This window comes from Suncus etruscus, chromosome 11, assembly GCF_024139225.1.
Source record: "Suncus etruscus isolate mSunEtr1 chromosome 11, mSunEtr1.pri.cur, whole genome shotgun sequence".
NCBI classification, from domain to species: domain Eukaryota; kingdom Metazoa; phylum Chordata; class Mammalia; order Eulipotyphla; family Soricidae; genus Suncus; species Suncus etruscus.
Genome location: NC_064858.1, coordinates 108,892,332 through 108,996,540, shown reverse-complemented (window position 1 = coordinate 108,996,540; position 104,209 = coordinate 108,892,332). Strand labels below are relative to the sequence as shown.

Below are 104,209 nucleotides of genomic sequence, written 5' to 3'. Positions count from 1 at the left end.
CACTGCCCATGGGACTGAGGAGTGGATGAAAGAAAAGAAAGTTCCGAGGCTCATGCCCAGAAGGAAATAGGGAGCGAGTGGAGCAGCCAGCACAAAGTTGGGGCCTGCACTCATCTCTTTAGGACGAACCTGTCTCCCTCCATGCTTTGGAAAGCACTTGAACTCGTCTCCCCATTTTAGCCAAAGTAAAGCTGGGCTTCAGTGTCAAAGCTGAAGGTTCTAGATTTTGGGGAGGGTCCATTGTAAGACCGAGTGCAACCTTCAAGACTTAGAAGCTTAAGTAAGATCTGGTGGCCAGAGAGACATGGTCCCCAGGGTTCGAACTAAAGAACACACAGGCCTCGGGAGAGCACTGCCCTAGGGCCTTTCCAGATGTGACACAGAAAGCCAGCACTAAGTCTGACTGTGCCCCAGGAGACCAGGAGAAAAGTAGGTGCCTAAAGGCAGGCAGATAGGCAGCTCAAGTTCCCTTCCAGTTCTAGACTCAGTAGCTGCAACCTGAGTGTTTGTGCCTCGAGACTAAGAGGAAGACTAAGAGTTATTATTGACCCAAGGCAGGGAAAAGAGGGCAGAGGGATGCTAAGCTGTGAGGGACTCCGGTGGCATGCAGGGCTGGAAGAGCTTGGGAATGTCGAAAAGAGCGTTGGTGCGAGGACAGAAGCAGGTAGCAGCTGGAGTCCATGAGGGACCTGCTAGTGGGTCCTGCTGGGGAGAAGTGGGCCACCAATGTGCCACAGGAGAGGACAGGGAACCGAGTGCCAGTCCCCTTCCTGTCTTTCTTTCAGCCCAGTGAATGAGCAGGGCGTCTGGGGGAAGGTCCCCGGGATCCAGCTGCAAGAAGCAGGCACAGCGGATGGGTCCAGATGTTGGGTCCCCAGCTGAGCCGCTCTTGGCCAAACTCCCCAAGTCCCGTTGTTGCCCTAGACACTGGGAGGCAGAGCAGGGGGGCGGGGGGGGGGATGTCAGCCCTGCCAGTTGTCCAGATGCTTTGGGGGGGAGGTGCCCAGAAGGTGCAGGCTTGGCAGCAGAGACAAGGGAATGGCGGAGAGGTCCCATCTGAACAGGCAGCTCAAGGGAGGATTCGCGGGTGGGGGACTGGGTGGCCTCCGGCCCCCAGGGAAGGCTCTCCGCAGACACAGTCCCAGGGACTCGGGGAGCCAGAGGTCAAGAGGGGTCGCCCCCTTCGCTGCCTACACCTCATCCTCCAGCGTCCGGCCGAGGGGCACAGATCCTGTCCCTCAGCACTCCGCCTAGGAAGTGGGGCAGCTCGCCTTCCCCGAAAGGCCACCCTTCCCTGGCCTGCTTCTTTCTGCGCAGGTGCCTCTGCACCCCAGGGCTGGACGAGCAGGGATGGGGGGTCCTGCTCCTCCGCCTGCCAGGCCCCAAAGCCTCCGCCTGGCCGAGGGGGTCCGCGGGGGTCCGGGGTGCAGACGCACAGCTCGGGGGGGTCCTGCCCCGCGCCCCGCCCTCGGGTGCCGCCCTCCCGCCCCGCCGCGCTGCCAGGGTCGGGGCGCCGGGCCACCCAGCCTTGCCCGCGGCCTCGGCGCCCACCAGGGCCGGCGGGAGCCCCGGAGGCCGGGGCGCCGGGCGCGGCTCTGGGGCCCGGGACGGACTCACCGGCTCCGCCGGGCCGCGCCGCGCCGCGCGAGCATCCAGGGCCCTGGAGCGGGGCCGGGCGCCGGCTCACATCCTCCGGCCGGCCGGCCGGGCTGGGCTGGGCTGGGCTGGCTGCGCTCGCTGGGGCTCGGGCGGCGGCGAGGAGGAGGAAGGCGGGAGGAGGGCGAGGACGAGGACGAGGAGGAGGAGGAGGACGAGGAGGAGGAGGAGGACGAGGACGAGGACGAGGAGGAGGAGGAGGAGGGCGCGGGGCAGGGAGGAGGGGAGGGGCGGGAGGGGAGGGAGGCCCGAGCCCAGCCGACGACCGACCGGCCGGCTAGGATGACAATGGGAGGAAATGCTTTATCTGAGCCGCGGGCGGCGGGCGGGCCGGGGGAGGGGACGGGGCAGCAGGGAGGGACGGAGGGACGGAGGGACGGAGGGAGGGAGGGAGGAGGAGGCTCGCGCCGGGCACCCCGGCAGTCGGGGGACGGACGCGCGTGGACCTCCGTGGCCTCGTGGCCGGGCCAGGAGCCCCGCACAGGCACTCGGCTCTGCGCCCCCCTGCACGCACACGCACACAGACGAGCACACGGGCACTGGGCGTCGGGCAGGACAGTGAGACGCGCGTGGACCTCAGGAGCCACGAGCACAAGTCCCAGGCAGACACTCGGCTCTGTCCCCATGCACACACACAGACACACACACACACACACACACACACACACACACACACGTCAGACAGGACAGTGGGACGTGCATGGACCTCCCTGCCCAGGGCCTGGGGTCCCAGACAGACACGGCTCTGTCCCCATGCACACACACAGATGGACAGACAGACAAGCACACGGACACACACGTCGGACAATGGGACACGTGTGGACCTCCATGTCCAGGGCCAGGAATCCCAGACACTCGGCTCTGTCCCCATGCACACACAGACACACACACACACACACACACACACACACACACGTCAGACAGGACAGTGGGACGTGCATGGACCTCCCTGCCCAGGGCCTGGGGTCCCAGACAGACACGGCTCTGTCCCCATGCACACACACAGATGGACAGACAGACAAGCACACGGACACACACGTCGGACAATGGGACACGTGTGGACCTCCATGTCCAGGGCCAGGAATCCCAGACACTCGGCTCTGTCCCCATGCACACACAGACACACACACACACACACACACACACACACACACACGTCAGACAGGACAGTGGGACGTGCATGGACCTCCCTGCCCAGGGCCTGGGGTCCCAGACAGACACGGCTCTGTCCCCATGCACACACACAGATGGACAGACAGACAAGCACACGGACACACACGTCGGACAATGGGACACGTGTGGACCTCCATGTCCAGGGCCAGGAATCCCAGACACTCGGCTCTGTCCCCATGCACACACACACACACACAGACACACACACAGACGGACAGACAGACAAGCGCACAGACACGTCAGACAGTGGGACACGCGTGGACCTCAGTAGCCAGGCCCAGAAATCCCAGACATTCGGCTCCGCCCCCATGCACACACACACACAGACAGACATGTAGAGAGACACACGGACACGCACACAGACTTACACACATCAGACAGTGGGACACGCATGGACCTCTGGGGCCAGGAATTCTGGACAGACACTCGGCTCTGGATGGACATTCAGACACTCGTGGATTTCCATGGCCGGGGCCAGGAATCCCAGACACTTGGTTCTGCCCCCCCCCCCCCGTGTGCACACACACACAGACAGACAGACAGACACAAACACAAACATGCACGCAGACACACTGTTGGGCCAGGAATTCCAGACAGACACAGCTCCGGCCCCATGCATGCACACAGACAGACAGACAGACAGACAGATAGACACACAGGCGAGGCAAGTTGGAGGGTCTGATGAGAATCCCCCACCCCCACGGGCCCGGCCTGCCTGCCGAGGGGCGCAGCACCAGGGTCCAGCCTGTTCCTATTAAAAGCAAAAGGCGAAAGGCAAAAGGGGGTGGGGTGGGGTGGGTGCTGCCGACTTGGAAAGTTTTCCTTTCCGAAATCAGTTTCTCAAGGGATTTCCCTCCCTCCCTCCCTCCCTCTGCTCTTCCTCTCCTCGCCCCCACCCCCCCTGCACCCCACCGCCTGCCTCCCCTTCCTCCCGCCCGCCCGAGTCCCCATGAGTCAAAGCTCAGCAATGCGCCCAGTGTCTCCCAGTGCATGACGGCGGGTGGCAGAAATGTTCCAGGCTGGAGTCGGAACGCAGCCGCCCCGGCCTCCTCTGCCTTCTGCGAGGCTCCTGCGCACTCCGCTCGGCCCAGCCCGGCTCGGACCCACAGGCCTCCCTGCCCTGGCTTCGCTTCAGCAGGACCAGGAGGCCAGCCGCCCCGGGGGTCGAGGCCCGCGGCCTTGCCAGGGTGCTTCCCGGCACGGCCCATCGGCCCTGTCGCCCGGCAGGATGCTGGGTCCCGCCCGGGCAGCAGCCCTCGGCAGCGAGGGGGACCCACGCGCCCACACGCGAGGCTGGTCCGAATGTGAGACGGGCGCACCCGCCCTCGACGCCCACCCTGGCCTGGGAACCCCCAGAGGCTCCGGACTGCTGTGTGCCGCAGGAGAAGTGGAGGCCGAGGCAGGGGCAGCCCCCCACCCGGCGGAAAGCAGGCCGGCCTGCCCAGAGGAGGCCTCCCTAGGTAGGGCCTGACCGCGCGGAGGGCCGCTTCGGACCCCGGGCTCCTGGGCCGCCGGCTTCCACTCGGAGTGCGCGCCTAGCAGACAGATCCGCGCCCTCAGACTTGTCCCCTTTCCCCACACACGCCTCTCCTGGCCCAAGTGCTCCTGTCTGTCTCTCTGACTCCTGGCTCCAACGCTTTCTCTGTCTCACCCCCTCTCTCCTCTCTGTCCTTCCCCGCTCGCTCGCTCCCTCCTTCATCAATCCCCCTTTTCAGTTATTTCTGGTTCTCAGTCTCCACAATAGTCCATACTGTCACTGTTTATTTTAGCCACCCTCGGCACTCAGTGACGCAGTCATGCTCTCTCCCTCCCCGGCCTGCGCTGTAAGATTGTGTTCCACTCAAATGAATGGTTGTTGGGGCTCTTCTTCAATCTTTCCAGTTCTGGGGCCAGAGAGATAGTATGGCAATAGGGCATTTGCCTTGCACGCAGCTGATCCAGGACAAACTGTAGTTCGAATCCCAGCATCCCATAGGGTCCCCTGTGCCTGCCAGGAGCGATTTCTGAGCACAAAGCCAGGAGTAACCCCTGAGCGCCACCGGGTGTGACCCAAAACCCCCCAAAAATAATGATAATAAAAGTAAACAAGGGGCCGGAGAGATAGCATGGAGGTCAGGCATTTATTTGCCTTGCATGCAGAAGGAAAATTAAAAAATAAAATAAAAGTAAACAGATCTTTCCAGTTCTTATGGCCTTTACCAGGGGCATCTTTTCCCACTCGCACCATCCCTTTCCACCCAGGAAATGCACACCGGTGTGTGCATGGCCAGAAACACCTCAAATCTATTTTGTGATTGATCTTTTTTGTTTGTTTTGTTTTTTGGGCCACACCCGTTTGATGCTCAGGGGTGACTCCTGGCTAAGCGCTCAGAAATTGCCCCTGGCTTGGGGGCACCATATGGGACAGCGGGGGGATCGACCACGGTCCTTCCATGGCTAGCACTAGCAAGGCAGACACCTTACCTCTAGCGCCACCTCACCAACCCCTGTGATTGATTCTTTTTTTTTTTTTTTTTAAATAATATGAGGTTTATTTTATTAATTAAAATGTGGTCTTTTTTCTTTTTTTTTTTTAATGCATAATTTTTTTTTTATTTAAACACCTTGATTACATACATGATTGTGTTTGGGTTTCAGTCATAAAAGGAACACCACCCATCACCAGTGCAACATTCCCATCACCCAAGTCCCAAATCTCCCTCCTCCCCACCCAACCCCCGCCTGTACCCTAAACAGGCTCTACATTTCCCTCATACATTCTCAATATTAGGACAGTTCAAAATGTAGTTATTTCTCTAACTAAACTCATCACTCTTTGTGGTGAGCTTCCTGAGGTGAGCTGGAACTTCCAGCTCTTTTCTCTTTTGTGTCTGAAAATTATTATTACAAGGGTGTCTTTCATTTTTCTTAAAACCCATAGATGAGTGAGACCATTCTGCGTTTTTCTCTCTCTCTCTCTGACTTATTTCACTCAGCATAATAGATTCCATGTACATCCATGTGATTGATTCTTAAATTAATCTTTGGAAACCTTTTCCTCTGAACAAATAGTTTGCAACCCCCGTGTTCAGCCATGAACCATGATCTCAGAAGCTAGCTAGCATCCTGAGCCCGGGAGATGGCTCCAGGCACTGGCACTTGATGCATGTGAGCATCCTGAGCTCATTCTCTTTTTTTTTTTTTTTTGTTTTGTTTTTGGGCCACACCCGGCCGTGCTCAGGGGTTACTCCTGGCTGTCTGCTCAGAAATAGCTCCTGGCAGGCACGGGGGACCCTATGGGACACCGGGAGTCGAACCAACCACCTTGGGTCCTGGATTGGCTGCTTGCAAGGCAAAAGCCGCTGTGCTATCTCTCCGGGCCCGTGAGCTCATTCTCAAACACAGTAGAGAGTAGTCCGTGAGTACTGTTGGGTGTGGCCCTAAAAACCAAAAACCAACAGGAGGCCAGAGGGGAGCAACAGGAAAGAGGTAGGGCCTTTGTCTTGCAAGGGGTCAACCTGGGGTTCATCCCTGGCATCCAATCTGGGAGAAATTCCCAAGTGAGGAGCCAGGAGTAACCCTGAGAGTATTGTTGGATGCCCCCCCACCTCCCTCCCAAAGAAACCCACAAAATGAAAACAACATAAAGAAGCCTTATTGACTTCTGAAAAGGCTTTCCCTGATTCCCAGCTCCAGAGGGACTCTTCCCTTAAAGGACCCCACCCTAACACATTGTGGTGCATTGTCAGACTTTGTCCGTTGATGTTCATCCACTCGGTTCATTTGCCTCAGTCCTCCTTATTTCCAAAACTGCTCAAGAGTTGGACGTCCCCTGAGCTGAACGACATCCCCTTCGTTGTGAGTATATTTCTTATAAATTCTCGCTAATTGCCTTGCGGAGAATTTAGTGCTCTGGGATATTTGTTGAATCGAGACAGATGTTTTTGGCCTCCAAGGACCATCTTCTAGCCTCACAATCCACTCTTTGTGTCATTGTCTGTGAGTGAGTGAGTGAGTGAGTGAGTGAGTGAGTGTGTGTGTGTGTGTGTGTGTGTGTGTGTGTGTGTGTGTGTTTGTGCTCCTTCTTTAATAGGGGCCTCCATAGAGATGCTGGGTGGCGGGAGGTGAGTGGGATATGCAGAGTCAAGGATAAAATTCGGGGCCTCTGAGCTATCTCGAGGCCTCCAATACACACTCCCCCCTCCTGCCTTCCTAGGTTGACTGTGAGACACATGCTTTTCCATCTCCTGGTGCTCTCGTCAGGCCTACTTTTCAAGATCATCCTGCTTCCAAACCTCACCTCAGTGTCCATAGCTTCTAGAAAGTGTTTCATGTCTTCAGGCTCCCAGCTTCTCTCTGGCTGTCTCCTTGGGCTCCAAAATTTACCCTCTTAATACCTCCAGGACCCCCATAGTTATTTTTTGGGCTGAAGTCAGGCCCTGGTTTTTTCATTTCTACCCTGTGTTTTCATTGGTAAGTTTCATTGGGCCTAACCACTGTGTTTGGAGAGATTGAGTGAAGATAGTAACTCCCAGCCCCTGTGTCAGTCCCCACCAGACCTAGCGTGCACAGACCCCAAACCGTAGAGATCTGCACCTGGGGAGCCGAGCTAGGTCCCTCCTTTCTTTGCCAGCCTTGTGCACGACACTTCATGCAATCACACTGCCATGGCCGAGTCTTAAGTCACATGTGTGACTTCAGCTGGGAGATGTCGGAAAACTCCCAGGAATTCAAAGAGACGTGAGGCAAAAAAGAATGTAGACTAACTTTCTCTCCTCTCTTCTGGTTACCATAGAAAGGCTTTATTTGCTTGTTTGCTTTGTTTGTTTTTAATACTCTTGAGTCCAGGTTTTTGCACCAAGCAGAAGAGACTTTCCCCACAGCACCTGCCTGGGTTTCTCTGGAGTTTTCCAGAGACCCCAGCTGGTGCCAAGATTGAGGACTCGAACCCCTGTTTCTCTTTAGGCTTCTCTGCCTACTTGACCTTACTTTATTTTTTCTTTTGTCTCTTCTTAGTTGGCTGTTTCTTACTGACCCTGTGCTTAGGGTGCTTAGGGAGAGCCCCCTAACAAATACATCAATTCTTAACAAAATCCTTGTAATAGTCCATAAAAGTTAATCAACATGGCCACAGTTACATAATTAGTAAGTGAGGGGCTCTTCATTCATTCAACAAATGTTGCTGGGTTTCTATTTTGTGTCCTGATTCAAAACCTCACCCAGTGAGTCACTTGGTTCAGACCCAAGGGCTCAGAGACCACACTCAGCCTTCTAGGTGAGAAACCTTCCACAAAAGAGCCATTTCTCCATCACCTGCCGTTCCCACACACTTTCTCTGAAGCCATCAGAGATGCCAAGCCCAAGTGAGCCCCGAGGATAGTCGTTGCATTAGTTGGTCCAGTTTCACATTCGGTTCCCTGAACCTGCAGCCAAGGGATAGTCCAGTGGGTAGGGCATTTGCCTTGCTCATGGCTGACCCGGTTTGATCCCTAGCATCCCAAATGGTCCACCTAGATCGTTAGGAGTGCTTCCTGAGTGCAGAGCCAGGAATAACCCCTGAGCATTGCTAGGTATGTCCCCTGCCAAAGAACAAAACAAACAAAAACAGTTCTCTGAACCTGGAATCAAATGCCCATTTAGAGGGATTGATATTTATAAATGATTAGAGTCCAGAGAAAGGGTTCCAGTTGCTTGAGTGGTCGGTCCTAAGTGTTGCATGTGTGAGAGCCTGGGTTCAAACCAGGCATTGCCTCCTAGCATCTACCCCAGCAACTCAGGATGTCACACACACACACACACACACACACACACACACACTCACACATAACACACACACACACACTCACACATAACACACACTACCCCAGCAACTCAGGATGTCTCTCTCTCTCCCCCTCTCTCTCTCTCTCTCTCTCTCTCTCTCTCTCTCTCTCTCTCTCTCTCTCACACACACACACACACACACACACACACACACACACATTCACACATAACTCAACACACACTACTCAAATCAAATGTTTCATGGACCCAGCTATAAGGAGAAAGGAAGGAAGGAAGGAAGGGAGAGAGGGAGAACAGAGTGGAGGAAAGACTCTGATTAGGATTTATCGGGCACCCCTTTGTGTCATGTGCTGTTTTGTTCAAGGCCCTTTCACTTCTAACTAATCATGCCCATTGTTTTAGTGAGCTTCCAACGCCTGCGCAGTTGCTTCTAGCAGGCCCTGACAACAGAGAAGTCACTGCCAGGTCTCCTGCCCTGGCTCCCCGGAGTACTTGAGGCCTTTGCTGATCTGGGCATGCCTTTCTCCATGCCAGCTTTCTTGCCTCACTGGTCTCAGCCATGTCACCTCATGCCACCTTTCCCTGTCGCATAGTGCAGGTCGGATCTTTGGGGCTCTGGGGGACGACTTTGGAGTGCAGACCTCCCACCTCCTGGGGATTCCAGGGCCCGAGAGAAGAGAGGTGAATGGTCCTCCTCAGTCAAAATTGGGTCTAAATCAAGAAGAGGCCGAGACACAGATGAGTCAAGTTGGCTGGAGAGATGGCAATGAGGACAAGGGCAGGTGGAGAGCAAGTGTGCCCCCTCCCCCCAGCCCCTACCTCTTTCTAGTGTCAACAAAGGTGATGCGGTTTCCCCTGCGGTCTGTTGCCCTACACACCTGCATTCAGAGTCTATGTGTCGAGTCTGTGTGCCAACGGGGCTGCAGGGGGGCATGAGGAGAAAGCAGGGGGCCAGAATGGGGAGGGGCAGGAAGCCAAAGACAAGGTCTGCTCAACCCTCGAGAAGGTACGAGGAATGCGAAAAGTGGCAGGCCTAACTGCATGGGAACACAGGGAGGGAGCCAGGAAAATGATATTGTGGAATTCAGGTCCGAGGCTGCAACTACCAGTCAGGGAGCTTGACTTCTAGACATGGTTCTGCTATTCACTTCCTGGGTCACACCTTGCTAAGTCTCAGTTTCCTGCTCTGTAAATAGTCATAGTAATATCTTGGCCACCTACTTGCCATCAGTAGTCTAAGATCATTTGAGCAACATCTGCAAAAATTTGAAGCGCAGTAGATTTTAGAGAATTAGTCACCTGCTACTGAAGAAATAGTTCAGGGGGCCGGAGCCATAGCACAGCCAGTAGAGCATTTGCCTTCCATGCGGCCCACCCAGGTTCCATCCCCGGCATCCTAAATGGTCCCTTGAGCACTGCCAGGAGTAATTCCTCAGTGCAGAGCCAGGAGGTACGTTTGCCGGGTCAGGCCCAAAAGCAAACAAGCAAACAAAAGTGCCACCTGATTACAGTTTATTTTTCTTACCCCTGGGCATACAGCACACTCACATATGCGCACCCATACACCACAGCATACCACATGCAAAATGAAAATAACATTAGGGGCAAAAACAAAATGACAGACTCTGCCCTCACATTGGTCTTAGTGTACTGAGGAAGCAAAACAAACACGTGTAAAAATACTTAAAACACATGTAAAAATACTTAAAAGCAAGTCAACAGCTTGCTATCTGTGTGATCTTCGCCTAGTAGCAACATCTATGAGCTGCAACTTTCTCACTTCCCAAGTGAAGGAGCTAGTGGGGTTTGTATTTGTATTTGTATTTGGGGGGGCGCATCTGATGGTGCTCAGATCGCTCAGATGACTCCCAACTCTGCACTCAGGGATCACTTCCGGTGGAGTTTGGGGACTCTCTGTGGTCCTGGGGATTGAACCCAGGTCAGCTGCATGCAAGACAAAGGTCTGACCCGAAGTAGGGTCTCCTGCCCTTCTTTTTCTGACTCTTAAGCACCCTTTAATTCCAAGGGTAAGTGAGCACAGTGAAAAGGAAAGATGGGAGCAGATCGGGGCCAAAAGGAAGCAAGGAAGCAGGAGAGTGTGGCTGGAACTGGTCTCCGAAGGAGCTCAGAACTGTGAATCAGTGTGCGGGGAGAGGAGAAGGGAACATTCCAGGTAGGGAGAATGGCATGTGCGAGGGCGGGGCGAGGAAGCGGCGGGGTGGCTAAGAGATTAGTGAGACTCAGGAATGAGGCTGTTGAGGACGCAGGGAACCTGGGGAGGAAGTCGGCACGGGAGGGGAGAAGGGGTCAGCTCTGGGGCTGGGGTTGTCCAAGCTGAAAGTGGGGGCGGAACATGAAGACAGGCTCAGTCCAGAAAGGATTGCCAAAGCCCATCTGGTCAACCTCCGCCCAGATGAGAGAAAAGAAAGAGCCTCTTGCCAAGAGACCCCACCCGCCTGGGAAGGCCTCTTCCTCCCTTCCCTTCTTTCCCAGCCCCCCTCCCAACCTGGGGGTTAGTGAGGTCCCTAAAGCCTTGGGGACATTGCCAAAATACCAGTCCCCAAATAATGACAACAGTGATTAAAAAATAAAAATGGGGGCCGAGTGATAGCACAGCGGGTAGGACACTTGCTTGCATGAGGCCGTCCCAGGTTCCATCCCTGGCATCCAATAAGGTCCCCTAAACTCATCAGGAGTGATTCCTGATCGCAGAGCCAGGAGTAGTCCCTCAGCACCACCAGGTGTGGCCCAACCCCCCCTCTACCCCTGCAAATAAGTAAAAACAGTGATGATTATGATCATGACCATGCCCATGATGGTGAAACTTAACCTTCCCATAAAACCCCACAGCACTGGACTCTCTTGTTAGGGCTGTTCCCTTGGCCAGAATCTTTGCTCCTCAGATCTGAAAGTTATTATAAGATTGTCTGGTTAATAGATTCCCCCCACTAAAAAAATAAATCAATAAAACCACCCTAAAGAGTAGTCAAAATTAGATAGAACCTGTGGAAAGCAAATGTATGGGCCCAGCACAGATTCTTTCTCTGGGTGTGGGAGTCAGATGTACCCCATAGTCCGCAGCTCTCCTGGAGATTCCAAACGGGTCAGGTTTGGAACATCCTGATCTTCCCCAAACTAGACCTTTCACAGATGAGAAGACTGAGGACTGTAGGGCAACAACTTGTCAGAGATGAGGTTAGTCGGTCAGGCTGGGCAGGGTAGGCAGTAGGTGAGAGGAGAAGGAGGGTGGTGCAGGCCAATAACCTTCCACAGCCTGCTCTGCCCGGCCCTGTGAGACGCCTGTGCCAGTGGAGATTAGGGTCAGGGAGGCAGGCACTGGGCCGTATTCTAATCACGAGGAACAAAAATGTTGTCTGAGTTGCAAACGATGGATTTCCCTGCTGTTGGCGGATGGTTATTACAAGGCCTGCTCCAGAGAGTCTCTGCTGAGATCAGGGGCCATCCACTGCCAAACACGGGGATTTGGCTTCACTGCGGCACCCAGAGCCCCTCTGTAGTAGTTTATTGGTGGAAAGTCAAGGTCCCCTTTGTTCCAAGTCTTTTCTTGAGTGCTGACGGGTGGAGTCTAGGGACTCCCCTTGGCTCCTGGCGCTCTAGGGACCATCCATGGTCCTGGAGATTGACTAGGAGTTGACTGAGGGTCAGGTAAGCGCTCTGCCTCACGCACTATCTCCTATTACTAATCTCAGTGGCCCCTCTTGGAGGCACTTAACTTTGGCCTCAAAATGTTCAGGAAAGTCTTTGAGGGGTCCTTCCTGGATTATGAAACCCTCACACATCCTCACCTAGAATGTCTCACAGGGTGGGCTTGGACAATGGCCTGGTGTCCAAAAAGTGAAGCCAGGAAAGGAACACCTCCTTGTGGAAAAAGAGGAACAGGGTGAGGCTGGGAGTATGATTTGTTTCTTTCCCCTTTTTTTTGGGGGGGGTGGGTTACACCCAGCAGTGCTCAGAGGTTATTCCTGGCTCTGCGCTCCGAAATCGCCCTTGGCAGGCTCAAGGACCAAATGGGATACCGGGGATCGAACCTAGGTCCGTCCTGGGTCAGCATCATGCAAGGCAAACCCCCTACCACTGCACTATCGCTCCCATCCAGGAGTACGATTTCTCATAAGCATCTTACTCTGTGCCAAGCCCTCAGACACAAGGGCAAAGGAAATGACAAACCTCAGGTCACTGGGGAATCCTTGTGCTCATGAGATCAGGACACAGCGGGCCCAAACAACCTGCTGCTCAGGAGATGATGGGCTCCAAGTCCAAGGTGTTCCCTTTCAGAAGGGCCATGAGGGATGGTCAGTCCTAGAGGGTGAAGCAGTGCTCCTGTGCCTACAGCCCCCCCCCTTTGCCTGGAGCGATGATTCAAGTCTTTCAGCTCCTCACAGGGCTAGCTTAGGAATGAAAGAGCGTTCGAGATTGGAGCCAGAGTCATTGTACAGCAGGGAGGGCACTTGCTTTCTAAGTGGCTGACCCAGGTTTGATCCTCAGCACCCCATATGGCCCCTTGATCCTGCCCGGAGTAATTCTTTTTTTTTTTTTTTTTTTCAAAATAAACAGTAATATTTAATTTTCTGCATAGGATAGGTTCTAGAACATGCAATGTATTCGATATTTATTAAATAAATAAATAATTATTTACAAATATTTTATTTATATCAAATTGAATATAACTAAGTACTTCCTATTTTACAAAACTGAAATCAGTCATTTTGTCACTCAAGATATAGGTCAGTATAACTGCTATCATTAACCAAAAATGCGAGGAGTAATTCTTGGGTGCAGAGCCAAGAGTGATCCATGAACATCGCTGGGTGTGGCCCAACCAGTCCCCTCCCCCCCAACAATAAATAAAATAAAAACCGGGCTGGAGAGATAGCATGGAGGTAAGGCGTTTGCCTTTCATGCAGAAGGTCATTGGTTTGAATCCTGGCATCCCATATGGTCCCCGGAGCCTGCCAGGAGCCATTTCTGAGCATAGAGCCAGGAGGAACCCCTGATCACTGCTGGGTATGACTCAAAAACCAACCAACCAACCGAACAAACAAAAAACCAAACACACTCCTTTCTCCTAGAATAGACCCTGAGGCTGGTTCCAGGCCTCCAGGTTCCACAGAGGGAAACCATTTAAAAATACCGAGGCAGTGTATATGTTGAGAGATAGTACACATGGGAAAGGCCTGTGGCTGATCCAGGCTAGATTCCCTGCACCCCTTGGAGCCACCCAAGTCTGCTAAGAGTAATCACTGAGCGCAGTCAGGAGTAAGCTCTGAGCAAAGCTGGGAGTTCCCTTGCTCCCTCCAAGAAGCCAATAGATCATCAAAAACACCAAGAGAAGTGGGCCAAGGGTGGCTTGGCGTTATGTTTTGCTTAGAAGTCTGAATTTGGGCTGATAGACAGTACAGGCTTGCATGTGGCCAATCCTGGTTTCATCCTTGGCCCCATCTGTGGCCTCCAGAGTTTCACCAGGGGTGCCGTCTGAGCACCACGGGGTGTGATCCAAAAACAAAAATAAAACAGTGGGAGATGGGTACTTGGACAAGCATTTGTTGTTTACTCTCTCTAGATAGTGTAAATGCGGGCACACATATTAGAAGGCTCTGTCCTGTGTCTCTCAGCTTCTGCTCTCTCCCAGATTCAGCCTCCAGAGGAGGCCTGGCCTAGTCTGCCTACAGGACTCTCAGCGAGCCTTGATCCATGTGTGCGGAGTATGGCCCAACCGTGGGAATTGGGAAACTGTGCAACCTTCCCCAACTTCAGAGGACTCAGGTGGAGCCCACCTTGAGGGGGACCGGGGCTAGACTGCCAAGAATGCCCCACACCGACTGTAGCAAGGGCTCCAGTCCTCTCCCAAATCCTGGCACCACACATCTGGAGTGATCTGCACATCTGGCGGGGTCCCTGGGGCAATGGCCACAGCTGTTGACATTTGAGGGAGGAGAACTGGAGCTCCTCCTCCAGGGCCTAGGAGGCCTATAAATAACCAGCATGGGGGGGGGCGTGAGGTTGACCTTGGGGGGGGGGGGCAAGAGCAACGGGCGACTTCCCCACCTCCTTGGCTACAGAGCCAAAGTTTTAGCAAAACAGGAAGAGGCAGCAGCAGCTGCTGGGAAAGTGGGCGTGACCCCTTCCCCCTCTTGCCTGGGGGCCTTCGGATTCCAGCCAGAACCTGGAAGAGGTGGAGTCACTGGGGGATGGAGGGAAGAGACCCAGGCGGGCTGGCCTTAGCTCGCAGGCCCCGCCTGTGGCCCAGCGGAGGCACCCACGAGGGAAGGAGATAGGGTAGGGCGGCCTACCGGGCTGTGCCGGCCACCCGCCCCTGGGTGCTTCTGCTGTTCTCATTGTGGGACCACAGGAGGGAGAGGCTTTAGAAATGGGCCTAGAGTCTGCCTGTGGCCCTGGCAGTGGACCTAGAGGTCCGAGGCCGCTTGGCTTTCTCAAAAGCTTCCAGCTGGCACCGGCGAGGCCCAAGTTCAAAGGCTCTAGACAGAAGGAAGGTTTTCTTTTGGCTTCGGAAAGGGTCCTGCTCTGGAGGGTGGCGAAGTGGCTTAGCAGTAAGGCACTTGAATGTATCCCTGGCACCGTGGTGGTGATGATGATGATGACAGCACTAGTAATAAATAATATTAATTGTAGGGACCGGTGCTATAGTACAGCAGGTAGGGCATTTTCCTTGCACACAGCTGACCCGAGTTCTATCCCCAGCATCCCATAGTGATCCTCAGCATCACTCCTGAGTCTACCAGGAATGATTCCTGAATTGGCTGCATGCAAGGCAAACGCCCCACCACTGTGCTATATCTCCAGCCCTCAGGAGTGATTCCTGAGAGCACTGCCAGGTGTAGCTCCAAAACAAAGCAAAACAAAACAAAAATGATAACAAAATAAAGATACATACCGGAGTGCTAGAACAGCAGGAGGGTGTTTGCCTTAAATGCAGCAGAACCGGAATGGACCCGGGTTCGATCCTCAGCATCCCATATCGTCCTTGAGCCTGCCAGGAGCGATTTCTGAGTGCAAAACCAAACCAGGAGTAACCGCTGAGTGCCTCCAGGTGTTGTGGCCCAGAAACCAAAGATTAAATAAAGTAAAATAGATAACATAATAGTAGAATTACAATTCGAAGAGTGGAGAGTTTCCCTGTTAATTGTGGAGGTGAGCAGGTCAAAGCTCCGGAGCAGACCTGCTATTTTGGCATCTCCAGGGACAAGCTCAGAGGGCCAAGTGATGCCCAAGATCGAAGGAGATATTTACGACATGTTGCTTTGCTTTTCTCCTGCTTGTCTGAGGGTCACTGACCTCTGAGTATCTGTTCTTCCATGGCTGGCTGGCTGGGGACATTGGGCTGAAGCTTAAATTCGCTTCTGCCTTTATTTTTTGTTTATGGGCTTTACCTGGGTATATTTAGGGCTTCCTCTGGCTCTGCACAACGGGAGCTCTTGGTGGTGCCAAGGATGGAAGCTAGGTCAGCTGCATGCTAGGGGAGTGCCTTACTTGCTGTACTGTCTCTCTATTATTATTATTTTCTTTTTGGTTTTTCGGGTCACACCCGTTTGATGCTCAGGGGTTACTCCTGGCTAAGCGCCCAGAAATTGCCCCTGGCTTGGGGGGACCATATGGGGCGCCGGGGGATCGAACCTCGGCCCTTCCTTGGCTAGTGCTTGCAAGGCAGACAGACACCTTACCTCTAGCGCCACCTCGCCGGCCCCTGTACTGTCTCTCTAGCCCCATAGCTTCCCTCTGTCTTTACTAGGCTGTGCAGTTATCTCTGTTCGACCCCTCATTCCCTCTCTGCTTGGAACTTGCTGGGAGGGACAACCTGGTTCAATGGAAACAGTGTGAGGGGACGGAATATGTCTCAATGATAGAACACCTTGCAGGTATGAGGCCGTGGGGTCAACCCCCCACAACAACAACATACAGAGAAAGACAGATTTTCTGAAGACATTTTCTGAAAACACAGAGTAAATGATAGGTAACATTAACGTAACAGCATACTCGCTCTAACACCTATCATTTCAACATACAACATACAACGGAAGCAAAAGGTATTGAGCTATGTTGAATTCTTTTTGTGGTTTTGTTTTTGTTTAGTGGGGAGGCCACACAGAGCAGCGCTCAAGTGTTATTTCCTGACTTTGCCCTTAGGAATCACTTCTGGGGGCTGGAGAGATAGCACAGTGATAGGATGACCTGGGAGGGACCTGGTTGATTCCTGGCATCCCATGTGGTCCCCCAGCCTGTCAGGGGCGATTTCTGAGTGCAGAGCCAGGAGTGGCCCCTGAACACCGCTGGGTGTTGCCCAAAATCAAATAATCAATTAGTAAATAAATAAATGAATACAGTTAAAAAAAATCATTTCTTGCAGGCTCAGGGGACCATATAGGATCTGGAGATAGAACCTGGGTAGGCCACATGCAAGGCAAACGCCCTCCCTGCTGTGCTATCATTCTGGCCCCTGTTACATTCTTTTTTTCTTTTTTCACCCCAAATCTTTGAAATCCAGTGTCTAATTGACATTTGAGGCACATCTCAGTTCTGACTGAGTTGCAGTTTCAGTGTGTTAAGTGCTTCGTAGCCTTTTATAGCCAGCAGCTACTGAATTGAACAGCACATGTTTTCACGATATCACCGAACCCCATCTTTAGTTCTTCTGTCTCTTTCTGGGGAGCCAGAAAAGTTAATGTTGAGAATTAGAAGCTTGGGCACCCACTGTGGCTTCCAAGTGTCCCTCTAGCGATCTGGAACCAGTCCTTGCAGAAAGGTGAACAGGGAAACTGAGTCACAGAAAGCATTTTCTAGGATAACTGATCTTCCTCTTTTCCAGCCATTCTCCTGGAAGATGAAGCTTGGTAGATTCTCTCACTTCCTCTTCACATGGACTCATACCTTCCTCTTTTCTTTTCCAAAAATAGCCCCATACTCAAGGTAGCTGAGCTCCGGAATAGAGGAGAAACAAATTTGGGCGGGTGGAGAAGCTTAGCAAAGTTCAGAAGAGGTAGTAGGAATGAATAAAGAGGGGCAGGAGACAGGGCCAGAATAGAAGCACAGCAGGTAGAGCATTTGCCTTGCACAAAGCTGACCCAGGTTTGATTCCTGGTGTCCCATATGGTCCCCCAAGCTTGCCAGGAGTGATTTCCTTCCTTCCTTCCTTCCTTCCTTCCTTCCTTCCTTCCTTCCTTCCTTCCTTCCTTCCTTCCTTCCTTCCTTCCTTCCTTCCTTCCTTCCTTCCTTCCTTCCTTCCTTCCTTCCTTCCTTCCTCTTTCTTTCTTTCCATACTATGCATTCAGAAATTGCTCCTGGCTTGGGGACCATATGGGATATGGGGGAATCGAATTGCAGTCCATCCTAGGTTAGCCGTGTCCAAGACAAATGCCCTACCGCTTGTGCCACTGCTCTGGCCCCTTCTTTTATTTTTATTTTATTGATTGGTTGGTTGATTGCTCTTTGGACCACACCCGGTGGTGTTCAGGGGTCACTCCTGGTTCTTCACTCAGAAATCACCCCTGGCAGGCTGGGGGCCCATATGAGATGCCAGAAATTTAACCAGGTCCCTCTGGGTCGGCTGCATGCAAGGCAAATGCCCTATTGCTGTGCTATCTCTCCGGCCCCTCCAGAAGTGGTTTCCAATCTCAGAGCTGGGAATAACCCCTGAGCACCACCAGGTGTGGCCCAAAAACAAACAAAAAAAGAGGGGCCAGAGAGATAGCCAGTGGGTAGGGCTCTTGTTTTTGCACGCAGCGAACCTGAGTTTGATCCTTGGCATCCTGTATGGTCTCCCGAACAATACCAGCAGTAATACCTCAGCACAGAGTCAGGAGGAAACCATAAGCATTATCAGGCGTGGTCCTCAAACAAACAAACAATATGTACTAAATACAGAGCCTTGGCTAAATTGGCCAGCGATGCTGAACAGTGGCTGACTGAAGTTCAAAAGGCAGAATCAGACTCTGAGGGGAAAGAAGCCCAGCCAGCCAAGGTGGGAGGTGTTGGATCTGATCCGGCCAAGGAATGCCAACTGCATCGAGATGAAGGCAGGTGCCGCTGTGTCATTAGCGAGTGTTGGTGGAACGGACATGTAGAGTGGGATCAAGTCTTTCGCAGTCGATTTGGCAAAGTAGACTAAGAGCTATAAAATAGTTTCACCCTGTGGCTCAACAACCCCACCCAGTGTACCCTAAACTGGGGTTCTGAGGCAGAATTCAGGGGGTGGAATATGTGTATAATGAGGTTCACCCCACTATTTATGATACGGAAAATTAGAAGCCTGTCAAAGACCTACAATTGGAAAGTGGTGAAGCAAATGATGTTTCCACTTACCAGAAAATTAAGAAGCTGTTAAAAAGATGTTGAGGAATAATAGCACACAGCATGATAGAAAAATAGAGATTTGTGTATGCCTGGGATGGCAACCTCACCATAAAGGAAAAGACTGAGAGGAAACACCTTCACTGACTAAATGCGTGTGTGTGTGTGTGTGTGTGTGTGTGTGTGTGTGTGTGTGTATTGTGTGGGGGGTTATTTACAGGTTTTTCTTGTCACTTAGTTTATAGTTATTCACAGTGAGAAGGACAGGGGCAGGAGGATGAGGGTTGACCAAACCCTGGGTTGGGCTGCAAAAAGGGTCCCACAAGTTCTTGGAGCTCACAGGTTTAGAGTCATCGGTCGTTGCCAGTATTAAAGCCTGCCAGGAGGGGCCATGTCCAGACACTCAGCCCCGAGTTCCTGTCTGGATGGCAGAGTGACCTGCCTGCTGGAGCTTTGAGAGCAAAAAAGCTTGAGCTGGGTGGGGCTGGAGAGACTGGACAAGGGGCAGGACATTTGCCTTGCATGCAGCCAGTCTGGGTTCAATCCCCGGCATCTCCTGTGGTCCACTAAACCCGGCCAGGAGTGATTCCTGAGTTGCAGAACCAGGAGTAGCCCCTGAGCATTGCTGGGTGTGACCAAAAACTTAAAAAAAAAAAAAAAAAAAAAAAAAAGCTTGAGCTGAGTCTGATGGGGCAGTCTGTCCCAGCCAGGCTAGGACTGAGGTCAGCTGAGAACAGGGCAGCGGGGTTGGGGAAACAGCAATGTGTGGGTAAGCACTGGGCCCCAGTGAGGTTAAGGGCTAGCTGGAGGGTCACCAAGAAGCTTAGGGGCGGCGCAGGCCCCTCTGTTCTTGGGAAGAGGTTGTGGTTGGCCACCTGCTTCGTCACATGGGCTGAAGGCTGAAGGTGACGGGAGATGAGGGAGCCTGCTCCCCACAGGAACTCTCTCTGCCCCCACCCCCCACGGGGCACCATCCGGCCCTCCTGCTCCTACACACACACACACACACACACACACACACACACACACACATACCACCACCACACCATACTAGCTCCCTTCCTACAGCACGCTGGGGCCTTGAAATAACACGTCTTGATTTACGCCATCATTTCCACATCATTTGCCTATGATTCATTTGTTGTCAAGAAGCATTCAAACCTCCGGCTCCAACTTCCAGGCACCCGCATGCCTGCCCCTCTCCCACCACTTTCCCTTCCCACACAGTCTTGACCAAATCTCACCCCATTGCACTTCCCGAACCCCAGGACCATTCAGCACCCCTTTCTCCACCAATGCTCCCACTTCCATCCCTCCTACTTGCCCTTTGTTGGGCTGGGAATGGTCCAGACACTATTGTTTCACCCTGGGCTGAGGGGGGCCCTGCTGGGAAGATCTCTCGTTTCTGGATCCCCCCTGGCCCACCATCCACCCCTGCCTGCCTGATCAGATCACTCCCAAGCAGGGAGCCTGGAAAAGGTAAGGAACCTCGGTGTTTAGGGGCAAACCTGCTTCTGCTTCTACGTCCCTCTGCTCTGTCCTTCTGTTTTGACACGACACAGGGCTGTAGAGTTGAGAGAGACACAGAGACAGAGCGACATAGAGAGACAGGCAGAGAGAGATAGAGACACAGAGACACAGACACAGAGACAGAGGGAGAGGCAAGAAAAGTAGTGTTTTCACACCCTCTTTACCCACTAAGTCTTTAAGACTTTGGTTCTCCCCAACCCCAGCCCCAGCCCCCTACCCCAAGGCATCTAGTAAATCAGAGTGCAATGAGGTGGGGGCCGCAGGGGAGGAAGAGGCAAGGGGTGAGGAGAGCCTGCTGGGAGTGGGTTGGGGTGAGGGGAGCTGCTGTGGTCGGGTTATCTGATGTGACAAGCCAGGTGTGTGGCTCCGGGCTCTGGGGGTGGGGCAGAGCAGTGAGAGAAACACAAGCTGCACCCACCCCCCAACATGTGTCAGAGGCACAGCAGCCCCAAAGCAGGAGAAAGGTACCAACATCCCTCTGCTCACAACCGACTTCCACCCTGACCACTGTCGGCCGCTGGGGTTGAGGAACCGAGACCTCCTGGCTATCCCATCCTCGGGATCCCCAACCCTTGGGACACCTGCCCCAGAGAAGCCAGCAGTCTCTTCAGTGCAGCTTGGTGGGGCTGGGAGGAAGTGAGGGTCCAGCCTTATCCCAGAATCAGCAGTTGGAGACAGTTGAGGGTCTCTAATCTCGGTCGGGGTTGACGGGTGGAGGAGGCTTTGCAGGAGGAGATAATGGGGCAGTGCAGAGCCCTGGCCAGGAATAGGGTGCCTTAGGGTCAGGCACCCTTCAACCTACTCTTTGCCATCAGCCCACCTGCAGCCTGGAGGTTCCAGGGTGATCGGGGCTCACAGCACTGTGAGGGTGGCTAGCTTGGGCCTTCACTAGGAATCCTCTTGTGAGTTCCCACTTTGAGCCTCTCTGGTGCTGCCCTGAGCCGTGTGTGTGTGTGTGTGTGTGTGTGTGTGTGTGTGTGTGTGTGTGTGTGTGTGTGTGTGTGTTGGGCGGAGACCGTGGGGTCTCTGGACAGGGACAGTTAATGAAAGGAGCCAGTCCCCAGGTTGCAATGAAAATGGCAAAGGCTCAGGGTTCCCAAGCCTTTGCCACATATCAGGCATTACACTAAAGGCCGACACATTAACTCATTGATCCTCAAAGGACCCGTGAGGTAAGTCACCATGACTAGAGTCCACTTTGCAGAAAACACAGATGGCAGCAGCCCTAAGGTGGCCAGTGAATGAGCTGGGCTCAGTCCCTGGAGTTCTGACCTGAAGTCTCAGTTCTTTTATTTATTTAACCATTTTATATGGTCATCATGAAATTAAAGTTATTCACGGTTGGATTTTAGGCATACAATATTTCAACACCAAGTCCTTAACCAATGTCCACTTTTCTGCACCAGTGCCCCAACCCCCCCTTGCCTCCACCCAGTCTGTTTCTACAAGAAAAGAGAATTATAGGCTAATATACCTGATAAACACAGAAGCAAAGATTCTCAACAAAATATTAGCAAATAGGATTGCAACTTGTCAAAAGATCAGGGCCGGAGCAGTGGTGCAGGCAGTAGAGTGTTTGCCTTGCACTAACCTAGGAAGGACCTCAGTTCGATCCCTGGAGTCCCATCTGGTCCTCCAAGCCAGGAGTGATTTCTGAGTGAGTAGCCAGGAGTAACCCCTGGGCGTCACCAGGTGTGGCTCAAAAACTAAAAACGAACAAACAAACAAACAAACAAAAACCATAAGCCACCATGTCTAAATGGGATTCTTTCTAGGGATTCAAGGGTGGCTTAACATATACAAGTCTATCATATCTATTGATATGTAATCTACCATATCAATAGAAGAAAAATTAAAATAATATGATCATATACTTAGATGTAGAGAAAGCATTTGATTCACCCATTGATAAAAACAGACGTTCAGCAAAATGGGAACTTTCCTCACCATAGTCAAAGCCACTTATCACACATCCATGACAAATATACTTAATGGGGAAAAACAGAAAGCTTTCCATCTAACATCAGGGACAAGATAAAGTGTCTTCTCTAACTATATCTTTTCAATATAGTACTGAAAGTACTTGCCATAGCAATCAGGAAAGTCAGAGGTATCAAGGGCATTTAGATAGGAAAGGAAGAAGTCAAACTTTCATTGTTTTTGGATGACATGATATTAAGAAAGTTTTGAAGAATCTACAAAAAAAGCTCCTAGGAACAATAGATGTGTATAGTAGTGTGATGGGCTACAAAACCAAGTCTCAGTTCTGATCTGACAAGGCTGGAGCTCTCTTTCCCTTCCTGCCAGTGTCTTCACCAAGACTCCATGTGCTCATTCATTGAAGGGGAAACTGAGGCCCAGAGCATGACTCTCCTCATGTCACACAGTTAGAAGAGACTCTAGCAAGCTGAAGACAACAGCACACTCTTTTCATTTTGAAATTTCTTTTTTGTTTGTTTGTTTGTTTGTTTTTTGTTTTTGGGCCACACCCGGCGGTGCTCAGGGGTTACTCCTGGCTGTCTGCTCAGAAATAGCTCCTGGCAGGCACGGGGGACCATATGGGACAATGGGATTCGAATCAACCACCTTTGGTCCTGGATCAGCTGCTGTGCTATCTCTCAGGTGTAACTCCACCCTGGATTTAGGTGTATCTACCTGAGACCCGCCCATTTCTGGGAGGGGTCTTGGGAACCAGATAGTATGTGTAACCTTACCTGCAAGACTCCTCCCATTCCGGGGAGTGGTCTTGAAAGGTTATATAAAGCCTTTGACCCAGGGGATTAGGCCTTTTTGGTCTTATGCCAGCATGGAGGTCAAAGGGAAGACGGCTGAAAGGAGTTAAGATGCAGGGTTAGCTAAGAATGGCTGAATGCTTAAAAGGTTATGATATAGGCCACACATGTGGTGGATAGGGCATGAATAAAGTTGATGCTTCCTGAAGCCTGCCTGTGAGTGAGTTCAATACTCTCGCTTTCCTGGACCCCAGACCCACCGGTTGATGGGGGATGAAGCCATGTGGCCATGGCCTAAGAATAAAGGCCTCCATCCTTCTCTATCCAGCAATCATCGTTAATTATTTAACACTACACTCCGGGCCCGAAATTTCATCTTAAAAATTTTTTTGAGCCACTCTCAGCAGTGCTCAGGGTTTATTCCTAGCTATGCATACAGAGGTCACTTCTGGTGGGACTTGAGGGACTCTTCAGGTTTCTGGGGAGAGAACCTAGGTTGGTTGGTATACAAGGCAAACATCCTACCTGTTATACTATTGCTTTGGCCCCTCATCTATTTTATTTGACTTTTGGGCTTTTGAGAACTTTTATTAGTACTCAGGAATTACTCCTGGCAGTGCCTGGGAAACCAAATGGAAGCCAAAGATTGAATTCGGTCAGCCATGAGCAAAGCAGGTGTCCTACATGCTGTACTTTGGCTCCAGCCTGCCTCTCATCTTTAAACAGTTGTCTTTTACTAGGGCATAGTAAATTACAAGTTCATGATTGAGTTTCAGGCATACAGCATTCCTACACCAATCCCATCACCAGTGTCCACTTCCTTCCACTATTGTCCCCAGTTTCATCTTTTTCTCTTCCATTCTCTTCCCTGAAGTTGTGGTGATTAGGGCTGGGTGTGGGAAACTCAGACATACTCAGCCACAAGGCTCCTGGGGGATTGCACGTGTTTAACTGTGGGGCTCAGACACACATGATTGCTGGGCATTAGAGATCGAAGGCTCTGTGGTGGGGTGGGGGTGAGGGTGGGCACAGCAGAGCCTCTTGGACCTCACTGGCTCATGTATGAAGCATGAAATGGAACCAGTGGCTTCCCATTTTTACAAGACAGAAGCTTTAGGCCACTGAGGCACCCAGAGCCCCCAAACTCTTCAAGCCCATGCTTTTGTTCAGTCTGTTGGCTGCTTCTTCCCAGGCTGGAGCTGGGCATGCACAGAGCATCCAAGCATTGTCTTGTTCCAGGCCCTCAACTTTCTGCTCTGGGAGGAGGACGGGGAGCCCTAAGTCTCGCAGAAGGATGAACCAGCAACCAGCAACGAACTGTACTGCACCCTCTGAGGCCACTGATAGCATGCCCGCCCGAGCACGCCCTCCCCACCCAGCCACTTTTTGACCACCTCGAGTCCTTCCTCTAACATGGACAGAGGACAGTGTACCCCTGGGTGGGGTCCCTATCAGAGAGGAAGTAGAGCTGGCTTCTCTCCCATCGTCTTTATCACTTCTCCTCATCCCCACTTATCATCCAGGGCTGCTCCACGGGCCTCTCTCCTCCAGGCTCCAGGGGAGAAGAGGGGAGGAAATTTAAATCAGTGGAACTGGGGTGGTGTTGGGGAAGTGGAACAAGCAGAAACACCACAACAGAAGGTCTGAGAAAAAGCACAGGCTGTCGGGGTCCTGCGCTCCCCTCACCCCAGGTCCCTGCAAGAGGTGGGCAGGTAAAAGTTTTAGACAGGTCAGGTTGGTACCGACTTTTCCAAAAAGGCTTCTGAGTACGAGTGAAGAGGACATCGGGGCACCCATGGAGCAAAGTAGAAGCTTCCAGACTAGGCTTGGTGTGACCTGTCCATTTCCTGCCATGACAGGGATGTCTAAGGAATCGTGGTATCTGGAGTCCTGGCCCCCTTTTACCCTGTCTCACATTGCACAGCAACTAGTCTCAGAAGATTGTGCTCCCTCATCCTTGAGTCCAGCCTAGGTATTTGACACTTTTCCCGTTTTGGAGTCAGCCCTGGAGACTCTGAGGGCTGCCTCCTGGCTCTGTGCTAAGGGGTCGTTACTGGTGTTGCTGGGGATTGAAACTGGGTCAGCCGCACCCAGGGCAAGTAAGTGCCTTACTCCTGTTTTATTTCTCCAACCCAACAATTTGATTCTCGGTGACCCCTCCTGCCTCCTTCGAAATTAGATTTCCCTGGATCCTCTATTCCTGGTGTGAAAATGTTGGGCCTTGAAAACAAGGCTTGGTGGAAGCATGAGCAAGTTCCCCAGATTCCTGTAGGTGCCTGGGTCTCAGCCAGGAAGATGACTCAGAGGACTGGCGTGTGTGCCCTGCAAGCTGGAGCTCTGGGTTTGGTCCCAGCATAGAAAACCACTAAAAGGGAAACTTGAACACTGTGCTGGGAATAGCTCCTAGCACTGTTGGGTACAGTTCTCAAGCCATAAATCCATCAATCAGACTCTCTTCTCCAGAGACTCAGTTTCTTTTTTTTCCTTTTTTTTTTTTTGTGGTTTTTGGGTCACACCCGGCAGTGCTCAGGGGTTATTCCTGGCTCCATGCTCAGAAATCGCTCCTGGCAGGCACGGGGGACCATATGGGACGCCGGGATCCGAACTGATGACCTCCTGCATGAAAGGCAAACGCCTTACCTCCATGCTATCTCTCCGGCCCCCAGAGACTCAGTTTCTATCTATCCAGTTCTTTCTCTTGCTTCCATGAGGTTTTGAACAATTGAATCAAAGCATTACTTTGGCCAATGTACCTTGCAGGGTCTTTGGATCTGATCTGGCCAACTCTAGACATGGTCTACTGACCTAAGTTTCTGTTGTTATTACTATTTTTGTATTTGCTATTGTTTTGGCTACTCCTGGTAGTACTTAGGGTTTACTCCTGGCTCTGTGCTGAGGGATTACCTCTGGCAATACTTGCAGAACCATATGGGGTATCAGGGATTATACCCAAGCTGGCCATTTGCAAGGCAAGTGCTCCACCCATTATACTATTTCTCCAACTGACCTAAGTTTTAAGATGCAGTGCCAGGAGGAATGGTCAAAATTTTGGATGAAAAGAAAACAAGCGTTCAGGAGCTATGAGTAAGTTAGATGTGAGAGAAATCAAATCAGATAAATACAAAACTTGGTGTTTTGGTCTAAGAAAACAAGCTGCCTTCATGCAGAATGTAGGGCAGGCGCTTTAGTGCAAGGCAGTTAGCATGTGGGTTCTGAAGCCAGAGGAACGTAAATTCTCAGTTTCCAAAGTTCAAGTTTCCAACGATCAAGGAAAGGGAAGGTGTTTAAATTTGCATAAGTCTGCATTTCATTTTCTAGCAGGGACCCAAGTGGATTTGGAGGGGAGGGGGCCGGCGGTGCTAGGGATGGAACCCAGGGTCTCAAACACATGAACATATGTTCTGCCTCTGAGCCACGTCCCCAGCTTAGAATATTTTTTTAACTTGACACTGATTGTGAAGATCTTCAGTACTAACAGAAGTAGGAGTGCTTTGCTTTTACTTATTCATGACTTCACCACCTATTCAGTTACATTAATGGAATCCCCCTTTGTTCCAGACTGAGAAGGACCCCCAAAGGAAAGAGAGAAATTGAAAATACACACCACAATGTCCACTTTACTTTGTGATATTGTGGGCACGCAGTTCTGATGGGCATGTGAGAGGGCAGGGGTAGGCAGTTGGGTGAAGCTCAAGGATGGTTTGTGAGTCCTGAGTCCTGAGCTGGAAATTAAAGCAGCAGCAGCAGCAGCAGCAGCAGGAACTTGCCGGGTTTGTGTTGAATGGAGAAAACTGGGGAACTCAGAGTCAGTGGGTAAAGGAAACCAATACTGAGAGATGGGCAGGAGATCACACGTTTTAAGTATGCAGTGTTTGTCTCCCAGTCCAAGCTGGGAACTTCTGTGGGTGCCTGAGCTCTTTCAGGGGATCTGCAAGGTCAAATACATTTTTTTTTTTATCATAGCAAGACATTAGTTGCCTTTTTAATTCTCAGGGTCTCATTCATGTACTGAGGAGTTCCCCAGAGGTTCCATGATGCTTGTTACTCACACCCATGAATAGTAGAACCAACTATGAAAACTCAACTGTCTGTTAAGCCAGACATTAAAGAGATTTGCATGTCCTGTTTAACTTTGTAAAAGGTTATTTATAATAAAAATTGTGTTGGGGCTGAGTGATAGCACAGCGGTAGGGCCTTTACCTTGCATGTGGCTGACCCAGGATGGACCAGGTTCAGTCCCCAGCATCCCATATGTCTCCCTCCCCCCGAGCTTGCCAGGAGCAATTTCTGAGCAGAGTCAGGAGTATCTCCTGAGCATCACCAGGTGCAGCCTAAAAATAAAAAAAAAATTGTGTTATGTTATTTCATATATGTTGTTTTTATTTTGTTTTATTTTGAGGGCACACCCAGGAATTCTCAGGATTTACTCTTCTCTTGGCTCTGTGCTCAGGGATCAATCACTCCTAGTGGCACTAGCTGAACCAGATGGGGTGCTGGGGATCAAACCTAGGCAAGCACCCTGTCTACTGTACTAGCTCTCTAGCTCCTGGCTGTTTTGTTTTCTTCTTCTTAATTTAATCTTTGTTTGATGGCTATACTTGGTGGTGCTCAGGGATTACTCTTGACTCTGTGCTCAGGGCTCACTTCCTGGCCATGCTTGAGGGATCATATACTTTGTCTGGGAACAAACGAGGGTCAGCCACATCCAAGGGAAGTACCTTAACCCCAGTACTATATTTCTGGCCCCTCATTGTTATTTTAAAATATATAATAGAGGATATAGCAGGTAGGGCACTTGCCTTGCATGAGGCCCACTCATTTAATTTCTGCCACCCCATATAGTCCCCAAGACCCGGAAGAGTGACCCCTGAGCTGAGTCAGGAATAAGCCCTGAATATCTTTGGTGTGGCCCCAAAGGAAAACAAAACAAATTAGTAAAAAATATAATAGGGCCTGGGAGATGGGTCAAAGATAATGCATACGCTTTGCATGTGGGAACCTTGATTTTGATCTGGGTACCACATCAGTCCCTCAAGTACTGCAGAGAGTAGACCCAGAGCACCCACCAGCTGTGCCCCCCAAACAAAGAAAGAAATTAACTTTCTAAAATTTCTCAATCAAGGGAGATAACCACTCACACAGAGGACCTTTAGGAGTAGACAAGTTTCACCGAGTCCCACCCTCCTGGACATGAGCCAATTCTCACCAGCGAACACTGGCATTCATTAAGGGTCAGTTACATGTGAAGGGGGGGTGCTGGTGGTGACCCTGGCAAAGAAAGACCCTCACTGAGAGACGGTGGAGATCTCGTTAACTAGAGGGCCACGTGTTTTAGATTTAGGTGCCTACCTCTCCCATCTCCCTCACTTTTCTCTCTCGAGGGGCAGTGCCAATTGGGCGTCACATGAAGTTGCAGACCTGCCCTCTGGTGGCTAGCTGCTGCAAGGGGACAAGAGTGGTAGTCACAGAGGTTCAGCTATATTTATATATAGTCCAGCGGGGAGGGTGCTTGCCTTGCTATGGCCATCCCGGGGTTGATCCTTGGCACTCTATACGCTCTCGCTTTGAATGCTGTTAACTCGGCTGTGGTCCTCGGTCTCCTAGATGGTCCTCCCAGCACAGAACACCCAGCAGTAATCCCTAAGCGAGATCCAAGAGTGAGTCCTAAGCATTGCTGAATGTGTCCCCAAAATAGGGGAAAAATTCAAAGGGCTAAAGAGACTGTCTGGGGTTAGAGGACCTGCAAGGACGAGTGGAGAGAGCACAGGACCAGTGTCCTTACCTGATGAAACTTCATCTGATCCTCCCTCCATGCTGCTGTTCAGAACGAGGGTAGCGGGCTTTTCGAGTGTCATGGTGATATGTCCAGGCACTGTGGGAGTGTTTGATGCTGCAGCACCAACCCTAGAATCTACTATTGTCATCTAAACCTATCCTTGTCATCCCTGTGCTGATGAAAGGACTAAAGCTCAGAACCATGAAGTAACTTGCCCAGAGTCACACAAGTGACAAGTGGCAGAGCCAGGATGGGTTTCTGGTTTTAGCTATTCTGCTTTGCAGCTCAGGCCTGTGCTAGGCTGCTTCCTCCTGGGGACAGTGTCTGTTTCATTCTGTATCTTCCACACAGAGCTCAGCACTGTCTCTGGGCTTAGAAATACTGGGACGGCCACATAATAAGGGGTCATCTGAAACCAGCGTGGAAGATGCTCAAAAGCCCCCCCCCCCCTCCCCAATGAGAGCTTAACTTTAGGGAAAGATAAGAGCACTAGCATCTTCCCCTGGCTGGGACTCTGGAGGAGATGTGGAGGTCGGAGGGCAGGGCCCTCTCCCATCCTTCTTGGTCTCTGGTGCGGGGAGAACCTGACAGCTCTAGGTGCCTACTATAGCCTTGCTGGACCTTTGTCACACGAAAGATTGGAGAACACAGGATTGAGGGAGCCCTGAGGGAGAAAGGCCAAGCCTAGAGCACAGACTTGTCTCTGAAGGGCAGTATCACCACCTAGTGGTCATCCGCAAAATGATTTGCAGAACAACTCCCCTGAGTCCACCGGAGAGGCTCTGGAGGGTGCTTCTGGGACTGTTGCGCCCTCCCTGGAAGCCTGGTCTCTCCATAGCGCAGGGCAGTCCCCAACAACCCTCCTGAGTGAAAAACGTCAACTCCTACCTCTTGATCTAGGAAGTCAATTCAAGCCACATCAAGATAATGTTCTTCCTGAGCACAGCCAATGAGCGGCTGATTCAAAATCATAAAGGCCAGCTCCTTCCCTCCCTGTGAGGGCAATTTCAGGGGCTACTCCAGCTTCAGAGTTGGTGCTCCCTGCTCTTCAATCTACAAGTTCTGAATGGCTTTCCCCAAAACCCAACTTACACACTTTCATTTACCATCACTGGTGTGTCTGAATACAGAAAGATACTACTGGGGATAGTTAAAACTAGTATCCAGGGGTCAGAGTGATGGCTCAGCAGTAGGGCATTTGCCTCGCATGCGGCCGACCCAGAATGGACGTGGGTTTTATTCCTGGTGTCCCATAGGGTCCCCCAAGTCAGGAGCGATTTCTGAGCGCATTGCTGGGAGTAACCCACCCCCCCAAATTCAAAAAGGACCCAAAATAATACTATTCAGAACTCCCCATACCACAGTCATCCTAGCCACTGCTCCATACCATATTTCTCTGTGCTTACCCCCCCCCCCGCCCCCATACACTGGCATTTTATCTTTCTTCTTCTTTACACCATCTTCTATATATTTACTAACTCTAGTTTATCTTGTGCATGTGTTTGGGCCATACTTGAGGATGTTCAGGACTTACTCCTGGCTTTGCATGCAGAACTGCTTTCCCCCCTCATCCCTTTTCTTGTTTGTTGATTTTCCCATGCAATGACTGAGGGTTGCTCACTTGTTTTGCTTGTGGGGTTCGCACCTTGAATGTTGGTGCTTTCACACACCTGCCATCACAGTAGTTGCAAATGACTTTCAGTGCTGGAGATCAAAGACAACAGCGCTGCAGGGATCATGCTCAGTGTACTCAGCATCACCGGGAATTGAACTCCTGGTCTCATCAACTTAGCCATTGAGTAAGCTCTTTCTCCACTCCTTCACTGTGCTTTTTTTTTTTTTTGGGGGGGGGGGCACACCCGGCAGCACTCTGGGGTTACTCCTGGCTCTGCACTAGAAATTGTTCCGGCATGCTAGAGAGACCATATGGGACACTGGAGATCGAACCTGGGTCTGTCCCAGGTAGGCCACATGCAGGCAAATGCTCTACCACTGTGCTATCGCTCTGGCCCTTCTCTGTGCTTCTTTGTCTATAGTGAGCTACCATAACTACTTCCCAGGAGGATCCTGATATAAGAGGCGGCTCTGTGGTCAGGTTGAGAATGACAGATGTCCTCCTCATGCTTCTTCCATGGAGAAGGCGACACACGCCACACCCCCAAGGAAACTGAGGATGCTGGCTGCTCCCGACAGGCCCTCCTATCTTGTTCCTAGAGCCAAAGGAATCAGAATTTCTCAGAATACTACAATTTACTTAAGCCAGGAATGCTCTGAGTCTATGAAGTGTGTTTCCTTCTGCCGCTTTCAGGGAGCCGATATGAAGTGTGTAGCCAGTTATGTCGGGTCTGTGGACCTCACTTAATGCAAAGGGAGGATTCCTTTATCTCAGCTTAGTGGCTGTTCCACTCAATCGGTCCACAGGTGCCCATCGTCTCGACGGTGCATTGTGTGGCCAACAGAATTTTCTAGGAAGAAGGAGCTGTTCTGATTCTGTACTATTGATTCCTACAGGCTACTGAGCCCAACGTGTGCTTCCTTTAATTTTATTCAAATTTAAATAATCACACATAGTTAACCTTATTGAACAGTTCAATTACAGCTTGGAATGTGAATATTGAAATCACTTTACCTAAACTTCAAGATCTTTCTGGGATACTTTCTGTTTTCCTGGAAAAGTTGGCCTTAACAAATAGTCTTGAGGATTCTGGATTCACTGGATCATCTCTAAAATTTCCAAGTTTCTCAAAACACATTTTTATTTTGGATTTTGGGCCATTTCCGGTAGTGCTCAGGAGGTTATTCCTGGCTTTGTGCTCAGAAATCACCACTGGCAGGCTCAGGGGACCATATGGAATGCGAGGATGGAACTGGGGATGGAACTGGGGATCAAACGGGATTGAACGCAGGTCAATCGGCTGTGTGCAAGGCAAGGCAAATGCCCTACTGCTGTGCTATCACTCCAGCCCCTCAAAACACTTTTTTGTTTTGTTTTGGGCCACACCCGGCAGCGCTCAGGAGTTAATCTTGACTTTGAGCTCAGAAATTGCTCCTGATAGGCTTGGGATGCCCGGGATTGAACCTAGGTCCATTTTGAGTTGACCGCATGCAAGGCAATCACCCTACCACTCAGGCCCCACAAAATACTTTCTAAGACATCATTCCACTCTTCACTGTTCCCCAGTCAGAGATAATGTTCATTTAGAAGGCCGTGGATTCCCTTCTCGAAGGTTGTTGTGTATGTAAATATTTTGGGGGATTACTATGTTGCTCACCCTAATCTGATTAGGTGATTGTGCCCTACCCTAGGGTGTGACCTGGCATTCTGCCCCCACCCTAGGGTAGGACCTGATTCTGCTTCCACCATTGGTTGGTATCTGATCCCACCATTGGGTGGGACCTGACTCTGGACTATAAGAGCAAGGGTCTGTGGAAGGCGAGGGCTCTTGGCTGGCTGGAACTGAAGCTGAGTCTTTGGACTTCAGTTTTGTCCATCCGAATAAAGCAAATATTTCCACGAGCCTGACTGTCTGCGAGCTGTTTACCCGCCGTTTCACCTCAGAACCGTGGCAGACACGTGCTCCGAGCTGGAAGAAAAGGGCCTCATTCTCCATCCCTCCATCAGTCAACCTCTTCAGGGGCTGTCCTGCTACAGAAGGTCAGTCATGTTTTCATGCCTGAATAATCCCCAAGCCCTATGCCCAATTCTACTTTCATTGAGTCTTATACTGACATATTTGAAGTCTTTATTTAGAATTATTTTCAGATGCTTCTAAATAATGAAAGCAGGGGCCGGAGAGATAGCACAGCAGTAGGGCATTTGCCTTGCAAGCAGCCGACCCAGGATGTTCAATCCCGTTTGATCCCCAATTCTATTCCCAGTTCGGTCCTCCTTCAATCGGTGGTTCGAATCCCGGCATCCCATATGGTCCCCCGTGCCTGACAGGAGTGATTTCTGAGCAGAGAGCCAAGAATAACCCTTGAGCACTGCTGGGTGTGGCTCCAAAAACAAAAAAACAAAATCAAAGCAAAACAAAACAAAAAAGAAAGCAAATACCATGCTCAGGTCCTCAGGCTTGCTTATCCTAAATAAACACAGGGGGGAGGCATAATTTCCCATCTGCAGATTATGATGCTGTTGTGTCTTGGGTTGTTTGTTTTGTTTGTTATGTTTAGCAATGCCACCACCTTTCTTAGAAATCCCACTTCTGGGGCCGGGCGGTGGCGCTGGAGGTAAGGTGCCTGCCTTGCCTGCGCTAGCCTAGGAGGGACCGCGGTTCGATCCCCCGGCGTCCCATATGGTCCCCCAAGAAGCCAGGAGCAACTTCTGAGCGCATAGCCAGGAGTAACCCCTGAGCGTCACAGGGTGTGGCCCAAAAACCAAAAAAAAAAAAAAAAAAGAAATCCCACTTCTGGGGCCCAGGGGATAGCACAGTAGCCTTGAGTGCTGGTCTGGTGTAGGATACCTATCTGAGACCCACCCATTTCTGGGAGGGGTCTTGGGAACCGGATAATAGGTGTGACCTTACTTCCAAGACCCACACACGTGGTGGCTAGGGCCTAAATAAAGATGATTCTTCCTGAAGCCTGCCTGTGAGTGAGTGATTTTGCGTTTCACCTGGGCCTGGGACTCGCTGGCTGCATGGGGGATGAAGCCACGTGGCTGGGGCCTAAGCACAAAGGCCTCCATCCATCGCCATCCAGCCCCATCCTTAATTATTTCATGCTACAGTCTGGTAAGTAAGCAAAAGCTGTACATTTGATCCCTTGTGCCACAAGGGTTGACAGCTCTGCCAGTGTGTGCAGGCTCTGCAGTTAATGTAGCAACAAAGCATCATATTTATGTACTAAGTACAATCCTGGCAGCTCTGCTATCTGTGACCTTTGGTACCATGAATGACGCCCAGTCACACCAGATGTGCAGAAGCACAACAAAGCTTGGATCACCATGAGCACAGCAACTCCAAGACACCATGGCCAGAGGTGCAGCCATGAGCAAGCGTGGGAGGCTTGCAAGGTAACTGCGACCCCCCTGCGGGTCACACACGCTCAATCATGGTGCTTGCACATGGCTCACTGGGGTCTGCACTCTCAGTTGAAGCTCACAAGTTATACATTTGCTTGCTCGTGGGAATTTGAACTTTTACAGTGTGTGTGTGTGTGTGTGTGTGTGTGTGTGTGTGTGTGTGTGTGTAGCACGGGGGTGGTGCTTGAGGCTTACTCCTGGCTCTGTGCTCAGGAAACACACCTGTCAGTACCCAGTGGATCTATATAGTGCTGGAGAGAGTCGAACCAGTATCAGCCACGTGTAAGAAAGTTCTTTAAAACGTATAGTATCTTCCTCATCCCCACAATGAGCTACTTTTAGTACCATAAGATGAGTTTTTTCACTGGTTGTTTTGACAAATATCTGGCAACTTTCTTTTCTCCTTGGGAATCCATAGAAAGCTCATGTGCTGCTCTCTTCCTGAGCTGACAATCCGGATCTCACATTTCCACCTCCTCTGTGGGCCTCGTTTTCATTTTCCAGTTTGCTCTTGGTTAGCCAACGAGATGCTTTTTTGGATCTCTGGGATTTTGTATGTTTGACATTTTTTTTTTTTTTGGGCCACACCCGGCGGTGCTCAGGAGTTACCCCTGGCTGTCTGTTCAGAAATAGCTCCTGGCAGGCATGGGGGACCATATGGGACACTGGGATTCGAACCAACCACCTTTGGTCCTGGATTGGCTGCTTACAAGGCAAATACCGCTGTGCTATCTCTCCAGGCCCGTATGTTTGACATTTGAGTCAGCCTTTCCTGGGTTTTCAAGACTAGGTTCTCCAAGTTTTAGATGTAAAGGGGGCGGGGCAATGGCCCAAAACGTAGGAGAGACCAGCCCCTGAGCCTAGTCAAGTCTGGCCCCAAAACAGAACCGACAAAAAAGTTTTAGTTATGTAAACGTCCCATCAGCACCTCTCATTCTAAAACAAATTCGACTTTCTTTTCTCCACCCAACTCTGTACTCCTCATTGGGTTGGTTGTTGATGCCCCCCATTGTACTCAAGTAGGTTTCCTGGAGAGGTCTGGGGTTGGGGAGACACATGGGGGGAGGGGAGAGAAAAAGGAGGGAGGGAGGGAGAGGAGGGAGGGAAGGAGAGAGAGAGCGAGCGAGCGAGCGAGCGAGCACGACCAAGCGAGCCAGTGCAAGTGCTAGAAGATGGAAGATGGAGACATTACAAAGACAAATGCACTTTATTGCTAAGGCAACAGCATCACACAGGGCTGAGGCAGACCCCAGGTGGCCAAGGTCACATTGGGGTGGGGCATCTGATTCACATTGAGACACAGGCTGAGGTCATCCTTCTCTTGAAGGACCAGCAGGGTGACAACTCAGGAAAGTTTAGGGTTAGGGACTTAACCTGCTCTGTCTGAAATCCAGGGGTCCCTCCACAGGACTAGGTCAGCCTCCAGGGGATGGGAAACAAGGTGCATGGTACAGCTAAGATCTCCAGACTAAACCAAAGTCCAGGCTCCCTGGCACTATTAGCAACTAGTTATCTGGGCGTTGATGAGTCCCACTAGCCTCGGTTTTCTTTAACAAGGGGATTCAACTACAGTCCCCTCACCCAGAATTTCCCAAATTTGTTTAGACCCATCCCCTACCACTTAAAACAAATAAAATAAAAATAAGCACTTGCCCACTGGAAATCTACCTTCTTTAAGCAAACAAACCAAAAGTGTCCTCCACTGCGCTCAGAGCTCCGCACTGCTCCCCCTGGATTGTTCCAGCACCCCAGTGTCCCCCTACTAACAAGGGCAATGTCACCCACTTTGGCAACGAGTGCTTACACCCAAGGATGAGCTGGACCAATGTGCTCAGCAATTACAATTAAATAATAGGTGGCTCTGTAATTTGCAAGATAACAACAACAATGAAGATGCAGAATTTTCACAATGCAAGTCTTCCCCTCCGTAAATACCTCCTGATGAGTGGCTACCTGCTGTGTGGGAACGGAGTACAAAAGGGAGGCGGGGCACGTGGGTCAGCTGTGAGCAGGGCCTGTACTAAGGAGCGGAACTGTCAGTGGCTTCCACCCAAAGAAATGCCAGCCCTGGGTCACTGAGGACTGAGACACAGCTTGCACCCAGCGTTCAAAGAACAGGGAGAGGCATCCTGAGACATAAATATCCCTTGTTAGGAGGGTACATACTGCTGTGTCCCCTAAATGTGAACAAGGACCTGAAGGACCCTTGATGACTCTGGGAGAACCCTTTTCGTGCTTTCTTACACTCCAAGGCACCCCAATGAGTGGATGGAACCCTGGGCTGGACTGGCTCAGGGCCTGGTAGGGTAAGGAGGAATGATCATCCCTCAGGACCCCATTTTGAGAGCTAAATGAGGTCAGCCTGCTGCGCGGGGCCCCCCCCCCCCCACATGAGGTGGTTCTCCAGGCTGTCCTGGAACTACATCTGGGAGAGGGTGACATGAGCTGTGTGGGCTCTGGCCCTTCTCCATTCTGCTGCCCAGTGGAGAACTGCCCCCGTCGGTCAGCAGAGCATGGGCACTGCCTCTCCCCTGTGGGGACTGGGGAGCACAGGTTCTCTCTCTCCTGGGTGGGAGGTAAGCATGCACAGGGGGAGGAAGAAGGCGCTTGGAGGCCACTCAGTTCTGCCACATGGGTCACCAGGGACAAACTTCCATTTTGACTGGCGCCTTAGACCAGGCCAAGGTGCTGTGGACTGAGAGAAGGGATGGCACTGGCCACTGGGCAGCGTTCTCTGGGAGCCTGGATGTGCGTGGTGTTCTACTTTCTTCACTTCTCGGGCCTCTCGGAAGGTGGGTTCTGGGCTGCTGGCCCAAGCATGGGGAGGAAGCCAACTCGACCCTAGCTGCTTCTGGGTACAATGTTTCTATGGTGAGGGGATGAGGTGGGTCCTGGGGGCTGATTAAGTATCTTTTGGCTGGCAGAAGTGGCTGAGGGGAACTATGACTTTAGTCACCTCCATTTGGGTCATCCTTGGGAAGTGGAAGGCCAGCAGAAGGACGAGGGAGAAGCCCTATGTCCTCTACCCCTCACCTGCCACCCCAGGTGTTAGGTTACACTGGAACCCATCAGCACAGAATGGTAGCAGGAGAAACTGGAGGTGAGTTGGGGTGAGGGCCAGTTCTTTAGCATGGAGTACAAGGAGAGGGGAAAGCCCATCAGGCTCTAGATTTGTGGGCTTGGAGTTATGGGAGGTATAGGCATCTCTGTCCCTGAGGAACAGGTGCCTTTCTCCTGCCTGCCTGCGCCCTCAGAGCCAGCCACTTTTTGGCTTTGGCAGGGGCATCCTCAGGAAAGGCCTCGCCTCCCAGCCTCTACCCTCTACACACATTTTCTTTGTCAAACACACAGCAACTCCTCGTGACTGAGGTCTTGAGGGACTGGGGAAGGACTGTGGTCTATCAGGAAAGGGGACTCTGGCATTAGATGGGGCAGGAGAGAGGATGGAACTCAACTCCTGAGTGGGTGAGAAGGACTGTTGGGCAGCAGCCAGCCTCAGGCCCGGGCACACAGCTCCAGAGGAGCAGCCTTGCCCGGGCACCGTCACAGGCTACTCTAGTCAGGAGATCTCATTGCCAAACACCTCGAGGACAAGGGGTGTGAGCTTCATGCTGCTCTCAGGCTGGAAGGAGAGGCAGCGGTACTGCTTGGAGTGTTCTTCGTTGAGGCTTCGCAGGTCAGCCAGCTTCTGGATCATCTTAGCGTAGAGCTGGTGGCTGCCTGGGGGTGGGTGGCGACAGCGGATGTAGGTCTGCAGCGTGTTGGATAGCCGGTCCTGGATGGCTTCGACGAGCGCAGCGTCCTGCACCCCTGGACGGTCTGTGGGCACAGGGAGGTGAGGGAAGGGGCACAGGTCATCTCACTTCTCGTCATCCTCCAACTCCACTCTCCAGTGTGACCTCTGCCCTGGGACATCACATCCCCCCCTAGAGCTGGTAAGTCACTGAATTTCAGGCCCAGATTCCTCTGTGGGCTCACTTGACCTCCCTAAAGACTGTCTTTTTGCCAGAATCCTACTGCACTATCATTTCTGGCCACAGGCTTCATAGTTCTGCTTACTCTGCCTGGAACTTAGCGCTGTATCCACCGCCCCACCTCTTCCTAGCAGTTCTATTTGAAATGCTCCTTGTTGAGGCTCCTCAGATTCGGCCAGATTTTGAATTATATTGGCATTGAGCTGGCTGCCTGAAAGACCAGCCTCAACAAGTCCATCTCTGATGACACATCCCACCATCTCCATGCCCTCAGTTATAATATGGTTTTTCCTTTTGTTGTACCTTTCCATAGTATCACAAACTTCTTTTGAAAACTCTCGTAGTATCAGCATTAAGAATTAGTCATTATGGGCTGGCGAGATCGTGCAGTGAGTGGAGAGATAGCGTTTGCCTTGTATGCAGCTGATCCGGGACAAACCCAGGTTAGATTCCTGGCATTCCCTATGGTCCTCCAGACTGTCAGGAGTAACCCCTTAGCACTGCTGGGTGTGACCCAACCCCCCCCCAAAGTATTAGTCATTAAATTATATTTGTTTACTGTCTCCTTCTACATTTCATAGGTGAAAAGTGTGTCCTTTTTGCTATTGAATCCCTATGCCAGGCACAGAGCCAGGGACCTAGTAACTCTTCAGTGAGTGATTACTTACTGAGTGAGTGAGTGAGTGATTGAGTGAATGAATGAGTGCTTGCTAAGTAGGGGGAGGGAAGCCCCTATATCTTCCTTGAAAAAGACCTGGAGTCTGTGAGCACTCACATATTTCCTGAACAGTCTGAACTGAGGTATGAAGGCCCCATTGGTCTTTTGATTTTCACAATTTTTTTTTTAAAAATATGGAACACTTCACGAATTTGCGCATCATCCTTGCACAGGGGCCATGCTAATCTTCTCTGTATCGTTCCAATTTTAGTATATGTGCTGCCGAAGCGAGCACGATTTTTACAATTTTTAAAAAAACTTTGTTTGATGGATCACACCTTGTGGTGCTCAGAGGTTACTCACAGAGTTGTTCAGGAGTTGCTGTAAGCAGTGTTCAGGGGATCCTGAGGTACCTGGATTGAACGTGTATGCAATAGATGCAGTGGTCGGCAACCTTTTTTTTCAACTGAGCCAAATCTCGCCAAAACCACGATTGAAATTTATTTTGAGAGCCACACAGGGTGCGCACTGACAGAGGCTAGGAGCAGAGTCCTGACTCCTGCTGCGGCCGCCTGGCACACAGAGGAGCCAAATTAAAAGTGTAATGAGCCACATGCGGCTCATGTGCCGCAGGTTGCCGACCACTGATATGTATGCATCCTAGTCTTTGAGCTACACCCTGGCCTCATAGTCTCTTCTCCACTAGTGTCAGGGATTGAACCAAGGGCCTCACACATGCAAGGTTTGTGCTCTACTACAGAGCCACAACCCTAGCCTTGGGCTTCCCCTTTTGGATCTCATCATCAATATAAGATCCCAGGACCACAATAATCTTGTTTTTCTCTTCTTACTCCAAACAGATATATAACAGCTGAATGGTTCAAAATCAGCCAGGTGAAATTTTAGATACATTGTCTGGGTAGAGCCCATCTATCAGGGTCTTGTGTAGGATTGCTTAGGAAAGTGTATTACAGTAAAACTTGATATTGGGAGCATCTATTGCCTGTGTGCAGCCTGAGAAACTCACTTATCTCGGAATCCAATCTATAAATCTACTACAGAATCTCAAGGGCAAGTGAAGCACAATAAGGAATATATTACTATGCACACACCATGTGGACCATTTACAAAACCAGCAAAGTGGGATCTCTAACCCTTGCCTATCACTTCCTTCTGACATGAGCCAAGTTCCCAAGTTTCCTATTGCAGGGCCCAGTACCTGGGGAGACAATGCAGATGGCCATAAGTAGAACATGTTCCTCTTCATGCAAGTTCAACTTCTTCAGTCCCACTTGGAACTTGATGAGGGGCTCAATCAGCTCCAAACTGTGTCCAGCTAGAAAAGAAAAGGACTAGATTGCTGCCTAAGCCCCTCTCCTATGATCATTTATGATCTGAATAGGGTGAAACCAAGGTCTGGAAGATGGTAAAGAGGATGGAGGTAGAACTCAGACGCACCTTTGGTCACATCAGTGATATCATACTTGTAATCCTGGCTGCCACAGGTCCATGACATATCATCCATGGTGAAAGATTCATTGGAACGCAACATGATCACTTCAATGGCACTTGACTTCAACAGCACAATCTGGTCTTCAGAGGTGAGGTCTCTGCCAGGGGCCAAAGCAGGGGTCAGGTTAGAGGTTAATAACTACCAGTCATGCACATCAATGCAGTGTTTTGACAAGTAGATACATATCAAGTAACGAGTGTGTGACCAGCTTGCCTACAGAGGAATTTAGGACTTGACCGAAAGATCAGATTATTAAAAGAGAACAACTTAAGAAAAATTGTGTACCAAGGTGAGAAGTTAAGAAGCTCAGATATTAAGACAAGAAAAACTCAGTGACTTGCCAGAATCTCCCAGATCTAAGCAATCAGATCTATTAGGGATTAAAAATATAGCCCGAGGCATTTTCAAGTTATGGAATAAATATGGCGGTCATACCAAAGGTATGGCCATAAACCTTTATTTTATTTATTTTTATTTTTATATTGGCACAGATGTTTATTCTGGGGAGGGGGTTATACACAGTGGTGACCCTGATGCTCAGGATACCCTCGCCTTACCAGGGGTTAGGGGGGGGGCAGGCAAAGGGATTTTGGCATAAGGTACACAGTGGCAGTAGGCCTGAAGGGGCCAGGAAGGAAGGACTGGGGTGTAGTGTGTTCTGGCAGCTCCCAGTGGGGAAACTGAGGCTTGTGTGGGGGTAACCCCTCGACCTGGGCTACAGGGGGAGGCACGGGCAGCCCCCACTCTTCTTCCGGGGGCCTCTGGGCGGGCTGGGTGGAAGCTCTTGCTCCTGGAACTGTCGGACGCCCAAAAGCCTCGTCCACGTTGAGGCGCAGTTTGGCAGAGGCCTCGAAGTAGGCACACGGTGGGAGTTACTGAAGGAGGTGGCCGCAGACCGGGACACCTGGCGCTGGGCGTCCAGACCGGCCTTGCTCCGACCAAGGCGACGGGGAAGGAAGTCATCACGGTCCTTGGCTCGCAGGATCTGCGTGAAGAGCTTGTTCACTTCATTGAAACTCTGCGGGTCGTTGATGGCGACCACCAGCAGGAAGCCGTGGCCCGCACATTGCTGCTCCTGCATAGCCCCGAACTCCTCCTGGCCCAGTGTCCAGGTGTCTAGCCGGCCGGGATGCCATCCACGGCGCACATCTCGGTGTACGAGTCCTCGATGGTGGGGTCGGGGCGTAGTGGACACGAAGTAGGACTGGATGAACTGGGTGGTCATTGCGCTCTTGCCCACGCTCACCAGCATGTGGGTTTCGCTGGGCGGAGTGCGGAGGGGTCAGAAACCTTTATTTTTGAAGTTATATACTTCCTTTTCTTTTTTTTGGGGGGGGGGTCACACCCAGCAGTGCTCAGGGGTTCCTCCTGGCTCTATGCTCAGAAATCGCTCCAATAAGCCCGAGTGATTTATTTTATAAGTATAAAATAGCAATTCTCAACGATGAGAAGGCATCCTTTCTTTCATAGATGAATTGAGCCATCTTTCTTAGTGGTGTACAAAGTAATATTGGTTCATAACTACTGGCTTATCAGTGCCAATGAAGTAGCTACTTTCTGGCTTTGAGCTCTCATTCCTTTGGGTATTAGAAATGAAATAACAACAACAACATAAAGAAATAATAGTCACTTCAGCAGCTCCAGCTCCACATCACGCCACATTTCTTGAGGGCTGAAGTGTGTGACCACCCTATAGACTGGGACACCTCTTGTTGATTTTTTTCCTTTTTATTTAAACACTGTGATTACAAAATAGTTTATGATTGAGTTTGAGTTTTTTTGGTTTTTGTTTTTTGGCCACACCTTGTGGTGCTCAGGGGTTACTCCTGGCTGTCTGCTCAGAAATAGCTCCTGCAGGCATGGGGGACCATATGGGATGACGGGATTTAAACCAACCACCTTAGATCCTGGATCGGCTGCTTGCAAGGCAAATGCCGCTGTGCTATGTGTCCGGCCCTTGAGTTTGAGTTTTACAATGTACAGCACCATGAACAATCCTCACCACCAATGCCCCGGTTTTCCCTCCTCCTCCTCCTCCCATTTATCTCCTCCCCCTTTCTTCCTTTATTTTTCTTTTTATATACAGTGGTTTGCACTATTGTGAATGGAGGCGTACTGTGCATATCAAGTTATCTCCGTCTACACCTAGTTATTGTCCAGAATGATCGGTTCCATTATCATTGTACTAGTGGTCCCTTTTCTGTCTTAACTGTACTACTCTACTAATTGACTATTTGTGGCAAGCTTCCGATCATGGACCCATCTTTCTGGCCCTCCTCTCTATTATCTATGGATATTATTACTGTAACCTTACCTGCTAGTAAGACCTGCCCACTTCTGGGAGGGGTCTTTGGGAGGTATCAAAAGATTGCCTCAGGGGCAGGAAAGGGATTGATTTGGAGGACTGATTGGGAGATGGAGAAAGATTCAGCAAGGAGAGTGCTGGCAGGATGGGGAGTTAGGACAGACGAGGTTTAATGCAGGGCTGAATAAGGATCCAGCGTAAAAGGGTATGGTAGGCCACGCATATTGGCCAGGGTCTGAATAAAGCTGATGTCTCCTGAAGCCTGACTGCTGTGGATGATTTCCTCGCCGCTATCCTGAACCCTCAGACCCGCCGGCTGAAGGGAGTTGTAGATGCGTGGCCCAGGCTGGAGGAGAAAGGCCCCTCCATCCCCTCACCATCCATCACCATCCAGGGCTGTTATTCTACAATTACCACACCATCTTTTATTTTTCTTATGGCCCACAAATGAGTGAGATGTATGTCTATCCCTTTCCCTCTGACTCTTTTCACTCAGCATAATACTCTCCATATCCATGTACATATAAGTGCACTTTATTACTTCATTTTTTAGCTGCCTAGTATTCCATTGTGTAGATGTACCATATTTTCTTTAGCCACTCATTTGTTCTTGGGCATTTGGGTTGTTTCTAAGTATTGTAAATAGTATTGCAATGAACATAGGCGTGCAGAGGGGCTTTTTTTTTTTGTATTGTGTTTTTGTGTTCCTAGGGTATATCACTAGACACTTCTGGATCATGTGGGAGCTAAATTTCTAGTTTTTTGAGGAATGTCCCTATTGTTTTCCAAAACAGACTGGACCAGTCAGCATTCCCACCACCAATTAACTATAGTTCTTTTCTCCCTGCATTTACATCAGCACTGGTCTTGTTCTTTGTGATGTGTGCCTGTAGCTAGAGACCTTAGTTAATTACTTCCATGGCTTTTTCCCCTCTCTTTGTTCTCTGATCCTTCTCAGTATAGTATTTGTACTGCTCTACCAACCCTGTCTTCAGGAAATCTCGGGATCACTTGACCTAATTCCTATCTCACCAGAACTGCTTTGCTTCGGAGCTACATCATAACTTTTAGTTGTTTCCCAGAGAATCCTGGAATTGTCTTTAATTCATATGTTACTGAATCAGGGACATGTCATTCCTGTACTCAGAAATCCTCACTGGCTTTCAAACATCCCAGAAAAAACCCTGGACTCCAAGACTTGGTCCAGCCTATTTTCTGCAAATCTCAACAACATTCCTTTCTAGCAACACCAGCCTACTCAACAACCAGATGTGTGTTCTCAACACTGCCATGGCTTTGTAGTGTGCTACATCTCAGCCAACAATGTCCTTCTTCTGTCCATCTATTCTTTCTGGCCTTTAGTCTGGTGAGGCCTGCCTTGGAATCTCACACTTGTAATCTCTTAGGAAAAAAGAGCCATTTCTTTCCTATATACCTTGAATATCGTCTGTTCTCATACTTTGCCCTTTTCATGGCAGTTCTGTTCCTTATATGCTTGTCTCTCACTCTTAACTATAAGCTAGCTGGGGGCCAGCACCTTTATGTTCCTCATATACTGATCATTGAGTCCTGAGAATAATGAGAATATCAGTAAATGTGTTTATGTGTTGAAAGAACAATGAATAGCTCCTCTATTCTGAGCCATGAGCTGGGCTTGTCAGAACAATGACAAGAAAAAAGGAGAGCCCATGGACTAACTTGTTTCCACCCCCCCTTCCTTTCTCTTCGTGATTTGTGTATGTACACCGGATCATATGTAGACAGGCTCCTTCTTTACTCTATGACTCTACTTTGGTACATTAAGGAAATAGGAAAGGCTGGGTCAGAGTGATAGTGTAGCAGGTAGGACCTTGCATGCATCAGACCCTGGTTTGAGTCTCGGCATCCCATATGGTCCCTGAGCCTGCCAGGAATGATTCCTGAGTGCAAAGCCAGGGTCACTCCTGAGCCCCTCTAGGTGTGGCCCCAAAACAAAACAAAAGAAAGGGGTATTAACTGATGAAATTACTGTATCCGCAGGTCACAGATGATGCAGAATGAAAAAATTCACATGATTAGGATGGCTATCAGTGGGTCTGCATCGAAAAAAAAAAATGACAAACTACCAGAGTCGAAAGGTTTCTTAGAGGCCAGGTGGTGCAGTTTCTCCTCTAGAGGTCCTGATAGATTACTTACATGAACTGCACGATTCTCCCAGTGCCAAGAAGTCGCTGGCCTCTAGCTATGGCCATCAGGAGAACATCTCTTGGGTGATATTCTCTTCTATTACAGAGTTCAATCCACACAATGATACACGAATCCATTGCTTAAAGTTCTGGCCTCTAAAGGGACAGACCAGAATCCTCCACTGACTATTAGCTATCCTTGAAAGCTGCTGTTCCTCCACTTGTCTCTTCTCTAGAAGAGACAATCCATATGACGGTGTCTTTCTGTCCGTCTTTATCAACTGTCTCTAGTGTTCACAGGTGTTCGATATTAACACTTTGATAAAATCTTGAAAAAACACAGAAGCAAATAAAGGTTTCCCATAACCACTATGAATATATTCATATATTTCCTTCCTACGTTTTTCTATGCAAATATATTTTCCCTCCCTCAACATAACAGTTTTTAACATATTCAAATCCATGCTAATTAAGTGCCTCACTTCCTACAGGATAATTTTTTCCTTCCTTCCTTCTTTCCTTCCTTCCTTCCTTCCTTCCTTCCTTCCTTCCTTCCTTCCTTCCTTCCTTCCTTCCTTCCTTCCTTCCTTCCTTCCTTCCTTCCTTCCTTTCTTTCTTTCTTTCTTTCTTTCTTTCTTTCTTTCTTTCTTTCTTTCTTTCTTTCTCTCTCTTTCTTTTTGTTCCTTCTTTTGTCATCCAATAATACTGAAATTATTGCTATGGAATTTTTTTCATCATTTCAATAGTCTACATAATGTTACACCACATCATCAGCATACAATAAAAAATTCTTTATTTTCTTTGAGGATTTTGGGTCACACCTACAGGCACTCAGGGCTTAGTGTTTGGGGATTACTCTTGTCAGAACTCAGTGCCAGGGACAGAACCCAAGGTTCTTGCTGCAAAGCCTGTTCTCCAACCTTTGAGCTATCTCCCCAACTCCCATTCACACATTTTGGATATCTTCGTTGCTTCTTCGTCTTTTGCTATTAAAAACAACATTGTGAGAAACCTCTTTGCACATTTCCTTTTTCTTTTCTTTTCTTTTTTTTTTTTTTGGTTTTTGGGCCACACCTGGCAGTGCTCAGCGGTTACTCCTGGCTGTCTGCTCAGAAATAGCTCTTGGCAGGCACGGGGGACCCTATGGGACACCGGGATTCGAACCAACCACCTTTGGTCCTGGATCGGCTGCTTGCAAGGCAAACGCCGCTGTGCTATCTCTCCGGGCCCTTCCTTTTTCTTTTGAGGAAGGGACCTCCCCTGAAATGCTCAAGGTTCTAGAACCATTTGTAGTGATACCAGAGCCACCAGGACTATTCTCATCAGTGCTGAGGGGACCATGAAGATGCTGGAGGTTGAACCCACGGCCTCACTTTTCACCTCTTGGAGCTATTTCTCAGGCCCCATAACCCTTTTCCAACGCCCACTCAAAATGGATAGTCAGAATTCACCATCGAATATTCCATGGATACTTAGAGAGATTCCAGTGGACATCTCCTAGCTTTAGTGGTTCAGACATGCTACTTCTGTGAAAGAAAATCTGAATTCAACCCCTCAATTCAACCTCCAATTATCACCCCTAGTATGGAAAAATAGAGCTGGCCCAAGTGTAGTTCACAGTCAGAACAGAGAAAGATGAAAGCTGGGGATAAAGGCAAATAGGTAGGAGGACTCATTTCTGCAGGAGAGCAGATACTGTCCCTCCTCCCTAGCCCTTTGTAATATTCATCACCAATCAGTTTTCACCTCTGTGGCCAATTCTAGACACCTGTGATATGCTCTCATCTTGCTCATTCCCGTGCATCCAGCCCCTCCCCTCCTGGATTCCCATGGTACTCCAGCAGGTCCCTTGTGGAGTTCTTATCTTTACAAGCCATTGTTTATGTGTAGGTTCCTGACAGAGATGCTGAAGGCCAGGGACTGAGTCCCAGTCACTTTCATCTCTTGCTTACAGAAGCCATCCTGTTGTGTTATTGTTAGATGAATGAATAGATATGGAGGGAAGGGTCATAGTGAGGGAGGGAAGGACTCTTACCTTCCCCACACCCCCAGGTTGGGGACCCAGAATGAAGATCCTGGTATAGAAAGGACAGTGAGGGGCCGGGCGGTGGCGCTGGAGGTAAGGTGCCTGCCTTACCTGCGCTAGCCTAGGAGACGGACCGCGGTTCGATCCCCCGGCGTCCCATATGGTCCCCCAAGCCAGGAGCGACTTCTGAGCGCATAGCCAGGAGTAACCCCTGAGCGTCACCGGGTGTGGCCCAAAAACCAAAAAAAAAAAAAAAAAAAAAGAAAGGACAGCGAGGTCCAAGGCACTAGGCCCAGAGGGCAGGGTTCTCTGCTGTCCCATGCCTGGTCCTAAGTTCTTCTCATGATGGTTCACAGACTGCTCCTGGCCATTTAGTTATTGTTTCTGCTATCACTTTCTTGGGCAAGGCTGAGGGAGGGAGATCTGTAGGGCATAGACTGAGGCTAAGGAAGGTGGGAGTATTTGCTTAACAGCACAGTTCACACCCAGTTAAGCCCATCCAGTTCTACTCCATCTTGGTCTCATGCCCACATTGGAGTCCCAGACACTCAAACCCCCACCACCCACACAGAAGTCTTGCCCTGCCCTCCCCACACCCTATAACCCCACCTACAGGCAACAAGATCAAAGCCAGAAGAGATGTAGCTCTGTGTTCTCTCACTTAGAAAAACAGAACCCCTAAGCTCAGAGACTGGCAGGGCCAGAGAGAATGTTGGGCCCCACTGGAAACTGGGCACAATGGTTCCGGTCAGCTCAGCAGCCCCCTCTGTTGGTCATAGAATGCATCCACATCAGTACTCCCCCCCCCAACAAAAGCTTTTTTTCAGTTTTTCATTTCTATGAGGACACATTCTGCTCTGGGACTTCTTGCTCAAGAGAAACCAGCCCAAACATTTGGACATAAATATTACTGATTCTTTTGAATAGTTGGGTGGCTCCTGTTTCTGCTCATTGATACTGCACTCTGACCATGATTACAGAACTAGACTAGGGAATAGAAAATGAGAAAATGAAGTTGGAAGGAAAAGAAGAAGGGTGAATAGTTTATCTTTGGGTGGAAAAGAGGACCACATAGGACTAAATGGATCAGAAAATATATGGTGATGGTAAGGGAGGGGGCCCAGGACCTAGAAAAAAACGGAGACTTAGATTACTTTGTGGAGGGGGAGGCATAAGGGCAGAATGATTGGCCGAATGACTTTCTGTTTTAGGATAGTTTTTCCAAACGGGCAATTCCAACCACAGCTTCGAATCCCCAAACCTTAGCACACGGACCCTCTATTCCAACCAGATAAGGAAGGGTGAGTGTGCCTCACCATGGGATGACTACCCATTCTTGGAACAAGGATGAAAACCATTGTTACAAGGGTATTTCGGCACCCTGAAGTGTTTTTTCTCAAGCTGTTTACACAAAACAGGACTTTGGAACACTGGGCGTTTGCAAATAGTAACATGAAGAGTGGAGGAGAGAGTCAAGACTTGTGCTAAATGGAATGTGTTGTCAGTTCCAAGCAAAGGCTCCAGAGGGTAAATCCCAGCCCTTGGGTGATGTGTGGCTCCTGGTGGGCACACTCTTTAACCTGGGCTGTGAGAGTGGCCCTTATGTATGCAGAAAGCGTGTTTCAATGCTATTTAGTGTTTTTCTCTTTCTAACTTTCACATTTGTTTTAGGAAAAGCATTGTTGTTGCGAAGAGGCCTAAAAAATGTGGAGTCTGTTGGCTCAGGAAAAAAACACATGAGGAGTGTTGGCTTTAGCTCTATAGATTGCTGTCATCTAGCAATGCAGTAACTGGTGGATTATTTCAAGAGTTTTTCAAGAGCAGAAGGACGTGAAACATAATCAATGAGTCTCTCACTGTTTTCCATCCTAAGCTGGCCAACGTCAAATCACCTTCTGGCTTCTGGTATTCCAGCCCTGAGTCAGAGCAGCACTATCCAGGAAGCATCCCATCCCTTCTCCAGAACTGCAACTATTGCTACTAATTAGATTGACAATAATTTATTTTGATTTTGAATCAATTTTGATTCAAAATTGATTTTGAATTGACATTGATTATTTTCTGTTCGTTAACAATACTGAATATAAATATGTACATATATATAAAGGCAATATCACCATGGAATTAAGAAAGAACGAGCATATAAATATATCTGAATATAGATATAATTATTAGCCAATACATCTTATTTATTTTTTGTTTTTTTGGCCACACCCAGTGGCGCCCTGGGGTTACTCCTAGTTATGTGCTCAGAAATTGCTCCTGGCTTGGGGGACCATATGGGATGCGGGAGGATCGAACCGAGGTCCGTCCTAGGCTAGCGCAAGCAAGGCAGACCCCTTACCACTGCGCCACCGCTCTGGCCCCACCAATATATCTTCTAAGAGCTTTAACTTTAGGGTTTTAAGAATACTAATGCTGAAAAAGAGAGAATATGTGTACAGGGGAAGTGATGTGGATAGAATCTGGGCCTCCCACATACAAAGCACATGTTCCAGGACTTTTCTCTTTCCATTTCTTGTCCCTTTTAAAAATTGGAGTGAGGGATGCTCAGATCACATGATCAGCAAATCTGTCTCTTTAATATTCTTAAATTATTATTATTATTATTTTTTGGTTTTTGGGCTACACCCGGCAGTGCTCAGGGGTCACTCCTGGCTGTCTGCTCAGAAATAGCTCCTGGCAGGAACGGGGGACCATATGGGATGCCGGGATTCGAACCAACCACCTTTGGTCCTGGATCGGTTGCTTGCAAGGCAAACGCTGCTGTGCTATCTCTCTGGGCCCATTCTTAAATTATTTAATATATTTTTCTGGTTTTTTTTTATTTTTTGGGGCGAGGGGAATCCACACTTTCTACTGTATTTATGGTCAAAGATCATTCCTGGTGGGGCTCAGGGGAACAAATGCAGTGCCAGAGATTGAAGTCAGGTTGGCTGAGTGCAAGGCAATCAATCACGCTATCTGCTATACTATCTCTCTGGCCCTGTTTCATAAATCTCTATTCCCTCTTTCTCTCCACTACTTTATTCTTTTTTTTTTTTTTTTTTTTTTTGGTTTTTGGGCCACACCCGGTAACGCTCAGGGGTTACTCCTGGCTATGTGCTCAGAAGTTGCTCCTGGCTTGGGGGACCATATGGGACACCGGGGGATCGAACCACGGTCTGTCCAAGGCTAGCGCAGGCAAGGCAGGCACCTTACCTTTAGCGCCACCGCCCGGCCCCTCCACTACTTTATTCTGGCTTGAAAATTAGGTATAGAAGATGATTTAATTAATTAATTAATTTTGGGGGAGAGGCTTTCCAAACTGTGCTCAAGTTTCCTAGGGCTTTTCCCAGCAACATGGGGCTAACCAACCTGGAAAGTTCAATGTTAGGGCCCGGGCATATGACACTGCTCAGGCCCAACAGTGCTCAGAGCTACAAGAACCATACCCTGCAGTAGTGGGGGTAGTTCCATGGATGAAATTAGGATCCTCTTGCATATGAGATTTATGCTAGTGGCCCTTGAATTATCCCTGAAACCCTATTGCAGATTTAATTTAAAGGGATAATATCAATGGGGGACACTGGCAGAGGCCAGTGGACATTGGTGAAGGGTGTGGCATTGAAACTGGTACACCTGAAACCCAACCATGAATAACTTTGTAATTTCATGGTAATTAAAAAAAGATAAATAAAGGAATAATATGAGGGTTAGATCCAAACCAAGTGCAGATGACACCACAGGAGACTTGGGGTGTTAGCCTGTTTCTGACACATCACTCCAACACTAGAAAGTGATCACTAGAAAGGTAACTGAACTTCTCTGGGCATCTGTTCTGCTATCCCCAAAAGTGGGTGATGGAAAGCTCTCCAGTGGAGGCCTGCAGAACAGTGATGACTCAGCTAAACTTTCTCAAACACAGATTCATGGGTCTGCCCCCTGAAATTTTCTATTTTTTTAGGGGGGCCTTCCAGTGGAGACCAGAAGGCCTGCTGGACAAATTCTAAAAGAGCTGTAACACTCCCTGAAATATTCTAATACAGGAGGACTGGGTTGGGTTTGATTCTCTGACTTGGATTGAGTTAGCTAGTGATCTCTGAGCCTTCTTCCAGTTCAGCCTAGAATCTCACTGTTTCTCACATGCCTCTTACCTGAACCCTGGGATCATCTTGGCAAAGCCTATGACCTTCTGGATGCTGTAACTGACCAGGTCAGCCAGATGGGGCAGCATGGAGAGCTGGGACAGGTCCAGGGTGACTGAAGGGTCATCTGGGTCTTCTTCACTCAGATCCAGGTTGGAGAAACTGGTAGGCTCCATCATGTCTGGGGAAAGATGGTGGAAGAGAAGGGACTATTTAAGGATACTTGAGTCCGGCCTCCCCCTACTTGTTCCTGGCAGCATTCAGCGGGGACCCCACAGTGGACCCCTCTCTACACAGTGCATGCTTCATCCCAGGGTTGGTTCTCTTTGGGGTTCTCCTTGCTGGTCTCTCCTCAGAGTGGGATAGTCAAAGCAAACATCTGAGATGCTCTAAGAACAAATCTTCCTGGGACTATGTATTGTTCCTAGTGATTTTAGATCACAAATTACTTGGAACCAGACAATGTGCAGACTCATTAATAATCAAATAATTGACAAAGAACATATTCACATTTTTGGAGGGGGTCACACCCAGCAATACTCCTGGCTCAATACTCAGAAATTACTCTTGGTGGTACTTGGGGGGATTGTATGGAATGCCTTGGATTGAATCTGAGTCAGCCATATGCAAAGCAAGTGTTCTACATACTGTATTATTTCCCTGGTCCCAACACATCCACATTTAAACAAAATTTATACATTAGAAACAAATATTATAGTGCAAACTCCAAAGTGAGAAATAGGCAACCCTGAGGCTGTGCTAAGTTGCTAAAAGAGACATATGTTGGTGTACTATTGAAAGTAATCTAGAAAGATATTTGATTCTAACATGGCAGATCCTATCATTACTTACAGTTCAGTTTGATTTCCATGAATTCCTCACAAGGACAAATTTGAAGTAAGTACAAATATTTAACAACAGAATACTGTCAACTTAATACTGTTAGGAAACATCTCTAGATTTAGAGATGTTATTGAACATTTATAGCCTAAAGCACTCTGGGGTCTTTGAAAGTGATATCCTAAATAGAGAATAAATAATATACTATAAAAAAAAACAAGACCCAAGACTATGTATAACACAGTGCTATTTCTGAACATATGTATTTAAAAACTGGAAAAGAGATATATCACAAATTTGACATTGATTATATATATATATATATATATATATATATTTTTTTTTTTTGGTTTTTGGGTCACACCTGGCATCGCTTAGGGGTTACTCCTGGCTCTATGCTCAGAAATTGCTCCTGGCAGGCTTGGGGGACCATATGGGATGCTGGGATTCGAACAGATGACCTTCTGCATGAAAGGCAAATGCCTTACCCTCCATGCTATCTCTTCGGCTCCTGATTATCTTTTTTTTAAAAAAATTTTTAAAGCCAGTCAAATTGAGCAGTTGGGGGGGGGGTTATATACCAACTTTTGTGATACTAATGTTTTTTTTTTTTTTTTTTTTTTTTTTGGTTTTTGGGTCACACCCGGCAGTGCTCAGGGGTTACTCCTGGCTCTATGCTCAGAAATCGCTCCTGGCAGGCACGGGGGACCATATGGGACGCCGGGATTTGAACCACGGACCTTCTGCATGAAAGGCAAACACCTTACCTCCATGCTATCTCTCCGGCCCCTGTGATACTAAGGTTAATAAGTTCTGCTAAACCACTCCATCGGACCAGCTAACATTGATTATCTTTGGTTCTCTATGTTTATATTATCTGGCTATCTGCAATGTGCAGTGAACATGCATTCCTTTTGTATAGTTTTGTTTTCTGTTTTTAGTTTTTTGTTTTTGGGTCACACCTGGGGTTACTTCTGGCTCTGTGCTCAGAAATAGTCCTGGGCAGGCTCCGGGGACCCTATGGGATACCGGGAATCAAACCACCATCCTGGGTTGGCCACATGCAAGGCAAATACTCTACCATCTCTCTACCTACTATCTCTCTGGCCCCCTTTTGTATAGTTTTATTCTAATTAAAAAGTTAACTATTTTGAATGAGAAAAGGCATGCTTGAGTGAACATCTCATGGGTGGGAGTAAAAGTACCTCAAGTCAATCACAACTGAGAAGAGGAACAATTCCTAAACAAAAAGGCATGATGAAAACCTGACGTCCACGCCCATTGATGACATGCTCCCTGGCTCCCGTGGAAACAATCAATATGCCATTAAGAGAAAAGAAAGAGCAGGAAGATGGGTTGAGAAACCTAACACGGGCCGGCCGAGGTGGCGCTAGAGGTAAGGTGTCTGCCTTGCAAGCGCTAGCCAAGGAACGGACCTCGGTTCGATTCCCGGGTGTCCCATATGGTCCCCCCAAGCCAGGGGCGATTTCTGAGCGCTTAGCCAGGGGTAACCCCTGAGCATCAAATGGGTGTGGCCCAAAAACCAAACAAACAAACAAAAAAAGAGAAACCTAACACATAGGTGGGGTCCCTATGAGTCAGGGGTTGCTGACAGTCTGTGCAGCAGTCGCTACTTCTTGTCTCTCTGGTCAATCCCAGGTGGATAGACACTATTATTTCATTGCTCTCTCTGTCCTGCTGCTTTGGATCCGTCCACCTATGCTGGATCTGGTTGCAGACCCATTGCTGAATGTGAGCACAGCAGAGAGTGACAGTTCCCAGAGAGAGGGAGCTTGTCGATGTCTGTGTCTTGCAGTTCCCAATATAGAGGGCAGCAAAAGAGGAGGGATGATGATCCAGGGCAAAGGAGGAGAGGTAGAAAGAAGGGTTAACTTAATTTACCTGGGGGCCGTAGGAGGCAAAGTCGGGTGATCCTTGAGTGCAAAGTCAGTAGTAAGCCTTGAACATTGGGGGTGTGACCCAAACAACTAAAATAAAACAAAACAAAAAAAGATTCCTCTAGGGCAGGGCCACAAAACGTTGTACGGAGGGCCACAAATGGCCCTCGGGCTGCGAGTTTGAGACCCCTGGGTTAAGAGAACCCTAAGAAGAAAAGCAACGATCCACTCTATCTCAGAAGACTGGGAAAAGGCAAGAACAAAGACACAATGCAAAAGGGCCAGCCTCAAGATAAATTTAAGGGGGGTCAGGCTACCTCCTGGCTGGGAATAGGAGGGGGAAGAACCTAGCTTAGAAGACATATCGTCTGTAGATAGGTCTTGTTGGTTAGAACCCCAGCCTGGCTGCTTCCCCAGTGTAGGCAATGGGCGTTACCCCTTTGGGGGGAACAAAAGGATGGTTGTTTGAGAACACTGAGGAGCCAAGAGTGGAAGAGCTACTCTTCTCCTGGTGCTGGGTGCAAAACAATTCTGGGCTCCCTGGGAAGAAAGAGTGCTTACCTGCAGAAGTAGGGAAGTGGTCTGAGCAGGAGGAGGATGAGTCCCCTGAGAAGCTGGGTGTGTGTCTGGAGCAGGACCCAAAGAGATGGTTCCCTGAACCCTCAGGATTACGAACTGGAGGCTGAAAGGAAAAGAGGGGGCATCAGGCCACTTTGTATGGGAGAAGGGGCCTCTTCAGTGCCAGAGGGACAGCCCTTGTCCTTTCCCAGCTATGCCAGGATGCCTGACTGCATCCCAGGCCTGCCACAGGAGCTTTCACCCTACTGCATGCCCCCACCACTATCCTTCCAGGCCAGCAAATATGATGATGTACAAAGATGTACCCGGAAGTGGGTGAAGTCGGAGTAGGTGGGGTCGTAGGTCTTGTGGTGGGCCTCCAGCAGGATGGAGATGATGTGCTGCTGCTCCTCCGACAGCTTGGGCCTCAGGCTGTCCTTCAAGGCCTCCTCTTCCTTCCGCTTCAGGATCATCTCCCGCTTCCGCTGTACCTCCTCGTCTGTCAGGATGACTGGGTTGGGGCAGAGGAGAGGGAATGGGCCGTTAGGAGCGGTGGGCCTGCAACACTTCCCAGAAACCTCCCTTTGATTGCTAAGGGCATGATGTAGGAAGGACCCTTACTACACAATTAAAACTCTTAGGGGCCTTCCTGTTCCAGGGCACTCCAAGCCTACTCTACAGGTGGAAAACGGGGTTTTTGCTATTGATAAGGCAGGTGCGTGGGAGAGGACGAAAAAGAGCTGAGAGGTGGGATGGTTCATATATTAGGACATCTAATTGACCAATTGACTGTTCTGAGAACCGAATGAAGCCGGAGCTCATTACATATTCATTCTTTGCCACACCAAGAAGGACATCAGGGTGCACAGAGGGTGAGTCACTGTATGGACAGTCACAGGGCTGGATGCTGGGACCTGCACAGGGGACCCTTCCACATGGCCAGTCCCACATCCCAGTTGCCACACATGGAACGCGGGCACTCGACCCCATTCCAAGAAAGCCATTTTAGATTCACTGCAAAATACCTCTCTTCTTGCCCGCCTGGTCTTAAAGCCTCTGCCCAAGTTACTTTCACTTCCTCTCGATGTACCCTAAAGAATACCTCATGCTCTAATCTGGCTAGTTCGGGTGACTGCTGATGAGGAGGCTCCGTTTCACCCTCATGTTTATGCGGGGCTTCAGGGCCCAAGCCTGCCTCATTGGGCTGGGGCAGCTGCCCGGGAAGGTGGGGCTGAGAGCAGGGATGCCTGGCACCACAGCCAGGTAAACAGACCTCCTGGCCAGGGCTTGCAGAGTGCTGACGGCAGGAGTGGGCACTGGGGCCCTCAGCCTGTAGCTACTTGCTCTGTGTTGGTGCTACCGTCACATCTGCCCACAGAACTGGAGTTTCACAAGAGTAGGGAAAGGAAACAGAACCTGAGTGGGTGGGTTCAGGGTTTTGAGAAAAGCCTTTGGTCTTTGGTCTACGACCCTCAGGGACCGGGAGAGATGTTGGTAGGGGGTGAGGAAGAGCCCGCGTGGGTGGAACTGGACAACCAGAGCCGCAGGCACACCAGGAAAGGAGCCTGAGGCCCCAAAATGGTTCATTCCCTCCAAGGCTGAGGTAAGCTTCGCCCAGAGGAGTCTGGGAAGAGGCCACGCCCAGGCGACTGACTCATCTCCCCAGAGAACTGCCAACCCTCCTCCCACAGAGGGTGTCTGCTCAGACCCCAAGAGGTCAAGTGGGGTGGGAGAGGTAGGAGCCGGTGCAAGCCTTCGCCCGGGGAATCCAAGATTAGGTGTCTGGTCTTTCCTGCTCACCGGAGGGGTGGGTGGAGGTGATGAGACCGAGCTGTAGGGGTGGGGAGGCTGGCTCTGCCAGTCATGCCAGGGGTGCCCATAGTCATCCTCTCTGCCCGGCTCTGATGACCCTTTGTGATCATTTAAGGTCACTTCCCTCCCCTGAAACTGCTTTCTGAATCCTTCTTGCTCAGTCCAGGTTCTCCACAACTTCACTTCTTTCTGTCTCTCCAATGCCATTTCCTTCTGCTTCTCGACTGCTCCATTGTTACCCCTGCCCCAACTTCCTGCCTCTCTCACCTGGAAAGGGAGACCCTCTCACAGCTAAGGGGGGGGGTGTCTGTGGTTGATAATTAAGAGTGGCCTAAGGGGGTGTGAAAGACAGACTCAGAAAGAGAGACGCAGCAGAGTGGGAGATGAGCTACGGAATGGATGCAGAGAGGCTGCTTAGTTTAAAGGCCATGTGAGAAATATGCACATGGGGGATAGGGCCTTGTAATAAAGCTGATGTCTCCTGAAACTTCATCTGACTGCCTGTGGATCATTTCTTCGCCGTCACCCTGATACCTACAGACCCGCCAGGCCATTGGGGCTGCGGGCACCAGGCCGGGCTGAGAGAAGGCCTCACCATCCATCCATCCATCCATCCATCCATCCATCCATCCATCCATCCATCCATCCATCCATCCATCCATCCATCCATCCACCCATCCATCCATCCATCCACCCATCCATCCATCCATCCACCCATCCATCCATCCATCCACCCATCCATCCATCCATCCATCCATCCATCCATCCATCCATCCATCCATCCATCCATCCATCCATCCATCCATCTATCCATCCATCCATCCATCCATCCATCCATCCATCCATCCATCCATCCATCCATCCATCCACCCACCCACCCATCCACCCACCTCTAGGACTTAAGAATTAATAATTAATACAACACTCCATAATTGATGTTGAGGGCCTGATCCTAAGTACGTTTCCATTTGTGCTGCAAGCTTGTCCAGCTGGACCTTCTCTTCCCAGTAGCTCTGCAAGTTCTGCTCGAGTTGTCTCATAGTTTTCTCTGACCTCGAAGAAGTCTTAACCTGCACTGAGCCCTCATTCCTTTTCTTTTACTTTTTTTTTTTCCTTTTTTTCCTTTTTGGGCCACACCTGATGATGCTCAGGGGTTGCTCCTGGCTATGGGCTTAGAAATCGCTCCTGGCTTGGGGGACCATATGGGACACCAGGAGGATCGAACTGTGGTTTGTCCTAGGTCAGCACGTGCAAGGCAAATGTCCTACCACTTGTGCCACCACTCCAGCTCATTCCTTTTCTTTTTGAGCTTTGTTTCTAACTGGTAGTGCTCAGGGTTTCCTCCTGGAAGTGCTCCAGGCACTATATGTGGTGCTGGGGACTAAACTGAGGTTAGCCAGGTGTTATCCATTGCTCCAGCCCTGAGCTGTCATGTCTTATTTCTGTCATATGTCTAGTTTTTCTCACATATATTGAATCCCAATTAATTTTCACTCTATTACATTTTAAGTGAGTGTCGTTTCCAGAAAACGCCTGTGCAGAGAATGCTGAAGTTCAGTGTCTCCTTCCCTGGACTAGGCTTCTTAGGGGCTGGGATAGTTCTCATGCTTTCCCCACAAAGACTAGCTCAGAGCGGCTTCCTGACATACCCAAAACATCAAGATGGATTGTACCTACTACACGCTAGCCACTGTTCTGGGTTCGAGAGAACTGTGACAGTACATCAGAGCTAAAGGTGCTCATATTCTAGCCCCCTGGTAACTGAACAAGGCCCCCTTTTTATAATTTAAGTGATTATGATTGAAATCTTTTCATGACAGAATACCTTGCAATGGAACACCTGTAGCATCATGTAGCCTTTTCTTGGTGATTCAGAGGGATCATTCTGAACAAGTACTGGACTTCGCAAGAACAAGGTCATGATGTCAGAGTTGTTTGGGGCTGTTTGCTGCACTCTGTGACTCAGCCCGCTCTGAGCTTGAGTTCTTGTGCACACTCCATAGTTCTAAGTCTTTTCCTCTCCATGAAACTATGTTCTCTCTCTTCTTACCATTGCCTTCTTTTTTCTCATCTGCTTTTTGAGTGTTAAGAGTTTTTTTTTTTCTTTAAGAGTTACTTTTAACCTGTGCAGAATTAGAAATCCTAATGATTAGATTTTATTTAATTAAAAAAATAGCACCGGGTCCGGAGAGATAGCACAGCGGCGTTTGCCTTGCAAGCAGCCGATCCAGGACCAAAGGTGGTTGGTTCAAATCCCTGTGTCCCATATGGTCCCCTTGCCTGCCAGGAGCTATTTCTGAGCAGACAGCCAGGAGTAACCCCTGAGCACTGCCGGGTGTGACCCAACCCCCCCCCCCCAAATAAATAAATAAATAAATAGCACCAATAAAATTAAGGGTTTTTTTTTTTTGTCACACCCAGTGGTGCTCAGGGATTACTCCTGGAAGGCTTGGGGGACCATATGAGATGCCAGGAATTGAACCAGAGTCTGTCCAGGGTTGGCTGCATGTAAGGCAAAGCCCTACTGCTATGCTATCACTCCAGCCCCTTAGGGAGAGTTTGGGTCACATCTGGTGGTAATTAGGTCTTACACCTGGTTCTGGCTCAGGGGATCACTCCTGATGAGGTTTGGTGGACCATAGGGGTGCCAGGGATTGAACCCAAGTTGGCCGCATGCAAGGCAAATGCCTTACCCTCTGTACTATTTCTCCAGCCCCCCAAAATGGATAACATTTTTTAGGATAACACTATCCTAAGTGTTTCTCGTTTTGGTGTGTGTGTGTGTGTGTGTGTGTGTGTGTATAAAAGAGAGAAGAGAGAGAGAGTGAGAGAGAGAGAAAGAGCGAGAGAGAGTTGCCTATATCTGGCAATGCTCAAGGACTATTCCTGGTTTAGTGTTCAGGAGTGACACCGGGTGGTAATTAGGGAACTATATGTTGTCCCAAGGACTGAACTGGGGTCCCTGCATGCAAGACAAACACCTGAATCCTATCTTAATGCCTCTTAATGTGAGCTAATGTTAACTCACATCATTTTCAATGGTCCTCAAACTATGGCCTGCGGGCCACATATTGTATTTATTCCCATTTTGTTTCTTCACTTCTAAATAAGATATATGCAGTGTGCATAGAAATTTGTTCATAATTTTTGTTTTTACTATAATCTGGCCTCCAACAGTCTGAAGGACAGTGAACTGGCCCCGTTTAAAAAGTTTGAGGACCCCTGCGTTAGCTCTTAAAACAATCCCTTATTGGGGGAATGGAGAGGTGGCACAAGTTTGCCGTTGCTAGCCTAGGACAAACCACAGTTTGATACTCCGGTGTCCTATATGGTCCCCCAAGCCAGGAGCAATTTCTGAGTGCAAAGCCAGGAGTAACCCTGAGCGTCACCAGTTGTGGCCCCTAAAAACAAAAACAAAAACCAAAACCAAAAAACAACAATCCTTTATTGGAGGTGCTATTATGACCCTTTGCACATGAAGGAACTAACACCCAATTGGCTCTATAACTTGTCCCAAGCTGCATAGGCAACAAGTGGTGGGTGAGGCAGTGTGGCTCTAGAGTCCCTGGTGGAAACCACTATTTCCTTCCATCTCTGATATAATCAGCGATGACTGCTCAGTGGGACTCTGGTCCACAGTTAACAAGTTCCAACTCCTGATCCAATGTTTCTCAAGAATCTAAGGTCCTTTCCTAGAACAAAGAATAAAAAACTAGGACTGGAGAGATAGTAGGGCACTTGTGCACTTCAGATCCCAGTTCAATTTCTGGCACCATATAATGAACTCCTGAGTCCTACTTGAAGTGATCCCTGAGGCAGAGTCAGGAGTAGCCCCAGGCAAAGTTGTGTGTACTCTCTCAAAAAGTGAAAAACTAAATGAGTTTAACAAAAATTATGAACTTATGGGCCGGAGTGGTGGTTCAAGCGATAAGGCATCTGCCTTGCCAGAGCTAGCCTAGGTGGGACCGAGGTTCCATCCCCCAGCGTCCCATATGGTCCCCCCAAGCCAGGAGCGATTTCTGAGTGCATAGCCAGGAGTGATCTGTGAGTGTCATCGGGTGTGGCCCAAAAACCAAAAAACCAGAAAAGGGGCTGGAGAGAGGTGGTGCAAGCTGTAAGCTGTCTGCCTTGTGCATGCTAGCCTAGGAAGGATGTCGATTTGATCCCCTGGCACCCCATATGGTCCCCCAAGCCAGAAGCGATTTCTGAGTGCATAGTCAGGAGTAACCCATGAGAGTCACCGGGTATAGCTCAAAAAGAAAAAAAAATCGACTTACTTTAAAATTTATATATATATATATATATATATATATATATTTTTTTTTTTTTTTTTTTTTAGTTTTTTTTTTAGTTTTTGGGTCATACCCGGCAGTGCTCAGGGGTTACTCCTGGCTCCATGCTCAGAAATTGCTCCTGGCAGGCACAGGGGACCATATGGGACGCTGGGATTCGATCCGATGACCTCCTGCATGAAAGGCAAATGCCTTACCTCCATGCTATCTCTCCAGCCCCTAAAATTTATATTTTAAATTAAAATATTTTGGGAGGCACACCTGGCAGTGCTCAGGGGGTATTCCTGGGGGGCTTGTGGAACCATCTGGGGTCCTGGGGATCAGACCAGGTTGGCCATGTGCTAGGCATTCACCCTATCTGCTGTTCTATTGCTTCAGCCCAGTAAATTATTTAATTTAAAAGGACAGAGTTAGGAAGATTCAAAACTGGAGAGATAGTATAGTGGGTAAAGTGCTTTCCTTGCATGCTACTGACCAAGATTCTCTCCCTGGTATCCCATATGGTTCCTGAGCACTGCCAAGAGTAACTTGACACTGCCAACGGTAACTTCTTGAGTGCAGAGGCTGGAGTAATCTCTGAGCATAGCCATGTGTGAACCCCCCACCCCAAGCAAACAAAGTACAAAAACCAGCAAAAGAAAATTCAGAGCTAACCTGGTGACACTGTTCCTTTGGGTCATCTGTATCAGAGTCACTACCAAGCTGTGTGTAGAACTAAAGGAAGAAATGCTGGGATCTGTGGGTTCAAGGAGGATCCAAATCCCTGGCCTCCTCTAAGAACTGAGTCAGCCTCTCACACAAGCACACGCTGCTGTGATTGATGAGAGGAACCACTTGTCTAGAGCATCTGTTCATTTCATACAAGATTAAAAATAATTTAATCAATGAACCGCTACTGAAAGTATCGTTACTGTCATGGGAGAGAACATCTGCTTTCCAATGAAAAGTCACTGACTGAGAATAAAAACACAAGTAAGTTGGGAAAGAATCGTCTTTGAAGGACTCTGATGAATATGGGATGTGATTTGTAGACTTGGAGGTGTAAACTCCACACGGCTACTCAAGAACTTGTCAGCTTTACTGTGTTTTTCCTGGTTGAGTCCATAAGTGGGGCCCCATGCAAGTTGTGCTAATGCAGTGGTCCCCTGTTCCCTGAAACGCAGGACTGAGTGATGGAATCAAGATCCAAAAGAATGAGCAACGAACAGCATTTCGATGCATGGTGAAGGGTAGAGTGTTAATAATGAACTTGACACAGAAGTCACAGAAGTTGAATGTGAACAACTGTGTGCCACATGGCATGTTAATACTGAGTGGAAGAGACGTATATATGTAACCATGTTAAACAAGTCAGCCAAATAAGACAGTTCTTCAAGAAGCAAGAACTCAGCCATGAAATTTCTTGGGTTCCAAAAACGGAAAGTCAGCAAGGCCTTAATGAGAGAGAAAGGGGTTTTCTGTAGAAATGAACCTCTTTTCAGCTCATTCTTCAGTCCTTCCTGCCTGTACCCCAACTTGAGCATATGGGTGTGTCCCAATCCACTATGGATGTCAGGGGGCTGCACTGAGGTGGAAACTACAGTTTTAGTAGGTGGAAGTAGACTGACTTAGGTTAAAATGTTAATGGTCTAATTATTAGCTTAGAGACATGGTATTTTAATTTTCTTTAGGAAAGCTCATGCATATGTCTTTTTTTGGGGGGGGGGAATTGGGCCACACTAGGAGGCGGTCGGGGTTACTCCTAGCTCTGTGCTCAGAAATCGCTCCTGGCAGGCTGGGGGACCATATGGGATACCGGCATTTGAACCACCATTGGTCCTGGGTCAGCTGCTTGCAATGCAAATACCCTACTGCTGTGCTATCTCTCTGGCCCCGTATATCTTTTATTTTTATAGCATATACATTAGCAATAAAATGTTCACATATTTAAAGATTGTTGTAAGGATCTGACAAGAATATGCCTGGCAGAATTTGGCACTTGACTACATCAAGAACCATTGACTCCTTTGCTTAACTTCCTCAAGAGAAGAGCCCTGGCAGAGGGAGCCCGAGTTCCCAGTTCCCTTCATAGGGAGCTCTGGGGTGTCCTGTTGAGACATATTTGTCTGTGGGAGGTCAGAGCAGAGGATGACACTAGCCCAGTCAAAATAGAGCAGCTCCTCTAGCATTCTAAGTGAAGCCTCCCCAAGCTGGGCTCAGGTTGGACAGGGAATCATGGCTCTTCATAGAAGAACTTCTCTTCAGGGCAATGGAAAAATAAACTCAGTGCTTGGTCCCTTTTTCTAGTTTAACTGGCAGTCTAGGTCCTGAGATTGCAACTCTGCTAGCCCATCAGTACCTGATGTTGGCATGACATTGTGAAGAGAAGTGGGCACAGATCTGCCCAGGATCTAGAACAGGACAGGGATACCAGGCTCAGTGGGGGAAAGGCTCAGATTAAAAAATGATTGGGAGGACACTGGAGCAATAGTGCAGAGGGGGGCCGGAGAGACAGCATGGAGGTGGGGCATTTGCCTTACATGCAGAAGGATGGTGGTTTGAATCCCAACATCCCATATGGTCCCCCGGGCCTGCCAGGAGCTATTTCTTTCTTTTTTTTTTCTTTTCTTTTTTTTTTTTTTTGGTTTTTGGTCACACCCGGCAGTGCTCAGGGGTTACTCCTGGCTCTACGCTCAGAAATCACTCCTGGCAGGCTCAGGGGACCACATGGGATGCCGGGATTCGAACCACTGACCTTCTGCATGAGAGGCAAATGCCTTACCTCCATGTTATATCTCCAGCCCCCCAGGAGCTATTTCTGAGCATAGAGCCAGGAGTAACCCTTGAGTGCTGCCGGGTGTGACCCGAAAACCAGAAAAACAAAATAGTGCAGAGGGTAGGGTGCTTGCCTTGCATGCTGCTGACTTGGGTTCAATCCCTGCCACCATATATGGTTCTTCAAGCCCCACCAACAGTGCTCCCTGGGCATAGAATCAGGATTAAGCCATGAGCAAGTTTGGTGTGGTCCCCAAACAAACAAACAAACAAACACCAAAGAGGCAACCGGGGATTGGGGCTGGGAATCCCCTCTGGATCGCTAGTGTCTCTCCACTATCATCTATTGTTCTCAGGACACAGTACCCTGATTCACCCATGGCCTGTCATGGCCTGTTCTCCATCTTGCCTGAAGTGCTCTCTGAAAACCGAGGTGGATCCAGGAGCAAACATGGCATCGGAATCCAGCTGGTTTTCTGACTTTTACTTTTGGAGTCCCAGATGGTTTCCAGATGGCCTTCCTGGTCTAAGAGGAGAGAGCAGTTTCTTCTTCCTGAAACCCAGACACGCCCCTGGGACCTCGTTGAGTCTGGCCCTGCTTAGCACTCACTCTTTCAGCAGAGGTTTCCTGAACCCCAGCTGGGTGAGGCCATGCCGTTCTTGATTGGCTGCAGCCTCAGAACTCAGGCTCTCTGCCCTGTGGGGACTGCGAGTCTGAGGGAGCTGGGCAGGGCTGTGCACGTGGCATCCTGTTGGTGCTCACCCTGGTCCCTCCTGAGGGGCAGGCCTCATTGAGCCAAGGTGTGAGAAGCCCCAGGAGGCACGCCAGACCTTGAAGCTCCACTGCTCCAGGATAAACAGAGTCGGGACAGGCAGGTGGGGCAGAGGAACTGGGCTGGAAGCCACCGGCAAGCCCAGGCCTGTACTCCCCCCAGGGTGAGGAGGAACAACAGCCTGGAAACTTCTTCCAGAGCTGCCAGTGCTGACTGAGGACCCGTGATCAGGAGTGAGGGCCTGTGTCCCACAGGAGGGGACACACAGGAGGCTGTGTCCCACAGGAGGCTCTGCCTGTGCCTGACGAAGAGGCTCTGCTGAAGGCGTCTGTTCTGACTGTTTCTTATCCCCAGAGAATCCTCCCACCCCTATCCATTGAAGAACAACTTTCCCACTCACTAAGCTGTGTTGTCTGTGGCTTTTCCTTTTTCAGAGGGCATCTTCCCAGTACCCTCCATCCCAACCCACCCACATTAACACTCTGCGTCCCCATAGCAAGAGGGGCTTCCAGAGGGGCTTGTATCTGAGTACTCTGCTGTGCATCCTCAGGCATTGCTGGGCACCTTTTACCGAGGCCTGGCAGGGCTTGGGGTGTAGATTGCAGACAGGAGTGAACAGGGGCTGAGAGTGCCTGAGCCAGCCAAGCATGCCTGTATGTACCCAGCTGTTACCTCCTTCCCCAAATTCCTGCCTATCTCACCTGGAAAGGGAGACGGCCCCACAGCTGGGAGGGGTCTGTGGTTGGTAATTTAAGGGGTTGCCTGGGAGTAGGGAGAGTCAGAAGCAGCAGAAAGGAAGACACAACAGGTAGAGAAGAAACACAGGTTGGGTGCAGAGAGGCTGGTTAGCTTAGAGGACATGTGAGATATGCATATGGTGGTTAGCTTGTAAGAAAGCCGGATGTCTCTTGAAACTTCATCTGACTGCTGTGGGTCATTTTCTCGCCCTTACCCTGATACCTACAGACCCGCCAGTCTGTAGGGGCTGCAGGCACTGGGTTGGGCAAAGAAAGACCTCACCATCCACCCACCATCCACTACTAAGACTTTATAATTAATAATTAAATCAACACCCAAGGAGTGCCTGACTCGTTAGCCCTCCAAGAATCTGCTCAATTTAGGAGCTACTCTGATGATCAAGTCACTGGTCAGGTGCAAATTGCAGTGATGTTTTCACAGGTGGGGTTGAACCTATAAGTTAGCCCAGTTAGTCTTCTCCTTCAGCCCCATAGCTGGACAGGAAGTTGAGACCATTGCTACTCTCTCCCCATCGGTGCAGCATTTGATTCAGGACTATCCCCAATTTTCCCTATCATCTCCCCCACACGCCAGACCTCAGGCCGCCTCAAGGGACAGAGCAGCTGGAAGGCCAAGGAGGGCAGCCCTGCACCCAACAAGGCTTAACACTCACACTCCTTCATCATGCCGATGTCCACACAGCGCTTGAGCCGACAGGCCTGGCAGTGGCGCCGGTTGTCCTTGGTGATGCGGCAATCTCCGTTGAATGGACACGTGAACAAAGCCTTGCGCTTCATGCTCCGCCTGTGGAGAGAGCACATGGCCTCTGTAGGGTCATGCCCCGTCCAGCCTCAGAGCCTGGCCCACAGGGACTTCGAACCCAGATCTGCTTTTGAGACCCCCAGATCTCCCTCCATTTATCCCACCAAGGCTTGGTGATCGTCCCCAAGACACACCCACTAGATGTGCCAGTTACAGTCTCCTTCTGTTGCCTGCTATGCTCTTATTATTTCTGTGTGCTTTATAGTACACTCATTTGCCCACTTGAAGACGTTCCAGATGTGTGAGTGAATTAGCTGACCATTCAAAAACAGATCGAATGGGACTGGAGCAATAGTACAGTGAGTAGAGTGCATGCCTTGCATGCAGCCAACCCAGGTTCAGTCCCTGGCATCCTAGATGGTTCCCCAGCACCGCCAGGAGTGGTCCCTAAACGAAGAACCAGGAGTAAGCCCTGAGCTCTGCCAGTTGGGTCTGTCTACACTATTTCAAAAGAAACCAAACAGACTGAGATCCACGAAGTAAGCCATCCCTTAAGCCTAACAGCACACAATGAGAGGCAAGGAAGCTGGCATCAGAGTTAAGCCTTTAGAGTAGATATCTGGCCATTGAACACCCCAGACCCAGGGGCAGGAGTGCACAGGGACAGGGAGAGCTGAGCATAATTTTAGACATCCAGGTAGCCTACCCAGAAAGGGAAGAGGCCTGATGATGGGCTTTGAGCCCTGAGCTCTGCCCCCAACTTTCCCAAAGGTGGAGACAGCAAAGGTTTCGGAAGCACAGGGACCTGCACAAGGTTTCTCCGCTAGAAATCAGCCACCCAATGGTCCTCGATATAAACTTGTGAGTGTGTGAGGATGCGCAGTAGTGTGTTGTGTGTGTATGTGTATTTGTGAGTATGTGTAATCCAAACTTTCAAAAGCTTGAGGACTCACACTCCTAATTCTAGAATATTCTCTGGAATATTCTCTAGAATATTCTCTCTATGGGATTGGGGGAGGCTGCAGAGAGGACATCTCCCTGAAGACTTTTCATCACCCTGATTCTGGAGGTTCCTCTTCAGGTCTCCAGACCAGCAGAAGACCTCACTTTTTCGTTCTAGCACTGGATCTAGCAGGGGAAAGAAAGAGAGACTCTGGGAGCAATAGCACCAACAGCCCCGTCTGAGCCGCAGAGATGTCCATGCTCCAGAGCAAAGGCCAGGCCCATCACTTCCCCTAAGAGCAGAGCTGGTGATAGCACCGGCTCCAATGACATCATCACTCGGTACATTTCTTGGTGAAAGTGATCTACTGGTCACTTTCACCAGGACACTCCTGGGCTTTAGGGCAACCACACTCTTTAGAACATGTTTGCTCAGGCAAACGGACATAAGGGGCCAAACCAACTTGACTGGAGCAGGGGATTAACTCTGCAGGCAGTTTTAGGGCCAGACCCTCAGATCTTTTGGGGGTCCATTAGTGTGCCTCCTCACCTCACAGAAGGACCCCTAAGGTGAAGAGCACAATTGCAGGGATGATTCTGCAAAAACTAAAGGATCTGAAGTCAGGAAATTTAGGGAGGTGAAGTGTGAGTTTTTTTTCTTTGATCAAATCTACTGTTTCCATCTCCATAACTTACGGTGTTAAAGCACTAATGGGGGTTCCCACTAGCAGATCAGGATTCTAGGAGGGTGAAACAATGAACCTATCAGGGGTGTTCTGGCTCCAGAACCCCCAAAGGCCATCTCTGCCCTTTTGGTAATAACTGAGACTGTTCACCTTTATGGAAATAGGAAAGTTTTTTCTCTGAGGCTCTGTCTCTTATGGACGTCCAGAGTAGAGAATTAGCCAAAAGGGAGCTAGCATGCCCCCACTGGCCATCTCAATGCATGCCGGGACCTGTCCTTGGTCTTCCTCTTCCAGCTTTCCCCTCCTTCCCCCTATGTGGTTCTTGAGGCTACACCTGTACCCACAAATGCCCAGCACCAAAAGTATCATAATTCACTGACCATCCTCAAACTCCGGAAGCTTCTAATTCAGAGCAAAATGTTGTTTCCTTTTCCTGCTTTTCTTTTTTAACAACCCAGCACTTTGCCGAGGGGTTGATGGGCCACAAGATCCTCCACCCACGATCTTGTCTAGCTCAGAGAGAATTCTTCGGGCCAAGGACACAAGCAAAGCGAATAGGCTCCTCTAGGCACACAAGCTGGGGCCTCTGTCAGCCTGAGCTGGGAGCATCGAGTTTCCTCCTTTGAGGGTCTCCAGGCCTGGGCACCTGCGTGGTGTTTGAGGAAGGTTTTCTTGTTTGGGGGCCACATTTGGTGGTGCTTGGGGTTTATTCCTGGCTCTGTAATCAGAGGTTACTCCTGGCAGGGCTTGGAAGATCTGATGTGGTGCCAGTGATCAAACCAAGGGTTAATCACACATGTCAGGCAAACACACAAACATGTAAGGCAAGCACACTACCTCTGTACTATCTATCGCTCTGGCCCTGGGAAAGGTTTTAGAACGTCACCATCTTTCTTTTATTTCTCTGAAGCCCAGACTTCCACTCAGAGAGGAGTTGGAGATAGCCACCCAGCCCAATTCCCCCAACCACTGGAGTGGACTGATGTGCTGGGGTAGGGATGCAAAGTGTGTTAAGAGAAAATAGAGAGGCAAAATCAGTGTTCTTGCTTACAATTCACTAACTGTAGTACGAAGTGCAAGAGTATTGAGATAAAGGAAGGAGATCACAATTTGGTGAGGAAGAGGAGGGAGAGATGACTAAGGAAAAAGAAGGAAAAGAGAGAAAATACATGGAGAATCAAAGGAAGAGAAGATAACAAGGAAGAAGGGAGGGAAAGGAAGGAAAGTCAGAGGGAAAGAAATAAGGAAGGGGAGGGAAGGAAAGAAGAAAACAAAAGAAGGGAGGAAGAAGGGATAGAAGAGGAAGGAAGAAAGAACAGAAAGAGGAAAAGGAAAGAGGGAGGAAAATGGAATAAATTCCCCTGGTCAGGCACATCATCTAATAGCAGGGTTCAGACCTGGGCTAAGAACACTGCCTGTGCTTTCCACCCTCTGTCACAGTCACCCGGAAGTCCACCAGCCTTGCAGTATGTCTCCATATTAGGTGAGCAAAACAGAATGCAGCTGATTAACTTACACAGCTCTTAAATGACTACTATTATCATTATTATTATTATTATTATTATTATTATTATTTGGTTTTTGGGCCACACCCAGTGTTGCCAGGGGTTACTCCTGGCTGTCTGCTCAGAAATAGCTCCTGGCAGGCACGGGGGACCATATGGGACACGGGGATTCGAACCAACCACCTTTATCCTGGAATGGCTGCTTGCAAGGCAAACGCTGCTGTGCTATCTCTCCGGGCCCTATTACTATTATTATTATTATTATTATTATTTTCTTTTTTTCATTTTTTTAATTTTATTTTTATTTTTTTTTATTTTTATTTTTTTTTATTTTCTTTTTTTCAAATGTGGTAGCCTGCTGGCTCCTCTACTCCTTTAAGTACAGACCCAGGAGAACTCAAGTGAGAAAACAGAGGTGCACTGTCATGCTCTGGAATAGGGCAATGAGTGGGGATGGCAGCTCCCCACAACTGACTTCCATCAACAGCTCAGGTCCTTGATGGAGCCCAGAGCCCAGAACCCAAAGGGGACCTTTCAGCTGTGCCCAGCTTAGCCCAAGTGTTTCTGGGTCACGGGTATTGGGGCTTCTGAGCCCCAGCTCTTCCTCCTCCTCCCACCTCTGGAGAGCACTTCCACACATCTGGCTGTCATCTGGCCTCTACCCATGAGAGTAAGAGCAGCCAGACTGGCTGGCCCTGGCTTGTGCTTTGTCGTGGAGCTCCACACCCTGATGTCCCTGCTTCCCGGAGCTACTTGCCCGTGAGCTGGTTTGGTTTTGAGAAACAAGAGGTTCCAGTTTCCATGGGAGCCTGTTGCCGCAGCGGCGTCCAAGTCTGGACCCTGTCATCCTCCGGATGGCTGGCAATTATACCCCAGCTCAGGAAGGGGGCCAGGGTGGTGCAACCAGGCTAAATATAGACACAATTTCTAGAAAGTCAGGGGTGAGAGAGGACATTGACTGCTTCTCATGCCAGAGACCAATTCATCAAAAGGGAGAAATAGGCGACTCACACAAGCATGCAGTGACTAGGGACAAGGACTCAACCTGGGACTGGAGGGTCCTTCTTGAGAAGATCGTGGTGCCGGCAGAGACCTTCCAAGCCTGGAGCCAAGGACCATCTCTTTTCATTTTGCCTCCACCGAGGCTCTGAAGTGTCCCACACTCCAAAGTTCCCTTTATAGCCTGAGGGTGTTATAAATGACCCTACGTGGTGGTGAGGGTGCATGAAAAATTGTAAATGCATTGGTGAATTAAAGAAAATAAGAATAAACAGCTGGAGAGATAGTGCCAGGCTATGGCTCTTGCTGTGCATACAGCTGACCTGAGCAGTGGATGCCAGGCACCACATATGGCCCCTAATCCCAGCCCCACCAATAATGATCCCTGAACAAAGAGCCACAGGGCTGAACACACCCAAATGTAGTCTATAACCTGAAAAAAAATTAATGGGATTAAAAACCAAGTGCAATAAGATAAAGGAACATTGTGGCTTAAGAACATAGGGTTTTGCTTCTTTCATTCTCTCTCTTTCTCTCTCTCTGGAAACTTAGGGTACTAATGACATGTGAAGTGCACAGGGCCACAACACAGGAATACACTTCCAGGAATTCACTCTGTGCAGGAACTCGTCCTTTGGGCCAGAGAGACATGTTCCAGGATGGTTTCTGAAGCTTTGTCTGGGGAAGTGTAGGCAGATCCATGTCTGCATGTCCATCACTAGGAAACTAGCTTCCTTGGTTCTCTCTGTATATCCATTGGAAGGGACGGTGGAAAAATAGAGAACAGTGAGTGTAGTGTGTACGAACGCACATACAGGCACACATGCTCACATGCTCACACAAGTCCACACTTCTGTAAAAAAGAACATCAGAAGTGAATGAACAAGCTGGTAACAGTGACGACTTCTGGGGAGGAGACCAGGACTGAGAACTGGGTGAGAGAAGACAAAGTTCTATTTACTTGCCCTCTTGAACTGTCCGCACCTTTCTTCTTCTTCTCATCCTTCCTCTCCCACACCCCTCTTTTCTTGTTATTTGTTTTTGGGTCACACCCGATATGCTCAGGGCTTACTCATGGCTCTGTACTCAGGAATCACTCCTGGCAAGATTGGGAAACCATATGGGATGCTGGGATTGAACCTGGGTTGGCCTCGTGCAAGGAAAACATCCTATACTATATGGTCCCTTCTCCTCTTTTTTAAAAATTAAAAAAAATTTTTTTTTGCATCAGCTCAATGTCTTCTTACAGATCAGTGTTCTAGGGTTCTTCCTGGCAATTTTAGGAGGGTCATGTGATACTGTAATTTGAACCCTGGGCATTTGCCTGGAAAGCTAGGCTGGGGCCATTTATACTAACTCTCTGTTCCTGCACTTTTTCTTTTTTGTTTCTTTCCTTTTTTCTTTTTTTCTTTTTTTTTTTTTTGGTTTTTGGGTCACATCTGGCAATGCTCAGGGTTACTCCTGGCTCTAGGCTCAGAAATCACTCCTGGCAGGCTCGGGGGACCATATGGGATGCCAGGATTCCAACCACTGTCCTTCTACATGCAAGGCAGACACCTTACCTCCATACTATCTCTCCGGCCCCCTGCACTTTTTCTTAAACTATTTTTTGACCAATAAAAAAACAAAAACAATCCACCATCCTTTATAACTCCTTAAAATAAAAAAAAATACAGGCTTTGGTAATATCAACCTATTAGGTTTAAGTTCAAATGAGTATTCTAGGGTAAATGACTTAATCTCCTCATGACTCAGTTTCCAAATCTATGAAATGGAAACAGCCCTGCAGCGGTGGGTATTGTAAAGATTAAATAAAGGAATCAGGCCTGTAGAACCTGGCACAAAGTAAGCCCTGTGTAAAAGGAAGGGAGAAAAGCGGGCTAAGCTTTTCTTTCTAAGCTCTGCCTAGAGCAGTGGGAGAGATGCTGGATGGGTGCAGAGAAAGGCAATATTTACCCATTGTGAGAATCTGAGACCCAGCGAGCATACACCACCACTCACACCCACCGTGATGGCCAGTGAACTCTGCAGCAGGGAGACTCCAAATACCTTGCTACTTTATACACTGTAGTACCTTATACACTATATGTACGAATGTATATGTGTATTTATGTAGTAGTCAGGGAATGTTATACTCTCCACTGCCTGGCTTCTCTGAACCCAGAAATTCCTTCTAAGATCTGGAACTTCCTTTTTCATGACTGATATTTTTGGGGGTAGGAGGGAACAGTTTGGACCAGATATGTTGTGCTCAGGGTTTACTCCTGGCTCTGCACTCAGGGATCGATTCTAGCAGGTTCAGGAAACCATATGGGGTGCTGTGGATCAAACCCAGGTCAGCACATGAAAGGCAGAGTCCTACCCACTATATTATCACTCATGTCTGATTTTTAGCCTCCTGGCTTCAGAGATCTTTCTCTGAGATCACTACTGATCCCCACATTTTAGATTCTAGGGAGGAAACTGTCTATTTCGAGAACTAAGATGATCCAGGGGGACAATGACACTAACTCCCACTTAATGAGTCTTCCATGCCTGTGAAGCACTAAGCATTCAACGACTTGCTTAACATCACATCAAGCAGATGGTGGAAATTGAGATTAGGGTCAAGATTTATTTGATACCAAACCCTTTGGTATTATATAATATGGTCATCCTTATTAGGAACCCACCAGACCCCAATCAAGTCAAGCCAGGGGAGTAGTCAAAAATGTCTCTTAGTCCCCAAAGTCTAAGAGAGTAAAGCAGAGATAGTATGGACTCATATGTAGCACAAAAACTGGAGAGGCCTATGTCAGACTGTGAGATGGGCATTTGGAAGAGTGGGTAAGCCCTAACTGTCTTCTCTCCATTGGTCTTAGACAAATGTAGCACAGGGAAGATCCCGAAATGGGGTGTGTTGAGCATGAGTCCATGCAAGTAAACCCCAATTCAAGAGCAGAGTGACAAAAGGAAATATCTCTTGGGTAGGGTAGATAGCTCAGCAGGCTGGAGTCCAGCTTTGCATACTGGAGGCTCCTGTTCTATCTCTGGGAAGGCATGGTCCCCCAAGCACCCCAAGAACAATGCGCTGGGAGTAACTACTGTTCCCGTCCTGCTCAAATCTGCTGACTCCTCAACCCAACCTTCTGAACAGTATTCCTCTTAAATCCGTAGACAACCCTCTCATCCTCCTCCTTGCTCACACTTGGGCGGCTCTGGAGAGAGGCAGGTTGCCAAATGGACCTGGGCAAAGTTCTCTCTGACAATTCTGACTTCTTAGTAACTCATTCACTCATGTCCATAGCACGCCCCTACCCCTGCACCTCTCTGCCCTTCTTCTCCTTTTACTCTAGTGCCTTTAAGCCCTTTGTTGCTGTTTTTTCAATGACCAGGAGTCACGCAAGCTTGGTTACAGTGCTTGCACACTTAGCTGTGGAGCTCACTGGCAGTCGGACTTAGCTGTGGCGCTTGTATGCCTCTGACTGGAGATTGCCTAGTGACACCAGGAGACCCACACTGCAGAACTGATGGGACCATGCTCCAGTGCACTGGGGACTGAACTCATGGATTCACATTTGAAAGGCTGCTGTTTTTAGTCACAGAACCATCCACAGGCCTCAAACATTTGAGGTTGGTTTCTTTTTGGGCAAGGGGAGGTTGGCCATACTCAGCAGTGTTCAGAGCTTCTCCCTGCTGAAGGTCGATCCCAGAGTTGTTCAGGGGACTATGCAGTGTACCAAGGACTGAGCCAGTCAGCTGCATATAAGACAAGCGTTTTAACTCCTGTTTCTAGTCCATACGTTGGGTCTGAAGTCACTGTTTGAACACTTGCTCCATTTCTCTGCTTCCTTTCATAGCATGGCTGCTACAACATCAGCTGGGGAATTTCCTGAAAGCGACCACATTCCTTAGATTCCTAGCTCCTTATTAGCCAGCTTTAGGTGCACCCTCCCAACAGTCCAGAATCGACAGGCCCAGAACTAATGAGGTTGATCCTTGTGGGAAATGAACAAAAGAGCATTTCACCACCTGTCTGTCAGTTTGTAACTCAGGGAACACAGCCTCAAGGTGCCCTGACTCAGAAAACTACGATGTTTCTCAGCCCATCTTCCAGGACCACCAAATTACTGGTCTCTAGGACTTGGAAAATTGCCAGGGACCCAACAACACCGAGAGACACTCTTCTCTCCTCAAGGCTCACCATGAAAGTGAGTGAGTGGCTGGCATTGTGTTCCCAAGTGCATGTGGCAGCTGCCACAGAGAAGGTCCCACTGCTGACACAAGCCCTCCTCTCCAGATTAGGATTTCACAGACAGTGACAGTAGGGCTCTTTAGCAACTGTTTAAATAAGACTGAAATGGAAAAATACCAAATAGAGTTTGGAGGAGGAAGCAAAGGAGAAGCAGAGTTGGAGGCAGGGGCATTCTAGAAGAGGAGACATTCTATTTTCACATTCTTGTTATTAGAATAGCAAGAATCTGGTGAGTAGCTAAACTCATCGTGAACACTGTCAATGAATACTGGGCCACTGGTCTTAAGGGACAATCAATCAGTGGGGTGGAGGTGGAGGGGATTTTGCTTATTTGTTTAGTCTATTTTATTTTTATTTTTTAATTTATTTTTAATTGAATCATTATGCATTTAGAAGTCATGATTCCGTTTCAGGTGTACAATGTTCCAACATCAGTCCCCTCACCAGTGTCCACTTCCCTCCACCTATGAACCCAATTTCCCTCAAGTCTTCACAGGGGGGAGTTTTGTGAGCTTCCAGTCCCAACAACTTCCTCACTCAGTAAATATATAACTTGCTGCCCCATGTGGTTTTTTCTTAAGGACACCTTAATAGACAGTGTTAATTCCTTACCATGAAACCCAAGACCCAGCAGCACTATGGTGCCTGTCTGGATGAAGCTTAGCTGATATATGTTAATCTCTTGCTATAGCACATTCCAGTTTTAGGAACACTGGACAAAGCGCCGCACCACAGCTTGGGGCCCAGCTTCAACAGTGAAACCACCATAGAAAAGCACACATACAAAAGCAAAACACATTCAAAACTAAAGCAAACAAAAAATGACAACAAAGAGACCGTGAGGTTTACAGGTTCAACGGAAGGCAGAGTGCAGCTTTGCTTGACCTCAGTTGGGAAAGCATGCATGGAAAGCTGTAGATATTTCACAATTTCTTTTTTTTTTTTTTAATATTTCACAATTTCATACAGGTTCATAAATGACCAGAGAAGCACTTTAAGTATTGATTTGGGGGTCTACCAATCAATTTTAATAGCCATGCAAATTTGCAAACAACGAATCTGTAAACTTTGAGAACTGACTCTGTGTGTGTGTGTGTGTTTGTGTGTGTGTGTGTGTGTATGTGTGTGTGTGTGTGTGTGTGTTTAGCAAACAAAGTTCAAACCAAACAATAATAGAAATGTTGGTGCTCCAGAAAGCTTGACTGACTCACATCATGATAGAAGAGGAAAGATAATAGGGCTGACTAACAAGTCTGCTGCCATAGTACCAGGCCTTGCAGCCTGTGGTGTGACCTTCAGCCAGCACTAATCTCTCCGGGACTACTGAGAAAGGGTTGGAGGGTCGATTATAACAGCATAATGTACCCACAGGCAACACAACTATCTTGTTAGTCTGTGGTGACATGAACACCCAAACCTGTTGTCCCTGTCTATTTGCTTTCCCACATTTTGCATAGGTGACCCGTTTCTCTCCAACCAGGTGCCTAAACCCAGTCTGGTTACAAGAATTCACAGTCTAGTGGTGTGTCTGATGAAGGAAACACAGGAGCTCAGGGCTTAGAAACACTCCATTGAGGAGTTCAGCCCCCACATGTCCTTCATGTACATTCTGAAGGGTCCCATCACTCAAAGCTGAATCCCAGGTGGGTGTGGTACCAATGCCCTGGTAGGACAGAGAACTAGAAGGTGTGTGTGTGTGTTTGTGTATGTGTGTGTGTGTGTGTGTGTGTGTGTGTGTGTGTACAAGAGATGCTTTAAACTCTGGAGCTGTAGGTCAGGAAGATTTCATGGGTGAGAATCTGTTGACATGGTCAATTTTCCTCGGAGCCCAGTGCCTGATTCTTAAAGGCTGGTTGGACTCTGATGAAGGACTGGAGCAATAGTGCAGCAGGCAGGGTATTTGCTTTGCCTGTGGGCTGACCTAGATTGTCTCCTAAGTCCCATCAGGAGCAATGTCTGAGTACAAGTCACTGTGTGACAGGTGACAGAACACTCAGACACCTAAGTCAGGAGGTGAATGTGTGCAGAAATAAAAAAAGGGAAATAAAGAAATATCACAGTAGGTGAGGTACTTGCTTTGCCTGCAGCTGACCTGGGCTTGAACACAGATCCAGGAGTAAACCATGAGCACTGTTGGGTGCCGCTTAAACAAAATAAAACCCCACAAAAGGAGGGTGGAGGGCCAGAGAGATTTGCGTTTATTAAGGCAGGGTTCCATTAAGGGCATCAGTACTGAGGGCACCAGTATTAACGCACTGGAATCCAAAATGGCGTGTATAATGAACTTCACATTCTTAAAAGCATGTATATAAGTTCTCCTGTTAACCCTCAGGCCAACGATCTAGCAGAGAAGTCAGATACCAACACACCCAAGTGGTTAGTGGATGTAACTAAAACAGAGAAGTCATAGATTTGAACAGAGGCTGGTGTGATGTTGCCTTACACATGAACAACCGGGTTTGACACGAGACACCCCATATGGTCCCATGAGCACCTCCAGGAGTGATTCCCTGAGCACAGAATTAGGAGTAAGTTCTGAGCATCACTGGGTGTGACCCAAAAACTAAACCCCAAGACCAGATTTGAACAGAACATACGATGGATGGTTCTTTTACCAGCACACCAACTCCCACGGTTCTGACTGGTTTTATGATAGGAAGCTGGCCTGTTGTAAGTGTCCAGATGTTCCCATTATCACTCAGCTGGTAGCTCCTTACTCTCCAGGCTTTGGCACAAAAAGGTCCAGGTGGTATCTGGAACACTTAGAGAGGTTCTGGAAAAGCCACCCATCAAGAAGGACGGGCTGTAGGTCAGAGACGTGACAACAGGACTGGGAGTCAAAGATGTTGTTGGTCTGGTTCTCAAACTGGGGAACAGCCTGCTAGGAAGTCAAGCAGCCACCTGCACCAGGCCACACAGCCAATTAGCACCCTCTGCAATCCTGCTCTGGGGTCTCTGGCTCTGGAGATAAAGTCTAGATAAGTGCGGAATCTACATCTGTATGGAGTTGGCAGTCACTGAGTTGGAAGAGAGTCTTGGCTTTGATTCACTCTGCCTTCGAAGCTGAGCTCAGGGAAGCAGGTCCATCTCCATGTCCTTGCCGGGGACCTGGTTTACTCTTTCTTCTCTGAGCTGCTAAAGCTCTGACTTTCACTTTACATGATCCAGCCTCTGATTATACAACAGGTTCTCTTTGGCTATCTATTTTCCAACCTCTCTCTCTTCTCTTTCCAGTAACCAAATGTTAATTTCTCCTGGTTCCCAGTTAGATCCTGCAGTTTATCACTTTCCTGTCCTCCCTTTCCGGCTTTCATCCTTGGACTTTCTCAGTACTTGCCCCATTCTTTTTGTCCTACTCAATTCTGGCTAACTTGCAAAGAGTTGCAAAGGTTGCTGGTGGGGGAACCGTCCTCCCCACCCCACCCCAATCAAGAATGTGACTCCATGACTGACAATGCCTGCACATCCTCAGGTTGGTTTTCTAACCTGGGGCAGACCAGCCATAGGTGAAGATATTGCCACAGATTAAGTATGGAAGCCCAGAAGGGCTGCAATATTCCTGATTCCAAGATGCAGTTCAATTTATTTTTGTTGTTGTATTTGTTTGTTTTGTTTTAGTTTGGGGCTACATCTGGCTGTGCTCAGGAATCATCTCTAGTGGACTCAGGAGGATGCTGGGGATTGAACCCAGGTTAGCTAAATGCAAGGCAAGCACCCCATCCATTGTATTATCACTCTGTCCCCAAATCAGTCCAAGTTGGATGGCCGGGTGAGTGCTCAGGTCACATTCTTGTGCTCCCCCAAGGATCTGCTGCCTGTGTAAGAGGCTCACTCCTGAAGAGGGTACAGGGGACCTTGGATCCAAGTGGAAATGGGAAAGATGGGGCCTTACAGAGAACACTTAAGAGGACAATCTCTGAAAGGGCCCTCACACCCAGTTGAGTCTGGAAGGTGGGGAGGAAGAAAATATTCCCACTCCCCACAGCCCAGCAGCCTCCAGTATCTGTGAAATTTGGGATTAGCAAGGATAGCGACCTGGAAAACTCAGGGGTTCTCATCCAGCAGACTCTTGCCTCCTCTCCTGGGCCCATTCCTCAGAAGACACTCACCTGAAGAAGCCTTTGCAGCCTTCACAGGTCATAGCATTGAAGTGGAAGCCAGTGGCTCTGTCACCACACACCCCACAGATCCGAGGCACGTTTCGGTCAAAGTCGCCAGGGTCAGGCAGGGACGTGCTGGCCGCCATGGCCTCCATCCCTGCAAGAAGACAGAGCATAGTTGATCAGGGGGTCAAGTCAATGCCAGAACCTACTGGTCTCCTTACCCCCCCCCCCCCCGTACCCTCATAGTGCCAAGGAGTTTGGTGAAGCTCAATAGCAACTCAGAGTCAGGGTCTGATCAGGATTTTTTTTTTTTTTGGTTTTTGGGTCACACCTGGAGGTTCTCAGGGGTTACTCCTCCAGGATTCGAACCAACCACCTTTGGTCCTGGATCGGCTGCTTGCAAGGCAAACGTCGCTGTGCTATCTCCCTGGGCCCTGATCAGGATTTCTTTGGCGCCCTTTTTTCTGGAGGTTCCACCACCTCTCCTGATCGTCAGTGGCTGTGGGCACTGAAGATATTAAAGGGCTCTCTTCCCAATGGGGAAGCAGCTTTTTGCAAGTTTTGAGCCATAAGGATTCAAAGGCTGCCAGTGCAGCACCAGGGGTATGTTTGGCCTCTCAGACTCCACCATCTCTGTCTGAAGAAAACGGATTGACATTTGAGGGTGTGCAGATGACGCGTGAGCAGGAGTGCAGTGCTGGCCTCTGCTTAGCAGCAGAACTACAGCAGACCAGAGGCTTCTCTCCTGCCCTGCCTACCCTCTGAGAGAAAATAAGGTCCCTCTTCTGCCCCCCCTCTTTTCTTGAGGAGGTGCAGAAAAGAGTACATTCCATGTCAGAGCCCAGCGATTCCCTGCTCCTCCCGGCCACTGGCCCAGGGATGACAACCTAGAAACCCTGCTGTCCTTCTGCCAAGACCATCAAGGTCTGCTTCAATATAAGTTTAACATGGTGCTTTGAAGGGACTTCTGGGGAATGTGAACCAGAGACTGATAACAGAATAATGAGGGGATGGTTTTTGGTCTCTTTTTTTTGGAAGTAGGAAAAGATTCTATTTGGGTTCTGAGGAAGGAGAGGAAGAGGATAAGAAAGAGAAAATAGCTCACTCAAGAGAGAGCCCCAGTGCACATCTCACAGTTTAAGTAAGAAAATAGGAAAGCATGGAAGTCCACATCTCAAAAGGGATGATGTGGGCAATATGTGCTCAGACATCCCAGATCCAGGTCACACCTGAGTCAACCGGGGATGTTTTTCATAAAGAGACATTATTGCCTGAAGATGGAGCAGATGAGCCAGGCAGAACAAAGAAAACAGTGAGCAGCATTAACTACTTTGGGAATTTTTTCACACAAGGAGGCACACTGGGCCCTCGCTTCACTTGCTCTTCTGATTCTGACCTCTTGTCTGTCTGGGTACCTCAGGCTACCCCCAAATAGTTTGAGATTCTGCTGCCTCCCACTGGTGTCTGAGTCCTCCTAAGCATCACGATGGTTCAGGGATTCTTCTCAGGGGAAAGGAGAGGTGAGAGAAAGCAGGTGTGAGGGCATAAGTGCCTTCCCTACCGCTGCACACCACAGTCACCTGGGCGCCCACCCTGAGGTGAAAGGCAGTGGAGAGATGTACTCAGATACTCAGATGGCTCTGAGTATCTTTTTGTTTTCTTTCCAGAGCTTGTGTAGAGCTCAGGGGCGATTTCTGGCTCTGTGCTCAGGAGTGACCTCTGGTGGTGCTCAGGAACCATGTGTGGTGACCCCATTTGAACCAGGATCAGTGGGATAAAAGGGAAGTGCCTGACCCTGGACAATCTCTGTCCTTATTTATGAAGACTGCCCAGGATGTCTGCTGGGGTTGGCTTAACAAAGGACACAAGACTCCTATTTCATCTTCATATTCCTTACAGGGCTGAGTGCTACTACTATTATTTCACTCTTTACAAATGAGCCTCAGATACCATCTCACGCCACAGAGACTGGCACACATCACAAAGAACAAGGACAATCAGTGGGGCTGGAAAGATAGTACAGCAGTAGGGAGTTTGTCTTGCAAGCGCCGACCCAGGACCAACGGTGGTTAGAATCCTGGCATCCCATATGGTCCCCCATGCCTGACAGGAGTGATTTCTTGAGCAGAGAGCCAGGAGTAACCCCTGAGCATCGCCAGGTGTGACCCAAAAACAAAACAAACAAACAAACAAAAGAATAATCAGTGCTGGTTGGATGTGGAGAGAAAGGAACTCTCATTCACTGCTGGTGGGAATGCTGTCTAGTCCAGCCTTTATGGAAAACAATATGGAGATTCCTCAAAAAACTGGACACTGGGGCAGGAGCAGTGGTGCAAAGTGGTAAGGAGTGTCTGCCTTGCGCATGCTAGCCTAGGATGGACCGCGACTCGATCCTCCAGCATTCCATATGGTTCCCCAAGCCAGGAGTGATTTCTAAGCACATAGCCAGGAGTAACTCCTGAGCATCACTGGGTATAGCCCCAAACAAACAAACAAACAAACAAACAAAAAACTGGACATTGAGCTACCGTATGATCCAGCTATACCACTCCTAGGGATATACCCTAGAAACACAAAAACACAACACAAAAATGCCTTCTGCATACCTATATTCATTGCAGCACTATTTACAAAAGCCAGAATCTGGAAATAACACAGATGCCTAACAACAGATGAGTGTGTATATATGGTACATATACACAATGGAATACTATGCAGCCATCAGAAAAATAAAGTCATGAAAATTTCCTATACATGCATGGACATGGAAACTATTATGCTGAGTGAAATATGCCAGAGGGAGAGCGATAGACACAGAATAGTCTCACTCACATTTTAAGAAAAATAAAAGACATTATTGGAATAATGCCCAAAGACAGTAGAGATGAGGGCTGGAAGGACTGGCTCATGATATGTAGTTTACCACAGAGAGTGGTGAGTTCAGTTAGAGAAATAACTACACTGACAACTATCATGACAATGGTAGTGAACGAGAGAAGTAGAATGCCTGTCTTGAATACAGGGAGGGGTGAGGGGGAGGATGGAGACGGGGGCATTGGTGGTGGGAATGTTGCACTGGTGAAGGGGGGTGTTCTTGTTTTTTATAACTGAAACCCAAGTAAAAACATATTTGTAATCATAGTGCTTAAATAAAGGAATTAAAAATTAAAAACAATAAAAACAACCACAAAGGAGCCTCAGAGAAGCCATACCTTGAGGAGGAAGACTAGCAATGATGATTATGAAACACACAGCCTATTATACCTAATTTCGTTTCAAGTTCCATAAAGAGTTTCAATTCAAGGAAAGCAAGAGCAGATACGAATGGGGCACTGTCATTTCCAAAGGGATCCAGACACAGCCCTTTCTCCTTCAGCTTTTCTGTTACTAAGTCTTTATAACAACAACAATAACAACAACAAAACAACAATAATAAAAACTCGGTTGCCTTTTCTGTTCACCTTTGATTGTTCACCATTAACTATGAAGCAATAGTACTTGAGGTTAAGGTTGCCTTGCAGGTGGCCCACCTCAGTTTGATACCGGGCACTGCAGAGAGTCCACTGAACACCACCAAGATTGATCCTGAACACAGAGTAGGACATGTCCTGAAAACCAATACATAGGCGCCATAGTAAGAGCCCCTTTCAGCAGTTACGGTCTTACATGTGGTTGACCTGGGTTCCAGCTCCATCACTATATACGGTCTCCTAAACACTACCAGAAGTGATCCTAGACTGCAGAGCCAGGAGTCAGCCCTGAGCACTGCTGAGTATAACTTCAAAAACAAACAAACAAACAACCAAACACCTACAACCAATAAATAAATAAACTGCAGAGAAAGAGACATGTACAGATTTGTTATAGAATTTTGAGGGGGGGAGGGTAAGATTAGAACTGGGACAGCAGAAAATATTAAACAACTCGGTTCTATTTCTAGGTCTGGTAGGTACATGATCTTTTTGGTCTTTCTTCTTTTTTAAATCACTATTTTATGAGTTATATGTCTGTCTGGGTCCACAAAACATTCTGTACTTTAAAACAATTAACAAGAAAGACTGCCCCTGAGTTTGCCAACACTGTTCCTGTAACCCATTTTAAGGTCAAGGTCTAGGCATCTGCAGCGTCCCACAGTCAAGATGTGGGCAGGGGCCCCTGAAGCCCCAAACCACTGTGGAGCAGTAAGGGACATTCTCTAGGATGCTTGTGGTTTAACCCCAAGTCAGCTGAGATGTCGCAACCCCAGGTCATCATCTCATTGCTACAGAGTGAGTCTGTGGCACTCAGGAGATTCAGTGGATTTGGTTAGAAAAAGAGGAATGAAGACAAATAAAATGTGTGTGTGTGTGTGTGTGTGTGTGTATGTGTGTAGAGGAATATTAACCAAATCAGTCCATAGTGTTTCGCTTATTTGACAATGTTATGATGAAGGACAAGGAGCCCATATGACATGACACATGGCAATAGTACCATCCCATCCCACAGAAATGGAAGGGGAGAGACATTCAGCTTCCACTCAGTCTGGACCTCAAAGCCAGTCCCAGACGCCAATGAGAATCCACACAGCAGGGACTGAACCTTGGGGGATGTGACTTGCTGGAGGCACATCTGCCATGACACCACAGGTGGGTGAGGTGAGATGGGCATCAGGGAGTTAGGGCAGCTCAGGAAGTTGGCGAGGAGGGGCAGCAGCCTTCCTGCTCTGGGCGCTCCTCCTTCCACAGCAGCAGGGGCCACGGGCTTATTTTTAAGGCCACTCCCAGGTATGCCCTTGTAGGATGCTGGGAAGAGCAGAGAGTAGGTAGTCTGTGGGCCACTGAGCACAGGAAGGAGCCCGCCACCCTGACTAGAGTGCAAAGGAGCCCCGGGGAAGTGGTTCTGTGCCGGCTGGGATGGCCGTATGGGCCCTGGAGTTCTGGGCCTGTTCCAAAGCCCGGTGTCTGGGATTTGTGTGGAGACATGGCATGGGTGGGGGTGGGACATGTGTCGCGGGGGTAAAGACAGCGATGCGCAGCTTTCCAACAGGATGTTCTCTGCCACTTTTAGCTCTTCCCCAGACATTCTTGATACCCCTGGCCTCAGAGAAGGGGAGAAGGCTGAGGGGGGCCAGACCCCCTGGGTTTTGTGACAGGATGAGTCACCAAGGGCAGAATCTCAGCCTCCCCACTTCTAGCCACATTCAGACCAGGTTGTCCACATTTAGAGACAGACAGACAGACGACGAGGCCAAGTGGGTACAGAGAGGATGATTATTTTCTTATTTTGTTTGTGGACCATACTCGGTGATGCTCAGGGCTTATTCCTGACTCTGCACTCAGGAATCACTCCTGATGGTGCTCAGAGGACCGTATGGGGTGCTGAGAACCAAACCCTAGGTTAGCCATGTGCAAGGCAAACGCTTTTCCTGCTGTACTATCATCCTGGCCCCAATGATTGTTTTCTTATCCTGGACGTGTAAGGTTTTTAGCAGCCAGATCCAGGTATATCAGCGCCTTGTAGTTTTTTTAAGTATATGAGGCCCTACTAGGCGCCAACTGCTCAGCTCTGGCCTCATGTCCTCACCCAAGCCTCCTTCTAGAGCTGGTTGCTGAAGAGTAGCCCTGTGACACCAGAGCCGCACCCCAGCCCAGAGCACTCGAGTGACCTGCCGAAGGTCCCAGGGTGGATGGAGTGGCGTGCTTCACTGTGCTCCTGCCACGTCCTCCCTTGCAGATAATCACCACACAGACACTCAGCCGCTGTGCCAAGTCCTGCACATACGCTCACTCATTTAATCTTCACAACAACCTTGTTGGGCGGGTACTGTTATCACCCCTCTTTTAGGCGTGGGAAAGCCAAGGCACAGAGACATTGATTGTCTTCAGGGCCTGGATTGGAAGCCAGGCAGCTTAGCTGTCGCTCTCAGTCATTTCTCCCACCCTACGCCTTGGACACCCTTCAGTTCTGTTGAGCTGAATCAAGAGGACAATCCACAAGTTGGGAGGAGGGACATTCATAGTAATTTCCTGCACCCTGAGATGGGCTGAAAGAGGCCTTGGTCAGCATGCCTTTCCCTTGGTCAGCCTATCCCTCTAATCTGGAAAGACCCTGTTGTCACATGGGCCTCTCCCCTGTATGCAGCTGTGCAGATATTCCTTTCAGAAAACATTATCTTAAACTTAGTTTATAGGGGGGCTGGAGCAGTGGGACAAGCGGTAGGATGTCTGCCTTCCACGTGCTGACCTAGGAGGGACCGCATTTCGATCCCCCGGCATCCCATATGGTCCCCCAAGCCAGGAGTGATTTCTGAGTGCATAGCCAGGAGTAACCCCTGAGCATCACCGGGTGTGGCCCAAAAACCAAAAATAAAATTAGCTTATAGACCCAGGGATGCAGGATGTGAACAAAGGTGAAGGATCTCATTAAAGATAAGAAAAAAAGAGAGAGAAGTGGAAAAACCCCACTAAACACCACCCTGTTTCCCACGTCATACAACACCCCACAGAACCCTCAATTTATGTTCAGAGTACAGAGCACATCCCACTCTGTTGCTTGTAGGCTCACCCCACACCCAGCAGCCCTTTTGTGTGTCAGAATTTCAAGGACTCAGTCCCCTAGTGCTGAGTCTGAAAAAGTGGTCTGAGGAAGTAGAAGGGAGCCCCGGCTTCCATTCCTTTCGGGTCTGCACCCCACATCAAACCCGCCTGAGCATGACCTCAGCCCTGAACTTGCCTTAGCGAGAAATGAGATAACATATTTCCTTCCAGTCATCGAAGCCACAAACACCGCCTCTCCTACACATGTCTGTCAGCTCGCATGACCTAGGCTCCCTTTCGAGAGACTTCCTTTTGATAGGTATCCATCCCAGCAGTCTCACTTACTGCTATCTTGTTGGATGGTGGCTGTGGGGTGTTCCAGGGAAGCCAGGATGAGAGAGTTCCACTGAAGTCCACCATATTCACTGAGCCCTCCTTGGGGTTCTGGGCACTAGTAAAGGCATTCGGCAGGAGGAGAAACTGTGGACAAGGTCTCTGACCTCTGCCATCTTTCTCAGCTTTGAAATGTGCAAAGCCAAGACCTGAATCCCATGAGGTCAGAGCTGAACTTTCTCCCTGACCAGGGGAACCCCAGTAGGATAGAGGGAGCCACCCACTGCCCAATAAGGGATGTGACTCTTCATGGAGAAGGACATGGGGGGTGGGAGGGTCCCCCTGCTGGGCTGGTGCCATAACCAGGTTCTTAGTTAGATATTAGCTCAAAGCTCTCATTTCTTCCAATAAGATTTCTAAGAGCAGAGGACAAGAGAAAATTCTTTGTTTCTCTAAACTTGGAGCACATGGAGTCAACTGTGTGACGGCTGTTCTCTGGAATAGACAGGACAGCCCGTGTGTGTTCTTCTGGCTACAGCTGCACATGTGCTTACGTGCCTTCTCTCGCTGCTTTTCATCTCATTAGCCTTTCTGTTTGGCTCACAGAGAGAGCCTGAACAGTGAGTGTGGCCGACCTTCCTTTTTATTTGTCAGCAATTTATTCCAGCTTGGGCAAAATTATAGCGTCGTCAGCTAGAATGACGGCCTTTCTTCACCACCCCCAACATACACTCATACTTCTTTTTCTCCCCAAAACAACCTTAGTCTTACATTCCAGAAACAACTGGATATGGTGATGATGAGGAAATCGGGTCTCATCGTCTCCCCTTTAAATAATGTTTTCTTAATACAGTGAGAATGTAGTAAATTCCTACATTCTTATTTAGTTTTTTTTGTTTGTTTTTCTTTTGAGCCACCCCTGGCAGTACTTCCTCCTGGCTCTGCACACAGGAATTACTGGCAGTTCTTGAGAAACCATATGAGATACCAGGGACTGAACCTGGGTTAGATGCCTGCAAGGCAAACACCCTACCCACAATACTATTGTTCTGGCTCCTGGAATTTATTTCTGTATATAGTAATATCCAAAATCAAACCCAAGAGATACATTTCAGGATAGCTTCAGATCAGAAGGAAAGTATTACCACCTAGTCCAACGATCCCTTAAATCCCTTCTGTATTATTCTGACTAATTTTCTAGCCTGAATTTGAGTATTTTCTCTATTACAGAGTCTCTCAGGTGACCCACTCTCTCCGGATGGCACTATGGTCAGGACTATCTTTCTTAGCACAGAAGCAGTAGCCCATGACTTCACTCCCAATAGATCAGTTCTTCACATCCATCTAAGATATATTTACCACGGGATCCTTGGAGGATGGGTCAGTGGGAACATTATGGGGCACCATGGTGCAAATTAGGGAAAAATTCATTCTTCACCTGCCAATGAATCATCATATAAAATTTTTTGAAAAATCTATGTAATTTAAGATGTGAGTGAGGTTTCAGGGGGAGAAACAGAGGGAGTTAATTTGGGGTCCATTTAATTTTAAGTCCTTTACTTTGCAGGTATGATCATGTCCACAAGGCAAGGATATGGTCAGGCAAGGCAGCCTAAGGAGAGGAGTTTGCAGCCCATGATAAGGGCTGAGGACAGAGGGTGAGGAGCTCTGTAAGACAGACAGGCTACTTCATCCCTGGCTCAGTCATTTTGGGGGGTGGGGGAGAATAATGTCCTATAGGAATAATGCCAAGTAGCTCTGCCACACTGTTTTGGACTGCCTGGATAATAGGGAGTTAGGTGTTAAGTAAATGGCTGATGACCCAGTGGTGGTGGTGGTGGTTGGAGGTTACTCCAGAAGGTGGTTTTCATTTGGTTTGTTTTTAATGTGAGGGAGATTATTTTTTAATTTTTATATAGATATACTGTGATTTACTAAGTTGTGTTTTAGGCACTACCACTAGTGTCAACTTTCCTCTACAAGTGTCCCCAGGTTCCCTCCCAGACCCCCAAGGTGGTTCTCACTGTCTTAGTAAAACATTTGGTGAATTTCTCTTACTATCAGGAGTTAGTGGCTCACTCCACAGAAGCCAATCTACAGTCTCCCACTCTTTGGCCACTCATCCCAATTCACCATCGTCTCCCTTTAGGGGGTACTAGCAGGCAGGGTCTTGGAACTGAACAGAAAGAAGCCCGAGGCAGGAACTCTGGGGGCCTTGGCAGTAGGGCTGGAGGCACACAGCTTGCTTAGATATGTTCCACTTCTTATCAACAATTATTCCTGCAAGCTGCTCTTTTTCCAGTGGAAACTCTGCCTTCAGCTTTGTCAACAAGATTTCTGGGTTGATTACGGCTCTCCAGGTAGCAGGCAGGCCATGCCCTGTCATTGCCGGAAAGCGTGGGCAGCAGCAGTGGCCAGTGAAGCGTAAGTGGCCCATTCATAAAGGCAATCCAGGTTCTCAGGTGTCACAGTTGAAGTAACCAAGTCCATTGGGGGATGTGACTTGTCCAAGGCCCCTTGACCAGGAGTCCACCATTTCAAAGCCCATGTATTGCCTATCAAAATCTTGAGCAGCCTCCCAGGGGACAGTGGGGTGGAGACAGTAAGGGCCCAGAGGAAGCCTACTTTACTTAGTTTACCTTAGATGGCATCACTAAGAAGAGACCTGGCATTCGTGCCATCACCGGAGATTTGGGGCTTGGAAAAGAAGAAAGCCTGTGGGCCTCAGTGAGGTGTGAAGGACAGGAAGCCTGTTTTTGGTGACAAATGTTTCACCCCAAACAATTCCCAGGAAACCCCATGTATGAGGAACTGAGAAGAAACACCACACCACCCGCTGTGGTTTACAGAAAGTCTGGCTGCTCAGGGTAAGGGAAAAAATATTATTGCTATTTCTTCTACCTTTCTATCTCTTCTATATCTCAGCAAGAAGTTGAGTCACAAACTTGGTCTTCTCTTCTACAAGACAGATAAGTCTGTGGCTTCCAAGGAGGCATAGATTGCAAAGCGCGCCATTGCTTTTTCTTACCTCTCTTATCTTGTGTCCTCTGTCATCCAGGCCCGGTCTTCAGGAGAGGTGAGACAGAAAGGACCACAAAGTTTAATCCATAGTGGTAGGAAGGTAAGAGGGCTCCAGGTGGGAGCCAAAGAGATAATAACTTGATTCCCCCAAACACTTCCAAGAATGATCCCTAAGCATAGACCCAGGAGAAAGTCCTGAGTGGGATTCCAAACAAAACTAAAACAACAACAAAAGAAGATTCCAGGCAGATAATACTGCGTATGCAAAGGCAGAGAGACATGAAGGAAGGGGCTTGTTGGAGCCTGAGCAACTAGTTCAGTGGGTCAGGGGAGTGAGTCAAGCTCACCACCTCCCCCAGATCTGTAGAATACCATCTCTCCTCTCTTGAAAAATTCCTTTAGTAAGTCCAGTGAGCTGGGATTTGTAAATACCAGGACTTGTAAACTATTATAATATTTTGACGACATTCAGACTCCATTTTGGATTCCTACGCCAACCTGTATCTACCTTGCACAGTGTAAAGAACATCAAAAGGGGTCTGTCTCCCACAGGATCATGGAGCAAAGAGGTCCTAAGCAGCGAGGCCTTTTTTTGGTGGCCCTCTTGAAGTCACAGAAGTGTATAAGCAGAGCCACTGTCCTCTGTGCTCCTTTGAGGATTTCTTTACCCTGGGAACAAGACCAGCTAGAAATGGAGCTGGAGAGTTGTGGAAAATTTGGCCCAAGCAAACAGGTAAAAAAAATAGTGAATGAATAAAAGGTCCTATAGGGGCAGATGGAACTTTGTGAACAAATTATTTCAACCTCATCAGTTTCAACCTGGCTGGCTGGCCAGGGCTGCAGATAGGGTTACTGGGCACGGAGAGAGTTGATTTATCATACAGTCAATAGGTCCCGATGCCTATCCCTACCAGGTCTCAAAGTCTCTCCCCATCAACAAGGTCACTTCCTTGTTGTCCAGAGTCCCTTTAAGGAAGGGCAAGTGGCACAATACCCAATGCCAACAAACAACCTGGACAGATGCAAAAAGTCCTTTATCTTGTGGGCACACAGAACATATGCTCGCTGTTAGTAGTCATACAGGCCGGGCTCTTTTCCAGAGAGCAAATTGAAGAAAACCCTCTTGCTTCAACCTTCCAGGTATAGATGTCTTAATTTATCTGGAAGAGTCTTCCCCAGAGTCACATAAGCGTAGGAAATAGCTGCCCTTGTCCTAATACACAAACCCTCCTCAAATTCTAGTCCCTTCCCCAGCCCTACTCATTGGTTTCCTTCCAGTTCCCTGTTTCCCTTTGGTATCCAGAGGCAAAGATGGAAGGACTGTGCTGCCAGAGCCACTTTCAGTGCTGCCTCAGGGCATAGGAAAAGGACAACGAAGGGCTCAGCCCTCAGCTGTCTGTGGCAGCCTCTCCCTACCCCACTGCCCACCTACCAGCTATATGAATTCTCATTACTTTTCTTTTTATTGTTTTCTTTTTGGGGGGGGCACACCCTGCAGCGCTCACTCCTGGCTCTGCACTCAGAAATTGCTCCTGGCAAGCACAGGGACCATATGGGATGCTAGGATTCGAACCACCGTCTGTCCTGGCTTGGCCTAGTGCAAGGCAAATGCCCTACCGCTATGCTATCTCTCCGGCCCCAGAATTCTCATTCTTGTCCCTCAGCAGCCTAGCAGCAGAAGCAGATGTTACTGGAGAAGAAATCAGAAATGACGTCCAAGCCTGAGAGAAGGTCTGTCTCAGCAGGTGGGTAGGCACCACTCTGTCAGCTGGTGTTCCTGCTACTTACTGCAGGGGAGAAGGCCCATGGCCGTAACCCAGGGAGAGAAGTGGCAGCCTCCTCCATCCATTTCCCCCTAACTTCCTCCTTTCTTTTCCCAGAACTTCTCTTAACCTGAAAAATAGCCCTGCAGTAGACTCTTCAGTAGCCCAGATTGAAGTTTAACAGAGACAAAAATAATTCCCCTGGAGTGAGCTATTTTCTGACCAGTTTCGGGAACAATAGCTCAGGGGGACAGGCCGTGGGTGTAGGTTTGGGGAGGAGGCTGGCCCTGGGCCACCCCTTGGTTCAAGGCCTTTTCCACCCACTTCTCCTGAGGAGGATTTATAGGGTGATAGGACCTTAGTTCTACTGAGGTGCTCAGAACTTACTGGCCTGTGGATGCCACCTGAGGAGTAAGAGAGGACGCAGGGGTCCTCAAACTTTTTTTTTTGGTTTTTGGGCCACACCCGGCCGTGCTCAGGGGTTACTCCTGGCTGTCTGCTCAGAAATAGCTCCTGGCAGGCACGGGGACCATATGGGACACCGGGATTCGAACCAACCACCTTTGGTCCTGGATCGGCTGTTTGCAAGGCAAACACTGCTGTGCTATCTCTCCGGGCCCCGTCCTCAAAACTTTTTAAACAGGGGGCCAGTTCACTGTCCCTCAGACCATTGGAGGGTCTGACTATAGTAAAAACAAAACTTATGAACGAATTCTTATGCACACTGCATATATCTTATTTTGCAATGAAGAAACAAAACAGATACAAATACAATATGTGGCCCGCGGGCCATAGTTTGAGGACCACTGGAAGGGATCTGGGATTCCCTGAACCTTAGGCTTCAGTCCTTCCTGTGGAGTGGGAGGAACAAGAAAACACTGCTGTCTACCAAGCCACAGGAAGGATATATGACACAAGTCAAAATATGCCCTATTTTGACTTGCTTTACAGAACTGGAATATCAGTCGAAATAAACTATTTCAGGGGCCTTATAAAAATGATTCTTGAAGGCATTTGAGAGAAGGAGAAGGATTAAATTCAGGGATTAAGTAGAAGGCTGGGAAAACCATTCTCAAGTGCAAGGGAGCTTGATTCTCCTGGTGGCAGTTTGAGGCCATAGCCGGGGGTTTCATGGCAGCAGTGCTAAGGGGCGTCCAAAGCCTTTACAGCCTGATGTCCAGATTCTACTTCCACTTTGGGTTTGTTTTATCTTCATCGAGATGCTGTGATTTACGATACTGTTAATTCTAGTTTTATGTATACTATATGTTTTTGCCCAGGTAACTTTTTTTTTAACTCATCTCTTCTTCTGACTTATCTATGCAATACTTTAAATAAAAAAAAAAATCCTTGGGAAATGTCTAAAAGGGAAGACAGAGTGGCAGAGGCAAGCAGAAAGGACCTGGACAAGAAGGGAGCATAGGAGAGAGGATTCCTTCATGGAATATCATAAGATGGAAATATACCGTGAGAACACAGAGAAAGAAGTGCTGCATTATTAAACATTACTTAGTGCTGGGAGGGGCACACAGGGGAGTGCTCGTTCAAGTCTATGCTAAGTAATTCTCTATAAACGGGTCTCTTGATCCTACTTTATGCAACTGTCACCTATTAAATGAGGAACTGGACCCTCAATTCTTGCAGACATCCACTAATTATTCTATCTTTTCATTTTTTTATCTTTATGATTATTTGGGGGGTCACACCTGGCGGTGCTCAGAAGTCACTCCTGGCAAGCTGGGGGACCATAGGGGATGCTGGGTTTTGAACCACCATCTGTCGAATCGGCTGTGTGCAAGGCAATTGCCCTCCCTCTGTACTATCACTCTGGCCCCTATTCTTTTCTTTTTGGTTTTTGAGTAACACCCCGCGGCACTCAAGGGTCACTCCTGGTTCTACGCTCAGAAATCACTCCTGGCAGGCTCGGGGGACCCTATGGGATGCCGAGATTCGAACCACCCTCCTTCTGCATGCAAAGCAAATGCCTCACCTCCATGCTATCTTTCCAGTCCCCCTAGTCTATCTTCTTAAAATTAGTTTTCAATTCCTACGAAACAGAGTTTCCACTTTGGAAAAAAGCCGTCCCCAGCGGTATGTGAGAGCCTGGGTTCAAGGCTTGGAACAGTTTGGTCTCAGTAGGGCTCCTGCTGCTGCAGCTCCTTTGCTGTTTGAGTGGTCTAGAACCACCCCTTGAGACCAGGCTTCCGTGTGCAGACCATCCCACCTTCAGCCCCATTCATAAGCCACCTGGCTGGACCTCCCAGGAGCAGCCACTATGGGAGGAATTGCCCAGGCCAGCGAGACACAGCACAGAGGACAAGGACTGGAGGCAGTGTGCCACAGAGCAACCCTGCTTCCCTGCTGCCAGCTGCATGCCCAGACCTGTGGTGGAGCTCCATATTCTCAATGAGCAAATACACCACGTAGCCTACCTCACAGATCTGGGAGGATTAAAGGAGAAGGTGTTTGGAAGTATCCAGCACTACGAGGACAGCCATCCCCGAAGAGTAAATGCTAGTGTTGACATGTACAGAGATAACTGAAGAGAAGTCAGCTGAGTTGACTTTTTGGCTTTTGGGCCACACCTGAAGATGTTCAGTGGTTATTCCTGGTTCTGCACTTGGGAATTATTCCTGGAGGTATGGGGTGAGGGGACCATAGGGGATGCTAGGGAAGAAATCTGGATGGACTGTGTGCAAGGCGCACACCCTACCCACTGTCCTATCACTCCAACCTCCATGAGTTTCTTTTTAAAGATGTGTTAATGACATAAAAATAAGGTTGCTCTTCAATTGTTCATTTTAATTCAGGGACTCAACCTATCTACAAACATATATTTCCCTCCAATAGACATCTAATGAGTGATTCTGCGATATGCTGAGTGTTATGCTGCATGGTAATACTTAGGGATGGGATTCAGACCTGTTCGCAATGACTCACAGCACAGCAGGGAAATGAAATAGTCACAACATTATGAGGTAGAGCCGAGCCCAATGATCTCCCCTTCCTGACCTGTCCCAATGTCCAGGAACATTTTATTCCAAAGGGATCGGGGTCTATAACTCTTTTGCTAGGTGTCACACCTTTCTGGAACTTTACTGAGAGATCTCCAGTGGGGGGCTAGCTAATTTAACCTCCACTTTCTCAGTCTGCATTCTTTTTTTAAATTAATTTTATGTTTTATTATTGTTTAGCATTTTATATATAAAAAAAGACCCTTCACCAGTACAACATTCCCATCACCAATGTCCCAAGTGTCTGTCTGCATTCTTGATTTCTCCCACTGCATAGGTTAGCATACTTCTAAGTCAATAAAGCTATTCAGATCTGAAATGGAGTTCCTTATAATGGAATTTTACCTGAGGCAACCCATCCCCCCATGTCTTAACATCATGGCACCCACGGTGTGGATGTGCCTGCCAAATAGGCTGGCTAGAAGTTACTTCCCGCCCCTGGCAGAAGTCCGAAAATTCAGAGCCATTTGGAACAAAGAACTCTGCCCTGAAGGTGTTTTCCAGCATCAATTGGCCAGCCTGAAACTGTCCCATGTACCCTCCACGGGCACCACCTGCTGCCTTTTGTCCAGCCCTCATCATACTGGAAGAGACAGAGTCTCATTCAAGTGACTGGCCATGGAGGGAAAGCAGTGCCCACGAAGGAAGGGGCCCCAGACATAAGAAACCAGGCGTATAAACTCCGAGCAAGAAATTTAGCTTCTGAGCCACTTTGAACCTTAGTTTCCTCTTCCAAAAAATGGAGATAGCAACACCCCTTACCATAAGATTATTGACAGGCAGAAATGAGAAGATGAGTGGGACTGGAGGAGTGACAGTATACAGGGAGGGCACTGGCCTTGCACATGGCTGGGCTGGGGTTTGATCCCTGTCACCCTGAGCCCTCCAGGATTAATTCCTAAGAGCAAAACCAGGAGTAAGAACTGAGCAAAGTCAGACATGGTCCTCCCAAAAGAGAAAATGTGTAAACATTATCCCACATAGTGCCTGTGAGTGAAAATCTCCATTGGTTTATGAGGATTGTTAGTAGCTTTCAGCCTTACAGGGTCAAAGGTTGATGGAGAAAGAGATGCTAAGGGAGAATTGGGAGTGAAACTTGGTGACTATTTGGTGAGGTCCACCACTGAGTCCAGCATGGACTCGTTGACCAAGATGAGGTAGAGTGTTCTGTCCGTGGAGCTGACAGGCACAGACTAGATAAGTAATTACAGGATTGTGGGTTTGGGTGTCCCATGCAATTGCCCAGTGAGCCACATTCTTTTGTCAGTGGGTGGCTGGGTGGGTGGGCGGTTGGTTGGCTGTTTATGTGGCTGCCAGGACACTGGGATATCTAACACCTCTTAGACCCAGCACCCCCAGGCAGAGTGCTCACGTCTGGAAAGGGAGAGAGTCTGGGCATTCGTTTGCTCCTTTCCACTTGGCATCTCCTCTCCTTGTCTCTGCTCCACTTCTCCTACAGCCTTCTGTTCCTCAGATTGGACAAGTCAGAGGGCCAGAGAACAAACCCAGACTCTGAATAACTACACAGAGGCGACTTCAACATCAGTTGCCCTCAGTCAAAGCTAGAGACAAAAGTCAGCCTCATCTTTGTCCCCACCCTTTGTGCTTTCCAGTGAGTGACCACCCACACTGATTTGCTATTTCCACGTCCTCTTCTTAAAATTGACATACAAGGAAACCGCACGTCCTTCCCAGTCCATTTTATAAAATAAATGCAATTCATTGGTTATTAAATGAGCATCTACCATGTGCTCAGAATTGACATGCTTTGTAAGTTAAACTGGGTGGAACATCTTATGTTGGGGAAGATGGAGAGCCAGGGATCCCTTACCCACTTTCCATGTAAGCGGAGGAAAAGGGCTTCCAGTATTCCCAGAGACTCTTCACAGGGTTCTCATAGCAGGCAAGGGCAGGTAAGTGGCCTCTGATGCACAACACAGGCCAGAGAGCCAAAAACACGAGCAAAAACCCAGGCCCTCTCATATAGAATTATTATAGCTGAAAGGGATCTCTTCAGACTTCATCTAGTACCACTTTTTTCACTTCAAAAATGAAGTTTATATTACATGTTAAAACAATAGGGAGCACTAACAACTTTTGTCCCCCACTAAAAAAGTGATTTTGGGGGATATCCATCAGGAAAAACAGTTTGGCACATACAGTAACATCAAACAGGGAATTTCGTGTGACCCAACAATTCTGTTCCTGGGTATGTCCCGTAGAAACATATATACCAAGTTAACAAGTGCCACAGCAGCACTATCTTATCAAGAACAGTCTCCACTTGGAAACAACCCTGAGTTCCTTAACACGAGGGAGAATGTACCTATTATGGCAAATTCCTAGGAAGGGACTCTACACTCCAGAGTAAACTAACGAGTGAACTTCAGGAGCAAACTCGATTTATTTGAGTGAGTGAAGAGCATCACAGAGCACATAACGCATGTAAACTCCAACACATACCACTATAGGCTGTAAAGTGTTCCTGGACAATGATTTTCAAAGAAAAGCAAGAAAATAATTAACCCAAACTCAAAGTGTAATCACCGTTGGGGTAGAGAGTGAAGAAGGAGGTGTAAGTAGGAGGAGGAAAGGGGATATTTTACAGTACAATAAATGTTCCATTCCAAACTTAGGAGTGATTACAGGATATGTTCAGTTTCTTCTTAAATACTCTTGTGTGTATTTCAGAGTTAAAAGAAGACAGCAGAATAGAAAAGATAAAGAATAGAAGAACTAGAATCCCAGAGAAGAAAAATACTTTTCCCAAGTTCTTAGATGACAAAGAGATCAATTTGAGAGAACTGAGTTTAGTCAAGTGCCTGATAGCTATTCCCAGATCCGTAAGGGGTCTCTCATAACGATGGGTTTCAGGGTTAATCCTTTTGGAGACAACAGCCAGGAGCCTTCTTTTCACAGTTCAAACCAGAGGGTCTAGAGCAGAGCGTGGCACACGCACAGTAGGTTCTTATCAACTGAGCTGTTGTCTGTACATGCTTCTGGGAGGCTTGCTCAGTGCCAGGTAGCCTGGCATTGACTGACATCATCTGTAATCCTCACACAACTCTACAAGGGTGTTATTTATTATCCCAGTTTATAGATAAGGAAACTGAGATCCACAGAGATTAAGAAATTTGCCCAAGGTCACAGGCTAGAGAGTGACAAAGTCAGGATTTGAACTCAAAGGTCTCTGTCTCTGTCTCTGCCAGGCTGTGAAGCATAACTCCTGTTAGCACTGCCTGAAATTTCAACTGAACACTGAAGAGCCCTAGGAACACCCTGCTCCCCTTGCTGAAAGGCTCAGTTGAGAGTTTTCTCCTTCTTCCTCTGTCTCTGGGCTCTGACACTGAGAGGGCTTGTACGGCATTGCTCTGGTAGCAGCTGGCCCAGCAGAGCAGCAGTTCTGGGCTGACGATGCAGCCATGGGCAGGTTACCGCAGCTCTTTAAGTCTTGGTTTTCCCACCTACATGCTGGGGAGAAACTTGGTACTTGCTCTTAAGCGAGCCTGCAGATTAAAGGATAAAAGTCAGGTGATCGGCACTGAGGGCTAGAGTCCATCTTTCCCTCCCAGTGCCTCAACTTGGGCGTGTTCCTTAAGATTCGGCAGAAATGGAAAAGAAAAGGAGGCAACAGTTTAGAGTGGACCAAGGGGACAATGTTTTTATAGAGAGGTATAAAAAAAACCTGGGTGTATTTAGCAATGAATCATTGAATCAACCAAGTGGTTGGCTTCAAGCTGAAAGTGGTTCTTATTTGCCTATCAGGTCATGCGAATCTTACTTAGTTCATCCCAAGCCACGCTGGATTCTTGTCTACCAGAGTAAGGTACTAGGTTGGCCAGAGAGGCACTAAGTTCTGAGGATGCTCTGAGAGAGAGTCACTGGCTGGAAGGTGGCTGCCCCTGGAGTAACCTTAGGACAAACCCAACTTTCTCCCAGGCCAACTTGTCCAAACCTGTTAGCAAATCGAACCTGTTGTTCACACATGTGTGGCAGGCCTGTTCTGTGCAAGGCTGACGCCGAATGTGGCTGCGGCAGGAATCCACTGAGGTCAGATCCACATGTGAGTCTGTGTCATCCTGGCACACTGCTCAAGCCCCTTAGGACTCAGGCTTCCATTTGTCAATGGCCATGTGGCACTTGGAACAAGTAAGCTGAGCTCTCAGTGAGGAGTTGTTCCTGGAGCTACAACGCCAGTGCCAGCAGGTGGCACAAACTGGATGTGTCACCGGCAAAACCTCGGGGCCTCGCGGGTGCTCCCAGTACTTGGCATGCCACACCATTGCTTTGACCTGTTTCCACAGGGCCAGCGAGAGGCTGCAGCTTCCCAGGAATTGGCTGCTGGGTTGCGCCCAAACTCCCCTTTCCCGCTGGTGCAGCTGCCCACGCCCTGTCCAGGACCAGCATGCTCCCTTATGCAGAATAGGGACTTTGTGTGGCATTTCATTCTGGGAACACTACTGGTTCTATTCCTTGACTTGGGACCTGCAGGGCAGGTTTGTAAAAGCATGACACACTCTCGGTTTCCCTGAGCACGGTTGCTCCGGCCTCTCACCCCAGCCATTGATCCAGCCCAGGGTAGCACCCCATGAGGCATGCCCCATTCACCACTTTCAAGGAAGGGGCTTCCAACAAGTCTTCCACCAGAATCTTTCTTCCAACCAGAGAAAATACAGTCGCATAGTCATTGGGGAGATTTCACTCCCCCACATCTCAACCATACTCATGTCAGGCCTCTGGGGACTCTCCAAAGAGCCCGCCCAGAACATCTGTACCACAACCACGAGGACTAAGGACTCAGAAGAGAGGGAGGGCAGTTTCTCTTCCACATGTCACCATGGCAGGATGCAGTCACTGCCACCAACGCCTTATCGCTGGGATTGGGCAAGAATCAGACCTCACCCCAGACGATTTTGCTCATCGTCAGACCAGACTGGAGAGTCAAATCCTGGGATTTGATCTCAGGGCACTGTTCCATCACCTGCGCTGGCTCTGGCCTCTGCTCTGAGACCATTTCCCTGCAAACTGATTACAAGTGACCTGTGCTTGTCACCCACTGGGCAGCAACTATCCTTCCCTTCTGGGTTATTGTCTTGTTTCTGTCCTGAGCTTTTCAAGAGGACAGAGGGGACCTCAGTGAAGGTCTCTAGGAGATGGGAAGAACAAGATGAGGAGGCTGCAGTTATGGGGAAAGAGGGAAGAGGAAGTGTGAGACTGAGCCTTGGCTCCATTTTCAATTCCAATTCCCCCAGGGGCAGCTGAAGGGGACTTGGCAGCCGCCCTGTCCCTGTCTGAAGTGGGTGAGGCAGGAAAACCAAAAGTGAGGCCAGGTACATGCCAAGGGTGAAGAGAAGTCACAAGAGCAATAGATTGGGTCCTGGGAATGGATGGCCAGGAGCAGTAGAAACCAGAAATCAGTCGATAATCCCAGTGACCAGACTGGGGTGCTAGATTGCCCCAAGAAAAAAGCTGACCCCACCTCCCCCTCATCATAAAGCTCCACACCCATCTTTTGCTCATCATTAAGCTTATGGCCCCACTCCCTCCACCGTTCCTTCCTCTCTGTATTTGAACTCACATTCAGTAGGCCTCATACAGCTAGTTACTGTCCTGACAGAACTATTAAGAGTGGGGCCAGAGAGATAGCACAGCGGCAGGGCGTTTGCTTTGCATGTAGCCCACCCAGGAGGGACCCGGTTCACTTCCTGGCATCCCAGCCTGCCAAGTACAATTTCTGAGTGCAGAGTCAGGAGTAACCCCTGAGTGTCGCTGGGTGTGGCCCAATAACCAATCAATCAATAAATAAAGATAAAAAATAGAACTATTAAGAGAATCCACTTTCATTTTCAAAAGTGCCCAGTTTGGAGCCCATGAATGATCACTATATTACAATATATAATTATTATATATAAATATAATTACATTATGATCACTATATTACCTCCAGGAGAGGAAGGGGTAAAGGCAAACAGACAAAAGACCTAACTAGAAGATCAGGTTGGGTCCTCTCAGATATGCCAGAAGTAGAGGGAGAGCTTAGTACCACTGCCCATTTGGGGGCTCAGGTCATCTCAGATGGAGAGGCCTTATCTGGTGGGTTTTCTCCCCATGGTCCACACCCCCAAGCCCCAAGGACCATACTGGACATACCAAAGAATCAATTTTTTCTATGTCCTTACCTTTCTCTATCTGTATCTCAAACAGACTCAGAGCAGCAACAAATGGAAAACTCCAGTCCTTGCAACACTTTCCAGCTAGCAACCAACAGGAATGTCACCCTTGCTGACTCCGGGTGCTCCTGACTCAACCTCTATGACTGCTGGCACCCGACTACAGGTAGCAGGCTTCTAGCAGAGGTTCCAGTGACAACTCACATAGAACCAGTACTTATTTTGCGGGGGGGGGGGGGCACACCCGGTGACGCTCAGTGGCTACTCCTGGTTATGCACTCAGAAATCAGTCCTGGCTTGGGGGACCGTATGAGACACCGGGGGATCAAGCCAAAGTCCGTTCTAGACCAGCCACGTGCAAGGCAAACGCCTTACTGCTGTGCTATTGCTCCAGTCCCTGCACCAGTACTTTTATATATAAATTAAGTGTGATAGCTTTGGCTGAATCGAGGGGTCCAGAAATGTGAATTTCTGAATGTGAAATCATTGTAATCATTGGGATAATTACTGTCTCTTTTGGATTTGGGGTAAGGACTGACCAGAAATTCCATCTCCTATCAAGGATAATTTCTTGATCTGGCCCATTGGCCCCTTTCTTTCTTCCCAAGTTTAAAAGATTTTGGTTTGGGTCACTAACTCTTTGCTCAGAGAATTGTGGCTAGGAGGTTCATTTATTGCTTCTTCTGGGACATGGTCCAAACAGGTCTGTTCTGAGGCCAAACAGGGGAAGAAGTCTGAAAGGTCATAATGCAAATGTCCAGGGCAACTCATATAGAACATTGGGGGGGGGGGCACTCCTGGCTATGCACTCAGAAATCACTCCTGGCTTAGGGGACCATATGGGATGCCGGGGGATCGAACCAAGGTCCGTCCTAGATATGGTGTATGGAAGGCAAACGCCCTACTGCTGTGCTATTGCTCCGGCCCCTGCACCAGTACTTTTAAATATAAATCAAGTGTGATAGCTTTGGCTGAATCAAGGGGTCCAGAAATGTGAATTTCTGAATGTGAATTTAATTGAGGGGTTCAGAAAGAGTCTTCTCTCTCTCTTTCTCTCTCTCTTTCCCTCTCTTCCTCTCCCTCTCTCTCTCTCTCTTTCCCTTTCTTCCTCTCTCTCTTCCTCTCTCTCTCTCTCTCTCTCCCTCTCTTCCTCTCCCTCTCTCTCTCTCTCTCTCTCTCCTTTAGAATCCTTTATCCAGGAAAGGGTCCAAGACGTGGCTAATGAGGGACCTGCCAAACCAAAATCACGGGTCCCATCCCCATCAAAGACCATGGACTCCGCAGCTTTCAGCAGTTTGAGTCAACCCTACAGCCTGGTTGGGATTCTTTTCAAATCTCGGAAGCTCAGAGAAGCTACTGAGCAGAGCAGTAATCCTGAGGCCTATAATTTCTCCACATGTACTTGAAGAAACCCAAGAAAAGTCAGATAGAAATTTGTCGTCCTACTGTCTCCTGGTCAGCTGCGGACCAGTCCTGAAACCAGTTCACCAGGACCCAAGTTTCCTTCTAGTTTCTCCCAACACACACCAACCACTTGCAGCTCAGGAAGCTGAAGCTTCAGGCAGACTCCATCTCAGCAACCCACCCTCAACCTTCGGGAGCTAGATTCGAGCGTCTTCAACGTTCTTTGACTTCCCAGGTCTCAGCATCTTCCCAGGCTCTTTTGCACACCCACCTCACTGACACAGACGGGCTGCCCACACGATCTCCAGGCAGAAGTGGAATGAGGGGCTGGCAAGGTCTGCAGTGCCGGCTGGGATGGCCCTCCTGGTCCTAAGAGAAGGATGATAAGAGTGGCATTACCACCAGGTCACAACCCCCTGAGTGTCAACCCTCACTGGACCAGGATGGAGGCTCTCGTGAGTGCCGAACCCCTAGTTTCTTTCCCGCAGACGTGGCCAGTGCCAGGCACGGGCACGAGGGAGACGCTCTTCACGGGAAGCCAGAGCAGCGCTGAACTCTGCCCAGGAGAGCTTTGCAAGGCTCAGAAAGTGCCTGCCCAACTGCCTGCCTGAGCTCTGGCCCCTCTGGCTGCAGCTGAGCCCAGACGGGAGGCTGACTCACTCACCACACGGAGGAGGAGGAAGAGGAGGAGGAGGAGGAGGAGGAGATGCGGGAAGGGCTGGCGTTCAGACACCCAACCAAGGCTCTCCCACTAGGGCAACCTGGGCCTGCCCGCCTCAGTGGTCCACGGGGTGGTGGTGGTGGGCAGTGTCCACTGGAGACCACATGGTGCTCCCAACCAGATTCTTGCTCTGAATCCTCTCCACCCATCACCCAGAAATGGGGTTCCCTCATTCCCAAACAGCAATGGTTCCCTGAGCCCCCTCCCCAATTAGACGTTTGCTCTGGGCTTCCTCTGGACATCTATGGGCCCATGTCCTAAAACTACAAACACTCTCCAGAGCACTGGGGGTCGGGGGCAACTGAGTCTACCAATCAATGGCGGGGTCAGGTGGTTTATTTTCTTCTGCAAGTAACAAAAAGGAAAGAGGAGAAAAGTGAAACTTTCCGGTTCCAAAGACCCAAGCCCACCGAGGCAAGGGGCCGTGCTTGGGGCACAAGATGTCAAGGCTGCTGGCACCCGCCGCCCCGCAAGACCCTGGTTGGCCCCATCCCAGCCGCGCTCTCCCTCCCCACGGCCCCCGCCTGCAGGGCGCCCGGGTCGAGCTTCGTGACGGCCCGAGCGCTGAGCCCGGCGCTGGCATCGCTGCCCCTTCGCACCGGGCACGCTGGCACGCCCGCGCCTCCTCCCTGCCGAGACCTCGGTGCCCTCCTGGCCCCGCAGCCCGCGCCTGCCACTCCAGAGCCAGGGCCAGAACCCCGGACTCCCCGCTGGCCACCCAGCCGGGCTTCCCCGGGCCCCGGAGCCCCGTCCCGCCGCCGCCGCCGCGCTGGCTCCGCACCTGGTCCGGCCGGCGGGCACGCTGCTCCGCGTTCCCCGCGCCCCGGGCACCGCGGCCGCCTTTTGACAGGCGGGGACGGCCCGACGCCTGGTCACGCCCACAGCCACGCCCACCGGCGGCTTTGGCCAAAGACGGCCCAGCACCTGGCCACGCCCCACACTCTCGGCCCCGCCCACTGGCGGCTCCGCGGCCGTCTTCTGGCAAGTGGCGCCTGGCCACGCCCACAGACACGCCCACCGGCGGCTTCGTGACCACCTTCAGCCGACACCTGGCCACGCCCACAATCTCAGCTCCGCCCACGAGCGAGGCGGCCTAGCACCTGGCCACGCCCACGGTCGGCTTTTGCCAGAGGCCGCCCAATGCATGGCCACGCCCACCTTCTGGCCACGCCCACTGGCGCTTCCGCGGCCTCCTCCTGAAGCAGAGGATGCCCAGCATATGGCCACGCCCACCAGCCTAAGCACGCCCATAGGCGCCTCTTCGGCCGCCTCTCGCCCAGCGGAGACAGCCACGCCCACCTGTCCGTTGCCACGCCCACAGCCCCGTTTTCCTCGGGCCGCGCTCCGCGGCGTCGCCACCATCTTGCCTCGGAAGCGGCCACCGCGCCTGCGCGGTTTTGCTGGGTGCAATGCCTCTGCCTGGGCTTTTCCCAAGTGCTAGACTCTGGGCTCTGTTCTGGATGCACGGAGGGAAGTTGGAAAACTGCTCTTCTTATTGCCCAGGAGGCGCAAAGAAATTGTAGTGACAACTTCACAACTGAAGGTACTCAAAGTTACAGCGAGATACGCATGAAGTTGTCCAGCAGTTGAAGATATTGGGGTGTGGGTGAGACTGAGACAGAGAAAGATCTGGACCAGACCTTGGCGCAGTCGGAAGTGTGGGAACAAGTAGGAAACTAGGCACAGAGTAGGAACAAGTGGGAAACTGAGGCAGAGGACTAGAGCCAAGCTGAGCTACACCCCTGGCTTATTCAACACTAAAACGGTTCATTGAAGAAGTATCAGGCAGCCTTCTTGTATAGACATATGAAATATAAAAATATTAGAGAGATATAGATGGATCGAGTAATGGACTAGCTCTTCTGAGAAACACATGAAAAGATATATCCTTGCAGAAGTTCCACCAGTCTGAGAGACGCTGGTTTGACGGACAGACTGAAAGAAAAGAAAGGAAGGAATCTACCTTTCCTTTCCAACGCATCCAAGTTCTGCGGTTCTAGCAGTGGTTCTTGTAAGGAAGGCTTTAGAGGGAAATCTCTTAACAACCAACACCTAGAGACATTATCAGACAGTTCCATGAGCCTCTGGAAGAGTTTGATTATCCCGAAATCAATTTTGTGATCATTAATGACCAAATGAGTGAAACTGGCATTAAAAAAATAACCTTATCAAAAAGCAGTAAAAAATGAATTCTGAGAATTTAATAGCCATTGGCTGCTGGTCTCCACTGCTCTTTGATTTTAATCAAAACTTTTAGAATCAGCAGAAAATACTGTCTTCCATATACTATTGATGTAAAGGTGCCAACGTTCTTATAGATGGAGAGTTGTAGAACTGATTGAATCCAGGTCTTCTCTCTTCATCTTCCAATTCTCCTTGCTGCCTCTCAATAAAAAAAAAAACCTATTTCCATAAACTTTTCAACACAGTCTAAAAATTGGCGTTGGAAAACTCAGGAAGTAATGGATTAGTCAAATTTATAGAAATTATGGAAGTCATCACATCTCAGAATGTGTGGCTCTCAGGTCTTACTAGTTTCTATTTTTTCCCCACAGCCCTCAGCTGGTTCTCCAGACCCTGTACTGTATTCTGTCTTACGTCTTCAGACCAAAAGAGACTGACCCTTAACCTACTTCTATCTTTATAGCATGTAATTTTGGCATTGCATGCTTGTCCCATAACAATAAATCATCTTGTATTTTTACTGAACCAAGATGAATTTTCCACATCAACATTTTTTAAGTTTTTTTTTTTTTTAAATTAAAGAACTGTGGCGGGGCCGGAGAGATAGCATGGAGGTAAGGCGCTTGCCTTTCATGCAGAAGGTCATTGATTCGAATCCCAACATCCCAAATGGTCCCCCAAGCCTGCCAGGAGCAATTTCTGAGTGTGGAGCCAGGAGTAACCCCTGAGTGCTGCTGGGTGTGACCCAAAAAACAAAAACAAAACAAAACAAAAAAAAGAACTGTGGCATACAAACTTATTAATAATTAGCTGGTGAAGTGATACCACAGTGGGGAGGGCATTTGCCTTCTTGCATGTGATTGACCCAGGTTCGATCCCCAGCATCACATATGGTCTCCCAGAACCTATAAATAGTAATTACTGCACAGAGCCAGAAGTTACCCTGAGTGCTGACAGGCTCAAAATATAGCCACCCCAACAGACCCAAAACTTATTGATAATTGTGTTTTAGGCATGTAATAGTTCAACACTAATACCACCACCTGTGTCAACGCCCATCATCATGTTCCCATACTCTATCATACTCCTTTCCCCTGAGCACCCCCCTCCCCCCGCCTGCCACAGGCACATTACAAAGTGTAGTGGTTGCAACTTAGGACTCAGGTTTTCAGTGTTGTTGAGTCTGTCTTTTAGATGTAGAGCTACCCACTCTCCCACATCCAAGTATAACTGGAGCTCCAATCCCTAGTCTCCCATTACTTCCCTTTCTCATCTTCTTATTTCCCACCTTGATTTATTTATTCTCTGTTCTTTTCCTTCTTAAGGTCTGGAGTCAAGGGTGAACTACATTACATCTCCCCATTCAGTTATTCTATGTACCATAGATAAAAGAAATCATCCTGTTTTTGCCTTTCATCTTCTGACTTACTTCACTCAACATATC

General features: G+C 48.9%; 1 protein-coding gene, 2 non-coding genes and 1 pseudogene across 3 annotated transcripts; all 4 read right to left on the bottom strand.

Moving 5' to 3' along the window:
- Positions 1 to 37,319: 37,319 nt before the first annotated feature.
- On the bottom strand, positions 37,320 to 100,154 carry VDR (vitamin D receptor). Its single transcript, XM_049783220.1, has 9 exons — positions 100,132 to 100,154; positions 77,647 to 77,794; positions 65,083 to 65,213; positions 54,367 to 54,551; positions 54,044 to 54,164; positions 50,754 to 50,925; positions 40,067 to 40,218; positions 39,828 to 39,944; positions 37,320 to 37,795 (listed from the first exon to the last, which is right to left on the bottom strand). The coding sequence occupies exons 2-9, from the start codon at positions 77,790 to 77,792 to the stop codon at positions 37,536 to 37,538; spliced, it is 1,284 nt and encodes a 427-aa protein (XP_049639177.1). The 5' UTR covers positions 77,793 to 77,794; positions 100,132 to 100,154; the 3' UTR covers positions 37,320 to 37,535.
- On the bottom strand, positions 38,797 to 38,903 carry LOC126023435 (U6 spliceosomal RNA). The gene has a single exon (XR_007500558.1). It is a non-coding gene; the product is annotated as a U6 spliceosomal RNA (small nuclear RNA).
- On the bottom strand, positions 40,837 to 41,373 carry LOC126022898 (ras-related protein R-Ras-like; annotated as a pseudogene).
- On the bottom strand, positions 50,564 to 50,625 carry LOC126023771 (U7 small nuclear RNA). Its single transcript, XR_007500834.1, has one exon. It is a non-coding gene; the product is annotated as a U7 small nuclear RNA (small nuclear RNA).
- Positions 100,155 to 104,209: the final 4,055 nt, after the last annotated feature.

What these genes read in the sequence shown, in the direction of transcription:
- VDR (XM_049783220.1), bottom strand. Translation starts at nt 77,792, where the DNA reads ATGGAGGCCATGGCGGCCAGCACGTCCCTGCCTGACCCTGGCGACTTT. An exon ending in CATCGGCATGATGAAGGAGT is followed by an intron (nt 54,552 to 65,082) that starts GTGAGTGTTAAG and finishes GCCCCAACCCAG; the next exon opens with TCATCCTGACAGACGAGGAG. An exon ending in CCACTTCCCTACTTCTGCAG is followed by an intron (nt 50,926 to 54,043) that starts GTAAGCACTCTT and finishes ATCTTTCCCCAG; the next exon opens with ACATGATGGAGCCTACCAGT.